Source organism: Neoarius graeffei, chromosome 20, assembly GCF_027579695.1.
Source record: "Neoarius graeffei isolate fNeoGra1 chromosome 20, fNeoGra1.pri, whole genome shotgun sequence".
NCBI classification, from domain to species: domain Eukaryota; kingdom Metazoa; phylum Chordata; class Actinopteri; order Siluriformes; family Ariidae; genus Neoarius; species Neoarius graeffei.
The window spans coordinates 51009445-51146704 of NC_083588.1; the positions used below are offsets into that span (position 1 = coordinate 51009445).

The 137260-nt window shown below is 42.2% G+C and overlaps 1 protein-coding gene across 4 annotated transcripts; it reads right to left on the bottom strand.

Moving 5' to 3' along the window:
* Window positions 1-6426: 6426 nt before the first annotated feature.
* Window positions 6427-114266, bottom strand: cacnb1 (calcium channel, voltage-dependent, beta 1 subunit). 4 transcript variants are annotated; one of them, XM_060901940.1, is made up of 14 exons: window positions 114022-114266; window positions 99632-99718; window positions 32771-32890; window positions 31606-31728; window positions 27304-27440; window positions 26993-27060; window positions 25976-26004; window positions 21432-21512; window positions 21089-21147; window positions 19124-19233; window positions 13870-14021; window positions 13638-13733; window positions 13343-13528; window positions 6427-8803 (listed from the first exon to the last, which is right to left on the bottom strand). In XM_060901940.1, exons 1-14 carry the CDS (start codon window positions 114109-114111, stop codon window positions 8330-8332), a joined length of 1812 nt encoding a protein of 603 aa, XP_060757923.1. In that variant the 5' UTR covers window positions 114112-114266; the 3' UTR covers window positions 6427-8329. The 4 variants fall into 4 exon arrangements, with proteins under 4 accessions (XP_060757923.1, XP_060757922.1, XP_060757925.1 ...); XM_060901939.1 differs by lacking the exon at window positions 25976-26004 and adding an exon at window positions 26329-26465; XM_060901942.1 differs by lacking the exons at window positions 25976-26004; window positions 99632-99718; window positions 114022-114266 and adding exons at window positions 26329-26465; window positions 55812-55947.
* Between the last annotated feature and the right edge of the window lie 22994 nt (window positions 114267-137260).

Genomic DNA, 137260 nt, shown 5'->3' on the forward strand with positions numbered 1-137260 from the left:
CAAGTCACAATGTAGGCTACAAACAAACAAAACAGATAATAATAATGGGGCGGCACGGTGGTGTAGTGGTTAGCACTGTCGCCTCACAGCAAGAAGGTCCTGGGTTCGAGCCCAGCAGCCGGCAAGGGCCTTTCTGTGTGGAATTTGCATGTTCTCCCCGTGTCCGCGTGGGTTTCCTCCGGGTGCTCCGGTTTCCCCCACAGTCCAAAGACATGCAGGTCAGGTTAACTGGTGACTCTAAATTGACCGTAGGTGTGAATGTGAGTGTGAATGGTTGTCTGTGTCTATGTGTCAGCCCTGTGATGACCTGGCGACCTGTCTAGGGTGTACCCCGCCTTTCGCCCGTAGTCAGCTGGGATAGGCTCCAGCTTGCCTGCGACCCTGTAGAACAGGATAAAGCGGCTACAGATGATGGATGGATAATAATAATGTAATTATTTTGTAATCTGTAAAAAAGTGAATTGATTGTGACTTTACAATTAACTGTATTTTGTCTAATAAGCAGTTGTATTATCTGACAGCAGCCTATCAGATTTCTAAAATGTATCTCTCTCCACTTGACTGACTTTGAAAAAAAGAAAGAAAGAAATTTATAACTGGGTTTTATATAACTGGGTTTTATTCTTAAGAACAACTCGCAGCCCGAGGGCTGAATTGCATGTTCCATACAGCAATTATACACGTATAAAAAGAGTAAAAAGTGACATTATATCAAACATTTGCAACTGTTTAAAATAACTGACACTTAAAAACCTTACTATTACAGGAGAAAATCCGAAGGTTTTCTACTTTAACTTTCTGTATTTTCACAAACAGATACTGCATCTGTGTCATACCTAATATTTTATTGGGAAGATTGTTTTTTGTTACAGGAGGTTACAAAACTGTCTGAGGAAGTTCCTGTTAGCACAGTTTCTGCTTTGCCCCACCCCTTTCTCTAATATTACGCCAGTAAAATTACAATTATGATTCCATGATGTCATTTAAAAGCCTAAAAACAATGCTGACCTGCTTTAATTTGAGAAAGAGACAATTCACCGAAGCGTATATAGCGTTTTCATATATCTGATCTCATTTCCCATCGTGTCACCCAGAGAGTTGTTTTGAAGACCTTAACTTTCGACATTGATTAATTATTTACTGGGTCCATACTTTTTCCGAAAAGATTTGACTTTAAGTTTCTCTACAATTCATTTTAGCTGTGAACTTCTATAGTGGTATAACTTTCTTGTGAAGTATTGTTTCTTTTAAACATAATTGTTTTATCTTCAGTATTTTTGTTATTAAGGTTATTTTCCCTTTGAATATAGATGCCATGAGTGTTGAGTATAGAAATTGATAAAAATTTGAAATAAGGTGTCTTGTATCCTAAATTGTCATCAGGAATGACTTGATCACAATGTATGGTTGTTTCTATATTACATTATAGGTATTTAGCAGATGCTCTTATCCAGAGCGACATACAATATACCCAGAGCAGCCTGGGGAGCAGTTGGGGGTTAGATACCTTGCTCAAGGGCACTTCAGCTATTTCTGCTGGTCCAGGGAATCAAACCAGCAACCTTTTGGTCCTGAAGCTGCTTCTCTAACCAGAGACACACAGAGGTAGACAGTAACGAAGTACATTTACTTGAGTACTGTACTTAAGTACACTTTGAGTATCTGTACTTTACTTAAGTATTATTTTTTTTTGGAAACTTATGACTTTAGCTTCACTACATTTGAAAGGCAAATATCGTACTTTTCACTCCACTACATTTCTATCAACGTCCTCGTTACTCGTTACTATGAAGCAGCTTTGAAAGTGGATGTTTTTTTCTTTTCTTTTCTAAAATGTGACGTTTTTTTCACAGGTGACACTGAGACAGCCGATCAGTAATCACTAGGGTCACGTCACATCCATAGACTGGATAAAATAAAGATCAGTGATTTCTCAGCAGTGTTATTTAACACGATCAGTTGATGGCAGAATGGAAGGAGGCGGTTCTTCTGTGGAATGCACGCACTCATGGCTTTACCTAGAACCCATGTTTCAGTTTTCTGAAAGGAATAAAGATTCGTTTTGTTTTAAGTGTTTGCTGAAAACAAACCACATCACGGCCTACAAAAACTCGCCATCCAACCTGCGGAAGCATATTGAGGGATATAAACATTTTATTCCAAGAGAAAGCTTGCAACGAACTTGTCTGTACTTTTAGAGCTAGCGATAACGTTGCGATAGCTATGCAGTCTGGTTAGTCAAATGACTTTCTATGGATTTGCCCACCAAGTTGCTGTAGCCTTGTCCACGGCTAACGTTAACACATAGCTAGTTAATTTGGACACTGTTAGTTAGCATGTAAAAACAGTTACGCTAACATGAATAACGTTAACTTATCTGAAGTTCTTTCAGAAATATGTTTTAGCATAATCTTGCCAAATAAACAAACAATGTAGATATCTTTCTTTTCTAGTAACGTTTGATACCCAATATGATTTCGAGTTTGAAAAGAGTTTGCGAGCGTGTCAGATGGAGCTTCACTGACTAGCTAGCTTAACGTTAAACCACCATGATGACACAGCATGCGTTCATTTTGTGAATTCACATTTCTGTCTTTGGTAACGGCGTTAGGTTTTGTAAGTGTTGTGGCAATAATACCGTACAACCATGCGTTGACAGAAAATGTACTTTTAATACTTAAGTATTTTTAAAAAGTGAGTACTTCAGTACTTGAACTTTAGTAAAAATTTGACTGGACAACTTTCACTTGTATTGGAGTAACATTTGACCAACGGGATCTGTACTTTGACTTAAGTAATGAAGTTGGGTACTTTGTCCACTTCTGTCTTTAACCATTAGGCCATGGCTTCCCCATATACTATGGTTTGTTTTAAAGATAATAAAATGGTGAAAGAGAGCTAATCAAAGGCGCGGCCCTGGAGAATGTCAAAATATTTAAAAAAAATTTTTCTTGAAGTTAGTTGAACAGTATTAAAAGATTGTCCGGGGAACAAGAAGTCCTCAGTTATTCTTACTTCTTTTCCTCTGCTGGAACATTCAGTTCCTTAAAAGAATGCAGTAAACACTGCAATAACAACTTTCATACTTTGCCAAGTCTGAATAACAGTTGCAGTTCTGTGGCACTTCAGAAACGAAACAACCGGTTTCTCATATAAATGTGCCATTTAACTTCCTCTTTACTTGTTTTTTTTAAAATGATGTGTGTGCATGCGTGTGGAAAGTGGAACGGTATCACGAAGCCTAATCAGCACATACGCTTCCATGTTGCATAAGTGAACCTCGAAACTTTCCTGAGCTGAGTCATCATGACAAAACAAGGTATGAAATGTAGAGCAGATATGCCTGCTCACACCTAAAAGTGCGTATGTGTGTTTGAGAAAGAGTGACAGAGACGCAAATAACAGTCCTCAACGTCTCTATACGCCTGTGTCTGCTCTTGTGACTGCTCTGGTTCCGCTAAGTCATGAAGAAGGTTGGAAGTGACGTTAATTACACAACATTTTTTTTTTTTGCTTTGTTTTACTGCCATGTAATAATAATCAATGTACAGTATTACACTTTAGCTCATCTACTCTTGATATTTCCATGAAACACTTATCAAACCAGAATACTAGATGATTCTGAGGAATCAGTTCTAGATATACCGCTGATTGTAAAAACCCTTCCACTACAGGATCTATGGCAGGGTTTCTAAAAGGTGTTTTTTATCTTTATTTTTTTTGACAGCCATGGAAACCTTTAACTGTAAAATGAACCACACTGACCCGCTAAGATTTATTTTGTGAACATAATCCAACTACTGGGTGGCACGGTGGTGTAGTGGTTAGCGTTGTTACCTCACAGCAAGAAGGTCCGGGTTCGAGGCCTGTGGCCGGCGAGGGCCTTTCTGTGCAGAGTTTGCATGTTCTCCCCGTGTCCGCGTGGGTTTCCTCCGGGTGCTCCGGTTTCCCCCACAGTCCAAAGACATGCAGGTTAGGTTAACTGGTGACTCTAAATTGACCGTAGGTGTGAATGTGAGTGTGAATGGTTGTCTATGTGTCAGCCCTGTGATGACCTGGCGACTTGTCCAGGGTGTACCCCACCTTTCGCCCGTAGTCAGCTGGGATAGGCTCCAGCTTGCTTGCGACCCTGTAGAACAGGATAAAGCGGCTAGAGATAATGAGATGAGATTCACCTACTGTATGTAGAATATATACAGTACTGTGCAAAAGTCTTAGACCCTCTATTTTTTTTCCATACAAACTTTGCTATAGATTTCTATTTTATGAGTTCTACATTATCAAGTCAGTACAAAAACATTTTAGAGTCCAAACTTTCTTTTTCCAGCACAAAATTAAATGTTACAGAAAATAAGTGTTTCTATCTGAGAAGCATATTCCATAAGAGACGACTTTTCAGATGAAAAGAGAAAACATAATGAAGGCTACTGGGTTTTGGTGCAAAATGAAGAAGTGAGTGTGACAGTCAAAGTGTCCAGAAGAACTGTGGCTGGTTCTGGAAGATGCTCAGTAAAACCTACAGCTCATTTCCACATAAAACTGCACTCATTGGACCTCAGACTACTATTTTTTTTTTTTAAAGCAAAGGGAATTTCGTCTCACACCAAATATTGACTTTGTTTCATTTATTATAGCTTACTGCGTACTGTTTATAGTATTTTTTAATACCGAAACATTTAATTTCATCATTTTTTAAGCCATTTTTGGTCGACAGCATTTCTTTATGTCTGACTAAGACTTTTGCACAGTACTGTATATATTTATTTTACAGCCATGGAGCTTTTTATTCCTTAGCTTTCCACTTTCCATTGACAGAACACATTAAGTCCAAGCTGACATTAGAAATAGGATAACGTTTCATCATCATCAATCATCATCCTGTACACCAAAGTGGCGCTTTGGGCCGACACAAAAGACTTCCATCTCTCTCGGTTGGTTTTGTTTCAACACATTTGATACAAATGGGCAGGCTACAACATACAAAAATAAATATACACTCAGCGGCCACTTGATTAGGAACACCCGTACACCTGCTGTTTTATACAGTTCACTAATCAGCCCAATCCCTTGCCAGCAGCATGGTGCATCAAATCACGCAGATACAAATCAAGAGCTTCAGTTTATTAATATTCACTTCAAACATCAGAATGGGAAAAATTGTGATCTCAAAGTGTGACTTTCTTTCACTGTAGCATGGGTGTTGGTTTGAGCCAGATGGACTGGGTTGAGCATTTCAGAAACGGCTGATCTCCTGGGGTTCACACACACAACAGTTTACACAGAATGGTGCGAAAAACAAAAAAAAAACCCCAAGCATTGAGTGAGCGACAGTTCTGAAGATGGAAACAAACGCCTTGTTGATAAGAGAGATTAGAGGGAAATGGCCAGGTTGGTTTGAGCTGCTTTGCCAGGAAGGATATAGCAACTCTTTACAACTGTGGTGATCAGAAAAGCATCTCAGCATGCAACAGCAGAAGAACACACTGGGTTCTAGTCCTGCAGCCAAGAACAGGAGTCTTAGAATCAACAACAAGTTCATATTAAAGTGGCCGGTGAGTGTAACACTTTTAATAATTGTGGGTTAAGATTTCCACCGGGCGGCACGGTGGTGTAGTGGTTAGTGCTGTCGCCTCACAGCAAGAAGGTCCGGGTTCGAGCCCCGTGGCCGGCGAGGGCCTTTCTGTGCGGAGTTTGCATGTTCTCTCCGTGTCCGCGTGGGTTTCCTCCGGGTGCTCCGGTTTCCCCCACAGTCCAAAGACATGCAGGTTAGGTTAACTGGTGACTCTAAATTGACCGTAGGTGTGAATGTGAGTGTGAATGGTTGTCTGTGTCTATGTGTCAGCCCTGTGATGACCTGGTGACTTGTCCAGGGTGTACCCCGCCTTTCGCCCGTAGTCAGCTGGGATAGGCTCCAGCTTGCCTGCGACCCTGTAGAACAGGATAAAGCGGCTAGAGATAATGAGATGAGAGAAGATTTCCACCATTGTAACTAAATTAAACTAACAAAATAATCATAGATGGCTTGACTACGCTCCATGAAACCCCACTTTAAGAACCATTGATCTACGGTATGATCTGGAAATGACTGTGAAATAAATCACACATTCATCAATTTGATGAATCAGAGCACAAAGAACTGCTTCTTTTTCCTTTTCACACCAATCTCTGCCTATTTGGCTCCTCCACTCAGAGTACTTTTGTTCTTTTGTTACACTCTTTGTTCTCTTAAATTGTTCCATTTACTGTATGAGCTCCTTTAAACTTATTTCCTCCTGGGCGTCTTCTGCTTCTCCGTCATAAATATTAGACTCAAAGAAGAAACATTTCAAACCTAGAAATGATTTCTGATTGAATTTTTAATTAAAATACAGATTTACCCACAGATTAAAAACAGAAGGCAAAAAAAAAAGCAAAAATGGAGCTACAATCAGGCACCAAAGATTACATGTTTTTGTTTAGTCATATATGAACAATTGCATTAACGCAACAATAACATTCATTATTAAGCTATTTTCGTGTACATTATTTTTTGAATATCATCATTAGCATGATGTCCTTTTGCAACATATGTGAGTAAAAACAGGCTCAAAGATATTCACTGACACTCTTCCTGCACATCAAAAGCCACTCGAGTGTCCCCCCCTCTCTCTCTCACACACACACACACACACACACACACACACACACACACACACACAAAACAGCCTTTTTAAAAAATGCCCACAGATAGTGACACAAAAGGCAGGAGCAGGAGAAAAAGGCAGTAGAAGGTTTACTCTGTGTGTTTATCCTGTATACGTGTGTGTATGAGTTGCTGTCGGTGCATTTCTTTGTAAAATTAGTGTGATTGCACAATCACTTCCTTACAGCGACAGAAATAACTGGTAGACAAAGAGTAGGCTAAGGGTGACACTTCTATAGCACATCCACACACAAAAACGTGTGGCACAGAGTTAAGACGACCCACAATGGGTAGTAGGTGGAACTGCATGAAATATTCTGGCACTTGTCTGGCATTTGTTATGCGAGTGGCATATATATGAGACATCTTTTCATTCCCACAGAAGTAGTGCATCAGAAACATTTTGATGAACACAAGAGACGGGACGATGCCACATTAAAAAAAAAAAAAACCTCTACATGGTGAATATCATAGTCCCCTGTAATAGCTATTTACGGAGGTCTCAAAGTGCTTTAGATCATGGATTCCCAGCTCGTGTCATGGACGCCAACTGCTCTGCTGCCTCCAACACTGGATCCAGTGTGTTGCGAGCAAGGAAACTTGAAATTTTTACTGGGCAGTAAGCCTCCAGGAGCGGAGCAGAGAATCCCTGTTTTAGACCTTTGTTTAAAATTATTTAAAGGTCATACTCGTTTGAAGGTGGGGAAATCACATCACGTTTCATAAAGCGGCTTTAAAAGTTTCATTTTCTTGCATAATAATAATAATGATAATAATAATAATACCTGTTATCACAAACAAGTTAACATTGGTCGGCTTTATTCATGTGTCAGCCACCTTACTGAATCTGTTCTTACCACAAATGTGAGTTTTAGAACAGGTTACTGTACAGGCTGGAAAAACACGTAGCAGCAATAAAGCTATATCAGGCAAATGATGTAATACAGTTTCTAGCATTATAAGCGTAATAAATAATATCGAAAGAAATAGAGAAAGTATGTACATAAAGAATATTGTCAATATTTTTGGAGAGAATTTTGACCTGGGAAATCCTGGCCTCTATTACCTGCTAGCATAGCTGAAGCTTGAATGTGTAACAATTTTAAATTTGTTTTTAATCTTTAATTTAGATAATTCAGTTACATGGTACAATCGTTTTGAATCCAGTCTAGGGAAGTGAAAAGATTTGAGGCCCAGAATATTCTAATTGGGCATAAAGAGGCCTTAAGACACTCGGAGGACAAAAATACATCCACCCATGTGCACACTCGCTCTCACATCCGCACATACATACACATAAGATTGCGGTTATATATTTTCTTAGTTTTACTTCATTGCTATTGGAAATAGGATTGTCCTTATACTGAGAAGGGCTCATGCAAGACAACACAAAGAAAACTAGAAACAAAGATAAAATGGAAACAAACATGTCTTTGCTTCCCCCTCACCCTGAAATAAGATTAGCTAAATGAAATACGAGTGTAAGCTTGGTTGGCTTAATGCGCCTGATGGAAATACGAACTGTACAGCATTTGCCTATGGATTGTAAACAGATCCAGCTTTAGACATCAACAAGTGTCCCCCTAAATTTTTCATCCCCCATTGACTCTCCATATCTTCCCTGTCCTCCTCTCACAGGTATTGGCTCTAGCGGATATACACGTCTCTGTTCCACTCCTCCTGGTTTTGGTTGCGGCCTACCGTAGTCTCACCGGCCTCTACGTCTTGACAGTAGCGCTCCCTCAGATGGGCCCGCCCACGGTGATGCTGATTGGTCATTGGCGGTGCTAGGTTGAGGTTCTCTTGATCTGGTTCCGCCCCCTCATCCTCCCAGGATGCCTGTCGTGGGGCGTGGTGGGCAGGGTTTAACCGGCTGCGACAGGATTCTGGCTCCTCGTATGGATCTGTTTCCATGTCATCTGTGTAGGCCGAGTCGCGACTGCCCTGTGTCTCCGAATCAAATGTGTCCTGTCGTGATAAGCCACGCCCCCCGGATTGTAACTGACTGCGTGAAGTGCGCAGTGGCTGCTTGCCGCCCAGCTCGGTGTGATAGTCCTGGGGGCAGGCCCGTTCCATGACAGACCCCTCCCTCTTTGGCTCACTGTGCACAAGAAATGGCCCCTGTGCCAAGAAACGCCCCCAAATCACATAGTCCGGTCAATCAGCATGCAGAAACACAAACAAAGGAGAGCAAGCAGGAGGTTAGTACAAGAGTTAAGAGTTTGAGATCAAATGTCAAATACAAATGTCAAAACAACACATTCTCACCATCGACTAGCATGCCGTGTTTGTAATTTTTTCCAAAACTTTTTTAGTCCAATGACACTAAAGCGCCATTTACAGACAGTGAATTACTAATTAAATTGTCCTCCGGTCCCCAGTGAAATGTAACATACAGTCCTAAGCAACAATCCTTTAGTTGGCCTTCTTGATACATACAGGTTGAATGTAGGGGATTCAATGAGGCCATTCAGTGTGTATTTTTAAGCAGGAATGAACAAAGTGCAGTAAAGGGGCTCCTTGTACGATTAACCATTCCTTCTTGTAAACAAATGTTTGCACCTATAAAATCACTCATTTGGTTAGTTTGTACCATGTATAACAAAATCACGACATTATCTGAAATGTTTTGACACGTTTGGCACGAGAGACTGGATGGTCAAGGATTCTGTATTGTTGATTTAGCAACAACGACAACAGTTAGAGTGACAATATTTAATGCATCCCATTTAATAGCACTATTTCATTCACAAAAAGGTTATATTCATTTTCTATGTTATGCATGATTTATGAAATAAATCACTCTGGCAACGATATTGACTTCGTCAGGTACCAAATGGCTAATAGAGTCTACTGAATGATTGGCTACAAAAGGTAAGAGTTACTCTATCTGTAGTGTATGGTGTATGGGGAAGCCATGGTTAGAGAAACAGCTTTGGGAGCAAAGGGTTGCTGGTTCAGTTCCCTGAACCAGCAGGACTGGCTCAAGTGCACTTAAGCAAGGCACCTAACCCCCAACTGCTCTGGCAAGTGTGGTGGTGTACCTTGTGTCTGATTAGCCAAAGAAAAACTGATGATGTGATTATCAGTTTGGGCAAGGACCCGGCTGTAACTGTTTACTGTAAACAGATGAAAAGCTAAAAATAATACAAAGTCTCTCCTGCACTCTTAACATTCTGTTTTAGTTTGGTGGATATTGCTTAACCGCCAGTCACAAGGTTGGTAATATGACTTATTCATACACTTCACATGACTGGAGTACACAGTAACAATTACAATAGCAGAAGGCAAAGTGGTTTTACCCACCTTATATTGAAAAACAAAACAAAACAAAACAGGAAGATTAAATGAAATAATTAATTTAAAAAATGATTAGACAACTGTCAAGTTTACAAATACTCCATTTGGATAATCTGAAATAGCTTCCTGTGGACTTTAAAGGGTGTAAAAGCCTTTATTTGAAGAGGGATCCATTTAGGATTCAGCCATAAAATAAAAAGATGCACAGGCAAAGAAACATGCAATGGCATTACTGCCCCCTAGTGGCAAGCATTTGTGAAACGTGACTATTGTGGAGAGAGAATTTAACTGTCTAGTTTTTACACTACCGTTCAAAAGTTTGGGGTCACTTTGATATTTCCTTATTTTTGAAAGAAAAGCACTGTTCTTTTCAATGAAGGTCACTTTAAACTAATCAGAAATCCACTCTATACATTGCTAATGTGGTAAATGACTATTCTAGCTGCAAATGTCTGGTTTTTGGTGCAATATCTCCATAGGTGTATAGAGGCCCATTTCCAGCAACTCTCACTCCAGTGTTCTAATGGTACAATGTGTTTGCTCATTGCCTCAGAAGGCTAATGGATGATTAGAAAACCCTTGTACAATCATGTTAGCACAGCTGAAAACAGTTGAGCTCTTTAGAGAAGCTATAAAACTGACCTTCCTTTGAGCAGATTGAGTTTCTGGAGCATCGCATTTGTGGGGTCGATTAAATGCTCAAAATGGCCAGAAAAATGTCTTGACTATATTTTCTATTCATTTTACAACTTATGGTGGTAAATAAAAGTGTGACTTTTCATGGAAAACACAAAATTGTCTGGGTGACCCCAAACTTTTGAACGGTAGTGTATAGATTGATAGTTTTTCCATATATATATATATATATATATGGGTCCGTCTCAGAAACTGGTCTCTTATTTGGGACATTATGGTCAAAAAATAAATTTTCTAATTTTACTTTTTTTTTTTGCATTTACCCAACACTCAATGTTTCTTTTGTCATGTTTAATAAGAATAAAGATAGCATCTTGCTTTATCTGGCCTCCACTGTGGAAAATTTCTTTGATTACAATTCAAATGCTTTTGTAAAATTGATTTCCATATAAAATAACTACATCATGAAGAATTAAAGCCCCTCCTTCACAGATGAGTGAAAATATTGAATAAATTTCCTCTTTTTGATTGTTTGGGTTAAAAATGCCAAGTTATGATGACTGAATTGATTATTCACTTAAATATGAATAATATGATACAGTTTGGGTATTTGATATGGCGAAATAGGACACAATGGAAAAATCAAGAACACACCGGAAAGATGAGAATAACGGCGGTGGTAAAAGAACAGCGACTGTACCGGCTGAAGGTCACGTGGGTCTCTGCTGTGGGACATCACTACCGCACCGGACGGAGCGTGAGGCAGGGACGGGACAAAATGACTGGCCGTAGATTCTATCAAAAGTTCGATCTAAATTGACCATGGTTACAAAATATTGGCCAAAAATACACAAACACTACGAAATATGAAAGTAAGATGAAAACGAAACATTCTATTGCCTCATACTGCAAGACTAAAACAAAATAAAACTGTCAAAACTCACCTTTTCAGTGATAACATCCGAACAGATCACCCGCGTAACAGAAAGACCACAAATGGAAGCACGATCAACTTCTAACTGTTGGAGTGGAAAATTCCATTCTACACATGCAAATTGTTAATGTGTGTCCTTCCCCGCACACAAATAACACGCTACGGTAAAAAACAGACCACAACTCATTTTATAGCTCAGAAATTCATACAAGACCAGCTACCATCGTAACATATTCTGTAAGAAACATATTCTATACCTAACTTTCAGCTTTCGTTTTAAAAAACAAAATCGCAGATTTATAACTAAATTTTTATATGGTGTAGTGACTTTAAGTTACTACTTTTGGTGAGGTCGTGACCTTGACCCTGAGGCTTTCCGTTTAGATCAAAACACACGATCGTATTGGTTTTGGGTATGCGGAAAATAGAGTTACGACGGTGATCAAATATTTTGCATGATGTTTTATTACGGTTATGATTATTCTGTGAGCGCACCAATCCTTAGGTGTATAAAGTTACAAATTAAAATGCAATTAGTGATAACTGTAGACTTTTCAGTGGACTACAACCTTTTTAAGGGAATGCGATGTAGTCAACCATTTATCATGTCCCAGATCAAGTCGCCATTTTTCCACAAATTTGCAGAATTTTTGCCAAATTCTGAATATTCACATCAAAGGTTTAGTTTTATCTGTATTATTTCTTTCATCATTTATTTCAAATTAAAACCAACATCACCATTCAAAACCGTATAGTTTATTGACTGAGTATATTTAGTGGGGTACCCCCACAGTACCCAGTTTCTGAGACAGACCCATATACCGGTGTATATATATATATATATATATATATATATATATATATATATATATATATATATATCTCTCAGAGTTGCACATTCATTCACCCGATCTCTTGCCAAAGTGTACATCTGTGTCCTCAAACTATATGTGCATGATTTTCTAATTTGAACCCAGATAGTGTTTGGAAGTGATATGTTGGTGCTAGATATATATCTGATAACATCTATCATCCTTATATCTTGCTGCCATGACGACAGCTCTCCTGTCTCCTTGACAACTGTTAAGGTGGAGACTGGGCATAGGGCTTTGTTCAAACTGCAGTCAAAACACACACACACACCGTAATTGAACTTTGGCAAGCAATATTAGCGTTGACATGCAGATCAGACCGAAAGCGTGGCGTTAATAAGGTCAAGAGGTAAGCACGTTTTGTAAGGCTGATGCTATGGCAACTTGGAAAGGGGCTGGGATCGAGTCCATGTTTCCCAGGCGCCAAAAGAACATTGGAGAGTGCTTAGGAGGCGCAGAGAGAGAGAGAAAGAGAGAGAGAGAGATGTGAATTTGTTGTATGTATATGTGCGTGTGTTCGGAAGAAATGCATATTGATCGCAGGACTACATAGTAGTTCAATGTTTTTTTGTTTTTGTTTTTATTTTGTTGAGGGGTGGGGTTGGGGGGGGGTGAGGTTATGTGCATATTTGAGCGATATATTAGTGAGATCCTGTGAGTTTCAAATGAAAGGAAGCACAGGTAATTACGATTGCACTTATACATTCCTATCTGTTGAGCAGCTATCTGTGTGTACTTTTCTTCATGCCACCGAGGAACAGACTGCTTCTCCGACTTCTCCTCACAGCTTTTTTTTTTCTTTCTTTAAATACCCCTCAACCCTTGTTAAACGGCATGTTCCTCCTCTTGGGCTTCCTTCTCAGGGTTAGAGCCATCCAGGAGCTCCATGTTACGGCGGAGCGAGGTGAGCACCTGTACCTGCAGGTTGGAGACGGGCTCAGGTGAAGCAGCGAGCGCTGCCGTGGCCATAGTGCGGTTCAGCAGTGGGTTTGGAGGGTTGCTGCTTGGAGGATGTGTGGCCTTCCAGTATGCCTCCAAATAATCTGCCAGGTGTTCGCATGCGTCCTCCAGCTGGTTTTCGTCTAATATGATGTCAAAGATCTCCTGAGTGGAGAGATTTTTTTTTTTGTGAGAAGTAAATCAAAACAAGTGTAATATATGCAGCAAGAAACAGAAAGGGGCACATCATAGATAGATAGAAAGAAATACTCACAGGGGGACACTGTGCTAGTTTGTCTGCTGCCACCATCTGAACATTGAGATGCTTGGCCTGAGATTTACCTCTGGACTTTATCAGCCTTTGCAATACCTTGAAAAAGAGATGTGTGTACATAGAGATAAATAGAGAACGGTACCAAAAAAAAACAGAAAAATGTATAACACAGTAAGAAAGGATGCTTCGTTTTTTGTTTCTGTTTGAATGTTACTGAGTGAAGTTTGAATACCTTTGGAGAGGCGATCTTAATGTAAACTATTATAGGTGCCAGTGACGTTTTGGCAAGTTGAGATGGATGGTTAATGGTGTCGGCATCCAGAGCCACCAGCTGCAAGGTCCGAGCCAACTCAAAGATTCTCTCTATTTCACTCTGCACCTCGGCTAAGACAGAGAAGCAGGCTTTTTTTTCCCTCTCAAAACAAGTTTTCAAACAAAAGGTTGAAAACTTTTTAGTGGGAAAAAGTGGTAGTGGTATCCAGAACACTTTTTTTTTTCCATAAAGAGAAACACATCTACTTTATACTAGCCATACATTCAGAAATACAAAAGTAGTGCCATGTTAGTATCATGCACATGGAGGTTATTATGGTCTGTTAGATCAGAGGCTCCAGATGCTGTCTTCAGAGACAGCATGTTCAACACAACCGAGCCAGGATTGTTCAGTTGTGTCAGTTAGAGATGTTACGAAACACAAACATATGCTGGTTACTGTGTATGTCCAGAGGTGGACAAAGTACCCAACTTCATTACTTAAGTCAAAGTACAGATCCCACTGGTTAAATGTTACTCCGATACAAGTGAAAGTTGTCCAGTCAAATGTTTACTTCAGTTAAAGTACTGAAGTACTCACTTTTAAAAATACTTAAGTATTAAAAGTACATTTTCTCTCAATGCACTGTTGTATGATTGCCACAACGCTTACAAAACCTAATGCCGTTACCAAAGACAGAAATGTGAATTCACAAAACGAACGCATGCTGTGCATCATGGTGGTTTAACGTTAAGCTAGCTAGTCAGTGAAGCTCCACCTGACACGCTAGCAAACTCTTTTCAAACTCAAAACCATATTGGGTATCTAACGTTACCGGAAAAGAAAAATTTCTACACTGTTTATTTGGCAAGATTATGCTAAAACATATTTCTGAAAGGACTTCAGATAAGTTATTCATGTTAGCATAACTCCATTTTACATGCTAACTAATAGTGTCCAAGTTAACTAGCTACGTGTTAACGTTAACCGTGGACAAGGCTACAGCAACTTGGCGGGCAAATCCATAGAAAGTCATTTGACTATCGCAATGTTATCGCTAGCTCTAAAAGCACAGACAACTTCACTGCAAGCTTTCTCTTGGAATAAAACGTTTATATCCCTCAATATGCTTCCGCAGGTTGGACGGCAAGTTTTTGTAGGTTGTGATGTGGTTCGTTTTTGGCAAACAAAGCAAACATTTAAAACGAAACGAATCTTTAATTCTTTCAGAAAACTGAAACATGGGTTCTAGGTAAAGCCATGAGTGCGTTCATTCCCCAGAAGAACCTCCTCCTTCCATTCTGCCATGAACTGATCGTGTTAAATAACGCTGCTGAGAAATCACTGATCTTTATTTTATCCAGTCTATGGATGTGACGTGACCCTAGTGATTACTGATAGGCTGTCTCAGTGTCACCTGTGAAAAAAACCATCACATTTTAGAAAAGAAAAGAAAAAAACATCCACTTTCAAAGCTGCTTCACAGTAACGAGTAACGAGGACCTTGATAGAAATGTAGTGGAGTGAAAAGTACGATATTTGCTTTTCAAATGTAGTGAAGTTAAAGTCATAAGTTTCCAAAAAAATACTCAAATAAAGTACAGATACTCAAAAAGTGTACTTAAGTACTCAAGTAAAATGTACTTCGTTACTGTCCACCTCTGTGTGTGTCCTATGTTTGCATGTTGTCAATTTATTCTTTAAGAACAGCTTAAGTTCAGAAATCTACATTTCATCACACCAAAAGAACTGGCAAGCAGAGCTAAATATACTGTACACACTCTATACTTCCATAGTATGACAAACACATCCTTACTGTGAGCTCGTACCTATTTAAAGGCCCCATATTGTGGAAATCTGAACTGCATGCCTTCAGTGTTCAGTACCTTGAACATGCAGTACTCTACCAAAGTCTATGTAAAGAAATACTGTCGACCAAGAATGGCTTCAAAATAATGAAATGAAATGATTCAACGTAAAAAAAAAAATACTATAAACAGTAAGCCATAATAAATTAAACAAAGTCGATATTTGGTGTGAGACGAAATTCCCTTTGCTTTAAAAAAAAAAGTAGTCTCAGGTACAGTGAGTGCAGTTTTATGTGGAAATGAGCTGTAGGTTTTACTGAGCATCTTACAGAACCAGCCACAGTTCTTCTGGACACTTTTGCCGCTTTTCCACTACAAACGCGGCTGAGCCGTGCCGTGCTGAGTTGGGCTGAGTCGAGCTGAGTGGGGCTGTTGGAGTTGCATTTCGACTACAACCGCGCTGAACCGTGCTGGCTGGAAGTGGGTGGACACATTGGGTGGAGTTAGCGAAAGTGGGTGGATGTCACGTGATGTCGTTAGGCGGCGCAAACAGTGACATCAGTGATCTTTTAAGCGGTAGTCTCACGACCCGGATAGTAAACAATAAACATGGAGTCGTTAGTGTTGCTGGTCTTGGTGCTGTGGCTTGTTGTCACCGACAATGCCAACAGATACTGGCAAGAGCGTATAGATGAGGCGAGGCGCATAAGGCTTCAGAAATTCTCGTAATTCGTAATTCTTCTTCTTCCGGGTTTACGGTGTTTACAGATCCCAGCGTGCTCGCGGGGCGTGTGTGGGCATGTGAGGACACTCCTCCTCACCAATCAGTGCACAGGGGAGTGTTTGCTCACGCCCCTAGCCCCACTCGGCTCGCTTTGGCTCGCTTCAGCCCCACTCCAAAACCGTGCGAGTTTTGGGTGCTAAGCAGGGCTGAAGCGAGCCGAGTCGTGCTGCTCTAAGGTAGTCGAAATGCGAGCCGTGTCGGGCTGACGTGAGCTGAAAAAGGGTAGTGGAAAAGGGCCATTTGACTGTCACACTCACTTCTTCATTTTGCACCAAAACCCAGCAGCCTTCATTATGTTTACTTTTTTAATCTGAAAAGTCGTCTTTTGTGTAATATGCTGCTCAGATACAAAGACCTTTTTTCTGTAACATTTAATTTTGTGCTGGAAAACGAACGTTTGGACTCTAAAATATTTTTGTACCGACTCGATAATGTAAAAGTCATAAAATAGAAATCTATAACAAAGTTTGTATGGAAAAAAAATAGGGGTTCTAAGACTTTTGCACAGTACTGTACTAAAACTAAATGATGTCTGTACTGTGATGAAGCACATCAATGCTGGTGTTAATATTGACAAAATTACCACTTATATATATATATATATATATATATATATATAAATAAATAAACAGCATTTTATGGGTTGAAAATGGCTCAAAACACCATCTACTGGTTAAAATCATCCTCATCCTTGCAAGACAGAGGTATAGCCTGACAAAGAGTCAGCCATTTGCGACTTATCTACATCATGAAATTTGTATAAAAAACGAATGTTAACGTCCTCTAACCAGATGTTACTGCCCCACACCACCCCGCCCCCATCCTCAGCCACTCCCTGCCCCTCCCTCTCAAATGGTTTATGTACTGGAAGTACAGCAGATCCGTCCCCATCCATTTTCCTACTCTTTGTCACAGCACATCCTTACACAAAAATGGATTAAATTAAATGTTTCATAATTCTGGAAAAAAAAAAACTAAATAAAAAAATATATATTGCAAAAACAAACAAACAAACAAAGCTATATATATGTTGTATAAGTGCATACATTTTGAGCAGATGACATTAGTTATCAGCTGATGATTTAAAGTTCGGAAAAGTACAAAAATAAAAATAGCCATTTTACAACCGCGATTCCAAAAAGTGGGACGCCTAATAAAAACGTAAATAAAAACAGAAAGAAATGATTTGCAAACCCTTTTCAACCTATATTCAACTGAATACAATACAATTAACAGTTATTCCACAAAATCGAGTCGTACATGAGCTGATAGCCGACGAGGCGCGTAGCACCGAGCCGGCTATAAGCCATGCATAACGAGATTGAGCGGAATAACTGTTTTATTCTATCTGCATTCACTGGATTTTGAGAAACAGAGCATTTTTGTTTTTAGCAAATTCGATAAATAAAACCTTTTTTCAATACATCCGACAAAATCATTTCCACTTAGAATGTAAACAAACTGGCGAAATGACAGTAGCAATTTGTGAAAAATGCTATAATAATAATAATTCTTGAAAAACAAAAAAAAGATACGTTCTTACCATCAAATACTTTCATTCCATATTTTGTTGCTTTTTTGGTCATTTCTGGGGTTTTGTTTTTGAGTAGAATTTTAATTTCATCCTTGGTTGGTTCAGCGACACGCTCCGCCATTTTGTTTTTCTCTACTCATGGTGTATGAACTGCCATCCTAGTAGTCGAGTAGCCAATCAGAGCGCACGATTGCTCATATCCAGTGAATGTGGATGGAATAAAGACAAGCTATTTAATGTTCAAAATGATAAACTTCATTGTTTTTTGTGAATATACACTCGTTCTGAATTTGTTGCCTGTAAGACGTTCCAAAAAAAGTTGGGACAGGAGCAAGAAAAGGCTGGGAAAATGGTGCAATGCTCAAAAAGCCTTTTTTTTTTTTTAATTGAATAACCTATAGTCGAAAAGGTTGAAAAGGCTTTGCAAATCATTGCATTTATGTTTTACACAGCATCCCACTTTTTTGGAATCGGGGTTGTAATGTTCAGTGAAAATGGTCATGTAAAAATGTTTTCTGTACTTAAAACCACACAAACATTACAAGAGGACGTCTGGGAGCAAAAAATAAAATACAAGTGTACAATATGGATCCTATATTTGCTTCACTCTCAGATCAAGCATGCAACAGGCAGTTTCAGAGCCTCGAATAAAGTATACGAGAAAATGATTTAGTGATGTGGATGGTGGGTGAAGGATGAGGTCAGAGGAGAGATGAAAGAGATGAGAAGATACGTACCCAGTACGTCTGAGGTGAAGAAGGAAGAGAAGGAAGGAGGGAAGGGAAGGGGGTGTGACGGAAAAAGACAAGTGCATGGAGAGAGCCGGAAAGACAGAATGAAAAAGAAAGAAAGAAGAAGCCAATCAGGCACAACAGCTCAAAGGGAAATGTTTCAGAGAATGTTCAGGACACATTGATAGAACGTCCACAAAGCAACCATGAGACAGTCTGCAAACTGGGAAAAGGCTTTAAGAGTAAATAGATCTATACCTCACTGGTAGAATTACCATTGAAATATTAATAGGCACTTTTTTTATTGTCTGGTATGTCATGGCATTTGTGTGTGTGTGTGTGTGTGTGTGTGTGTGTGTGTGTGAGATCATTATACCCAAACTGGATCTGGTGCTCGAACGCTCGATGATGGTGTGTTTGCTGGGATTGTTCAGGACAGAACGCTTGGCCAGGGAGATATCTGCTGTGACCCGTGTGATGGATATTCTGCAATCCACAACAGCCAAGAGTATTATTTCTTAAGGCTTTCATATAATTTATTATTATACATACAGGACACTTTTTCCATGGAATAAAAACACATGTTCTATTCCCTTCTAGCAGGTTTCATTCATTTGGTTTGATAGCATACAATATTGTTCGCATATCGCTTATCCGACGTGTATTACGTCACTCTACCCAATGGAGAATGAGCGTTGAATGTGGTTTACAATATTGCATGGTTGTCAAGACAACATGACGTCACTCGTCGGAGCTGATGTGAATATCCAATGAGAAACTTTTCCATTGGTAAAGACAAAGACGCGTTGAACACCCGAAAGGCTACCAAAACTTTATTAGATATTCTTCACGCATATTTACAAGGGAAAAACATACCAACGGACATCGAAAAAAAATGGAAAAGAGACATGTCAGAGATGTAAAACTTCTACGCTAGCGAGTGACTGACAATTTGTAAACAAACATGGTTTGCTTTGTTAAAAGCAGATTTTGAGAGAATTTTGGCTGCCAGATAGCGCTGTTGTGCGTCACTGTCGATGTTGATTTTAAAAGTAACTAAGTAAATTACACAGGGAAATGAATACTTAAGTAGGAGTGAAAAGTACTGTAGCGAGCGTGCAGCGTGGAAGAAGAGTCTGGAGACAGAAATCTTAGTTTCTCAGTCGTTAGCCTGCGCTACAAGCTCTCGATAGCACTGGCTTGACTGCTTTATTAGCATTCGCTAACACTACTGATGAACGCTACACCGGCTGGAAGGTGACTTCATTGCTGCGCCGACTTGCAGTTAAGCTCGTGTTGGCTTTTAAGAATGCGGATATGAAGAGAGTGTATAATAATAATAATAATATTGGCTGGCAACTTGTCCAGGGTGTACCCCGCCTTTCGCCCGTAGTCAGCTGGGATAGGCTCCAGCTTGCCTGCGACCCTGTAGAACAGGATAAAGCGGCTAGAGATAATGAGATGAGATGAGATATTGGCTGGCTTTTTTCATGGTATATCAGATATATTCCATTCAGCTAGCATGATATAGGCCACTCAACACCAACCATCCATCCATTATCCGTAGCCGCTTATCCTGTTCTACAGGGTCACAGGCAAGCTGGAGCCTATCCCAGCTGACTATGGGTGAGAGGCAGGGTACACCCTGGACAAGTCGCCAGGTCATCACAGGGCTGACACATAGACACAGACAACCATTCACACTCACATTCACACCTACGGTCAATTTAGAGTCACCAGTTAACCTAACCTGCATGTCTTTGGACTGTGGGGTGAAACCGGAGCAAACCCACGCAGATCTTGCTGTGAGGCGACAGTGCTAACCACTACAACACCGTGCCGCCCCAACACCAACCAATATTATTTAATTATTTCATATCATGCTATTTCTGAGGGCAGCACGGTGGTGTAGTGGTTAGCGCTGTCGCCTCACAGCAAGAAGGTCCGGGTTCGAGCCCCGTGGCCGGCGAGGGCCTTTCTGTGCGGAGTTTGCATGTTCTCTTCGTGTCCGCGTGGGTTTCCTCCGGGTGCTCCGGTTTCCCCCACAGTCCAAAGACATGCAGGTTAGGTTAACTGGTGACTCTAAATTGACCGTAGGTGTGAATGTGAGTGTGAATGGTTGTCTGTGTCTATGTGTCAGCCCTGTGATGACCTGGCGACTTGTCCAGGGTGTACCCCGCCTTTCGCCCGTAGTCAGCTGGGATAGACTCCAGCTTGCCTGCGACCCTGTAGAACAGGATAAAGCGGCTATGGATAATGAGATGAAATGAGATGCTATTTCCGTATAAGGCATGACATCACTCTCAAAATATTCATGGCATACAAAAACACTGGCACTGACCTGCCCTCAAACTTGTGTTTCAGGAAGTCAAACAGCGCTTTCTGCATCATATCAGTTACCTGAAAATTATTACATAATGAATAAACAGAAAGTAGCAGGCATGAGGAAATTCTTCACCCCTAAAACCTTAAATGCATCAAGGACCACATTTACATTGATGTCATTTGCTTCTTTGACCACTGCTGTTAAGTATTTCTGCTTTATGGCCTGATTACGTGGATACAGTTCGTTTTGGCTATTGTTAATTTTAGGGCAAGCTTGTGACAGGACACTAACAATTAATCTGTATCAGAACTGTATGAACTGTGGCACGTCAGTGGGCTGAATGCTGTGTGCCCCTTACCTCGTAGCCTTTGAGTGATGGGCCGACTAGGATGATGGGTCTCATAGAGGGCACCACATCATAGGGAGGAACATGTTCCATCTAATGGATAGCGCACACACACACACACACACACCTTATGATTTATTACGCTTTTGGTGGTGAACAAGGGCACCAGAGTTTTAGGCAGCCACTCATAGCTTTTTAATTTTTTCTGAAGTTCTGTGACCAAATAGTGCATCCGAGGCCATTTCAGAATCAATTCAGTAGTTCCTCAGTATTTAAATATGGTACTTTTAATAGAAGCAATGTCTGTGTTGCTTTGAGGACGTTTCTAAGGAGGAAATTTCTAGCAACAACTTTCTGAACTGGTTCGACTGGAAGCCAAGTTTATTTTTAAAAGGTAACAATATGGTAAGAACATTCTTCCTAGGAATAGCATTCTTCCTGGCACTGAAATACACTCACAGAGTGTACAGTAAACCCCTCCCGCTTCATATTCAAATCTGGCTTCGAGTTTGCGTTCTTAATTTTCTGTGTTCCTTAACATCCAGGTAGAGAACAGGACATTCTTTTCTGTTTTCTGAGAAGGAAATTTTTTTCCCCGAGATTATTTCCTGGCGGCACGGTGGTGTAGTGGTTAGCGCTGTCGCCTCACAGCAAGAAGGTCCGGGTTCGAGCCCCGTGGCCGGCGAGGGCCTTTCTGTGTGGAGTTTGCATGTTCTCCCCGTGTCCGCGTGGGTTTCCTCCGGGTGCTCCGGTTTCCCCCACAGTCCAAAGACATGCAGGTTAGGTTAACTGGTGACTCTAAATTGACCGTAGGTGTGAATGTGGGTGTGAATGGTTGTCTGTGTCTATGTGTCAGCTCTGTGATGACCTGGCGACTTGTCCAGGGTGTACCCCGCCTTTCACCCGTAGTCAGCTGGGATAGGCTCCAGCTTGCCTGCGACCCTGTAGAACAGGATAAAGCGGCTAGAGATAATGAGATGAGAATGAGATGAGATTATTTCCTGTTTCCTCATAAACAAGGAACCAAATCGAAAGTTGTTTCATTTACCAGTTAAAAGTGGCAATAGTGCTGTGATACTTTTGATTTTAAGGACAGGTTTCTTTAGGGAGATTCAAGGTAAATGTTAAATAAACGAATAATGCGTAATAATCGTATGGTCAAAATTGCAGTATGCCACAACATGGGTACAATTACAGTATAAAATGGTCATGTAGTGCGTAAAACATGTTCTAAAGCCAAAGCCATTATAACATACCATATATACATGATTTACAGAATGGGTTAGCACCTTGCAATCACTCTTATGACAACTTACAACTTTGGCACAGGAATCCTGTCTATCTAAATCTTTGACAAGGGTGTATGTAAGGTTTAAACCAGTCTAGTGTAGCGACAGCTTTCCTCAAAATACTGCTGCCTTGACTTTATGTGTCCTCACCAGGTTTGTAGTACTCGAGTCTGACTCGTATCCTAATTTTAAGGACTCGTGACTTGACTTGGACTTGAGCACTGATGACTCGGACTCGTGCATTAACTGCATTCGGACTCGTAAATTAGAGATGAGGACACAGACTTTTTCTTTATGTTTTTTTGTAACATACCATAATAATTTGGCATAAGATATTTATAATTTATATCTACATGAATTTTTATACTAATTTCGTGCAAGAGAATGCACATTCACCTGTTCATACGTCATGTTCAGGAACAAACTAACGTTAATGGCGCTAATATGCCTGGAGAGAAGCACCTAGGATTGCCCTCTTTGCTTATACAGACTTCTCAGGCAGTGGGGAGGAAAAAAAATGCACTGCTATGTGTTCCATATGTAGAAGAACTATCGAGGAGACGACGGGGACGACCTTGAACTTCAGTCGTCATTTGATAAGACTCCACCCAGAGAAGGAAGAGACATGCTATGCTCATTGCTCTGTTGATAGCGGGGCTTGCTGAGCGATGAACTAGCTAGTGTTAACCCTCTCTCATGTTATTTGCCCTGTTGATAGTGGGCGGGGCTTGCTGAGCGATGAACAAGCTTTTTATCTGTAGCCTATGAACTAAAATGGGGCAGTCGAGCAGGAACGTTAGTCCAACACAGTAGCAGAAATGCTTTCACATAAAGACAGCAACAGCCACTGTCAAATGGTGCGGTTGGAGTCTTGTTCTCGGACTCGCCTCGAAATTTTCTTTAATGACTCGGACTTGAACACTGGGGCTTGAGACTGGACTTGGACTCGAGGTTTAGTGACTTGACTACAACACCAGTCCTTACAAAATCTGGATAGAAACAAGACAATAAATTTAGATTTACTTTTTTAAAAAAATATTTTTTCTTAATGGTCATATGCGATATTTGGGGACACTCTCAGAAAACAAAATACATCATTGTACTTTTATGGGTACAATGGCTTGTCACTGGGGCAGCACCCTCTAAGGTACTTATTTGTACCCTTTATATGCTGCTTGGGACCATATACAGTAGTGCTTGAAAGTTTGTGAACCCTTTAGAATTTTCTATATTTCTGCTTAAATATGATCTAAAACATCATCAGATTTTCACACAAGTCCTAGAAGTAGATAAAGAGAACCCAGTTAAACAAATGAGACCAAAATATTATACTCGGTCATTTATTTATTGAGGAAAATGATCCAATATTACATAACCGTGAGTGGCAAAAGTATGTGAACTCTACCTCTAGGATTCACAGTTCATTTGAAGGTGAAATTAGAGTCAGGCGTTTTCAATCAATGGGATGACAATCAGGTGTGAGTGGGCACCCTGTTTTATTTAAAGAACAGGGATCTATCAAAGTCTGATCTTCACAACACATGTTTGTGGAAGTGTATCATGGCACGAACAAAGGAAATTTCTGAGGACCTCAGAAAAAGCGTTGATGCTCATCAGGCTGGAAAAGGTTACAAAACCATCTCTTAAGAGTTTGGACTCCACCAATCCACAGTCAGACAGATTGTGTACAAATGGAGGAAATTCAAGACCACTGTTACCCTCCCCAGGAGTGGTCAACCAACAAAGATCACTCCAAGAGCAAGGTGTGTAATAGTCGGCGAGGTCACAAAGGACCCCAGGGGAACTTCTAAGCAACTGAAGGCCTCTCTCACATTGGCTAATGTTAATATTCATGAGCCCACCATCAGCAGAACACTGAACAACAATGGTGTGCATGGCAGGGTTGCAAGGACAAAGCCATTGCTCTCCAAAAAGAACACTGCTGCTCATCTGCAGTTTGCTAAAGATAATGTGGACAAGCCAGAAGGCTATTGGAAAAATGTTTTGTGGATGGATGAGACCAAAATAAAACTTTTTGGTTTAAACGAGAAGTGTTATGTTTGGAGAAAGGAAAACACTGCATTCCAGCATAAGAAACTTATCCCATCTGTGAAACATTGTGGTGGTAGTATCATGGTTTGGGCCTGTTTTGCTGCATCTGGGCCAGGACGGCTTGCCATCATTGATGGAACAATGAATTCTGAATTATACCAGTGAATTCTAAAGGAAAATGTCAGGACATCTGTCCATGAACTGAATCTCAAGAGAAGGTGGGTTATGCAGCAAGACAACGACCCTAAGCACACAAGTTGTTCTACCAAAGAATGGTTAAAGAAGAATAAAGTTAATGTTTTGGAATGGCCAAGTCAAAGTCCTGACCTTAATCCAATCGAAATGTTGTGGAAGGACCTGAAGCGAGCAGTTCATGTGAGGAAACCCACCAACATCCCAGACTTGAAGCTGTTCTGTATGGAGGAACGGGCTAAAATTCCTCCAAGCCGGTGTGCAGGACTGATCAACAGTTACCGGAAACATTTAGTTTCAGTTATGGCTGCACAAGGGGGTCACACCAGATATTGAAAGCAAAGGTTCACATACTTTTGCCACTCACAGACATGTAATATTGGATCATTTTCCTCAATAAATAAATGACCAAGTATAATATTTTTGTCTCATTTGTTTAACTGGGTTCTCTTTATCTACTTTTAGGACTTGTGTGAAAATCTGATGATGTTTTAGGTCATATTTATGCAGAAATATAGAAAATTCTAAAGGGTTCGCAAACTTTCAAGCACCACTGTATACAGTATACCCTTTTGGCCCTAAAAGGTACACATAGTTACCTTGAAGTCCAATAATGAGCCCTAGGGGGTACATTAGTGTAGACTGTACCTTAGGGTACAGAAATGGACTCCTACTGTACCCTGTTTCTGACAGTGTATTCTCAGCTAGTGTTGCTAAAATGTCAAAAAACAGCACTGAGATAAATTAGTCATTGATTGTCTCTGATATAGGGATGAGTCACACTAAGCTGTTGGCTGGTAGGAAGTGAAATGTGTTTGGAATCAGTTTAATTATGTGGGCTGGGAAAGTTTGGGAACCCCTAGATAAAGAAAACCTGAAAGTTGTAACTTGCTTTGTCCAAAATGGCAAGACAACATCCTGGAGGATTGATATGGCGCCAAAACTCTGAAATGTTGCTATAACAGGATAATAAAGCGCAAGGGGTTGGCTGAAATGTTAAAGTTAATTGCTCTGATGACTCACCGACTTCTGTTTCTGTTTGGCTGGGCCGCCTAGCATTCCATACACACCGAGAGCGCGAGCAAACACAAACAAAGAAATAAAGAGAAGCACAATGCAGGTGATGCTGTTGACAAGCTGTTAATACATTCAGAAAATTCAGATCAGGTATCAGATATTTGTTAGGAATCTATATCATGCTAGAGGATCCAAACCCAGGCGAAAAAGCGCTGTGAGAGACAGGAAGTGACAAGAAACAGGAAATTTGAAAATCTTGCAAAGGAGATATTTGGTTAGAACTAGCGCAGGGTGTTAGCTTGAAATGGTGAGTGATATTTCCTGATGCACTCTGGCTTGAGAACTGTCACTATGGTTACCTTCTTAAAGAAGGGCAGACGAGGTATATTGCCCTGAGGGGAGGTGACACTGCCGGCCACACCCTTACGGTCCCGGGCATCAACATGCTCCGCCTCCTCAACATCCGATGCATCATCATAAAGTGCTGACATATCAGCTATACAGGGGACCGAAACAATCGGGAGGCGAAGGGGGATTTGGTAAACAGGTGGAGAATACGAGACAGAGGAAGAAAGGAAGACAGAAATGATATCAGAAACAGAACAAAAGTGATGGCGGAAGGAGGGAATACAGCAACAATGTGCACCAGGTGCAGATTTTGAGTGAAAAAACACGGATGAGAACAAACGAGGATAAAAGAGGCAAAATGCAAAAGAAAAAAAGAAAGAAGAGTTACAGATAAAATTGCTGCATATGACAAAATATACAACTTAAAAGAGGCATACCTGTCGAGAACATAAAGTGTGAAATGGGAGAAAAATGTAATGTAGACGTAGGGTAAGCTGTCCAGTAGATAGACGGTAAGAGGAAGAAGTAGGGCACAATGGGCTATATTTAGGTTCGAACCCCAGTATTTCCTTAAATATTTGTTTGTAAAGTGAATCTGTTGCTGGTGAGGAAGGATCAAGCCTGGTGTACCAGCACACAGCCTAAAGAGCACTTCCGTTTCCTGTTCGAGCATACCTGTTCCAGGTGGAGTGGGCCTACGAGTTCCTGAGGCAACATCCAGACTGGAGCTCCCCCCAGACTTACTGATAAAAGAAAGAAACATACACGATTTTTATTTCACAAACTCGTGAATAATGTGCTGAAGGACACGTCATAGCCTTATTCATGGCTTATCAACGCTGTGCCCGTGAACTGACTGAAGTATGCTGATTATTAAAATACAGTATGAATGATCCACATTGCTGGTTACTATGTTGGGATGCATTTGGCTTCTGGTTGCCATGTTTTGACTGGGTTAAATGTTGTTGTGGTGTTGTGACTGATACCTGGAGCTTAAGCGGTTCTGTCTACTCCTCTGCTCCTGGAGCTGACGAGTGCTCTCCAGCTTTACCGGACTGGGGATGAAACCCACCTCACATCCTTCTTTCACCAAACGTCCTATCCACCAGTTATTATTATATTTCTGTGAGTAGAAACACACACACATCACCCACATCACCTTTTGCCACACCACTGATCAGACCTACATGTATGCAGTGAGCATTCAATTGTCAGTGAAAGTGAAAATCTGGCATCTCATCTCATTATCTGTAGCCGCTTTATGCTGTTCTACAGAGTCGCAGGCAAGCTGGAGCCTATCCCAGCTGACTACGGGCGAAAGGCGGGGTACACCCTGGACAAGTCGCCAGGTCATCACAGGGCTGACACGTAGACACAGACAACCATTCACACTCACATTCACACCTACGGTCAATTTAGAGTCACCAGTTAACCTAACCTGCATGTCTTTGGACTGTGGGGGAAACCGGAGCACCCGGAGGAAACCCACGCGGACACGGGGAGAACATGCAAACTCCGCACAGAAAGGCCCTCGCCGGCCACGGGGCTTGATCCTGGACCTTCTTGCTGTGAGGCGACAGCGCTAACCACTACACCACCGTGCCGCCCAAAATCTGGCATATATCATATCATATTTTGGTATCAAACTTTTAAATATAGCTCATACACTGTTTTAAAGTGTATATCACGGGTAAATTCAGGAGCAAGATCAACTCTGTTTCCGGTTGAGAGTACGTCGTGCGCATTCTGGCTGCCGCTTCTCACCGGAGCTTTTTTTATTTTATTTTCTCTCCTTTTTTATTTTTACTTTTTTTCTTTTTTTCTGTGTGTTTGTGTAGTTTGATGTTTATTTGAGTGTTTTTGTCCACCGGTTGTGGTGTAGCTCCGGACCCAGTTTTGGGCGTCGGTTCACCGTGGGTGATGCCTGTGGTCCCAGCTATGGACTGCAGGGAGCTCGTTGCTCATTTTAACATCATGGTTGTCCAGCGCTCTGTGCTTTAATGCTTGGTGTGATGTTTCAAGTGATGTTGCTTGGTGGCGTCGCGGCGGCTGTGCAGGCGGTTTGGGACATACCGTACCAGCGCTCCGCGTGGCGGTGCTTCTGTGCTTGCTTTGTGGATCCATGGCGTGGTGTTCAAAAGATGTTGCTGGCGGCATCGTGGCGGCTGTGCTGGCGGTGTGGGACTTGTTTTCGTGCGCCTTCTGGTGGGACTGTGGCTGCTACACCACTGGAATGACATCCTGACCCCTATTTGTTGGACTTTTCTTTTTTTTCTTCTGTCTATAATTGTAAAGCGACCTTGGGTTTTTAGAAAGGCGCTATTTAAATTAAACCTATTATTATTATTATTATTATTAATGTAATTCTCCTATTTTATATTAAACTTTGGTCAAATATCTGTCACATTTTGCGCAATTTTTTTACCTTACGCAATACCAGAAAAATTCAGTTCAAATCAAGCCATTTGAGGCGAATTGGTCCGCCTCTGAAAAAACTCGGCATTTGGATTTCCTGGGAAACATTGATTTTCGTGACGTCGCGTGTGGGACGCCGCCCTCTGAATCCTACATCAGCGCTGGTTTGTTTATGAGAAAACGAGCTGGTGGTTTTCTGCAAATTTCTTCAACGTTATCACGTAATTATTAAAATGGTTAACAGATGTATCGTAGGAGGGTGTAGCAACACCAATCTTAATGGGATTAGTACTCATCGTTTCCCAAAAGACCGGACAGTGAGAGAGAAATGGGAGCGCTTGGTCTACACAGGCTGTGCACTGAAACCGTGCAAAGCTCGCGCAGCCTGCTGGCGCTTCCGCAGGTGACGTCACGAATCTGGCTCCAGACTCCCTTGGGATTTTTCCAGATGTGTTTTGTTATTTTATTTTTTTCTGCTGTAGACAGATGGCCTTGTGCAAAATTACCCTTCTGGATGAGTGTGTAAAGGGACATTCTTTCATATAAAAAAAAAAAAAACGAAATTGGTCCAGAATATGCCCTTTAAATGCAGACAACACAATCTAGCACAGATAATTAACAGTTATTCCACGAATAACTAGCTATAAGTCATGTGTGATGAGATTGAGCAGAATAACTGTTTTATTCTATCCACATTCACTGGGTTTTGAGAAACGGAGCTGTGGCAGCGGGGGCGTGGTCAAGCATCGGTCTGTGACCGGAGGGCGGAGTCAGGGAAGGTAAGTGGCAGAATCACTGCACCTGACGTTAATTAATGTGTTTGTGTGTCTTCCCCAGTGACCGCGCCCTATTTAAGGAGAGAGAGCGAGAGCAGAGGGAGCTCTCTCCACAACCAGACGACTGATGTGTGTGCGTGTGTCTGAGTGTCTGGGAGAGTGAATATAGAAGCTGAAAAGCTAAATAAGAGTTTTGTGAACTCAGTTCTGGCCTGCCGTCCTTCTGCGCTCCACCCACCTACACGAACTGTCACAGGAGCATTTTTATTTTTTGCAAATTCGATAAATAAAAACTTCGTACAAAACGTCCGACAAAATCATTTCCGTTTAGAATGTAAACAAACCGGCGAAATGACAGGAGCAAATTGGGAAAAATGCAATACTACTACTACTACTACTAATAATAATAATAATCTCATCTCATCTCATTATCTCTAGCCGCTTTATCCTGTTCTACAGGGTCGCAGGCAAGCTGGAGCCTATCCCAGCTGACTATGGGCGAAAGGCGGGGTACACCCTGGACAAGTCGCCAGGTCATCACAGGGCTGACACATAGACACAGACAACCATTCACACTCACATTCACACCTACGGTCAATTTAGAGCCACCAGTTAACTTAACCTGCATGTCTTTGGACTGTGGGGGAAACCGGAGCACCCAGAGGAAACCCACGCGGACACAGGGAGAACATGCAAACTCCACACAGAAAGGCCCTCGCCGGCCACGGGGCTCGAACCCGGACCTTCTTGCTGTGAGGCAACAGCGCTAACCACTACACCACCGTGCCGCCCCATAATAATAATAATTCTTGAAAAAAAGATACGTTCTTACCATCAAATACTTTTATTCCATATTTTGTTGCTTTTCTTTGTATTTTTTGGGGCTTTGTTTTCGAGTAGAGTTTTTATTTCATCCTCAGTTGGTTCAGCAACATGGTCCGCCATTTTCTTCTTCCTCTTCTTTAGGGTTTTTTTTATTGGGCGGTTGGCAAACCAACTTAAAGGTGCATTATTGCCACCGACTGGGCTGGAGTGTGGAACAGGAGATATTGGGGGGAAAAAAACCCTACATTCTTTTAGCTATTTCTGTTTTTTTTAAATACTTGGTAACAAAGTGATAGATCTGACTTGATGCACTCCACCATTTTGTTTTTCTCTCCTCACATTATATGAGCTGATAGCCTAGTAGTAGAGTAGCCAATCAGAGCGCGCGATTGCTCATATCCAGTGAATGTGGCTAGAATAATACATTTTATTGCCAAGGGGTAAATGGGCATGCAACCGCTCAGTGCTCACAGCTGGTGTCCGCTGGGTCATTCTGTCTATATTCATCACTGACTTTCTGCACATTTTCTCTTTAAACACCATGTGATCTCCGCATTCGCCTGATCTCCATGTAGTCAACCCCCTTGGATTTTGGACAGGTAGCATTGAAAATTCTCAACACTTGGAACACTCTCACTAATGTATTAACATAAAATATAGTAACAAGAAAGACAGAAAACACATTTTCTATAAATTATATCATCCAGCTGGTTACTTGTTCCAATAAAACTGCTATAAAACTCTATAAATGATATCTAATGCTATATAAATTTTTTTTACTGTGCCTCCTTGCATATACAGTAACTGGTTTATAAAGGGAACCAGAGAAACTGTTTTGATGGTCCCCCTAATCACACCTCTCAACAATAGTGAATTCTTTCACACCAAACTCTTTTACACTAGTGCCTCACTGTCATATTACCATGGTTACAATGTTCATGAAGATACCAAAAATATACAATGCACTACACTTATGTCTTGTTTTTGCAGTTGTGCCATTTTCAAAAAAATACATCCCAAAGACTAAAATCAGTACTGGGGATGCCAATGTCTAAATACTGTATGTTCATTCAAAGGGTTATTGAAAATCACGTATAAATTATAATTACAGTAGAACTGCATTAGAAATATCTAGTTTAATAGAACAAATAACCAGCAAGCTTATTATTAATATACAAGCAATTGATTTGACAATCACTTCTGTGAATGAAATATATCAGAAATTACAAGGATTTACAGATTATGTCACTGCAGATGAGAAGCGGAACTGACCTCTTTGATATGCAGGAAATCTTTGGCTTCAAATGAGATGGCCATGCCCTGCACTGGAACATCATCATTAGGACCCGGGTTATAGCCAACGTTAGTCCTCACAGCAAAAGCAACTGGTTTCGTCTGAGGCAGAAAGTCAGAGAATAATCATTTAAAAAAAGAATAAAATAATAAATACGGTTCTAAACAGTATGATGAAGTAAATACAAGTGATAGTGTCTGAATCTGCTACGCTGCTGAGAAATGTAATCTTTTTGGAGAAGTGCGTGTCCTTTCTGTAAACCAAATCCAAATTATACTGCAGCATTTCTTTCAGAAATAATAGTCTGAGAGTTTAGGATCCTGCTAGTTCAACTGAAATATTGGAGGAAAAAGTAAAACTGAATGAGACTGAACATGAGGTGAAATATTTTGCACTGTAAAAGTACGAAGCACATGTGTAGATATATCTTTTTTGTTGTTACATTTTTATATCTGTATATTGTATAGTCAGCTCGTTCTTGGGATCTTCTTTTTTTAAATTCTATTTTATGTTGCACAGCGTGTCTTTTTCTTTTCACATGTCTGATAACTTGCTGCTGCAACCAAACAATTTCCCAGCTTGGGATCAATAAAGTAAATCAATCAATCAATCAATCAATCAATCAATCAATCCATGCATCCATCCATCCATCCGTCCGTCTGTCCGTCCATCCGTCAGTCCGTCCGTCCGTCCATCCGTCAGTCCGTCCGTCCATCCATCCGTCTGTCCATCCGTCCGTCCGTCCATCTGTCCATCCATCTGTCAGTCCATCTGTCAGTCCATCTGTCCGTCCATCCGTCCATCAGTCCGTCAGTCCATCCGTTCATCTGTCCATCAGTCCGTCCATTCGTCAAGCCATCCATCAATCAGCCCATCCATCCATCCATCCATCCATCCATCCATCCATCAAGCCATCCATCAATCGATCCACCAATCGATCCACCAATCGATCCATCCACTCATCCATCCAAAATGGCACACTTCTGAGTACGACTGTAAGGTTGCTGTTGGTAATTCCACTCCACATGATTTAACAGTGAAACTCTATCAGATGAAGATGTCAATTTAGACGTCACATAGGACTGGGATTAGGGCTAGGCGTATTCATCAGAGAAAAGATAAGAAAAAAGGAAAGTTACACACTTTGGCTTTCTCAAGGGTTGCCAGAGCCTGTCTGTCTGCCTCTTTTCTCAGGGCCTCTGGGTCCTCCTCCAGAGACACGTCAGAGTCTGAGGGACGACTAGTGTAGGAGTCCGCTGAACCCTGAGTAAGAAAAAGAGAGGAGGCGGAGGGATAGAAAAGGTACATTCAGTACTGTACATTCAAGCAAAGCATTCACTGTTTTTTTATTTCAGATTCGTATATCACATGAAGTCAGCAGAAACGTCATTTAATAAAAAAAAATCAGAACAATGTTGCGAGGCACAACTAAGTGATCCCAGAGATCACACGATCAAATATTAAAACATTATCAATGAGCTATCTATCTATTCGATTGTTTTGCAGGTTCCCCCAGAAGATGAGCTCAGCCTTCCGCCTTGACCGCCAGCTCATATTTACATGCAGTTCAATCGCAGGCAGCTGCAAGGCGGTCAGAATGTGGGCAGTTTTCTGAAGTGCTGCCGGCAGTGTTTTTTCCCCTGAGAGAAGCACGAAGTTCAAAAGTTGTAAGAAGTTAAACTTTTCAGAAAAGCTCTGAGATACATTAAGCTGTTTTTTTTTTTCTTCCGACCAAACAGGTTGCGGCTCAGGGGACAAGCGGAAATGACCTAGATGGAGAGTGGAGGGTGGGTAGAGTGTCAGTGAGAAAATTAGTGATGAATACATATTATCAGAGATACTTATATAAGCAGAGATACGTCAACCTTGCTTCAGCTCTAAAGTATTCTCCTCGTCTTGATTCTCTGTCTCCAAGCAGCCTCGTCTCATTATGGTTATTACAATTCATCTTTAATATTCACTTCTTCCTGGTCAGTATGACACTGGATTGACACAGGATGTGAGGTGGGAATCACTCTCTCTCACACACACACACACACACACACACACACACACACACACACACACACACACACACACACACACACACACTTACTCAATGCCTCCTAACATGTTTTTGGGAGGTGAGAGGAAACCCAGAGAGTGGACACCAGACACAGGGTGAACATGCACTAACAAGCTCAAGCCAAATTATTATTATTATTATTATTATTAATGATAAATGTAGTCTAGACAGCTAGCTAAGCTATCTTAGCTGGTACAATCAGATCAAATTTAGATACAGATCATTGTTGTCATCACTGCCGAACCCGATCCGGGCTTGAAGTGAACCATCTTGGTTGACGGGGCGGCACGGTGGTGTAGTGGTTAGCGCTGTTGCCTCACAGCAAGAAGGTCCTGGGTTCGAACCCCGGGGCCGGCGAGGGCCTTTCTGTGTGGAGTTTGCATGTTCTCCCCGTGTCCGCGTGGGTTTCCTCCGGGTGCTCCGGTTTCCCCCACAGTCCAAAGACATGCAGGTTAGGTTAACTGGTGACTCTAAATTGACCGTAGGTGTGAATGTGAGTGTGAATGGTTGTCTGTGTCTATGTGTCAGCCCTGTGATGACCTGGCGACTTGTCCAGGGTGTACCCCGCCTTTCGCCCGTAGTCAGCTGGGATAGGCTCCAGCTTGCCTGCGACCCTGTAGAAGGATAAAGCGGCTAGAGATAATGAGATGAGATGAGATCTTGGTTGACTTGGCCAGAACGCAGCAGTAGGGTGGCCGGTTCCTTTCTGTACACTCACACACATTCACACCTATGGACAATTTAGAGTAGTCAGTAAACCTAAACTGCATGTCTTTGGACTATGGGGGAAACCCACACAGACATGAGAACATGCAAACTCCACACAGAAAGCCCCCCCGTTAGCCACTGGGCTCGAACCCAGAACCTTCTTGCTTTGAGGCGACAGTGCTAACCACTACACCATTGTGCTGAGATACACAGAGATATTAATGTTTCACATGAGCACAAAAGCGCTTCAGGCTATTTCTAGGCACAAAAACACCTATTGTGAGTGTAGTCAAAGACGTGTGAGCTTGAGCCTACTTTCCATGGGTGGTGTAGTGGTTAGCACTGTTGCCTCACAGCGAGAAGGTTCCGGATTCAAACCTCACAACCGACAGGGGCCTTTCTGTGTAGAGTTTGCATGTTCTCCCCGTGTCTGTGTGGGTTTCCTCCAGGTGCTCTGGTTTCCCTCACCGTCCAAAGACATGCAGTTAGTTTAACTGGCTACTCTGAACTGTCCATGTGTGTGAGTGCTTTACGTCCTCGACGTCCACTCTGGGTAGGTCTCCTGAGCTATTGAACAAATCTTCAGCAAAACAGTCAACTATGGCTGACATATGAGAATAATAGATTAGATTAGATTAGATTAGATAAAACTTTATTGATCCCTTTGGGAGGGTTCCCTCAGGGAAATTAAGATTCCAGTAGCATCATTACAGATAAACAGAGAAAAGAAATAGAGAAAACTACTAGATAAATTAAAATAAATTATTGACATTATACAAATATAAAAAGAACAAGATATGGGGAAGAGGGGGGGAAGGAGGGAGGGGAGAAAAAAAGGGGGGGGCGGCGGCAGGAGAGATATTGCACTTTATATTGCACATTGTCCAGTATTGCTTATTGTTAGGCTAGGCTACTGCTCCTTCCTGTCCTCTGTCCTCCTGTTACCCCTCCTCCCCCCCAGAGAGGAGTTGTATGGTCTGATGGCGTGATGGACAAAGGAGTTTTTAAGTCTGTTCGTCCTGCGCTTGGGAAGGAGCATTCTGTCACTGAACAGGCTCCTCTGGTTGCTGATGACGGTGTGCGGAGGGTGACTGGCATCGTCCATGATGTTCAGTAGTTTGTCCATAGACCTCTTCTCTGCCACCGTCACCAGAGAGTCCAGCTTCATGCCGACCACAGAGCCGGCCCGCCTGATCAGTTTGTCCAGCCTGGATGTGTCCTTCTTGGATGTGCTGCCCCCCCCAGCACACCACGGTGTAAAACAGGACACTGGCGACCACAGACTGATAGAACATCCACAGGAGTTTTCTGCAGATGTTAAAGGACCGCAGCCTCCTCAGGAAGTATAGCCTGCTCTGTCCCTTCCTGTAGTGATTGGTGTTGCAAGTCCAGTCCAGCTTGCTGTCCAGCCACAGCCCGAGGTACTTGTAGGAATCCACAGCCTCCTAATAAGACTACTTTGTAATACATTATTTACGTACATGCAGAGGTGGACAGTAACGAAGTACATTTACTTGAGTACTGTACTTAAGTACACTTTGAGTACCTGTACTTTACTTAAGTATTATTTTTTTGGAAACCTATGACTTTAAAGGAGCAGTCCACCGTACTTCCATAATGAAATATGCTCTTATCTGAATTGAGACGAGCTGCTCCGTACCTCTCCGAGCTTTGCGCGACCTCCCAGTCAGTCAGACGCAGTCAGACGCGCTGTCACTCTTGTTAGCAATGTAGCTAGGCTCAGCATGGCCAATGGTATTTTTTGGGGCTGTAGTTAGATGCGACCAAACTCTTCCGCGTTTTTCCTGTTTACATAGGTTTATATGACCAGTGACATGAAACAAGTTCAGTTACACAAATTGAAACGTAGCGATTTTCTATGCTATGGAAAGTCCGCACTATAATGACAGGCGTACTAACACCTTCTGCGCGCTTCGGCAGCGCATTGATATCTGAGCTCCGTATCAATGCGCTGCCGAAGCGCGCAGAAGGTGTTAGTACGCCTGTCATTATAGTGCGGACTTTCCATAGCATAGAAAATCGCCACGTTTCAATTTGTGTAACTGAACTTGTTTCATATCACTGGTCATATAAACCTATGTAAACAGGAAAAACGCGGAAGAGTTTGGTCGCATCTAACTACAGCCCCAAAAAATACCATTGGCCATGCTGAGCCTAGCTACATTGCTAACAGGAGTGACAGCGCGTCTGACTGACTGGGAGGTCGCGCAAAGCTCGGAGAGGAACGGAGCAGCTCGTCTCAATTTAGATAAGAGCATATTTCATTATGGAAGTACGGTGGACTGTTCCTTTAACTTCACCACATTTGAAAAGCAAATATCGTACTTTTCAATCCACTACATTTCTATCAAGGTCCTTGTTACTTGTTACTATGAAGCAGCTTTGAAAGTGGATGTTTTTTTTCTTTTCTTTTCTAAAACCGGATTGGTTTTTTCGCAGGCGACACTGAGACAGCCGATCAGTAATCACTAGGGTCACGTCACATCCATAGACTGGATAAAATAAAGACCAGTGATTTCACAGCAGTGTTATTTAACACGATCAGCTGATGGCAGAATGGAAGGAGGCGGTTCTTCTGGGGAATGCACGCACTCATGGCTTTACCTAGAACCCATGTTTCAGTTTTCTGAAAGGATTAAAGCTTTGTTTAGTTTGAAATATTTGCTTTGTTTACCTAAAACGAACCACATCACGGCCTACAAAAACTCACCGTCCGATCTGCGGAAGCATATTGAGGTATATAAACATTTTATTCCAAGAGAAAGCTTGCAACGAAGTTGTCTGTGCTTTTAGAGCTAGCGATAACGTTGCGATAGCTATGCAGTCTAGTTAGTCACATGACTTTCTATGGATTTGCCCGCCAAGTTGCCGTCAACTTGTCCACAGCTAACGCTAACACATAGCTAGTTAGTATGTAAAATGGAGTTACACTAACATGAATAACGTTAACTTATCTGAAGTCCTTTTAGAAATATGTTTTAGCATAATCTTGCCAAATAAACAATGTAGAAATCTTTCTTTTCCAGTTATGTTAGCTACCCAATATGATTTTGAGTTTGAAAAAAAAGTTTGCTAGCATGTCAGGTGGAGCTTCACTGACTAGCTAGCTTAACGTTAAACCACCATGATGGCACAGCACGGGCGATTGCTCTAAGACAACGAGGGAGGCTCAGCCTCCTCTAAAAATGACGAACATCGTGTAGGATGAATTGCGCTAGGCTTATGTTATAGCTGACCTTATAACATTGCTATTTCAGATCCAGAATCATAGAAATACATGTGCTCAACCCAACTACAGTGCGAAATCATTCCGTTATAACTTTCCCCAGTTCGCCTAATGTGTGCGCGAGTTTTTCCCCCTCGTGACAGCGCGATGCAGCCCAGCCTCAGTGGATTGGGAGCTATGCGCTTGTCAATCTCAAAATGCAAGACGGTTATTGGACAAATACTGCGAAAACGCCCACCCACGGACTCCCAGCCTCACAGTGGGAGGGACATGGCAAAGCTTTCCGCGAGGAGACTGGTGATTGGTGAAAGCGGCCGGATATTTTCTTTGATTGACAGCTCGTTTCAAATATAGACAGGCAGCGGTGAATTTCAGTTCAGTCCCATGCGGATTCGCAAGTGCTGTGGTGTATTGTAAGAGATCAGCTTACATTTCGATTTCATTCATTACATACGGTTTCTACCAGCTTTTTTAGTTTGTGTATATTTTCACTGTAAATAAAGTGTAAATATAGTGTTGTAAAGTTTGCTATCTTAGTTCCAGAAATTTCGTTTATTTGAGTGACTGAACTTGAACTTGAGGGGGCTAGTCAGCTAGCAAGAAAGCTGCGCACGGATGCCAAGCATTGCTGATTTAATTTTGGCGAAGCCATTTGCCAGTCTTCCTTTCGAGGAAAAAATTAAAATTAAAGAGCAGGGTAGACCAACGCCTCAAATTGACTTGGTGCAAAAGGTAGGGAATAATACTCGTTCCTTTCAGCTCTCCTGGTACGAGAAAGTGAATTGGCTAACAGCAAGTGACCCACATCAACAACAGTAAATAGGCTACTTGTAATATGTCATGGATGGACCAAAAATATAGAATCTATTTAAAATGTTTATGCTGAGTATATTATATTGGAATATATATTTCTCTGGATATGAATTAAACACAGCTACAATTTGGAAAACATTTTTAAACAAAAACACAGCCGAGAACATTTCACACTACAGACCTGGATTAAAAGTGAAGGGTTATCAAAATTGTCAATAAAACATTTCTCAGTCAAAATAAGTAAAATATAGGGAAAGTGTCATTGAATGAAATGTGTGGCACCCAGCTCTATGTTTGGCTCCCCAAGGTCAGTGCTTGTGCCTATTCCAGAACACTCTGCTGTTACTGCTGAGGTTCCTGACAAAGAGCTGCTTTCAATAATGATCAATTTTTAAACAACATGCTACAATTTTAAAATACAAAATGTTAAAATATACCCCCCCAACACCACCATCATGTATATTGGACAGTAGGCTAATGGGCCAAAAGAACCTGTTATTTCACAGTTTGTGACCCTGCCAACAATCAGCCAGATCAGAGGCAAGAGTATGGGCAAAATTGATGTTTTTTTTCTTTTTACTTTTAAAATCTGGAAATATTGTAACCGACCAGCCTCCCCTGTTTGAAAGACTACCAGCCGCCACTGTGGCACAGCATGCATTCATTTTGTGAATTCACATTTCTGTCTTTTTGTAAACGTTGTGGCAATAATACAACAATGTGTTGACAGAAAATGTACTTTTAATACTTAAGTATTTTTAAAAGCGAGTACTTCAGTACTTTAACTTAAGTAAAAATTTGACTGTACAACTTTCACTTGTATCGGAGTAACATTTGACCAGTGGGATCTGTATTTTGACTTAAGTAATGAAGTTGGGTACTTTGTCCACCTCTGTTTACATGATTTGTATTGTATATAATCCTGATTCCCTGTCCTTGTTATCAGAAAGTATTCAGTAAACAGGAAATACTGTATCATGAACCGAAAAAAAATTGCATACTTAAAACATCATATTACTTTTCTCCATACGGTTGAGCTGGTTTGAATGGTTTTCGGTGCAGCAGTATAGATCATGTTGGCTTTATATCTTTATATAAGCCACCCACTTCCCTCTTTTTCCCTGTTAACTTCTTTTCCCCTTTTTTCCCTCTTGCCGCTGTCAGGTGTCAGGCACACTCCAAACCGTGGGAGGTGCAGACAGGCATGAAGATAGCTGCAAAGCCTGTGAGTGCGAGTGTGTTGAGGTTTAAATAGGAGGCGAGAATTTACCATGATGACATATGTCAAATGAAATGTTGATAAATTATTCATAGCAAAAGACAGCTGCACACACAGCATTTATTAAATAGGATTAATAAATAAATAAATAAACAGTGGCGTATATTATCCTAGTTGAACACACTTTTTTTTTTTTTGCATCCGCTCAACTACACGCAAGTTTTGCGTCAAGATCCATTAAAAAAGAAAAAGAAATCCCTTCTATCTCATCAGATTCTCACACACAGTGAAACGGATCAAAGAACTTTTTATGCATAGAATTAGTTAGTTTTATACAAACAGAAATTTAGGCAGCAAGCTTGACACGTGAGTCATAGTTTTTAACTTGGTGCAGTTCGCTAGCTAGTGTACAGAAATTTTAACTAATACAGTTACTGATTTAATAAAAGCTCTTAAAATGTGTACTGGCCTTGTAATCAGGAGATCTGGGTTCAAATTCTGCAAGAGCCTTGGTATTCCTTTAGGTCTGAACCTTGAAGTGCATATCCTGGACCAATTTTTTTTTTTTTTTAAATATGAAAGTATGTCCTTTTCCACACTCATCCAGAAGGGTAATTTTGCACAAGGCCATCTGTCTACAGCAGAAAAAAATAAAATAAAATGCATCTGGAAAAATCCCAAGGGAGTCTGGAGCCAGATTCGTGACGTTACCTGTGGAAGCGCCAGCAGGCTGAGAGAGCTTTGCACGGTTTCAGTGCACAGCCTGTGTAGACGAAGCGCTCCCATTTCTCTCTCATTGTCTGGTCTTTTGGAAAACAATGAGTACTAATCCCATCAAGATTGGTGTTGCTACACCCCCCTACGATACGTCTGTTAACCATTTTAATAATTACGCGATAACGTTGAAGAAATTTACAGAAAACCACCAGGTCATTTTCTCATAAACAAACCAGTGCTGATGTAGGATTCAGAAGGAGGCGTCCCACACGCGACGTCATGAAAATCAATGTTTGCCGGGAAATCCAAATGCCAAGTTTTTTCAGAGGCGGACCAATTTGCCTCAAATGGCTTGATTTCAACTGAATTTTTCTGGTATTGTGCAAGGTAAAAAAATTGCACAAAATGCAAAATGTGACAGATATTTGACCAAAGTTTAATATAAAATAGGAGAATTACATTGATCTTGCTCCTGAATTTACCTGTGATATGCACTTTAAAGTTGGTTATATTATATATTACATTAATGGCAGGGTGGCATGGTGGTGTAGTGGTTAGCGCTGTCACCTCACAGCAAGAAGGCTCTGAGTTCGAGCCCAGTGTCCGACGGGGGCCTTTCTGTGCGGAGTTTGCATGTTCTCCCCGTGTCTGCGTGGGTTTCCTCCGGGTGCTCCGGTTCCACCCACAGTCCAAAGACATGCAGGTTAGGCTAATTAGTGGCTCTAAATTGACCGTAGGTGTGAATGTGAGTGTGAATGGTTGTCTGTGTCTATGTGTCAGCCCTGTGATCTGGCAACTTGTCCAGGGTGTACCCCGCCTCTCACCCATAGTTAGCTGGGATAGGCTCCAGCTTGCCCACGACCCTGCACAGGATAAGTGGCTACAGATAATGGATGGATGGATAGACATTAATGGCATTTAGCAAACGCTTTTATCCAGATCGACATACAACATACCCGGAGCAGTTAGGGGTTAGGTGCCTTGCTCAAGGGCTCTTCAGCCATTCCTGTGGGTCCAGGGAATCAAACTGGCGACCTTTTGGTCCCAAAGTTGCTTCTATAACCTGTAGGCCATGGTTCAACTTAATTTACTGGTCTATGGTTGAGAAAAATCATGTTTTTACAAATTCTTGTTGTGTTAGTCAGAAATTAGCACAATTAACATGGAATTATTGACAATGATCCATGCAAATTGGGCAGCACGGTGGTGTAGTGGTTAGCGCTGTCGCTTCACAGCAAGAAGGTCCTGGGTTCGAGCCCTGTGGCCGGCGAGGGCCTTTCTGTGCGGAGTTTGCATGTTCTCCCCGTGTCCGCGTGGGTTTCCTCCGGGTGCTCCGGTTTCCCCCACAGTCCAAAGACATGCAGGTTAGGTTAACTGGTGACTCTAAATTGACCGTAGGTGTGAATGTGAGTGTGAATGGTTGTCTGTGTCTATGTGTCAGCCCTGTGATGACCTGGCGACTTATCCAGGGTGTACCCCGCCTTTCGCCCGTAGTCAGCTGGGATAGGCTCCAGCTTGCCTGCGACCCTGTAGAACAGGATAAAGCGGCTAGAGATAATGAGATGAATGAATGAATGAATGATCCATATAAATTATTACCTCAATTGTGTAAGTAGATCCAATGAATTATTATTATTAAATAATGGCAAGACTGATCATCCATCTAACCAAAGCGAGCTGGTAATGTGGGGGCACTATGATCAGTTAGCTTACTTTAGTGTTAATGGGTCATTTGTCTTGATGAAGCTCATATTTATAACAAACAATGAACACACACATATGTTATAATTCATTCATAATGCATTACACACTGTTCTACCGTAATTATTTGTGAAAATGCATCCATCCATCCATCCATCCATCCATCCATTATCTGTAGCCACTTATCCTGTGCAGGGTCGCAGGCAAGCTGGAGCCTATCCCAGCTGACTATGGGCGAGAGGCGGGGTACACCCTGGACAAGTCGCCAGGTCATCACAGGGCTGACACAAAGAGACAAACAACCATTCACACTCACATTCACACCTACGGTCAATTTAGAGCCACCAATTAGCCTAACCTGCATGTCTTTGGACTGTGGGGGAAACCAGAGCATCCGGAAGAAACCCACGGGGAGAACATGCAAACTCCGCACAGAAAGGCCCTCGTCGGCTGCTGGGCTCGAACCCAGAACCTTCTTGCTGTGAGGCGACAGTGCTAACCACTACACTACCGTGCTGCCGTGACAATGCACTGTGCATTATATTTGTAATCTATTATCTATTTAAATAAGATTGGCTGGCGTTGAGGGTATATCAGATATATTCTGTTCAGCTAACATGACATCATGCTAGCTGAATGGAATATAGCCGATATCCCACGAAAAAAAGCCAGCCAATATTACTACTATTTTACATACACTTTCCTTTCAGGTGTTCAACACGTCTTTCTCTTTCCATATTTAACGAAGCAAACCTGGTGGCCATGTTTGTTTACAGTCACTCGCTAGCATGGAAGTTTTATGCCTCAGATGTGTGACGTCATGTTGTCCTGACAACAATTTGACATCGTAAACCATATTCAACGCTCATTCTCCATTGGCTAGAGTGACGTAATACACGTAGGATAAGCGATATGCGAACAATACGGCATGCTATCAAACCAAATGAATGAAACCCGCTAGAAGGGAAAAGAACACGTTTTTATTCCAGCGAAAAAGTGCCCAGTATGTATAATAATATCTCTTCTGTTATTTATTATTAAACATGAATTGTTTATGAGTTGTTATCATAATGCATTTACAATCAATCTGCCTTTAGCCCCTAACACAGACAGAAACCCAGGGCCAGGCAAAGAAATGAAGTAAGAGGAATCGACGCAACATGAACCGATAGAAGAAGGCTCCCAAGAAGCTGTTTGCGGATAAGCAGAAAAACCTAGAGGAAATAAAGGAAAGGATGGCTGCTATATGAAATATCGATCTTGTCTTCTGACACTTTCCAAAAAGACTGATGGATTGGTGACATGCGGACGTGCAGCCACGCTTGTGAGTCAGTCTGAAAGCAGCAGTTCAGAGGCGAGGATTTCCCACTCGACAAGCTCCGTGCCTTAACGGACTCAAGAAGTCAAGTTTCAAGTCAAGTTTATTTGTATAGTGCTTTTAACAATAAACACTGTCGCAAAACAGCTTTACAGAATTTGAATGACTTTATACATGAGCTAATTTTATCCCTAATCTATCCCTGATGAGCAAGCCTGTGGCAACGGTGGCGAGGAAAAACTCCCTCAGACGACATGAAGAAACCTCGAGAGGAACCAGACTCAAAAGGGAACCCATCCTCATTTGGGCAGCAACAGACAGCCTGACTATAACATTAACAGTTTTAACAAGAACAGCTTCGTCATCAAAATGCTAGAAATAGCCCAAATATATGAAATTCGGAGAAACTGATCGGATTTGAAATGGTTTCGGTCTGTTTTTGTACACTTCGGGTGCTTGCTTTTAACTATAAAAGATCCAGTAAACCTGTATCCTGTTCAGATTTCGATTGGTATCTGACTATAAACACGGATTGCTTAAGCGATAGAGGCCTCACTGCAGACAGTTAAGCTGGCAAACATTTATTTGCTCTGACATATACTATGCCTGAGTGGCATGGTGGTGTAGTGGTTAGCGCTGTCGCCTCACAGCAAGAAGGTCCTGGGTTCGAGCCCCGTGGCCGGCGAGGGCCTTTCTGTGCGGAGTTTGCATGTTCTCCCCGTGTCCGCGTGGGTTTCCTCCGGGTGCTCCGGTTTCCCCCACAGTCCAAAGACATGCAGGTTAGGTTAACTGGTGACTCTAAGTTGACTGTAGGTGTGAATGTGAGTGTGAATGGTTGTCTGTGTCTACGTGTCAGCCCTGTGATGACCTGGCGACTTGTCCAGGGTGTACCCCGCCTTTCGCCCGTAGTCAGCTGGGATAGGCTCCAGCTTGCCTACGACCCTGTAGAACAGGATAAAGCGGCTAGAGATAATGAGATGAGATATACTATGCCTGAGTGGCATGGTGGTGCAGTGGTTAGCACTGTCCCCTCACAGTTCTGGGTTCGAATCTTACGAGGGCCTTTCTATGTGGAGTTTGCATGTTCTCTCCGTGTCTGCGTGAATTTCCTCTGGGTGCTCCGGGTTCTCCCACAGTCCAAAGCCATGCAGTTAGGTTAACTGGTGACTCTAAATTGCCCATGGGTGTGTATGTATGTGTGAGTGCGTAGAAAGGAACCAGCCACCCTACTGCTGCAATTCTGGCCAAGTCAACCAAATATGGTTCACCTCAAGCGTGGATTGGGTTCGGCAGTAATGGCAATACCTTGCTTAGTATCTAACTGTTTTAGAAAAGAAACAAATGTAAAAAAAAAACCAACCAACCAAACCAAAAAACCCCCCAAAAGGATCAAAATGTCAAGATTACAGTCCAGTCAACTGTGAGAATTCTGATTTAAGTCAAAGTCTCTCACAGATACACACACACACAGCGTCAAAAATGACTCACTATTCACTACATAGTGGACCATATACAGTAGTGAGTTTGCCATTTTGTAGTGCTGTCCGAATGTAAAGTGAAAATTATTGCACCCTATAATAATAGTGGACTCATAGTATCCCAAAATGCATCGTGGAAAGTAGTGTACAACCGATGGTCACTAGCCAAGCAATATATACATACCATCATGCATTGCGGTTGTGCTGAAAGAAAAATGGCAGACGACAGAGAGGAGCACCTGGTGCAGCAACGAGAGAATATAAACGGACATTCAAATACATTTAAAAATAGCAAGAGAACAGAAATTAAGCTAAAATAGAATAAGACATAAAATACAAGAATAAAAGTTACAGTGTAGAGCAAGGAATTAATCAAAACCCTCAAATTTGATTTAATAAAAGGCAGCGGCAAAGTATTCAGCCTTGATTTAAAAGAACTGAAAGATGCAGGTACTTTGTATTGATTAATGTCGGAAATGCGCTCAGTATAATATGGATTTATCACAAAAATACATGCATGTATTTATTATTTTGAAAACCCACCAGCCGGCTGATCTGGCACGTTTTAATTGTGCGACAGTAATGACGTAAATACCGGCGCGACGGAGTAGTGTCCGAAAGCGTTTTTTCATTTTATCAATGAACTCACTGTATAGTCCTCTATACAGTAATTCCCTATATGGACCCTTTTCACGTGACGTCACGACAAACGCGGCCGCCATTTTGGACATGTACTACCAGTAGTTTACCACAGCCAGCATTGAGGAACGGCAGCAAAGAAAGTGTTTATTTTCAGCAAGACTTCCATCATGCCACTATATTGTTGTGCACCTGGATGTAGTAACCATCAACAAACAAGGCAAGGTTTATCATTTTATCAGATCCCGACGGAGAAGATGGATAGCGGCCATTAACAGGAAAGATTGGCAGCCCTCGGCATACCAACGCTTGTGTAGTGACCACTTTGTTGGAGGTAAGACGAATAAAATTAGCCAGAAAAGGCATTACATTGCTGTTAACATTCTGTGGCGGCGAGTGTGTAACCAAATAGGTTAAAATAACCCATTGTAACCTCTTTGTTCTTCTGTAGTAGCTATTGTTGACTAGCTAATGTCAACAACATAGTAGCTAGTATGTCACTGTAGCAATGTTTACGTTCAGTCATTTGGATGACTGTTAAAACCTTTCAGTCTCAAGTTTTTCCTTTACTGTATTTACTAGTTTACTGTAATTATGATCCGGCAGCTATTTACACCGGATCCAGTGTAAATAGCTGCCGGAGCCAACATCTGAGGTTCCGGAGCGCGCTCCGGCTTGCTCCCCCTCAAATTAAGCAGCGCGCTCCGGCTTGCTCCCGGAGTGCTCCGGCCGAGGTTCCGGAGTGCGCTCCGGCTTGCTCCCCCTCAAATTAAGCAGCGCGCTCCGGAAGCCGGAGCGCGCTGCTTAATTTGAGGGGGAGCAAGCCGGCGCGTGCTGCTTAATTTGAGGGGGAGCAAGCCGGCGCGCGCTGCTTAATTTGAGGGGGAGCAAGCCGGCGTGCGCTGCTTAATTTGAGGGGGAGCAAGCCGGCGCGTACGTCAGTGAACAATCCTGGTGGAAGCAGGTAAACGTCGTTCTCTAAGCCTGCTAACCTCAATTTTTGCAAATACCTCTCCCTCTGCTCGCCCTGTAAATGCCCTACGTCGCTGGATAGTGAAGGTGTTTTCTGCATCTCGCTCCTTTTTCTTTTATGTTTTTCATTTGTCGCCTTCCTCGCATTCAAACCGATTCGAGCCGAAGTCCACTACATGTCCAAAATGGTGGTTGCGTTTACGAAGGTCACGTGACTGAAAAGGGTCTATAGTGAGTAGGGAGTAGTGAACGAGTGAGTGATTTCGGACACTGCTACAGACTGCAAAGCAAAATTATGAAAGCAAATAATGATTTAAAAATTCTTTCAGCTCATTAAGATTGTCAATTTGCCAACAACCAACACAACATATTAATTCACACATCGTAATTGATGCAGTTTCTCCCAAGAGGTTTTCCCTTCATATTCCAACGGATTATAGTGATATAGTGCACTTGTACGCATGTCGTATGGATCACTTACCTCGCACAAACACAAATTTATGACTCACGAGTGACAAAATTTGACACGATCTCACATTTCACCAACAATTGTACCATTGTTGTAAGTTCATTAAACTGATTACACCCACTTACATAACTGACCAAAAACGTAATGTAATTTAGATGTCAGTAAATATAGTCTCACCTTTTTTCCCCCCCAATAAACCATGAGATACTTTAAAAAAGGAAGAAGCATAAAATAATTACCAATGGAAAATATGGTAATTAGGGCCTAGCATATAATGGTTCAGACATCTCATCTCATCTCATTATCTCTAGCCGCTTTATCCTTCTACAGGGTCGCAGGCAAGCTGGAGCCTATCCCAGCTGACTACGGGCGAAAGGCGGGGTACACCCTGGACAAGTCGCCAGGTCATCACAGGGCTGACACATAGACACAGACAACCATTCACACTCACATTCACACCTACGGTCAATTTAGAGTCACCAGTTAACCTAACCTGCATGTCTTTGGACTGTGGGGGAAACCGGAGCACCCGGAGGAAACCCACGCGGACACGGGGAGAACATGCAAACTCCACACAGAAAGGCCCTCGCTGGCCCCGGGGCTCGAACCCAGGACCTTCTTGCTGTGAGGCGACAGCGCTAACCACTACACCACCGTGCCGCCCCGGTTCAGACTTTCGAGGAAAAATGCATTTTTAAAACCTAGGAAGAAATCATCAATATTGTAAATAATAATAACATTATTATTATTATTATAGTATTATAATAGTATAATTACTGTATAATATAATCTTATTACAAATAAATAACAGAGCAATATGTATATATATATATATATATATATATATATATCTGAAATAATAAATTTCAAATATATAAATATTTTGAAGAGATGGTGTGATGCAGTGAGAGCCGAGTATAATCCTATGCTGATGTTTTGGTATACAAACACATAGTCTCCTCCAAAAGGAACTGCAAGGGCAATTCTTTGATTTTTGCTACACACTGAAGAGATTTGGGTTTGAGATCCAAACAAGAATATGAAACGATCGTTCAGATCAGATCAGATCAGATCAGATCAGATCAGATCATTTCCTGATATTTACATCTAAACATGCTAAGCAACTTCGAACATGGCACCATTGGTGACAGACCACAGACGAGCTATGTGAACAAAAGTATAGGAACTAGAGGATAGTTTTACAGGAAATTAAAGTTGATAACGATATCTGGTTGTATATCCCTTGCTTGGAATAACTGCATCAAGCCAGTGACCCACTGACCTCACCAAACTGTTGGGTTCTTCTCTTGTGGTGCTTTTTGTGGCTACTGCCTCACATAGAGGTTGTAGCCACTATGTCATCGTGTTGTAAGAATGAGTGTAAGAATTGCGCACTGCGCATGCACATACACGTGTTCCTATTAAAATGGCCGGTGAGTGTATATAATTCGGTTCACCATTTGAAATAAATGGACTAAAGAATCGCTTTCAGACATGTTTATGCTTATTATCGAGGGAAAGTGCGTTCCTATTTTAAAATATACTCCAGGTCGTCCCCCCTTTCCTGGCCTTCTTCGGCCAGTGGTCCCATGTGTGATACAGATGTGACGCACTTCCGAGTTGTTACAGGAAGTTGTCGAAAAGAGTATTGAGACCACTGAGTTCTAGCGCCGGGCCTTTTCCAGGAAATAAGCATTTGGGTCATGGCGACAGCGTGTGTGTGCGCGTCAGCCTTGGTTTGGAGGTTTCAGTTTTGAAAACTGTAAGAGTAGAATAATATAAAAGTACAGACACTTGGTATATTTTACTTCTGTGATTTTTAAATTGTTAATTTTTGGATTACGCTTCATTTTTGTGGCTACTGCGTCAGAGTAAATATATATGCTATATTTACTGTATGGACATGGGATCAGAAAACTATTTTATTTATAAGCAGTAGCCACATGTACCCATCGGGTACCTATTTTTCATACTTGTCCTGCAGCTTCTTTCAAATGTTTGTTTTTTGGGGGGTTTCTTCCTTCAGTCCCCTCTTTGGGAGGTCAAATGCAGGCTCCTATATGTTGTTTGGGTAAAGGTCTGGTGATTGACTTGGCCAGTCTAAAACCTTCCACTTTTCCCCTGATGAAGTCCTTTGTTGTGTTTGCTATAAAAACGGTACACAATGTTTCTGTAAACTTCTGAATTAATTCTGCTGCAACCATCCTGAGTTCCATCCATCCATCCATCCATCCATCCATCCATCCATCCATCCATCCATCCATCCATTATCTGTAGCCACTTATCCTGTTCTACAGGGTCGCAGGCAAGCTGGAGCCTATCCCAGCTGACTACGGGCGAAAGGCGGGGTACACCCTGGACAAGTCGCCAGGTCATCGCAGGGCTGACACAGACACAGACAGACAACCATTCACACTCACATTCACACCTACGCTCAATTTAGAGTCACCAGTTAACCTAACCTGCATGTCTTTGGACTGTGGGGGAAACCGGAGCACCCGGAGGAAACCCACGCGGACACGGGGAGAACATGCAAACTCTGCACAGAAAGGCCCTCGCCGGCCACTGGACTCGAACCAGTGCTAACTGTGAGGCGACAGTGTTAACCACTACACCACCGTGCCGACCACCATCATGAGTTACATCATCAAAAAAGATTAGTGAGGTGGTTCCAGAAGCAGCTGTGCAAGCCCAAACCATCACAATACCTCCACCATGCTTGACCATTGACCTCATATGATATATGTCATATGAGCAGATCTTTTCTTTCTCCATACTTTGGTCTTTCCATCACTTTGGAAGAGGTTAATCTTGGTTCCAGAACTTTTGTGTCTCATCTTTGTATTTGTTTGCAAATTCCAATCTGACATTTTGATTCCTGCTGATGAGTGGACCTCCAGCATCTTGTGGTATGACCTCTGGATTCCTGCTCTCAAATCCTCTTTGAACGGCGGATTGTGATACCTTCACCCCTGCCCTTTGGATTTCGTTGCTCATGTCACATGACTGTTGTTTTTGCGTTTGTCTTCATAGCTCTCACAACGCCTCCATCATCACCTGCTGTTGTTGTCCTTAGCTAACCTGTTCAATGTCTTGTTTGTTAATACATCGGTGGTTCCTTTCCTTTTCAGGACATTGCAAATTGTAGTACTGGCTATGCCCAATGCTTGTGCAATGACTGTTCAGTTTCCCTTCTTTTTTCAGCTCCCAAATGGCTTGCTTTTCTCTCAGACAGCTCGCTGGTCTAAATGTTGGTTTATCCTTTTTTAACAACAGATGCAGTCTTTACAAGTGAAACCCAGGGCTCAAACCAAAAGCAGACATTGAGAGCTTATCATATTTAAACAATCAATCTTACAGGTACGGTGGCTGAAAGAGGCCATAAAGGTGATGATACATGGGGCAACTTTTTGGGCAATGTTGCTTCGACGCTTTCCCATTGAGATAGAAATTATGTTGCCCAATCTGAATTATCTTGATCGTTTTGGGCAACTTTTTAAGCTCATTCAATCAGAGTGCTAGCAGCGAATCACATGACTACCTTAGAGCTTCTGATATTTTTCTATTTTTATGCGCTCAGGTTGTAATTAAGACATTGATTTTTTTCAGCTAAGTGTAAACTGCTATTAGCTAACCACTGCTCCACAGAGACTGAATGGGATTTAGATAACTAGCAGTGTTTTTTGCTAACATAGTTAGCTGAAAGGTATCGCTAGCTATGTAGGGATAACGTTAGCTCTCTTGCGTCAAGTTAAAAGTGATGGGCAGCTCATTATTTTTTTTTTTTTGTGAGTTGCTCTTATCTGAATGGTTGTTGCCAATTGTCTGTTGCCCTAACCAGGTGTCTCACCTGGTTGCCCGTTTCCGGCAATATTGCCCAAAACGTTGCCCCGTCTATCATCACCTTAAAGGGCACATCTTGGGTAAATTCAGGAGCAAGATTCAATGTAATTCTCCTATTTTATATTAAACTTTGGTCAAATATCTGTCACATTTTGCATTTTGTGCAATTTTTTTTACCTTGCGCAATACCAGAAAAATTCAGTTGAAATCAAGCCATTTGAGGCGAATTGGTCCGCCTCTGAAAAAACTCGCCATTTGGATTTCCCGGCAAACGTTGATTTTCGTGAAGTTACGTGCGGGACGCCTCCTTCTGAATCCTACGTCAGCGCTGGTTTGTTTATGAGAAAACGACCTGGTGGTTTTCTGCAAATTTCTTCAACGTTATCGCGTAATTATTAAAATGGTTAACAGATGTATCGTAGGAGGGTGTAGCAACACCAATCTTGATGGGATTAGTACTCAGCGTTTTCCAAAAGACCGGACAATGAGAGAGAAATGGGAGCGCCTGGTCTACACAGGCTGTGCACTGAAACCGTGCAAAGCTCGCGCAGCCTGCTGGCGCTTCCGCAGGTGACATCACGAATCTGGCTCCAGACTCCCTTGGGATTTTTCCAGACGCATTTTGTTATTTTATTTTTTTCTGCTGTAGACAGATGGCCTTGTGCAAAATTACCCTTCTGGATGAGTGTGTAAAGGGACATTCTTTCATATAAAAAAAACAAAATTGGTCCAGAATATGCCCTTTAACACTTTCCGTTTGAGACAATGCTTTCAAATTAAGACAAGACTCGCAAATGCAGAGAACACAATGCATCAATTCGACAATGCGTAGTTGCATCAGGAAACTTCTTGCAAATTGAGAAAATGATTGCAAACATAGAGAACACATACAAATATAACCTACAGCACATGCAACAGTTTGATTTGATCACGTGTCTACTGTGAATTCAGATAACGCATGAAAAATCAGAAACTTGTTGCAAATAGCCACAACACAATGGAGGTAGCCATAACACAACTGAAGTAGCATGTTGCATGTGCTATAAGCTACCTTTGTTTGTTCTTTACGTTTGCAGCCATTTTCTCAATTTGTAAGCTGTTTCGTGATGCAACTACACATTGTTCAACTGACATGATTTTTTTCTGCTTTTGCTAGTGTTGTCTGAATTTGGAAGTGTTTTGACCTCTCTCGGCAGCCATAAACAGGGCACACCTGGGCAACAAGAAACCACTCCGTCACCAATATTTTTGAAAATGGGTGGGTTCAAACAAAAGATGCCATGATCTAATCTCAACACATCTAGATGTTAAAATCAGGAAACGAAAGCCGAAATTCTGATCCATCTTCTCGTATTCTTTTGATCTCTTCTCAAATGTCTTCAGCGTAACACACACACACACACACACACACACACACACACACACACACACACACACACACACAGGCCACTTTAATAAGAACTTGTTCTTGATTCTAAGATTCCTGTTTTTGGCTGGCAGGACTGGAACCCAATGTTGTCTTCTGCTGTTGCATGCTGAGATGCTTTTCGAGATGCTTTTCATGCTTTACACCACGGTTGTAAAGAGTTGCTATATCCTTCCTGGCAGCTCGAACCAATCTGGCCATTTTCCTCTGACCTCTCTTATCAACAAGGCGTTTGTTTCCACCCACAGAACTGTCGCTCATTCGGTGTTTTTTTGTTTTTCGTACCAGTCTGTGTAAACTCTAGAAACTGTTGTGTGTGAAAACCCCAGGAGGTCAGCAGTTTCTGAAATACTCAAACCAGTCCATCTGGCTCAAACCAACACCCATGCCAAAATGAAAGGAAGTCACACTTTGAGATCACAATTTCCCCCCCATTCTGATGTTTGAAGTGAACATTAACTGGAGCTCTTGATTTGTATCTGGATGATTTGATGCACTGTGCTGCTGGCGAGGGATCGGCTGATTAGGGAACTGTATAAAAACAGCAGACATAGGGTATACCTACTGTATTAAAGTGACCGGTGAGTGTAGATACACATCCTTTACAGTGACTCAGTCAACTGTAAGTCAATGTAAAACAAATTCCAAAAGATTATTTGACAGTTATATAAATATTACATAGGAACAAAATCGCCTTCGGCTACGTATCTTTTCTTATTGACAATTTTTCTTCTTACACATGCTGTGTAAATATATCCAGGCCCTACAAATAGCAGATTTAGCACTTCACTTCACCAAGAGTCATCTCTTCACACTAGCACAAGCCTGCCAATAACCCAGCAGAGTCAGTGTGAAGAGTGAAGAAAGGAGTGAAAAAGAAGGGAAAAAATAGTCTGCGAAGGAAGGAAAGCATTGACTGGAGATCAGTTAAAACACACACACACGTTTGTCTCACTATCCTTGTGAGGACCTTCCACTGACAATTATTATTGCAGTTAATTAATGCTGTGCCTGCACCTAAACCTAACCTTTACCTCAGTAATGAAAAGGAAATTTTTTGGCTCTTTAATTTTTTTTCAACTTTTGTTAAAAAAAAAAAAAAAAAATCCACAAACACCCCCCAACCACAATTTCCTAGTCGGGACCATCCGAATGTCCCCGCAAGGTCGAAATTGTCAGATTTTACTATCCTTGGTGGGACATGTGGTCCTCAGTAGTATATAAAAATATGCATGAGCGCGCGCGCACACACACACACACACACACACCACAAATATGATGGGAAAACCCCAGTGAACACCTGACCTTCTATTTTGGGCACTCTGCAACACGTGTTGTCAAATTCATAGAGCCAAGAAAATACAATGAAAAAACAAAACAAAAAAACATTGAAACTGACCATTCCTTATATAAGTACAATAAATAAATCTGGGTCGGTCTTCAGTAACGGAGTTACATTCACAGCAAAATGTGGTAACTTTTTTTTTTAAGTTGCGGTATTCAAGATAATGGTATTAAATAAAAATTCCACACTGCATGGGGTACCTTTTGACTCTAACAAGCATTGAAAAATCTTTAACGAGGAAAGAAAAGTCGGTAACGGAATCACGTTAGAAAAAAAACTCGACTTTCATTTTGTAAAATTCAAACCAAGATTTCTCTGGAGCGACACTGCTATAACTGGGGTGATGATTTTTAAACATGATTTTCAGTACATTTTGCCTTGGATTCCATACTTTAGTAATATCTCACTGAGCTGACAAGTTCAGGCAATTTTAATAATTTCGTAATTTCGGTTTCTCTGCTAAAGAACAGCTTTTCTACAGATTATGACCGAAAATTATTTCGTAACAGGGTTGAAGTTGGGATGTGATCAAAAAAGAGGAAAAAAACTCAAGCTACTGAATCAGAAATCTTAAATGGTTTAGAATACAAATGATATATAATATAAAATGGGGTACTGAAAAGGGCAAATAGTATCCAGCACTTTTTCCTTGCCCTTCTCAATACTCCATTTTTTATTATGATAAAAAGGTAAAACAAGAAAAGCTGTTACGTTCGAGAGAAAGAGAGAGAGACAGAAGGGATGACAGATGTGTGTCAAGTCACAGTTACACTTATCAGCTATTACATCTGAACTGAACTCTCAACGGCATCGCCAGTCATTTCCCATTCTGCACCAGTTTCTGTGGAATTCCCAGTAACAGTATTAAACCAAGCCATCAAAACAGGCAGCGATCTTCTAATATACAGTCATTACCATGTCTGCAATTTGAAACTAACACACGTCACACTCTCGCTTCTATGCTTACATTTACGGTATTTGTCAGACATCCTTATTCCTCCTGACTCGGAGAAGAAAAAAGTGTCTCAAAGTGCTTTGAAGTCTCCATCAATAAATACATCCTGACTCTGGTCACAGACTACGAATACCACCAGTCGAAAGACTACTCAAAACCATCACGTCAAAACAAAACCATCCCAGATGTCCAAACGTGATCTTAATACAAACACATCACTGAATCTGTACCTCTGCAACACGTGTTGTCAAATTATAGAGCCAAGAAAATACAATGAAAAAACAAAACAAAAAAACATTGAAACTCACCATTCCTTATATAAGTACAGTAAATAAATCTGGGTCGGTCTTCAGTAACGGAGTTACATTCACAGCAAAATGTGGTAACTTTTTTTTTTAAGTTGCGGTATTCAAGATAATGGTATTAAATAAAAATTCCACACTGCATGGGGTACCTTTTGACTCTAACAAGCATTGAAAAATCTTTAACGAGGAAAGAAAAGTCAGTAACGGAATCGCGTTAGAAAAAAACTCAACTTTCATTTCGTAAAATTCAAACCAAGATTTCTCTGCAGAGACACTGCTATAACTGGGGTGATGATTTTTAAACATGATTTTCAGTACATTTTGCCTTGGATTCCATACTTTAGTAATATCTCACTGAGCTGACAAGTTCAGGCAATTTTAATAATTTCGTAATTTCGGCTTCTCTGCTAAAGAACAGCTTTTCTACAGATTATGACCGAAAATTATTTCGTAACATAGTGCTTAATATGAATTACGCGTGAATAAGAGGTTACCGAGCTGCTGTGAGATTACAGTAGAGATGTGGAGGCAGTGGTTGGAGAGTAGGAGATTTTCAGCACAAGACCTGTTCAAGTCTGTCATCAGTACGTGGCCTATAACATGGACCTCAGCTGATAGAAACCGAACGTGGTCTATCAGAGACAAGTTTGATATATATAAGGGGATTGTGTGTGCGTGTGTATGTGTCTGAGCAACTGGTGCCTGTAAAGTCTCTGTGCAGAGATGGAGGTCTAATTTAAACCCACAGGGCCAATGCAGCTGCCCAGCCCAAAATGGAATCAAACACACCAGAGAACGAGAGAGAAAGCGAGACCAAGAGAAAAAGGAAACAGACAACAATACCTTTTCAAATGCGAATCTTGGCCACTTCTTGGAAACCACTTTTCTGATATCGAGCCATATTAAAAACCATATGCACACACCCACATACACTCACAGTGAAGCGTTTCCAGATCTCTCTTACCGCTATGGGCCTGTGAATCCGTTCATTTGTCTCCATGGCACTCTTTCCTTGCCACGGCAGCCCCGATTCACGCCCAGAAGTCCAAGTCCAATCCAAATGTGATATGTGTGTCACACAAGGGTACGAGTGGAAGTGTATGTCCAAAAAGTTCTAAGTGTGTTGGAGAGTAGGGCCAAAAGCTCTGCTAACCTTAAGCCCCCAACCCACATTCCCCCCCCCCCCTCTCTCACACACACACACACACACACACACACTGTGTGTGTGAGAGAGAGAGAGAGAGAGAGAGAGAGAGAGAGAGAGAGAGAGAGAGAGAGAGAGAGAACTGGAACCTGAACTCAGGGATAGAGATGAGGAGGGGGGTCGAATTGCAGGACTTGTGCTACATTTGCAAACTGGGGGTTAAATTTAGCTGTCACAGGCAGGGGCAGAAATCTCTCTCTCTCTTTCTCTCTCTCTCTCTCACCCCTCTCTCTCAATTTAGCAGTGGTATGATGTGGTGTGTAGCAAAATGTGACTGGGAATGCAGTAGTCAGCCTGAAGGCTGCATGCGTATGTGTGTGTGGAGTGCGGGCTTAGAAAGAGGAAGTGAGAAAACACCCATTTTCAGTGTCTCTCATGACGAACTGACACTTGACGGTGACGTATACTACTCTATGACCAACACAGAATCTCCTACTCAAATGTTCTCTCAGTTGTCTGACTCACAGTGGCATAAAATAAAGCTTTTCTTTTCCTCATTATAGGTCCATAAAAGTTCATACGCTGCTAAAACATTACTGCTCTGCCGGAGCAATCGTCTTACCAGTCATGTTTTTCAAACTCTTTTCTTTTACAGACACAAATACAGAAACACTTTCGATGAGGACACGCAAAATTCTTTCTAAATTCGTCCAAAACGGGGGAACTCATGGACCTGCGGCAGTCCATGAAACGTATCCTGAGGATGTTACAGTAGTTCCTGATCAATCACTATTAACGTGTTGATAGTTTTTACAGTTATTATTCATTTATAATAATTCAAGAGCTATTAACTGGTTACTTGAATCAAAGCCAAACCAATAATCTAAAAGTATCGCCAATGTGATTTTAGTATATCCATCCATCCATTATCTGTAGCCGCTTATCCTGTTCTACAGGGTCGCAGGCAAGCTGGAGCCTATCCCAGTTGACTGTAGGCGAAAGGCGGGGTACACCCTGGACAAGTCGCCAGATCATCGCAGGGCTGACACACAGAGACAAACAACCATTCACACTCACATTCACACCTACGGTCAATTTAGAGTCACCAGTTAACCTAACCTGCATGTCTTTGGACTGTGGGGGAAACCGGAGCACCCGGAGGAAACCCACGCGGACACGGGGAGAACATGCAAACTCCACACAGAAAGGCCCTCACCGGCCGCTGGACTCGAACCCAGGGCCTTCTTGCTGTGAGGCGACAGTGCTAACCACTACACCACCGTGCCGCCCCATTTTAGTATAATATTAATTTAAATATGAATAAAATAGTGTTAATATGCTATGATGCGTGAAATGTTTAAAATTTACATTTTAAAACACTAACTGGTTTTGGTTCTGTGTCTGAAAAGTTATAGGATAAAAAGCTCTAATGGCTTAAGCAGGCTTGTAGTACTCGAATCCGACTAGTGCCCTAATTTTTAGGACTTGTAACTTGACTTGAGTGCTGATGACTCGGACTCGTGCATATTAACTGCATTCGGACTCGTAAATTGGAGACGAGGACTCTGATTTTTTCTTTATTTTTTGTAAAATGCCATAATTTGGCATAAGGTATTTATGTCTACATTAATTTTAATACTAATTTCATGCAAGAGAATGCACATTCACCTGTTCATACGTCATGTTCAGGAACAAACTAACTAGGGCTGCACAATATATATCGAAAAAGTATCGATATCGCGATATCATAGTTTGCGATACACATACCGCAAAAATTACTTAAATTTCGATAAAAGGCACATTTTTCTGTGCCGTCCAATCACATTTGAATGTCAACAAGCGCCGCGGGATAACTCCGCCCCCTATTGCAAAACAAGTAAAAGCCTCGTGGTGATGGTGGAAGGTGCGAGCGGTAGCAAGTGTGGTGAGACAAACTTGTGTGAGGAGGAACTGGTTTCCAAAAAAAAAAAAATGCACGTCTGCTATTTGGAAGTACTTTGGATTCAGGAGGGGTGACGTACTGCAAACTCAGGTACTTTGCAAGACATGTACCTGTAAAACAGTGGTGGGGCGGCTCACTGGGACAAACACTGATGTACAGCAGCATAAAAACATAAAACCGCGCGCTCTCTCACACACACACACACACCACTGCTCTCTCACCCGCATGTGTTATGAACAGATTATGTTTGAGTTTATGGTGAATCTATGTCGCTCACCTTCATCTCCCGGGAGCCGCTGAAATTGCCATTTTGAATGCTTTATGTTAATGTAATGTAGTTTTCAGTTTTTTGTTTACTTCAACTTAAGACATTTTCTGCTGCGCTCACAAAAATTAAGAGATTTAAAGATGATTGATGGACACCATTGCAGGTGTAGCCATGTTTTTCCAATAAAAAAGAATGTTGGAATGGAAACGATGCATTGGGTGTTTTTTTTTTTTTTTTTTTTTAAATGCTAGATACAGGGCAGAACGGCGAGTAGAGGTAAGAAAAACAGTATATATTTAATTATCGTGATACATAGATATTGAGATATTCAGTCATGTTATCGAATATCGCATATTTTTCTGATATCGTGCAGCCCTAAAACTAACATCAATTATGCTAAAATGCCTGGAGAAAAGCCCTAGGATTGTCTGCTTTGCTTATACAGACTTCTAGTGCAGTGGGAAAAAAATGCACTGCTGTGTGTTCCATATGTAGAAGAACTATCGAGGAGACGATGGGGACGACCTTGAACTTCAATCGTTATTTGGTAAGACTCCACCCAGAGAAGGAGACGCTATGTTCATTGCTCTGTTGATAGTGGGGCTTGCTGCTGAGCGATGAACTAGCTAGTGTTAACCCTCTCTCATGTTACTTGCCCTGTTGATAGTGGGCGGGGCTTGCTGACCGATGAACAAGCTTTTTATCTGTAGCCTATGAACTAAAATGGGGCAGTCGAGCAGTAACGTTAGTCCAACACAGTAGCAGAGACACTTTCGCATAAAGACAGCAACAACCACCATCAAATGGTGCGGTTGGAGTCTTGTTCTTCTTGGACTCGACTCGAAATTTTCTTTAATGACTTGAATACTGCAGACTCGAGACTGGACTCGGACTCGAGGTTTAGTGACTCGACTACAACATGAATATAGTGGCTACATGTTTGCATAATAATGTGCCTAATATTCACTCATTCTGAATTTGCTGCCTGTAACACGTCCCAAAAATTAGGGACAGGGGTAACAAAAGACTAGGAAAGTTGTGGAATGCTCAAAAAACACCTGTTTGGAACATTCTCCAGGTAAAAAAGTTAATTAGCAATTGGAAAGGCTCAGTTATTCACAAGCAAAGACGGAACAAGGTTCACCTCTTTGTGAAAAACTGCATGGGAGAACAGTCCATCAGTTTCAGAACAACATCTCAATATACAACTGCAAGGAATTTAGGGATTTCACCATCAAAAGATTCAGAGAAATTGCTGCACGTAAGAGGCAAGGCCAAAATCCAACGCTGAAAGCCCATGACCTTTGATTCCTCAGGCGGTACTGTATTAAAGTGCACCAGTACTGGTCATGCTTACAACATTAATCTGTCAGAGTGCAGGCACTTACGGATGTATGTGCAGGGGAGAGCGGGGAGCAAACTTGAAACGAAGCCAAATCGCAAAACAAGAAGCGTGGGTCAAAAGGCAGGCAAGGGTCGGTCGATCGGCAGACGGGGCAATACAGAAGAGACAAGTAACGTAAACAGAGAGATCGTGAGGGTCAGAAATACTAGAGTCAGGCAGAGATAGAAAGGCTTGGTATGGACTAGAAAACACAGAACAATACTTCGCACTGAAGATGAGTGAGGGAGAGGCTTAAGTAGTGTGGCTGATGAGTTGTGAATGAACGACAGCTGATTTCAATAAGCCAGTGACAGAGGGTGCTATGCTCTTTGAGCGTTGTAGTTCTGAGTGGCCATGTTTGTAGTTTGACTAGCGCTGTCGTTCTCAATGCCTTTACTGACATAATCATGCTTTAAGTAGACAAAAGACGTGCACATTCGGTCAAAAAAAAACACCGTAAAAGGACTTTTGTGGACAATTTTATTCTGTGAATTACCCGCGGAGGCAGAACCACGGGGAGCAGCCACTGCCGTCTAGAAGTGTCGTACAGTCGTTGATTTCGGGTTATTGGGTGCGAGTAAACAAGCAGTGTTCTGTGGGTTGAGATTCCCAGTTCCCAGTCAAGTAACTTCAGAACACGTTGAATAAATATAGATCTAATACTTATAATAGATCTTTATGGCACATATCTATTATTTCATGGCACTATGCACAAGTAGATTTGGTTGTACTTTGGGGTCTCGAGCTTCGCCGGCGAAGCTCGACAGGTTTAGAATGAGTAGGTCATGTATTGAGATAAATATCTTCGCGAGTTTATCATACAAGTATGATAAACATATTGACAAACTTTATACTTTACACTTTCCTATGTGCCCACTGCCAAATAATATTATAATTTTTCTGACCTAAAGGAGATGAAACATAAAACTTGTTACCTTACTCGGTCACACCGGAGTGCGCACTTCTGCATTCATAAAAAACTATTCACATACCCGGTGTCCGAAATCACTCCCTACTCACTATATAGGGCACTATATAGTGAGGACGCCATTTTGTAGTGCTGTCCGAAACGATAGTGAGGATTATTACACCCTATATAGTGCACTCAAAGTATCCCACAATGCATCACGAAAAGTAGTGTACAACCGATGGTCACTAACCAAAGCAATATATCCCATCATGCATTGCGGTCGCGCTGAAAGAAATAAAATCAAAAGCCTCAAATTTGATTTAATAAAAGGCAGCGGCAAAGAAGAAAGTATTCAGCCTTGATTTAAAAGAACTGAAAGATGCAGGTACTTTGTATTGATTAATGTGGGAAATACGCTCAGTATAATATGTGCTTATCAGAAAAATACATACATGTATTTATTATTTTGAAAACCCACCAGCCGACGGATCTGGCACGTTTTAATTGTGCGACAGTAATGACGTAAATACCAGCGTGACAGGCTAGTGTCCGAAAACGTTTTTTCATTTTACCAATGAGTTCACTATATAGTCCTCTATATAGTAATTCCCTATATAGGGAGTAGGGAGTAGTGAACGATTCTGGACACAGAGATGGTAATGGCATGATAATCACCTTCACTCTTTTGGTTTCTCTTTCGTGGTGGGAATGCCCACTGTAAACAGGATAAAATATGTCTGACATCCCATTAGGGAATATAGGGATATACAAACCCGATTCCAAAAAAGTTGGGACAAAGTACAAATTGTAAATAAAAACGGAATGCAATGATGTGGAAGTTTCAAAATTCCATATTTTATTCAGAATAGAACATAGATGACATATCAAATGTTTAAACTGAGAAAATGTATCATTTAAAGAGAAAAATTAGGTGATTTTAAATTTCATGACAACAACACATCTCAAAAAAGTTGGGACAAGGCCATGTTTACCACTGTGAGACATCCCCTTTTCTCTTTACAACAGTCTGTAAACGTCTGGGGACTGAGGAGACAAGTTGCTCAAGTTTAGGGATAGGAATGTTAACCCATTCTTGTCTAATGTAGGATTCTAGTTGCTCAACTGTCTTAGGTCTTTTTTGTCGTATCTTCCGTTTTATGATGCACCAAATGTTTTCTATGGGTGAAAGATCTGGACTGCAGGCTGGCCAGTTCAGTACCCGGACCCTTCTTCTACGCAGCCATGATGCTGTAATGGATGCAGTATGTGGTTTGGCGTTGTCATGTTGGAAAATGCAAGGTCTTCCCTGAAAGAGACATCGTCTGGATGGGAGCATATGTTGCTCTAGAACCTGGATATACCTTTCAGCATTGATGGTGTCTTTCCAGATGTGTAAGCTGCCCATGCCACACGCACTAATGCAACCCCATACCATCAGAGATGCAGGCTTCTGAACTGAGCGCTGATAACAACTTGGGTCGTCCTTCTCCTCTTTAGTCCGAATGACACGGCGTCCCTGATTTCCATAAAGAGCTTCAAATTTTGATTCGTCTGACTACAGAACAGTTTTCCACTTTGCCACAGTCCATTTTAAATGAGCCTTGGCCCAGAGAAGACGTCTGCGCTTCTGGATCATGTTTAGATACGGCTTCTTCTTTGAACTATAGAGTTTTAGCTGGCAACGGCGGATGGCACGGTGAATTGTGTTCACAGATAATGTTCTCTGGAAATATTCCTGAGCCCATTTTGTGATTTCCAATACAGAAGCATGCCTGTATGTGATGCAGTGCCGTCTAAGGGCCCAAAGATCACGGGCACCCAGTATGGTTTTCCGGCCTTGACCCTTACTCACAGAGATTCTTCCAGATTCTCTGAATCTTTTGATGATATTATGCACTGTAGATGATGATATGTTCAAACTCTTTGCAATTTTACACTGTCAAACTCCTTTCTGGTATTGCTCCACTATTTGTCGGTGCAGAATTAGGGGGATTGGTGATCCTCTTCCCATCTTTACTTCTGAGAGCCGCTGCCACTCCAAGATGCTCTTTTTATACCCAGTCATGTTAATGACCTATTGCCAATTGACCTAATGAGTTGCAGTTTGGTCCTCCAGCTGTTCCTTTTTTTGTACCTTTAACTTTTCCAGGCTCTTATTGCCCCTGTCCCAACTTTTTTGAGATGTGTTGCTGTCATGAAATTTCAAATGAGCCAATATTTGGCATGAAATTTCAAAATGTCTCACTTTCGACATTTGATATGTTGTCTATGTTCTATTATGAATACAATATCAGTTTTTGAGATTTGTAAATTATTGCATTCTGTTTTTATTTACAATTTGTACTTTGTCCCAACTTTTTTGGAATCGGGGTTGTATTTGGGCTGTAGTTTGGGCTATTTGAAGGTTACACTTATAGCGAGATGGCATACGGATTTTATGTGCTTCGGATGATTCATTTTATGATTCAGGACAGCGATTCGTTTCAATCTTGAGAACTGTGACAGTGACTTTTTTTTTTTAAATATTTCGACTCAAATCCAGCCAAAGATCAGATTGAGTAAGTGTAAATATTTCTTCTATTTCTTCTGAGCAGATCAGTTGATAATGTGTTATTTTCAAATGATGTTTGCAACATGGGGTCAGTGACCAGTCCACTGCAGCCCAGACAATCGGACAAACCAACGACTGTGCGTCACTACCGGTGCCGGAACAGCCCATGAAGGAGGCAACATGTCGCTGACCATGCCTGACTGTCGGAGCAGTGACTTAAAACTCGCGTGTACTTGACAAGAGCTTATGACGAACGTTACATGACGGAAGCACTGGTGTCAAACGTGATCTTTTGAAATAGCTAGTAATTAAAATTCACTACAGGTACACTTTAAAAACACATGATTATATAAAGGATATTACTACATGGGCTCGGGAATGCTTCGAAAAACTATTATCCGTAAACACAGTTTGTTGCTGCATCCACAAATGCAAAGCGAACGCCATATATCAACAGCATGCAGAAACGGTGCAGGGCCTGGGCTCATTTGAAATGGACTGACGCAAAGTGGAAAAGTGTGATGTAGCCTGACGAGTCCACATTTCGAATTGTTTTTGGAAATCATGAACATAGTATATGGGTGGCACGGTGGTGTAGCGGTTAGCACTGTCGCCTCACAGCAAGAAGGCTCTGGGTTCGAGCCCAGGGGTCAACAGGAGCCTTTCTGTGCGGAGTTTGCATGTTCTCCCCGTGTCCGCGTGGGTTTCCTCTGGGTGCTCCGGTTTCCCCCACAGTCCAAAGACATGCAGGTTAGGCTAATTGGTGGCTCTAAATTGACCGTAGGTGTGAATGTGAGTGTGAATGGTTGTTTGTGTCTATGTGTCAGCCCTGTGATGACCTGGCGACTTGTCCAGGGTGTACCCCGCCTCTCGCCCATCGTCAGCTGGGACAGGCTCTAGCTTGCTCGCGACCCTGTACAGGAAAAGCGGCTACAGATAATGGATGGATGGATGGATGGATGGATGAACGTAGTGTCCTCCAGGCTAAAGTGGAAAAGGACCATACAGATTCTTAACAGCCCAAAGTTCAAAAGCCAGCATCAGTGATATGAGGGTGCATTCGTGCCCATGGCATGGGAAACTTGCCCATCTGTGAAGGCTTCGTTAATGATGGTTTTGGAGTAGCATATGCTGCCATCCAGATGACACCTTTTTCAGGGACGTCCCCGTTTTTCAGCAAGACAATGCCACGCTACATTCTGCATGCGATGTTGAATTCTTGTGTAATAATACATTGATTATGGGTAAATTTTATATACACAAATGTACAACCCTGATTCCAAAAAAGTTGGGACAAAGTACAAATTGTAAATAAAAACGGAATGCAATAATTTACAAATCTCAAAAACCGATATTGTATTCACAATAGAACATAGACAACATATCAAATGTCGAAAGTGAGACATTTTGAAATTTCATGCCAAATATTGGCTCATTTGAAATTTCATGACAGAAACACATCTCAAAAAAGTTGGGACAGGGGCAATAAGAGGCTGGAAAAGTTAAAGGTACAAAAAAGGAACAGCTGGAGGACCAAATTGCAACTCATTAGGTCAATTGGCAATAGGTCATTAACATGACTGGGTATAAAAAGAGCATCTTGGAGTGGCAGCGGCTCTCAGAAGTAAAGATGGGAAGAGGATCACCAATCCCCCTAATTCTGCGCCAACAAATAGTGGAGCAATATCAGAAAGGAGTTCGACAGTGTAAAATTGCAAAGAGTTTGAACATATCATCATCTACAGTGCATAATATCATCAAAAGATTCAGAGAATCTGGAAGAATCTCTTTGCGTAAGGGTCAAGTCCGGAAAACCATACTGGGTGCCCGTGATCTTTGGACCCTTAGACGGCACTGCATCACATACAGGCATGCTTCTGTATTGGAAATCACAAAATGGGCTCAGGAATATTTCCAGAGAACATTATCTGTGAACACAATTCACCGTGCCATCGGCCGTTGCCAGCTAAAACTCTATAGTTCAAAGAAGAAGCCGTATCTAAACATGATCCAGAAGCGCAGACGTCTTCTCTGGGCCAAGGCTCATTTAAAATGGACTGTGGCAAAGTGGAAAACTCTTCTGTGGTCAGACAAATCAAAATTTGAAGTTCTTTATGGAAATCAGGGACACCGTGTCATTCGGACTAAAGAGGAGAAGCACGACCCAAGTTGTTATCAGCGCTCAGTTCAGAAGCCTGCATCTTTGATGGTATGGGGTTGCATTAGTGCGTGTGGCATAGGCAGCTTACACGTCTGGAAAGACACCATCAATGCTGAAAGGTGTATCCAGGTTCTAGAGCAACATATGCTCCCATCCAGACGACGTCTCTTTCAGGGAAGACCTTGCATTTTCCAACATGACAATGCCAAACCACATACTGCATCAATTACAGCATCATGGATGCGTAGAAGAAGGGTCCGGGTACTGAACTGGCCAGCCTGCAGTCCAGATCTTTCACCCATAGAAAACATTTGGCGCATCATAAAACAGAAGATACGACAAAAAAGACCTAAGACAGTTGAGCAACTAGAATCCTACATTAGACAAGAATGGGTTAACATTCCTATCCCTAAACTTGAGCAACTTGTCTCCTCAGTCCCCAGACGTTTACAGACTGTTGTAAAGAGAAAAGGGGATGTCTCACAGTGGTAAACATGGCCTTCTCCCAACTTTGAGATGTTGTTGTCATGAAATTTAAAAATCACCTAATTTTTCTCTTTAAATGATACATTTTCTCAGTTTAAACATTTGATATGTCATCCATGTTCTATTCTGAATAAAATATGGAATTTTGAAACTTCCACATCATTGCATTCCGTTTTTGTTTACAATTTGTACTTTGTCCCAATTTTTTTGGAATCTGGGTTGTATATTTTTAAAGGTTGTTCCAAGTTTTGTAGCATTTAAGAATGATTTGCAAGTTTTCTTTAAGTCCTTAACAAGAATGAAAAAGAAGAGTGACTAAAACTCTAAGTTACTGGAATTATACATTGATTCAACCCCCTTTAAATTTTATTTTAATTAATATATTTTTCATTTTTTAAAATTTGTTTTATTATTATTAAGCCCTGTGATGACCTGGCGACTTGTCCAGGGTGTACCCCGCCTTTCGCCCGTAGTCAGCTGGGATAGGCTCCAGCTTGCCTGCGACCCTGTAGAACAAGATAAAGCGGCTAGAGATAATGAGATTATTATTATTATTATTATTATTATTATTATTATTATTATTATTATTATGTCATATCCTGCTTGGAATTTATGCTGAGTGTATGTAAAAGAGATATTGCCTGCTTTGTTATTTGAAAATCAGTAATAAAGTATGAAAAAAACCCCCAACCCATTCTGCACATGTTACAACAGTGTGGCTTTGTAGTAAAAGAGTGCGGGTGCTGAACTGGCCTGCCTGCCTCCCACTGAAAATGTGTGGCGCATTATGAAGCACAAAACCTCACAACAGAGATCACGGACTGTTGAGCACCTGAAGTTGTATATCAAGCAACAATGGGAAAGAAGAATTTCACTTTCAAAACATCAGCAATAAGTGTCCTCGGTTTCCAAACACTTACGGTACTGAGTGTTGCTAAAAGAAAAAGTGATGTAACAAATTTTTTGGAACATGTTGCAAACATCAAATTCAGAAGGAATGTTTATTTAAAAAAACAAGACGACAGTTTATCAGTTTGAACATTAATTATCTTGTCTTTGTATTGTATTCAATTGAATATAGGTCGAAAAGGATTTGCAAAACATTGCATTCTGTTTTCCCTGCGATAACCTGGCGACTTGTCCAGGGTGTACCCCGCCTCTCGCCCATAGTCAGCTGGGATAAGCTCCAGCTTGCCTGCGACCCTCCACACGATAAGCGGTTACAGATAATGGATGGATGGATGGATGGATGCATTCTGCTTTTATTTACATTTTACACAGCATCCCAACTTTTTTGGAATCTGGGTTGTATAATCAAGTGGATCTGTGATTTCTAGCTGTCTTTTCATCGAGAATTATAAAGAAAGCGCAGCATACTTAGTCCACCTCCTAAATGAGGTAGAGAAGACATTCTGAAGTGATGATAACAATACTGAGTCTTGTGTATTATTATACATACAAGACACTTTTTCGATGGAATAAAAACGTGTTCTATTCTCTTCTCGTGGGTTTCATTCATTTGGTTCGATGGTATGCAATATTGTTAGCATATCGCTTATCCTACGTGTCTTAGCCGGTGGAGAACGAGCGCCGAATATGGTTTACGATATTGCATGGTTGTCAAGACATGACATCACACATCGGACACGCAGATCTTCCGCGCTAGCGAGCGACTGGGACAATTTGTAAATGAACATGGCTGCCAGGTTTGCTGCGTTAAAAATGGAAGATTTTGACAGAATTTTGAAAGAGAAAGGTGCGTCGAACACCGAAAGGAATGTGTATGCATTATAATAATAATAATAATAATATTGGCTGGCTGTTTTTCATGGTATATCAGATCTATTCCATTCAGCTACACGTCTTCGACTCGTTCAGTATCATGCTAGCTGAATGGAATATATCTGATATACCACTCAACGCCAGCCGATATCTTCAACACATGCAGAAGAAACATGTTGATTGTATTACTAACAAAGGGTGAAAATGCATCCTGAGAGAGAAACACATACTATATAAAGTACATCTGGTGTGATTAAATATGCCTTAAACATTTGGGATTTCCCATTTTTAAATATGCACAACTATGAACGCTGTTGTTAACACTGTGAGAGAAAAATTCTCACCTTCTTTCTCTACCTCTCAAAATAACTCCCGTCTACCACATGGGTAGTCTCGCTGGGTTTCTTGTCCTTTTCCTCATCTTTTAGCCTAACTGTTTGCGTCTATCCATCTGTTTTCCTGTCATCTCTTTCAACATTCAAGACTTCAGCGTGTTGCCTGAGACACCTCCTGGTGGGTGTAAATGTGCCAGAGAAGTAAATATTACACCATCGTTAAGAGTATGCATTCTGGATAATTATCAAATAGGGATGTTTTGATATGCTGGAATGATGATATTTCACGATAAGGAAATCTGAGCTCGTTATATATGTTATGTAGACAGTTATTCATTATAACATCATGTAAAACTGATATCCAAATGTGGACGGTGAAATGTAATACAGGAAAGAAAATGGAGCAACCTTTTAAAGAACAAACATACCAGGCAAAAACAATTGCATTTAGACACGGTTTTGATCGACAACCTAAAGTGATGCTTTTGATGAATACATTAACAACGACAAGTTGAATTTATATGGTGCATTTCACCAACCCGAGGACGCTTTACAGAGTAACGGCAAACCAATACCTAATCAAATACCTAACTGAATAACTCAATATAAAATATTCCCTCTTGTTGTATGCTGTTATTTTAATTTAATGTCTCATTATCGGGCGGCACGGTGGTGTAGTGGTTAGTGCTGTCGCCTCACAGCAAGAAGGTCCGGGTTCGAGCCCTGTGGCCGGCGAGGGCCTTTCTGTGTGGAGTTTGCATGTTCTCCCCGTGTCCGCGTGGGTTTCCTCCGGGTGCTCCGGTTTCCCCCACAGTCCAAAGACATGCAGGTTAGGTTAACTGGTGACTCTAAATTGGCCGTAGGTGTGAATGTGAGTGTGAATGGTTGTCTGTGTCTATGTGTCAGCCCTGTGATGACCTGGCGACTTGTCCAGGGTGTACCCCGCCTTTCGCCCGTAGTCAGCTGGGATAGGCTCCAGCTTGCCTGCGACCCTGTAGAACAGGATAAAGTGGCTACAGATAATGAGATGAGATGTCTCATTATTTTGACTTATTTACATTTACAAGATATTATGGAAATAGTTTGAGTTATTTGCATGGCTGCAAATAAAGATATTATACAGTGTGTGGGGGGAATAAGTATTCAACATGTCAACTATTTTTTATAATTTTTTATTTCTATAAAGATTTTAATTTTTATAAATATTTTAAATGTTTTATTTAAATTACTTGTGCATTTATTATTATTTTATATTTAATTGTAAATTATATTTGAATATGACTAGCATGTTTTTGCAAATTTGCAATAATGACATTATTATTATTATCTCATCTCATTATCTCTGGCCGCTTTATGCTGTTCTACAGGGTCGCAGGCAAGCTGGAGCCTATCCCAGCTGACTACGGGCGAAAGGCGGGGTACACCCTGGACAAGTCGCCAGGTCATCACAGGGCTGACACATAGACAACCATTCACACTCACATTCACACCTACGGTCAATTTAGAGTCACCAGTTAACCTAACCTGCATGTCTTTGGACTGTGGGGGAAACCGGAGCACCCGGAGGAAACCCACGCGGACACGGGGAGAACATGCAAACTCCACACAGAAAGGCCCTCGCCGGCCACGGGGCTCGAACCCGGACCTTCTTGCTGTGAGGCGACAGTGCTAACCACTACACCACTGTGCCGCCTATTATTATTATTATTATTATTATTATGGCTACTGCCTCATATAGAGGCTGTAGCCACTATGTCACCATGCTGTAAGAATGTAACAATCATGCACTCCGCATGCACATACACGTGTTCCTATTAAAATGGCCGGTGAGTGTATACCATTCGAAATAAGTGGACTAGACTAAAGAAATCGCTTTCAGACATGTTTATGCTTATTACAGAGGGAAAGTGCGTTCCTATTTTAAAATATACTCCAGGTCGTCCCCCTTTCCTCGCCTTCTTCGGCCAGTGGTCCTATGTGTGATGGAGATGTGACGCACTTCTGAGTTGTTACAGGAAGTTGTCGAAAAGAGTATTGAGACCACTGAGCTCTAGCGCCGGGCCTTTTCCAGGAAATAAGAGTTTGGGTCATGGTGACAGCGTGTGTGTGCGTCAGCCTCGGTTCAGAGGTTTCAGTTTCGAAAACTGTCAGAGTTAAGAGTAGAATAATATAAAATACAGACACTTGGTATATTTTACTTTGTTCATTTTTGGATTATGCTTCATTTTTGTGGCTACTGCCTCATCGAGTAAATTTAGGGTACCTATTTTTATTATCGGGATGCAAAGTCCAGCCCCACCTCCTCATGGTGCATCCTGGATAACACTCTTGTCTATCAACAGGGGTGGCTAAAGGGGCTCTGGTGAAGGCAGGATAGGCCAAGCAAACCACTGCTGGATAAATATTGCTCACGTTACTCGAGATAAGCATCGAAAGGACAGATGCGCTCGGAATAATTGACCTAGGAACGGAAAAGGAAAAGAGAAGGAAAAAGGAAAACTGGGCGTGGAGTGTGTAACTGGGTGTGGAGAGTGTCCTCACTTTTGTGGAGTGTGCCCGACTTAGGTGGTTTGGTCAGATGATGAGAATGGAGGACCAACGAATACCAAAGAAATGGTTCGTCTTGAAACCTATGACTAAAAGACCCGTAGGACGGCCAAGAAAGGGATGGATCCAAAACATTACTGAGTCGCTCACAACAAGATTGACATCTTTGGACTCTGTAATGGAAGCTGAATTATTTAAAGATCGGGATAAATGGAAAAAACTTAACTGCTGACAGGTGCTAAGCCTATCAGGAGTTGGGGGAGAAGGTGAGATTATTATCTCATCTCATTATCTCTAGCCGCTTTATCCTGTTCTACAGGGTCGCGGGCAAGCTGGAGCCTATCCCAGCTGACTACGGGCGAAAGGCGGGGTACACCCTGGACAAGTCGCCAGGTCATCACAGGGCTGACACATAGACACAGACAACCATTCACACTCACATTCACACCTACGGTCAATTTAGAGTCACCAGTTAACCTAACCTGCATGTCTTTGGACTGTGGGGGAAACCGGAGCACCCGGAGGAAACCCACGCGGACACGGGGAGAACATGCAAACTCTGCACAGAAAGGCCCTCGCTGGCCACGGGGCTCGAACCCAGACCTTCTTGCTGTGAGGCGACAGCGCTAACCACTACACCACCGTGCCACCCCGAGATTATTATTATTATTATTTCCAATGCAGCTATTGACATGAAAATTCCACAAGTGGAATGAGACAGGAAAAAGGTACTGAACACAGCAGTCAGTACAGTTAAAACAGTTGGAAATGCACTCCACAGCCACGGCGTCTATTCTTGATCACCACAGAAGACTCTATAACTGAATAAAAAGGCATGGTGAAGCTTGATTGACGTTTGCTACAGAACGTCTGGAGAAGCCAGTTGATTACTGGGAGAATGTAGTGTACTCAGACAAGACAAAACAAAACAAAAAAAACCCCAAACAAATCAAACTGTGCCATGTTTGGCTTTGGTTATGACCCTAAAAACATCACCCCTACAGTAAAGTTCAGAGGTGGAAGCATCATGGTATGGAGCTGTTTCTCTTCTCTCTTCTCAGGGTCCCATCAGAACCAAATCCAAATTATCGAAGTGAAAATGAATGGAGTCATGTCCTGGAAAATGCCTGAGAAGAATCTGTTGTCATCCATTTGGATGATGAGGATGAGACTCATCTTGGTGGACTTTCCATTGACTCTCCATTGGTTCCATAGGAAAAAAAAATAAAGGTGTTGGAAACGACCCAATCAATCAGCACACTTAAACCCAATTGAAAATTTGTAGAATGAACTAAAGATCATGATTCGCCATTTAATTTAAAGACTGTTTGTGTCGAAGAATTAGCCAAAATCCCACCTGAACACGGTGAGATTAGTTTCTTCATACAGGAAGCATCTTGAAGTTGTCATTGCAATTAAAAGCCTTCTCCAACAAGTATTAAATAAATTTCAGCGAGCGTGTTCGCTACTACAATGCTGCATCATTCCATTTTATTGCACATAACTTCTTTATGGATTGGAATATTACGATTTCTTTTTCTGTGTAGTTTTATTGCATTAATATCAATGTCTGCTCAAAATTTCGTGTGAATAGCTGCACCGATAAGATCTGTAATAAAATAGCTGATGTGTCGAATACTTATTTCCCCAATGTACTGTGCTGTACTGTTCCTAGAAACAGGCAAGCACAAGCAAAACAACCCAAAAACCCTCAATATTTCCAACAGGATAATGTCATTATACCTTTTTTCAGAAACATTTTGTTGATATCATACATACTACACTGATCAACTCATTGTAACACACTGACATTGTACATCACAAATTTCCATCTTGTTTCTTTTTAAAGCGAGACGGCCTTTCGAGTTCATAAAAATCGCTGAAATTTAGTTCCCTCTGAAATGTGGTCGTTGTGATATACAGGTAGTTGTCGACTTACGACTGCGTTTGGTTACGACTGACCGGTCGTAAACCGATCTGGTCGTAAGTCGGCCTATGTTAAATGAACGTAAGTATATTGTGATGTGTAATGATATTGTAATCATCTTGAAGTCTTATCAACATTTTCTTATTTCACTACCTTGGCTCATTATTTGGTTTAAGTCAAACACTGCATACTACACTGCGTACAGTACAATTCGTTTAATATGTGCAAAACAAAAAATACGAAATACGGGTGTGAAAAATAGAAAACATTTTAGTTTGAAACATGCCAAAATACAAATGTAAAACATAGCAAAATACAAAACTTAGTGACCGCTGGCATTACTGGTGCTTGGCTGTGGGTTGTCTACGTCATCATCAGCTGTTGCAGCGCTCGGGCTGGCGGGAGGATTTGCTCATTTCATAAACCAGGAGCTGGGGCGGAAACTGTATGATGGAGTGCGCGAGGGAGCGCGAGAGAGACTGCGCATGTGCCTGGAGCTGGGGTGGAAACTGTTGTACGCGGCGAGAGGCGCTGCCGGGAGCTGGGGCGGAAACTGTCGTACGCTCAGCTAGCTCAGCTGGGAAACCAGTCATAACCAGACGGTCGTGAAGTCGATCGGTCGCATAGGTCGTAAGTCGACAACTACCTGTATGTTCATTTCTGTAATATCTCACAAAATATCAGGCCATTCTGTGGCTGGGAAGTTATTTAATTTGAAGGGATTAAAGCAAATAATGTTCATGAAATCGCTCGCTTCGCGCAGTCAAGCAGACAGAGGAAGTCCGTGTGTGTGCGCATGCACAGGTTTACCTTTGACCGTGCACTGACAGTTCCATCATTCTGTCACTAAACGAACAGCTGATCACACCGAGGTGCTCGCTGACCGCCGGTATTTATTAGTTTGGTCCTGCGTTTCCTTTCCTTCGTATATAACAACGTCGCTTTTCATTACTGTCGTTGGCCTTTCATGTTTCATTCGCACACTCACATCCTCCATTTTTCTCTCCTGTTTCAAATTTGTATCCCACAATGTCTTGCGCGAACAGTGAAAGCCCACCACGTGATGCATGATGTGTTGGATAACTGGGTGTCGGAGAAAATTCCTTTTATGACCTAAAGTTAAAAAATCTGAAAGGCAGTACAGCTTTAAATAGTATATTCTTATGTTTTCATACAAGCAACACTGAAAAACAATGGATAATTACCTCCGCCAACCTTGTTGGAGGAGGTTATGCTTTCGCCTCTATTTGTTTGTCTGTTTCCCAACATAACTCAAAAAGTAATGAATGGATTTTGATGGAATTTTGAAGAAAGGTGGACCATGGGCCAATGAACAATTGATTAGACCCTGATGCAAATCTGGATATGTATGTGGATCCAGGCTCCAGATATGTACGTAGATCCAGGAATTTTTTGTCGGTTCCCAAAGTAACTCCAAAAGTAGTGAATGGATTTGGAGGACAGCTTTAGTACTATCCTAGGTTCAAGTGATTTGATTTTGAGGTTGTTAATATGTAGCTTGGTGGAGCTATCCACTCCACCGAGTGCCCTTCTAGTTTTCATCTGTGGTACTGCTGTTTCATTCATATATTCCAATTTCAACCTCAACAAACTAAATATTGCGACGCATATTGTGGATCAAGTATCCATCCATCCATCCATCATCTGAAGCCGCTTATCCTGTTCTACAGGGTCGCAGGCAAGCTGGAGCCTATCCCAGCTGACTATGGGCGAGAGGCAGGGTACACCCTGGACAAGTCGCCAGGTCATCACAGGGCTGACAGAGACAAACAACTGTTCACACTCACATTCACGGTCAATTTAGAGCCACCAATTAGCCTAACCTGCATGTCTTTGGACTGTAGGGGAAACCGGAGCACCCGGAGGAAACCCACGCAGAAAGGCCCTCGCCGGCCACTGGGCTCGAACCCAGGACCTTCTTGCTGTGGGGCAACAGTGCTAACCACTACACCACTGTGCCGCCCTGTATCAAGTATCATGCATACCTGTCAACCCTCCCGTTTTTCCCGGGAAATCCCTTATTTTGACTTATTTCCCGCTGTCTTCCCGTTTTTTTATTTTTCCGAAAATATCCCGCATTTTCACATTATATAAAAGTCGGTAGGTCCAGAATTCATGACGCGCCTCTGACAGGAGTTTACAGCAGGAAGTCGGACCATGAATTCACGTCCCCGCCCTCTCCAGTACAGCAGGTGGCAGTCTAGTAATTACACATTGATTTTAATTGCATGTCTGTGAAGAAGACTGTCAGAACCATAGCGCTAGTCTGACCCATAGATTTACATAGAAGACTAGATTCCTCACCCCGTATTCCAGAACGTCCGCACAGGGCGGCCATCTTACCACAGACAAGGGGTATGAACATAGACATCCTATGGGTATGAAGACTTACGCAAGCACAGCCCAGCACTCACATTATGATTTACAGGAAATCAAAGTACTGACTTTGATGACAAGATGATGTGTGTGTCTGTTTTAATTGTAGATGTTTATCTCAGTATGTTTAGTTTTATTTTAACTGCACATTGGAGCCTAGTCAAATGAAATTTCAGTCTTCTGTGCTAACATATATTGACTTTGACATGATAATCAGCTTTGAATGTTCTTTTTGTAAATGTAAAGATATCTTTTTATCCTTGGAAGTATAACCACATGTGATTAATTAAGTGCTTTTTTTGTCACAAACTACCGTGAGTCGCTGTCACTGTTTTATACGATTACTTACTCAGGCAGTGCATTTGTTATTATGCTGTGATGTGAGTTTACATTTGTTATTATGCTATGATGTGAGTGCATTAGGTTTTTGAGGTGGATGAAGTATTTCTGAAGTTTCAGAAGTGAGTAAGCTGTTTATTTAACTTTAGCTTCCCCTACGGCCCTATCACATGTAAAAATATTTTCACTAAAAATTGGAAATAAATTGTATGATTATTTGTCCTAAGGCCGTAGTTATCCATAAGTATGCAGTGTTAGGCTACGTTTACATTAGACCGTATCTGTCTCATTTTCTTCGCGGATGCACTGTCCGTTTACATTAAACCCCCTGGAAACGCCAGGAAACGGGAATCCGCCAGCGTCCACGTATTCAATCCAGATCGTGTCAGCTCCGGTGCTGTGTAAACATTCAGAATACGCGAATATGCTGTGCTGAGCTCTAGCTGGCGTCTCATTGGACAACGTCGCTGTGACATCCACCTTCCTGATTCGCTGGCGTTGGTCATGTGACGCGACTGCTGAAAAACGGCGCGGACTTCCGCCTTGTATCACCTTTCATTAGAGAGTATAAAAGTATGAAAATACTGCAAATACTGATGCAAATACTGCCCATTGTGTAGTTATGATTGTCTTTAGGCTTGCCATCCTTCCACTTGCAAGTGGTAAGTGATATGCGCTGGGATCACACACACAGCGGCTCAGTCCCGAATCGTGGCTTGTGCACTTCACTCGCGCGCTGTGTGAGCTGCGCAGGGCTGGAGTGCACACCCTCCAGAGGGCACTCGCTGTTCAGGGTGGAGTGATTTGGAGCGCAGGATGCCTGCGGAGCCGAGTGTATCCGTGTATTAGGCTTGCCATCCTTCTACTTGCAAGTGGTGAGCCTTGCGCATGCCCTAAATGCACTGGGATCATGTTACGCGCCGTCTAAAGTCATGTGATTAGCGTATCCGCGTATTGGCGTTGCTGTGTGCACGGCTAACGGTTTTAGTGTAAACGCGAATCGTTTTAAGAACGTTAATCTGATGATCCGCTGATTCGACGTAATGTAAACGTAGCCTTAGGCTTCTCACAGCATAGGAATTTCAGCATGCATCCTGTCTTACAGTCTGTAGTATACTGACATATTTTCGCCAAGCTATGCGTATTTTTTTAAAACATAAAATGATTATTCATCGTTAATATCATAAATACATACTTCCGTTTGTTTGTTTTATATACCAAACCAAACCGTTTGAATATCGATTGAAATTTGAGGAAGTTACGATCATCTGAAAAGTACATATCGCTACCAACACAATGTAATGGGTAAGCCAGCTGTCTGAGGTAAGATGGCCGCCATGTGCGGACGTTCGACTTCGTTGACGGGCAACGGGGACGAGGCATCTAGTCTTCTATGTAAATCTATGGTCTGACCAAGGTCACTGCTCGGAACTTCTCACAAAACTAAAAGATGGTCGTAATTCTTTCCTCAGGGAGCGAGTTTCAGTAGACGGTGAGACTAGAGACATGAATAAAGAAAGGAGCGAGGCAAAACCAAAAAAGGTGTATTGCCGCTACTTGCCCAAATGGCAGGACGAATTTAATTTTGTGAAGAAAAGTCAGTTCGATTACCGACTTTCTGAAATTTTCGGAAAGTTCGACTTTCCGAAATTTTCCCTTATTTTGAGTTAAAATCTGGGAAATATCCCTTTTTTTCAAACCTCAAAGTTGACAGGTATGGTATCATGATACAATATTTTTGCAATATCACTCAGCCCTTTTATAAAGACGACCTTTGCATAGCTTTATAACAAAGTGTGTGTACAGACAATGTGAGGTAGTTTGAGTATCTAAATAATTCTGTTCATCAGTCACAACCTAGAAAGATGGTACTTGCTTTGAAGAGATCTGAAGGTCTCGTGAATTTTTTGGCATAAATGTAGGATCATTGGAAACGTTCAGGAAACCTTAATACATACAAAATATTCTCCTTCTGCCCAATTTCTGACTTTCTTTAACCACGCACTGGCCATGAACTAGACGTAATTGTGTAGTATCGGTAACTGTATAGTATCAGCTGTGTCCATGGCATAAACGCTGACATGAAATTTGGTTGTGCAGCTGCTGGTTAAAGGCTATAATTATTCAACAGCCTGTCTTTATCTGTCTCTTTACAAAAACCTGTACCACTGAATAGGTGCGTGCGTGTGCATGTGTGTTTAAGCATTATCATGCATTTTTATATCTTGTTAGGGACCTAGTGTCCCCACAAATATAAACATATCTGACAGTTTTGACTTTGTGGGGGACATTATTATTATTATTATTTGGTTTCTGAGATTATAGTCAGGGTTTGACTTTGGAGCAGCATAACATTAGCTGTATTTGTAATTATACCAATGGAAGGTCTTCATAAGGATAGTAAGTGAAATGTGTGTGAGAGTGTGAGAGAGAGAGAGAGAGAGAGAGAGAGAAGTGAATGAGTGAGTGAGTGAGTGAGTGTGTTTAATTGTGATATATAACCCAGGCTGTTTTGGATGCCCAGAGACTTCCATGTTATATTCATGGCTCATTGCATACACAAGCAACACACACACACACACACACACACACACACACACACACACACACACACACACACACACCATTTCCCTTTGGCACTTCCTACAGAGCAGCATGGGGGAGGCCCTGTCACCATGGCAACCTGGGCCGGTATAGCAGCACTACTGTGAGTGTGTTCATCTCTGTGTACAGACGTGGGTGTGTATTAGACCAGGGCCTACACAGTGTTTTTTTCTAGGCCGTTTGCTGCCAAAGATGGAGGAGCCGCATGTACATACAGTGCCCATGCGCTCACGCAACATGAAAATCAATATCCATTGTAACCGTTTATCCGCATAATAGTACGTTTTAGGTCTCATACAGGAAGATCTATACGACCCAGTCTACACACAATATAGCCTTCTCTTATCTCTAAAGCTCGTTCGACTTCATTTTAGATTTATTTTCATCTGTTTTTATCATGGCAAGAAATACACGAAAGGCAGACGGTTGCTCTAGAGCAGCGTTTCTCAACCTTTTTTCAGTCACGGCACCCTTCAGAAGTATACAAATTCTCAAGGCACCCCCATATAAAATATACGCTGTCACGCTGACCCCGGCAGTGATGTTGTGACATGGGAAAGGGGGCCATGAGACAAATTTTGATGATGCATGAGGCGGCGATGATCTGCATTACTGTAACTATCGTTTTTTGGAATTTTAATTCATTTTATTTATTTCAGTGTCTCATCTCATTCTCATTATCTCTAGCCACTTTATCCTGTTCTACAGGGTCGCAGGCAAGCTGGAGCCTATCCCAGCTGACTACGGGCGAAAGGCGGGGTACACCCTGGACAAGTCGCCAGGTCATCACAGGGCTGACACATAGACACAGACAACCATTCACACTCACATTCACACCTATGGTCAATTTAGAGTCACCAGTTAACCTAACCTGCATGTCTTTGGACTGTGGGGGAAACCGGAGCCCCCGGAGGAAACCCACGCGGACACGGGGAGAACATGCAAACTCCGCACAGAAAGGCCCTCGCTGGCCACGGGGCTCGAACCTGGACCTTCTTGCTGTGAGGCGACAGTGCTAACCACTACACCACCGTGCCGCCCCGAGATTATTATTATTATTATTTCCAATGCAGCTATTGACATGAAAATTCCACAAGTGGAATGAGACAGGAAAAAGGTACTGAACACAGCAGTCAGTACAGTTAAAACAGTTGGAAATGCACTCTACAGCCACGGTGTCTATTGTTGATCAATATTGTTGATCAGCGCTAACCACTACACCACCGTGCCGCCCCTTATTTCAGTGTTAGAATATATAATTTTTTGACGGCACCCCTAACGAAGCCAGGCGGCACCCTGGTTGAGAAAGGCTGCTCTAGAGTTACATCCTATATGCAGATCCTAGATCACTCTGTTTCGAAAAATGTCAGAAATTCTTCTCTTAATAGTGTCCTACATATAATCAGATAAAAACTGGACGCATGATAACAGCTGGTTCCACATGTAAAACCTTTATATAAATCAGTCACAAACTGTTACTATTAGAGCTGGGACTTGAGCTCAGCCAAACACCAAAAAAGCAAAAGGGCAAAGGATTTTGTAAGGGATTAGCAGCAGGCTGCCAGGTCGCGCCGTTGTGTAGCTGTCAATGTTGATTTTAAAAGTAAATTACAGAAGGAAATGAATACTTAAGTGTGAGTGAAAAATGCTGTAGCGATCGTGCAGTGTGGAAGAAGAGTCTGGAGACAGAAATCTTAGTTTCTCGGTCGTTAGCCTGTGCTACTTGCTCTCGATAGCACTGGCTTGACCATTTTATTAGCATTTGCTAACACTACTGATGAACACTACACCGGCTGGAAGGTGACTTCACTGCTGCACTGACGGCACCGACTCACGGTTAAGCTTGTGTTGGTATTCGAGTAGGCCGAGGACGATAAATTTTTGGTCCCTCCCACTATAAATCAAAATCTCATCATCTCTAGCCACTTTATTCTGTTCTACAGGGTCGCAGGCAAGCTGGAGCCTATCCCAGCTGACTACGGGTGAAAGGCGGGGTACACCCTGGACAAGTCGCCAGGTCATCACAGGGCTGACACATAGACACAGACAACCATTCACACTCACATTCACACCTACGCTCAATTTAGAGTCACCAGTTAACCTAACCTGCATGTCTTTGGACTGTGGGGGAAACCGGAGCACCCGGAGGAAACCCACACGGACACAGGGAGAACATGCAAACTCCACACAGAAAGGCCCTCGCCGGCCACGGGGCTCGAACCCGGACCTTCTTGCTGTGAGGCGACAGCGCTAACCACTACACCACCGGGTGAAGCAGCATAATTATCATAAATCCACCAAACCATAACACCAATATATGCAGATACATTCAGAAAGACATAAGTTCTAGTAGCAGAGGAACGAATAATTTAGGGTCTATTAAGCTGTGGAGAGTTTTGAATGAGTATAACAATAATGCTGGAGCTTTGTTTCTGTTATCAAAGGAACACAGTCCTGTGCAAAATGTCACCATGGAACCAGAGTGTAGTAATGAACCTACAGTTCAAGAGAGTTCTACACACACACACACACACACTGAACTTTACAACAGCTGCACGCATATGAAATGGAAATAAATCGACTAAAGCAGTGATCAACCTGTGTGACTCAGCTGTGCCTTTGAATCGAGAATAAATGAAAAGGGAACTGAACATTAACCGTTTATTGAAATTATTATTACAAGAATGATTATAGTTACTATATGACTACAGCTACAACTAAAATGTGCTGATTCTGTTAGCGTTTGTAACTACTGTACCATCCACTATTAGATACAATTAAAATAAAATCTTACAATATTGTTTGAAAGTCTAGAGCAATATATTTTATTTTACAAACTAGACAGGGACACTCTAACGAGTGCAAACCCCGCCTTTTCCCTATTAAAATACATTGGGCGAAAATTTCGAAGTTCTGCCATGACCTTGACCTTTGACCTTTGACCTCCAAAATTTAATGGTTTCCTTCCTGGGTGATTGGCAACACGTACAAAATTTGGTCCAAATCGATCCATTGGTTCTTGAGATATCTTGCAGACACAGACAGACAGACAGACAGATACACACACACACACAGACTGACGCAGGTGAAAATAATAACCCCTCCGACTACTGTCGGCAGGGTTAATAATAACACTTCAGATATTGTTTTAACAATAATAAGCATCACTGTAACTACATGTCCTTGGGGTTGTTGAGACATGGACGGGTGGGAATAAGATCTAGCCCACAGTACAAGTCAAAGCTCTTTGAGAGTAAATGCTTTGGCTTTCACAACATTCTGTTCCCAAAAGCTGATGTTGGGAAAAAGTCTTTACACAAAGAAGGTTTTCTTGCTTCTGTAGTTTAAAAAACAAAAACAAACAAACAAAAAAAACCCTGTTCTTCTGTGTCGGGACTTTTCAGGAAAAAGAAGGTATATTCCAACATGTAGCTAATGCTAATGCTAGGCCACAAATCTGCACCGTCACTCTAGTCATTTCGAGGAATTTTGTACGGATCATAACCGCTAATAAACTCTAATGTCCGTGTATATCTATCCTTCGCTTCTTTCTGACTAAGACTGTCCAAGTAATCGGGTAGTAGAGCTTTTTTAGCTGTAGTTTCCTTCGGACAACAGCACCACACAGCAAAATCCCCAGTGTTGAATTAACACCCAGAGTGTTGATTTAACACCCTACTGTGTTTATATAGGTCCAATTGGACACAAATTAACTCTGAAAGTGTTAATTCAACACTGAGGAATTTGCTGTGCAGACGCCGGACATCTCTGCTTGGCTTCAGTATATGAACAGCCAATCAGCGGGTCCCGTATGTGTTTACGATTTTTATGTCACGATTTACAACCAATGGGAGACACTCTTTGTCGGCTGTCCACCAATCACAGGCTCCCGTGCCACAATGGCGGTATGTTGATAAATATTTAGAAAATAAAAATGATATCATTACGAAATATATGAAACCATCAAAAACAAAAATTATATACCCCCCCCCCACACACACACACACAGGTTAGCGGTAAGGAATATTATTCAGTGATATCGTTTATTATTAACTCCAATCGTGATATAAAAGTTCGAAGTTTGACACCTGCCCGCTTCAACCGCGCTGCTGGCACACGATGTCCCTGACCCTCGTCGCCTTTAGCCAATCGGTATAATTACGTCATTACGTGGACCCCTCTGAGCCGAGCTTTTCCAGTACACTCAAACACACACATACTTCGATGAATTCTAACCAAAAACAAGGAAATTTGAATGATTTCCTCAAAATATTTTTGTACTTTTATATATTGTGTTAATGAATAAAACTTTTTAATGCATTTCCCGTGAAACGAGATGAGCTACTTTAGACTGGTTCCCTGCTCTCTTAGCGCCTGTGTGCCTGTGTTGCCAGCACTAACTTTTGTCGTCCGATCGGACGATTACCATTAAAGTTTTACTCGTCCTTGGACAGACTTTAGTCGTCTCGGACGGTCGGACATGAGGTTTTTTGAGCATTGCATGGCCTTCTGTCCCGGCAATGAAGTCCTAACCAATGAGTGAGCGGGCTCTAAAGTCTTCTCAGCCTAGAGACAACAAACAAAAAAATCTCACTGGATAACTCGATTTTAATGTTTTCAGGACAGTAACTCTCATTTCTGAAGCTAATTTGATAGAAAATGAAGCCAAATTAGAATTAGAAGAGAATAATTATAATGAAATTATGAAAGAATGAAAGAAATGAAATATATTTGAAATGCTGAGATGTTTGGGCTTCTCTGAAGGCCTAGACGGCCCCGACGGTTCCCCTCTGATATAAATATGACAGAAATGATCCAGATGTGACTCATATGCAGAAGGCTGGTAAGACAACTATGACAAGCTGACACTCTATTACTGAAGTGTATGAGCCATTTTTACACCATATTCCACACACTATTATTCTAACTTACCATAAATACATACATAAACAGTGCTGTCAAAAGTTTGTACACCCCTACTCATTCATACTGTAGGTTCTTCTGTATTGTGACTATTTTCTACATTGTAGGACAATACTGAAGACATCAAAACTATGAAATAACGTCTGGAACAGATATGGAGTTATGTGGGAAAGAAAAAAAAGTGTTTAAAAACTAAAATGTTTCTTATTTTAGATTCTTCAAAGTAGCCAACGTTTACCTCGATGACGCTTTGTACACTATCGGCGTTATCTTAACCAGCTTCGTGAGGTAGTCACCTGGAATGCTTTTCAGTTAACAGGTGCCTCGTCAAAAGTTAATTAATGGATGAGTTTCATGTCTTCTTAATTCATTAGAGTTCAAACAGTAAACAGTAAATAATAAAATAGCTCTATTCCAAAACTGTAGTAATCCATATTTCAACAACTGCTCAACTAAGAAAAGAGAAACGACATCTATCATTACTTTAAGTAATGAAGTGTCTTTTAATTAATAACAATAAAGAAAAAAAAACCCATTGAATTAGAAGGTGTGTCCAAATTTTAGACTGGTACTATATGCACTATCACTATCATAGCCTCCTAAGGCCCAAGCTGTTTTTTTTACATGCATTTTTTTATTTCTCTTTGCTATTTGGGCTTATTAGAACCTGATTAGAATAAAAACTAAGCATCATCTTTTGATAAGATGTACTTTTAGAGAAAAAGTATGTCCACATATGTGGATTCTTGTTCCGAATTTCCATAAAGTGCTGTCCACGCATGTGACCGCTAAGCCCTAGGAGGATAGACATGTGCACTATTAGTTTAGTACAAGATTATTATTCATAACTAAATTTTTCTCTTGACCATATTGTGTGAACAATAAAAGAACATAAATTTCTACCTTTATTGCAAGTCATGTTTATCCAGGGGGCGGCACAGTGGTGTAGTGGTTAGCGCTGTCGCCTCACAGCAAGAAGGTCCGGGTTCGAGCCCCGTGGCCGGCGAGGGCCTTTCTGTGCGGAGTTTGCATGTTCTCCCCATGTCCGCGTGGGTTTCCTCCGGGTGCTCCGGTTTCCCCCACAGTCCAAAGACATGCAGGTTAGGTTAACTGGTGACTCTAAATTGACCGTAGGTGTGAATGTGAGTGTGAATGGTTGTCTGTGTCTATGTGTCAGCCCTGTGATGACCTGGCGACTTGTCCAGGGTGTACCCCGCCTTTCGCCCGTAGTCAGCTGGGATAGGCTCCAGCTTGCCTGCGACCCTGTAGAAGGATAAAGCGGCTAGAGGTAATGAGATGAGATGTTTATCCAGTAAACATCCATCATAAACTTCATGCTGGAATGCCCGTATACAACTGCACTGGTTTTACAACCAATGCCCATTAATAAGCTTCACACCAATGCAAATGATACAAAGCTCTTTAAAAGATATTTTTCTGACAATGCCTCAGATAGTGATCCAGTATTTTGGGCTAGTATTGGTTTGATACCCATAGTTAGAACTGGCGAGGTGCATCCCTACATTTTACCAGTTTGACCTCAGTCATAGCCAGCTCGCCTGCTATCTAGGGCTGTGTAATATATGATCTCTTATTGATTAGTGAAGGCTAACCTGTGCTTCCTCTAGAACATATTTGTTCTATTCATTTTCACTGGATATGAGCAATCGCACGCTCTGATTGGCTACTCTACTACTAGGTTATCAGCTCATATACCGTCCCTGTGTCTGAAATCACCTCCTACTCACTATATAGGGCGCTGTATAGTGGGGACGCCTTTTTGTAGTGCTGTCCGAAATGAAAGTGGGGATTATTTACACCCTATATAGTGCACTCAAAGTATCCCACAATGCATAACGAAAAGTAGTGTACAATGATGGTCACTAACCAAAGCAATATATCCTGTCATACATTGCGGTCGCGCTGAAAGAAAAGTCTTAAATTTGATTTAATAAAAGGCAGCAGCAAAGAAGAAAGTATTCAGCCTTGATTTAAAAGAACTGAAAGATGCAGGAACTTTGTATTGATTAATGTGGGAAATACGCTCAGTATAATATGGATTTATCACAAAAATACATGCATGTATTTATTATTTTGAAAACCCAATAGCTGACTGACCTGGCACGTTTTAATTGTGCGACAGTAATGACGTAAATACCGGCACGATGGGCTAGTGTCCGCAAGTTTTTTTTTTCATTTTACCAATGAGCTCACTGAGTCCTCTATTGAAGTATTTCACCCACGTGACCAAGTCATGTGATGCTGCCATTTTGGACGGCACGGCTCGAATCAGTTTGAATGCGAGGAAGGCGACAAACGAAAAACATAAAAGAAAAAGGAGCGAGATGCAGAAAACACCTTCACTATCCAGCGACGTAGGGCATTTACAGGGCGAGCAGAGGGAGAGGTATTTGCAAAAATTGAGGTTAGCAGTCTTAGAGAACGACGTTTACCTGCTTCCACCAGGATTGTTCACTGACATACGGAAGTACACGAAGCCCTCGTCTTTACCTGACTTCGGCCCACATAATCTGTATACCTATGTCGTTAAAAACCCATTGCCATACACAGGTATTGATCTGAAAGCGTATAAGAGTTTGGATGCCTAAAAATATTTTGTGTCAGGCTGGGTAACATGCCTACATCAGCGGGTCGTCCCTGGAGCCGGTGGTCGCCATCTTATTACAGCTAAGGTTTGTTCACATTTTCATTTACTTTCGGTCCTCAGGATAAACAAAATGTTATTAAATGTCATTGAAATAACTTCTTAGTCTGTTGAGACATGGCCCGTTATAAATTTGCTGTTACCAGGCAATGTCCAAGAACTGTATTATTAGGGTCGGTGTAGTTGTAGCAGTGCACTAGCAGCTAGCTAGCGCCGGCCGCCGGGGAGCTAGCGCGCGCTGGCCGCCGGCAGGCTAGCGCGCGCTAGCTCAGTAAACTAGTAAATCCAGTAAAGGAAAAACTTGAGACTGAAAGGTTTTAACAGTCATCCAAATGACTGAACGTAAACATTGCTACAGTAACATACTAGCTACTGTTGTTGACATTAGCTAGCTTGACGTTCAAAATGGCGGACACCGGGGCGTCACGTGACCCTGTGACGTCAGGTGAAATACCTCAATACAGGGCCGCGTTAACCCTTGCCGAGGCCCTGGGCAGACACCCCCCCCGAGGCCCCACCTCCGCCTGTTGTCAACTGCGCTCAGCAAATTCACCCCCTCAGACGTGCCTGTCTAACTAGACACAGAAACTTAAATAATGACAGTGGCCCAATTAGAAATACTATTGAACAATAAAACTTTATATCCATCAACACCTATTTAATCGAGACAAAGCAATGGTGAAATAGGCAACTGCATGGGGAAAAAATCCATCAGACATCACGGTTAACAAGTCTGGTTAACTAAAGTTTAGCCTCAAGAAGCCTTTGAATGAGTGAGTCAATGAACAACATGTCAACAACATAACCGAGGCCTACAACAGTTCCTTTAGTATTCAGAACAAGAACATTCATTTGGTATATAACCGTTCGTTTTCATTTTGGAATCCAGGCGACTTTTAACTTGTGAAAACAAAGAGCGATAACAAAGAAAGAAAAATATCTTGCTTCTCAGAAATAAATCTCAAAGTGTTCAGCTATGTGAAACATTTCATCCTTTCACACACGTAATGTCCCAAACAGCAGTGGCACACAGCTTTGCGCATTCAGTTTGACAGCCATGGGTCAACTTACAAGGGCACTTTCCTACTTTTCTGGAAAGCAAAGTCATTAATTAAATCATTGAACTCAAGCTGGCGTAGCGTGTGAAGACATGGTGGACAGTGATCATATTGACAATGACGGGTGATTTATGCGACGGGACAAGGTGGGCTTCCTTACGGGTGGCGAAATGCATCAAAAATGTTATCAATATGATCAAAACTTCTGAAAATATCGTTTCATATTTTCCGATCTCGCTACCTCCGAGGCCCCCTAGTGGCCCCTAGTGGCAGCTGCCCGTGAAGCCCATTAGGATAACGCGTCCTTGCCTCTATATAGTAATTCCCTATATACTGAGTAGGGAGTAGTGAATGAGTGAGCGATTTTGGGCATGAGTAGAGAAAAACTTACACTACGTTCACACTGCAAGGCTTAATGCTCAATTCTGATTTTTTTGTGAAATCCGATTTTTTTGTGAGGTTGTTCACATTAACAAATATATGCGACTTGTATGTGATCCTCAGTATGAACGAAAAGCGACCTAAAAGTGTTCCGCATGCGCATTGCAGGATACGACGACGTCACACACAGTGAGCATGGCCAGTGTTTACGGAAGTAACCTAAAGTTTCCTGTGTATGACAGTAGCCAGCATGGAGTACCTGGTGATGATGCAGTTGTTGTTGCGACGGAGCCAGAACATGCACAATAGCCTGATGTTAAGGAGGAGGTTGAGAAGGAAGAGGGCAAGGGTTTTGTTGTTGTAACTTTTTTTGAGAGACCCGCCGCCTACTTCAGCGCAGAATAGTGACGTTTGTGGCTTGTTGATGACGTGTAAGTCGGATGAATGCGACCTGGCGGTTCAGACTGAAGTCGCATATGAAAAGATCGGATAGGAATCGGAATTAGGACCACATATCCAAACGGCCTGGGTCGGATTTGAAAAAAATCGGATCTGTGTCGTTCATATTGTCAATAAAAGATCGGATACAGGTCACATATGGGCGAAAAAATCGGATTTGAGTCACTTCAGCCTGCAGTGTGAACGTAGTGAAAATGGCGGCACGCATCAAGTCAGATATATCACTTTGTTAACAAGTATTTAAAAGAAACAGAACTAGCTAAAAGAATATAGGTTTTTTTTTTCCCACGGCAAAATTTCCTGTTCCACACTCCAGCCCAGTTGGTGGCAGTAATGCACCTTTAAGTTGGTTTGTCAACCGCGAAAAAAAACCCTAAAGAAGAAAAAGAAAATGGCGGAGCATGTTGCTGAACCAACCGAGGATGAAATGAAAACACTCGAAAACAAAATCCCAAAAAAATACAAAAAAAAAGCAACAAAATATGAAAAGTATTTGATGGTAAGGACATATCTTTTTCAAGCATTATTATTACTGCATTTTCCACAAATTGCTAAGTCATTTTGCCGGTTTGTTTACATTCTAAGCGGAAATGATTTTGTCTGATGTTTTGTATGAAGTTTTGAATTTGTAAAATAATGCTCTGTTTCTTAAAATCCAGTGAATTTGGATTGAATAAAACAGTTATTCCACTCAATCTCGTCATACATGGCTTTTAGCCAATTTGGTGTTATGCGCCTCATCGGCTATCAGCTCATGTACGACTCGATTTTGTGGAATAACTGTTAAATTGATATAAGGGATGCAACAGAATCACCTCCTTCTTTCCTGTCGTTGGCATCTTCCTCTGTCACACCAACCACCTTCGTGTTCTCTCTCACCACATCCATAAACCTCCTCTTTTCCTCTTGCCTGGCAGCTCCGTCTTCAGCATCCTTCTCCTAATATACTCGGCATTTCTCCTCCACACATGTCCAAACCAACTCAATGTCATCTCTCTTGCTTTGGCTCCAAACTGTCCAACCTGGGCTCCAAACTGTCCAACCTCTCTAATATACTCGTTCCTAATCCTGTCTCACTTCATCACTCCCGATGCAAATCTTAGCACTCTGCTGTCTCCAGCTCTGCCTCCTGTCTTTTCGCCAGTGCCACAGTCTCCAATCCATATAACATGGCTGGTCTCACTACCATCTTGTACACCTTCCCTTTGACTCTTGCTGGTACCCTTCTGTTGCAAATCACTCCTGACACTCTTCTCCACCCAGTCCACCCTGCCTGCACTCTTTTCTTCAACTCTCTTCCACACCCCCTGTCACTTTGAACAGCTGACCCAGAGTATTTAAACTCATCCCCATTTGCCACCTCTGCTCCTTGCATCTTCACCATTCCACCGTCATCTCTCTCATTCACAGACATATATTCTGTCTTGCTCTGAATCCAATTGACTTTCATTGCTCTTCTCTCCAGTCCATACCTCCACCTCTCCAGGCCCTCCCCAACCCTCTCCCCACTCCCACCACAGACCACAACACCATCTGCAAACACCACAGCCCACAGAGACCCTCGCTCGGTCCTGTCCATCGACCGGTCCATCACCATCGCAAACAAAATTCAGCAGAAACAAAAGAATATGAACACTTTACACACCAAACAGAAAATATAATATCTCAATACAGATTGAGATATAGATAATTGAGATATGAACAGGAGGCGCGCTATTCATTTTTTAAGAACGTTTACAGAACATCACGTTGAGTTTAGAGGTGGGCATCCAGACTGAGATCACACAGGTGGGTGGTGTTTTCTTTCATGTGGGTGATATGGCACTCAAAGGATAAAAACTGTTAATTAACATGAGCAGGTGGCAGTCCTTGGTAATTGCTGGTTCCAGGTCGCAGTGGCTTAAAATAAATTACTGGGTTGTTTTGGGAAATAGAATCAATTAAATTTGTTTTAAAAACATTGTGGGCTGTACTAATATACTCAAATGATGACGCTGAGGTCAATCATCTGTCAGAGACAGAATTCACAGACCATGAAGACAGCGCTGGAATTCCCATCTTTGGGTTTTTTCAGTGTTTGCCAGGGTTTCTGAGGACAGAGTGGTAAGGTTAATGTTTAACGAGACCGACAATGATGACATAGTTCACTCCGGCCCTGTCTAGTCCAGAAGGAACGATCTAAAGTGGGCCACCTTGCGCAATAAATGCTGCAAGCTCTATACACTATATACAGGCTATATATAGAAGCTATATACACCCTAGGAATACTGACCTATTTGCCAGAAAGAATCCAAAATCGCGAGGAATTGACCGAGAAGAAGCGATTTTTGTTGAACTGCTTATTAAGGCTTAATTAGTCCAGAACTTCATTAATAATTGCAATGAAGCAAATCTGGGTAGAAGTTATATGCACCCTAGGTACCCCTACCTTCAGGCCAGAAAGAATCAAAATCGGTGAAGAATTGAGGGAGAAGAAGCGATTTGTGTGGAAACTGCTCGTTAGGGCTTAATTATTCCATATCTTCATTATTAATTATAATTATGTAAATTTGGGTAGAAACCATATGCACCCCAGGCAGACCTACCTTCCTGCCAGAAAGAATAAAAATCGGTGAAGAATTGAGAGAGAAGAAGCGATTTTCGTGAAATGTGGACGACGCTGGACGGACAATTGACAACATATAACAAGCTCATCGCCTATCAGCTGGATGAGATAATAATAATAATAATAATAATAATACACTTATTGTTTAGGCCATGTGCACTTTGGGATTAAATCTGAGTACAGATATCATTATATAATATGGACACTAGTGTTTTACAGGGAAATACACCACTCGTATTTTTCATATGAGCTCCATTTGGGACATGGAGAACCAAAACAGTGACATAAATCTCTATATATGTCACTCGTGAGGGAATCGCTGAATGGTTTCGATAAATTTGAGGACTTTGTTTGTGAATGTGTCTATATAATAAAAAGAAAATCACATGCTGGCTTCAAGATATGAAGTTTATCTTCTCGTGTTGAAAAACTCGCATTTTTCATATTAAATACATCGCGGATCTGAGTGACATACTTAAATATTATTGGCTGGCTTTTTTCGTGGTATATCAGATATATTCCATTCACCTAGCATGATACTGAACTCGTCTTCGACCCATTCAATATCATGCTAGCTGAATGGAATATACCATGAAAAAAGCCAGCCAGTATTATTATTATTATTAGTATACATACACACTCTTCATATACACACATCAGCATTCTTGAAGGCCAGCGCGAGCTTACCTGTGACTTGGTGCTGTCAGTGCAGCAGTCCAGTTACCTTCCAGCCGGTGTAGTGTTCATCAATAGTATTAGCAAAGGCCAACGCTAGTGCAGTCAAGCCAGTGCTATCGAGAGCAAGTAGCACAGACTAAGGCCATTATTAAAAAATGTTCTGTTTCCGGTCCACCGGCCGGGTGAGTGCCGTTTGTACGGTTGAAATTTTTTTTTTAACGCCGGTTTTTCGACATTTTTTTCGGGTTCGTAAATCTAAAATCGAACTTGACATTTACGCATTCCCAGGGCTTTCCACTAAGGCTCATACTAGCCAGCCATGACAAATAAGTAGCCAGCCGAGGGGGGGGAAGTAAACACAAAATAAACTCCTGTTCCCAGGGTTAAATGTATTTTCCACAGACCATTTATTTATTCACTTTACTCAAATACAAAGTAAAATGGCAGTAAATCTTCTTTCTTTGCTTGCGTATTGCATCATGAGGCGTTCCTGGCTTGTAAATCTCTTATTTTCGGTGCATGACACATTCACGCAGCTGAGCATGCTATGAATTAACAACGACAACGGTCTGCAGTGGGGCTACACAATTACACACTCAGCGAACATTTCTCCATTTGTGTATGCAAATATACTCCAACCACTCAGTTTGCTTTCATTTACAACCAACGGTGTCTTTTGATGCCAGCACGTAATTGAACGAGAGAAGACTGGTTTACCGGAGACAAAATAAGTGTTATCTCTGCTTCTGTTCCCTCTGACGGCCCCAACACACTACTGCCTCTGCCGAGTGCGCGCGCACACACCGCATGTTGGGGCCGCGGATGAGTTACTCTCCCTTGATCAACGAAGTCGGCGGGGAATTTGTGGTTATTATCAGTACAAACAGCGCGAATCACAACTTAAATGAGTGCGGTTCAGTCTGACATTATTGTCAGTCCGTTAGATAAACATTTAAATTTTATTAAAATCGAAAATTAATATTTAGAGCCTGTGGGCTACAAAAATAATAGTCATTAAAGTAGCCAGCTGGACTTAATTGTGTAGTTGGCTGTATGGCCGGAAACCGGCGCTTGTGGAAAGCCCTGCATTCCGCGCAGAATATAGAACCGAATCAGCTCTGCGCATGCGCCATGCGGCACAAAAAAATGGCAGCCACCATGAAGGAAGGAGATCCGGAGTTTTCAAACATTTGCTTAAGTGTGAAATCGCAAAATGGTATTCTAGTGAACAACAAAATAGTACAGATTCAGAAAAACAAATCATTCAGTGATCATTTTAATAGTGTAATTTCATCCGAACTAGGCGTAACGGTCGATTTAGAACTACAAAAAGTCCGTGTGCCGGACATTTTAAGTACCTTTGTAAAAGACTTGCAAATGTTGCAGTCAGCATTTAAAATGCTAACTTAAAGTTTTTGTACAAGTTTCAGTTGATTAAACTGTCATATTTTATTAAATGTGTCTGCTTTTGTAATAAAAAAGTACTGAAAGAAAAAGCAAACACAGCATTGCGATTTCTTATCCATCCATTAAAAAAAAAAAAAAAAAAAATCCCTCCCTCCCGACTGAAAATTTTTTTTGCTCACCCTGTGGACAGGAAACAGATTTTTTTTAAGGATGGCCTAAGGACTAAGAAACTAAGATTTCTGTCTCCAGACTCTTCTTCCACGCTGCATGCTCGCTACAGTATTTTTTACTGAGACTTAAGTATTCATTTCCCGATGCAATTTACTTAGTTACTTTTAAAATCAACATCAACAACTCCACACAACGGAGTGACCAGGCAACCAAAATTCTCTCAAAATCTTCCGCTTTTCACAAAGCAAACCTAGTCCTTCTAGCATGGAAGTTTTACGTCTCCGACGTGTGATGTCATGTTGTCTTGGGTAGAGTGACGTAATACATGTCGGATAAGCGATATGGTAACAATATTGCATGCTATCGAACCAAATGAATGAAACCCACTAGAAGGGAATAAAATAAAGTGTCCAATATATTATAATTCCCAATATTCCACTCTGATTACGTCACTCCCAGGGTTGTCAAAATGGGAAACCGGTTCAAAATTAAAATTCTTTTGATTAACTTGCATATTTTTTGTGTGGATGTGTCCATATAATATAAAGACCATTACACAGTGGCACGAAGATATGAAGTTTATCTTCTTGTGTTGAAAAACATTTTAACTCATTTGCTTCGCTCAGTCCATCAAATCGTGCGCTCTGATTGGCTCGCAAGCGGTCTGGAATCCTACGATCCGGACCCCGGTTACGGACCTTTGGTGACTCACTCTATCAACAATAACAAGCATAGTAGCAATTTTTATCAACATTTATTTTCGCATTTCTCAATATAATAGCATTAATTTTACAGTATGGATAGCGATAACGACAGTGTTCGCAGCGAAAGCGAGTTTTACTACCCTGAGGAAGATGAAATAAAAGAAAACATTTCAGGAGAAAGCTGAGTAGCAGGTTTGTTCTAAATATGGTTTCCCTTTTGGGCGCTCTCATTTTCTGTTAGAATTTGGTAAAGAAAAAAATAAATATATTATTTACCAGCTTAAGGTTGATCCGTGGGCGGCACGGTGGTGTAGTGGTTAGCGCTGTCGCCTCACAGCAAGAAGGTCCTGGGTTTGAGCCCCGTGGCCGGCGAGGGCCTTTCTGTGCGGAGTTTGCATGTTCTCCCCGTGTCCGCGTGGGTTTCCTCCGGGTGCTCTGGTTTCCCCCACAGTCCAAAGACATGCAGGTTAGGTTAACTGGTGACTCTAAATTGACCGTAGGTGTGAATGTGAGTGTGAATGGTTGTCTGTGTCTATGTGTCAGCCCTGTGATGACCTGGCGACTTGTCCAGGGTGTACCCCGCCTTTCGCCCGTAGTCAGCTGGGATAGGCTCCAGCTTGCCTGCGACCCTGTAGAAGGATAAAGCGGCTAGAGATAATGAGATGAGATGAGGTCGATCCGTATTGTGAAACACCGTGACCTCGGCCTTGAAAATACTGACCTCGGCCCAGAGGCCTCGGTCAGTATTTTCAAGACCTCGGTCACGGTATTTCACCATACGGACCTCCCAGCTGGTAAATAACACATATATTTTTCGTGGTGCGGTTACCATCAAATCTTGCGCTCTGATTGGCTGGCGAGCGGGTCCGTATCCTACGATACAGACCCCAGTTATGGACCTCTGGTGACTCGCTCGTTCACAACAAACATAGTAGCAATTTTTGTCAACATTTATTTTCGCATTTCTCAAGAGAACAGCATTAATTTTACAGCATGGATAGTGATAACGACAGTGTTCGCAGCGAAAGCAAGTTTTACTACCCTGAGGAAGAAGAAATAAAAGAAAACATTTCAGGAGGAAGCTAAAAACCTCTAACTGTTCCTAACACCGAGCAAAAACATGGCTGAATCCTGAATGACTCTTATTTGTATAAATAGGGGACTACATAGGCGGCAAAATGTAGTTTTTTCCCTGCCATGGAAGTGCACTTGTATACCGAGGAGGGAGCCATTTGCATTACAGCCGTGAATGAGGATTCAAAATGGCGGCTTGGCTCGGTTTTCCCTTTCGGGCGCTCTCGTTTTCTGTTAGAATTTGGTAAAGAAAAAAAAAAAATTATTTACCAGCTTAAGGTCAGTCCGTATGGTGAAATACCGTGGCTTCGGCCTTAAAGACTGACCTCGGCCCAGAGGGCCTCGCTCAGTACTTTCAAGACCTCAGTCACGGTATTTCACCATACGGACCTCCCAGCTTGTAAATAACATATCTTCGTGCCACCGTGTAATATCCTCTATGTGTTACACCCCTAACCTTAACCACTTTCAAAGGAGAACTGAAGTCATTTTTAAACTTGCTTTATTTCTTAATTAACCTGTTATTCAATTACATTTTCGGTTTTAGTAACCTTATATCGTGACTCGTATTGGCAACTAAATCGCAATTAAATATTATACTTGTCGGCCTATTCGGTTTTTAGCCATGTTGAATTTAGTTCATTTGGTCCATGGCCAGCGTCGCTTATCCGCGCGATCTTCACGAGACTTGTGCAAGACTTCGAAACGTGAAGCGTCAGCCAGGTGTCAGTGCCGCCATTTTGAACGAAACGAAATATTGCACAAAAACGAGTTTAAATGACGATTACTGCCTACTTTTTCAAACTTTCCTGATTGCTATCAAAACAAACAAAACTTCTGGCTTGATTCCGTCAGCATTCGAAAGAGGGCGCGCGCGTCTTTTGACAACGTCAGCAGATGTCGGTCGCTTTGATTTCCGCTGTACGTTTTACTTCCGTCCTACGATGTCTCTCACAGGTCTCAATGCATCTCGTTTACGGCCATTGCTTTGACATATGGACTGATATATTACAGAGCGTATTTCAAACACTCATAACTTGCTATAGCAGTGACAAAATAGCGATCAAAAATGCATTCCGATATTTAATAAAATGATAATAAAAAACTTGCCTTCAGTTCTCCTTTAAGGCCATGCAGCACTGCATGTTGCGACTCTGTTTATAGAACCAAACCGATGCCTGTAACTGGCATTGCTAATAATACAGTGTGAATACAACCAACTCCTGGTAGAAAATGAGAATTTGGGAGAACCTGCAAATGTATTTCAACACGTAGCTATAGATAAAAAAAAAAGAAGTCACAACTGGTTATGATAAAATATTCATTAAAGGTAATTGTTTGTTGTTGATCTTTGAAAGCAATTCGACTCAATAGGTCTCTAAGGGAAGCCTGTTCTGTTTCGATTCCAGCATCAAAAGGATGCAGCTTCTGCTTGCGCAGTCATGGGGCCAAAGAGTGCTTCTTGGGGTGTTGATATGTGCTCGGACTGGCATAAGCTTTTCTCTTTGTGCATGCATAAAAGGAGGTAATGTTCCCTGCGTTGTCCCTGTATTGGTGCAGGAGGGAGACTTCTTAGTTTGACACCCCTTGCTGGCGGGCAAATGTCATGCAGCAGGGGCATGGAAAACAGGACACATCGAAAGGGAGGAAGCATTTCAGCATAACCCAGGAACCTTTCTTAAAATGCCAAGTCAATATGAGGGCCTGAGCTACAAGTGCAGTCTCTGTGTGTATAAGGTGAAGGAACACGGTGTAATGTGAAACTGAGCATCAAGCATCTGTTTTTCAGGTAAATGGAGCAAACACACATTGTAAAAAGCCAGCGCTAGCTGCATAAACACACACACACACACACACACACACACACACACACACACACACACACGTTAAAAGCTTTAGGCTATCTCAAATATACGGAAGCCGAGAGAGGCCCTTCATATAATCCTTTTTTTTTATTCACCTTGTTATCCCGAGATAACGACATAATTAATTTAGGATCTCGAGGAAACAACACAACTAATTCGAGATGTCGAGAAAACAAAACCGTTATTTCGAGATGTCGAGAAAACAAAACCGTTATTTCGAGATCTCGAGAAAACAAAACAATTATTCCGTGATCTCGAGAAAACAAAACAATTGTTCCGTGATCTCGAGAAAACAAAACAATTATTCCGTGATCTCGAGAAAACAAAACAATTGTTCCGTGATCTCGAGAAAACAAAACAATTGTTCCGTGATCTCGAGTAAACAGCTGAGAAATGGTTCATTCAGGTGCGCCAAGAGACTTGTGATATGCTGACTTTGGGGCTATTTCTCATTCTGTATAGACGCAACTTTGGTCATTAGAATGTCTGGAATAATCGATCACCTAATAAGGCAATATTTTGATCAGGGGTTGACACAGGGAGAGACTGCATTAAGTCTTTTAATAAGGGATAATTTCAAAATTAGTCCGCGGCACCTCCGCAGAAGACTGGCCTGGCTTCGTCTCTACCGACGGAGATACAGTGATCCAGCTGAGATCATGAAATAATTGTTTTGTTTTCTCGAAATCTCGAAATAATTGTTTTGTTTTCTCGAGATCTCGAATTAGTTGTGTTGTTTTCTCATCTCATCTCGTTATCTCTAGCCGCTTTATCCTGTTCTACAGGGTCGCAGGCAAGCTGGAGCCTATCCCAGCTTACTACGGGCGAAAGGCGGGGTACACCCTGGACAAGTCGCCAGGTCATCACAGGGCTGACACAGACACAGACAACCATTCACACTCACATTCACACCTACGGTCAATTTAGAGTCACCAGTTAACCTAACCTGCATGTCTTTGGACTGTGGGAGAAACCGGAGGAAACCCACGTGGACACGGGGAGAACATGCAAACTCCACACAGAAAGGCCCTCGCTGGCCACGGGGCTCGAACCCAGAACCTTCTTGCTGTGAGGCGACAGCGCTAACCACTACACCACCGCGCCGCCCTTGTTATTTTCTCGAGATCCTGAATTAACTATGTTGTTATCTCGGGATAACGGTTGTTTTCTCGAGATCTCGAATTAGTTGTGTTGTTTTCTCGAGATCCTGAATTAATTATGTCATTATCTCCGGATAACAAGGTGAATAAAAAAAAAGATTATATGAAGGGCCTCTCTCGGCTTCCGTACAAATAAACTTAACAGTGCCCACACTAATAATAATAATAATTAAAAAAAAACATGAATTAAAACCATGGTGTAATAATTCCATTGACCTCTCTAGCACAAATAACTGTCGACAAAACAGAATTAAAGTCGAAATCAATTTTATCGGTACTCTACTTTTAACAGTGGACATGATCACAAAGCAGCTTTACATCAGGAGCAAGGCACAGTGGCAATGAAAAATGAAATGTCATAAGGATAGCAAGCAGACTTCAAAAGGATCCCATCCCAGATTCTATTCGAGGTCACTGGATATTGGGATTATAAATCATTGCTCTTCTACAACTGTATCCACAAAGTCAAACATTATTAAATGTGTTGAATGGGTGTTCAGTATGAGCGTCTTGTGAATAATAACCGTGCTAGGAACACTGGACAGACTTTATGAGTTCCCAATCTACATTCTAAGCCTTTAATAACTTAGCGATAGCTCTAATAAATGAGAGATATTAGAATATTATTCTGTCCACATTCACTGGATATGAGCAAGCGTGCACTCTGATCGGCTACTCTACTACTAGGATATCAGCTCATGTACCGTGAGTACAGAAAAACAAAATGGCAGAGCGTGTTGCTGAACCAACCGGGGACAAAATAAAAGCTACTCGAAAACTAAACCCCAAAAATACAAAAAAAAAAAACAAAAAATCAACAAACCATGGAATAAAAGTATTTCATGGTAAGAGCGGATCTTTTTTTTTTTCCCAAGAATCATTATTTTAGCATTTTTCACAAATTGCTTCGGTCATTTCGCTGGTTTGTTTACATTTTAAACGGAAATGATTTTGTCGGACGTTTTGTATAAAGTTTTTATTGATCACATTTGCAAAAAATAAAAATAAAAATGCTTTATTTCTCAAAATCCAGTGAATGTGGATAGAATGAAACAGTCATTCTACTCAATCTCGTCGTACGTGGCTTATAGCTGACTCAGTGCTAGGCGCCTCGTCACCTATCAGCTCATGTACGACTCAATTTCATGGAATAACTGTTCAATGTTCTATCCACATTCACTGGATATTAGAAATCGCACGCTCTGGTTGGCCACTCTACTACTAGGATATCAGCTCAAATACCGTGAGTAGAGAAAAACAAAATGGCGGCGCTTGCTGTTGAACCAATCGAGGACGAAATAAAAACTCTACCTGAAAACTAAACCTCAAAAATACAAAAAAGCAACAAAATATGGAATGAAAGCATTTCGTGGTAAGAGCGTATCTTTTTTTTTTTCAAGAATCATTATTTTAGCATTTTTCACAATTTGCTCCTGTCATTTCGCCAGTTTGTTTACATTCTAAGTGTAAATTATTTTGTCGGATGTTTTGTATACAGTTTTTCTTTAGCAAATTTGCAAAAAATAAAAATGCTCCGTTTCTCAAAATCCAGTGAATGTGGATAGAATAAAACAGTTATTCCACTCAATCTCGTCGTACATGGCTTATAGCCGACTCAGTGCTATGTGCTATTAGCTCATGTACGATTCGATTTCGTGGAATAACTTAATTATTTTATCCACATTCACTGGATATGAGCAATCACGTGCTCTGATTGGCTACTCTACTACCACGCTATCAGCTCATATACCGTGAGTAGAGAAAAACAGAATGGCAGAGCACGTTGCTAAACCAACTGAGGAAGAAAAAAACTACTCGAAAACAACCCCCCCCCCCCAAAAAAAAAAAAAAAGGCACAACAAAATACGGAAGGAAAGTATTTCATGGTAAGAATGTCTCATCTCATCATCTGTAGCCGCTTTATCCTGTTCTACAGGGTCGCAGGAGCCTATCCCAGCTGACTACGGGCAAAAGGCGGGGTACACCCTGGACAAGTCACCAGGTCATCACAGGGCTGACACATAGACACAGACAACCATTCACACTCACATTCACACCTACGGTCAATTTAGAGTCACCAGTTAACCTAACCTGCATGTCTTTGGACTGTGGGGGAAACCGGAGCACCCGGAGGAAACCCACGTGGACACAGGGAGAACATGCAAACTCCGCACAGAAAGGCCCTCGCCGGCCACAGGGCTCGAACCCGGACCTTCTTGCTGTGAGGCGACAGCGCTAACCACTACACCACCGTGCCGCCTGGTAAGAACGTACCTTTTTTAATTTTTCAAGAATTATCATCGCATTTTTCACAAATTGCTCTGGTCATTTCGCCGGTTTGTTTACATTCTAAGCGGAAATTATTTTGTCGGACGTTTTGTATAAAGTTTTTATTGATCAAATTTGCAAAAAATAAAAATGCTCCGTTTCTCAAAATCCAGTGAATGTGGATAGGATAAAACAGTTATTCCACTCAATCTCGTTGTACATGGCTTATAGCAGCTCGTATACGACTCAATTTCATGGAATAACTGTTAATTGCGATAACCTCTGTTTCTATGTTTGAAGTGTACACCTAGGATAAGTGTTTGGTTTTTTTCTATCCCCATATCTGTGAGTGTGGTATGGGGAATGGGTCACAACGATCCCACACACACCCAGAACGCCATAATCACATGTGCATCTTGGTTGTGTTCAGCAATTCACAAATCAGATTTGTTTCTCATATTCTTTTATGACCTGATTGCTCATGTTTATCCAAGCTGCTTCACTGTCAATATGTGTGATTGTGAAATAACACACACACACACACACACACACACACACAAGATCCAGTGTGGAGAGTCTGTCGACTTACCTGCCGGACAAAGCTGTTTGAGGTTGTGTCAGACGAGGTGCTGCCATCAGATCGCTTAAAGCGACTCTTCCTCTTTGCGTACTTCCCCTGAGGGACATAATGTTAGACAGAAAGAGAAATGGGGCAAGTCAGAACCGATTCCTCGACACTCAAACACTCAAAAACAGTCAAACGCAAAAACACTGTCTGTCCTCCATGTCCTGTCTCTATGTCCAGATATGATTATCCATGATTACTCATGTCTGCCTTTGCACTGTGGGACCCCCTAATCTTATTGGCCTCAACGGTGGCCAATGACCTGCTGGCTCTGGATGAGGCCATGTGGAGCGTTTGCGAATGCTAGACTCTGTCGCCATGGAGACCTGAGAAAGGCTAATTGGGTTTGGTGGCAATAAAAGACCTTCATGGAACAGACAGTACTGTCTCTCTCTCTCTCTCTCTCTCTCTCTCTCACACACATACTGTACACACACACACACACAAACAAATCACTTCATAATAGAACAATTACACCATTGTTCTTTCTCTTCCTTCTGACACACTCCCACATCTTCTGGCTCACTTTTGCACATCTTGGAATGAATGACATGTTGGATTTATATCAAAAAGCGGTAAAAAAAACCCCAAAGACACAGAATAAAACACCAGTAATCGCTAAATTAGGATGTAAAACTTATATCCGTCTCCATTAAGTCCTCTTGCTCATAAAATCACCCTTAAGCAAGTCCAGAACACGTTACAGATGTGCACACTTCCAAGACCTTTGAGGGAACAAGCTCAAACATTCCCATGTCACATTTTTCCTTTTTAGGAGCAAAATCAGTGGGAGCAAAGCACACTGTAGTCGGAACACACGTTCACTTTCCCTGCTTGGACACCTAAATACAGAAGGCTCCTATGTCAAATCCCTGATGAACCTCGTCCAACAGTATTCGAGACGTATCTGCAGCAAAACGTGCTGATTTCTGATTAAATAGGAATCTAAAGTTGTTATGAGAGGTATGGTATTACATGTGATGTGTTTCTAATGCAGGATGGGTGGAGATGGAGATGGGTGCTGCATTTGCACATGGAGATCAGATGGGAGAAAAGGCCAAACAAATGTCAAAGGAAGGAGGAGGGATTTGTCACTATGGCAATGAGAGACTTCCTGTTGACAAATACCCACCGAGGCTAATTGGATAACTGGGAAAGTGGGAAGCAGTGTGATGGGGAAATTATTTTGAAAGTTACACAGTGAACTGGAGAGACAGACAAGACAAGAAGTGACAGGAGAAGAAAACAGAAAACAAAAGAAGAGGACGGGTAAAAGACGAGGAGACGAGAGAGCGCAGAAGACGACATCAGACAAAAGGATAGACGAGAGAACGAGAAAAGAGGAGAAGAAAGGAGAGGAGACAGTAGGATAGGAGATAAGAGGAGAAGAAGCAGAAGGAGGTCAGGAGAGATGGGAGAAGAAGAGGAAAGGAGAGGACACAGATGGAGGAGATACAGGAGAACAGGAGCAGACATGAGAGAATAGAAAGTCCAGAACGTCGAGGACGTAGTAGCTGATCTGACCTGCCATCAAAACAACCATGAGTACCAAAACATCAGACAGAACTGAAACATGATGTGAGAGAGGACAATCCTCTACGACGAATTGTTTACAACAGGAAAATCAACAAAGTTTTCAACTCAATTTTGTTCCTCGATGGAAGATCGACCCAAAACATTGATCAGAACTGAATTCGCATGATAAATGAGAGAGAGGAGATACAATTCTAGTCAGAAGAAAATGTGTGAAGTTGACCTAATGACTCATTTGTTCGCAAAAAATTTGACAATACAATGATCAAGTTTTGTGCAGAAGGTCTAATTCTCATCTCATTATCTCTAGCCGCTTTATCCTTCTACAGGGTCGCAGGCAAGCTGGAGCCTATCCCAGCTGACTACGGGCGAAAGGCGGGGTACACCCTGGACAAGTTGCCAGGTCATCACAGGGCTGACACATAGACACAGACAACCATTCACACTTACGGTCAATTTAGAGTCACCAGTTAACCTAACCTGCATGTCTTTGGACTGTGGGGGAAACCGGAGCACCCAGAGGAAACCCACGCGGACACGGGGAGAACATGCAAACTCCACACAGAAAGGCCCTCGCCGGCCCCGGGGCTCGAACCCAGGACCTTCTTGCTGTGAGGCGACAGCGCTAACCACTACACCACCGTGCCGCCCCAGGTCTAATTCTTTCAAATAAAACAAACAATCAGAACTGAAATCCATTAAGAACTGACGGAGAGAGGAGATACGATTTAACTGAGCATAAACAAAGTTGTAAGCAAATTGTTTACAGCAGAAAAATCAAGAAACAAACGACCAAGTTTTGTTCCTCAAAGGAAGATCTACCAAAACACCGATCAGAACTAAAATCGGGTGAGAACTGCAAGAAGAGATACAATTCTAATGAGAAGTCCCAAAACTCATTAAGCTGACCTAATTACTTATTTTTTAGCAAAAAAAAGTTTTGTAACGGAAGGTCTTGTTTTTTCAAACGAAACAATCAGAACTGAAATCCATTGAGAACTGACGGAGAGAAGAGATACGATTTAACTGAAAATAGACAAAGTTGTCAACAAATTGTTCACAACGGGAAAAATCAAGAAAACGAACCACAATTGCCCCTTTTCCACCAAAGCAGTTCCAGGGCTGGTTCGGGGCCAGTGCTTAGTTTGGAACCGGGTTTTCTGTTTCCACTGACAAAGAACTGACTCTGGGGCCAGAAAAACCGGTTCCAGGCTAGCACCAACTCTCTGCTGGGCCAGAGGAAAGAACCGCTTACGTCAGCGGGGGGCAGAGTTGTTAAGACCAACAACAATAACAAGACTGCGAAAGATCGCCATTTTTAAGCGACGAGAAGCAGCAGCTGTACAAACGCGAAGTCATCCATTATTATTATTATTATTATTATTAGTGATGCAGTGCCTAGTTATTGTTGTTGTTGCTGCTTCTTCCGCGTTGTTTTTGCTTTGATATTCGCGCCAAGGTTTATGCAAACGTAGCGACGTAACTGACGTATACAGCGACGTAACTGACGTATACAGCGACGTAACTGACGTAGCTTCCCTTAGCACCGCGAGCTATGAAAAAGCAAACTGGTTCTCAGCTGGCTTGCAAGTTGACCGAGTTGTGAACCAGCACCAGCATTGGCCCCGAACCAGCCCTGGAACTGATTTGGTGGAAAAGGGGTAATAGTTTTGTTCCTCATGGGAAGGTCGACCCAAAACATCGACCAGAACTGGAATCAGATGAGAAATCGGAGAGGAGATACAATTCTAGTGAGAGGCCTGGAAAATTTGTTCATTTGGCCTAATTAGTAACTCGTTGGCAAAAAATTTGTGAAGCAACGACTGAGTTTTGGTGCGGCGTGATGAGTTCTTTCGAACGAAAAGATTGGAACGGAAACCCGTGGATAATTGACGAAGGAGATGCGATTTAACTGAATCGTGGACGACGGATGTCACGCCATGGCAACAGCTCATCGGCCTTTCAGCCAGATGAGCTAAGGGTACAGGAGGAGAGGAGAGGAGAGGTGATAAGAGGAGAAGAGGCTAAACAAATTGAAAATGAGACCAGGAGCAAGGAGAGGAGAGGACACGGATAGATAGAGAGGAGAAGAGAAGAAAAGAGGATGAATCCTGCATATAATTCTATTACAGTAAACTGTGCTCCTTTAGATTCGTGTAAAATGTTCCGACTCTCATACGGCAAGATGCTGCAGTCACACAATTCACACATTTCTCCGTACGGTCGAAAGATGTGAAAGGAAGACAGGAACGGGTACAGAAAACACACACAGTATCCCGTTTTCTCGATTTTTATTTGATGGCTCATCCAATCTTAAGAGCACTTCTGTTTAATCCACCATCATATTTCTCGTCATGGTTCTTCTGACGACCCCAAGCCCATCGATGTTCTAATACTGGCAATCGCACGGCGCACACACACACCGAATCCAACCTACTTCACTACACACTCACTAACACACGAGCATACACGCTTGCACTAGAGCACGTACACGTTAGCACAAGCAGCTTTATAGTTTCTACCACCTCCTCCTCACATCTATGTATAGAAATGATTCAGATGGAGCACCTCTCAAAACACACACCGCATTAGATAACATTCGAGGCATGAATATGGATATAAGGATCAGGGACATCACTGAAATATGAGCTTATGTACTGAAAACAGGATCGTCAGAGAACTAATTAGAGGAACAGTCCTGAAGATATAGAAAGCAGAACAATAAGAACAAGTTGCTTGATTTTCTTGCTTGCACAAGTGTCTCTTCTGGTACATCACTGACTTGGTGAAATTTTTCAGTTATTCATACCTTCAGAAATCAGTGCACCTGTAATGGTACGAGTGGAGTGGCATGAGAGAACGTACAGCCATGGGAATTTTCAAATCTACTTTGGTCCGAGAGCATTACAGATAGCTGAGCTTATCCGCATTCACGAAAACTCAGTTCCACCGCTTATCCTGTGCAGGCAAGCTGGAGCCTATCCCAGCTGACTATGTATACCCTGGACAAATCGCCAGGTCATCGCAGGGCTGACTCATGCCCCTTTTCCACCAAAGCAGTTCCAGGGCTGGTTCGGGGCCAGTGTTTAGTTTGGAACCGGGTTTTCTGTTTCCACTGACAAAGAACTGGCTCTGGGGCCAGAAAAACCGGTTCCAGGCTAGCACCAACTCTCTCTGGGCCAGAGGAAAGAACCGCTTACGTCAGCGGGGGGCGGAGTTGTTAAGACCAACAACAATAACAAGACCGCGAAAGATCGCCGTTTTTAAGCGGTGAGAAGCCGCAGCTGTACAAACGCAAAGTCATCCATTATTATTATTATTGTTGTTGTTGCTGCTGCTGCTGCTGCTTCTTCCATGTTGTTTTTGCTTCGATATTCACGCCAAGGTTTAAGCAAACGTAGCGACGTAACTGACGTATACAGCGACGTAATGACGTGGCACCGCGAGCGATGGAAAAGCAAACTGGTTCTCAGCTGGCTCGCAAGTTGAACGAGTTGTGAATCAGCACCAGCACTGGCTCCGAACCAGCCCTGGAACTGATTTGGTGGAAAAGGGGTAACAGAGACAAACAACCATTCACACTCACATTCACACCTACGGTCAATTTAGAGCCACCAATTAGCCTAACCTGCATGTCTTTGGGGGAAACCGGAGCAAACCCATGCAGACACGGGGAGAACATGCAAACTCCACACAGGAAGGCCTCCATCGGCCACTGGGCTCTGACCCAGGACCTTCTTGCTGTGAGGCAGCAGTGCTAACCATGACACCACCATGCCGCCGAAAACTCAAGTGATGGAGGACGTTATAAAGGAGGCGTTGCTGTTGGTTTGGTGTACATCTGCCCATCCACGTCTCAAACAGTGGCATGCGCTCATGATTGGCCTACGTGTGAACAACTCATTGGATGTCACACAGCATGCACGCTTGTCCAGAACGTCCAGGATCATCCTGGGATCTGCCTCCAGTTTGACTCCAGCCCTTATCCGTCCCTCACCACCCTTGATCACACATTGCAAAAGGATTTAATTATTTCACTGCCCGTATCCAGAGGATTCCAAACTATTTTTGTCACCATTGCTTTTCCGAAGGCTTGTTATCTCATGCCTCTACCCAAACTCCCTCTGGCCCTGGTAACAGCAGAAGCTATTTTCGGTGTGGTTTTTCTGCACGAAAAGACGATGTTTCAGATAGGGGAGTACAGTTCACTCCGCATGTTGGGAAAGCCTGAACAAACATTTCAACATCAGTGCAAGCCTTTTCTCAGGGTATCACGAACAGACAAATGGTCAGGTAGAATGCTTGAACCAGGAAACCTTGCTAGTTGTTCCTGAAGAAGCACTGCAGAAACAAACCAGTGAGACTGGAGATGGAATTATCAGTTGCAGGATCCAGGGGTACAAGATGTATCCTGCGTATATCTCATCTCATCTCATTATCTGTAGCCGCTTTATCCTGTTCTACAGGGTCGCAGGCAAGCTGGAGCCTATCCCAGCTGACTACGGGCGAAAGGCGGGGTACACCCTGGACAAGTCGCCAGGTCATCACAGGGCTGACACATAGACACAGACAACCATTCACACTCACATTCACACCTACGGTCAATTTAGAGTCACCAGTTAACCTAACCTGCATGTCTTTGGACTGTGGGGGAAACCGGAGCACCCGGAGGAAACCCATGCGGACCGGGGAGAACATGCAAACTCCACACAGAAAGGCCCTCGCCGGCCACGGGGCTCGAACCCGGACCTTCTTGCTGTGAGGCGACAGCGCTAACCACTACACCACCGTGCCGCCTTTGATAGATCCCTGTTCTTTAAATAAAACAGGGTGCCCACTCACACCTGATTGTCATCCCATTGATTGAAAACACCTGACTCGAATTTCACCTTCAAATTAACTGCTAATCCTAGAGGTTCACATACTTTTGCCACTCAAAGATATGTAATATTGGATCATTTTCCTCAATAAATAAATGACCAAGTATACTATTTTTGTCTCATTTGTTTAACTGGGTTCTCTTTATCTACTTTTAGGACTTGTGTGAAAATCTGATGATGTTTTAGGTCATATTTGTGCAGAAATATAGAGAATTCTAAAGGGTTCACAAACTTTCAAGCACCACTGTAATCAGGAAATTTGATACACGGTAACTATCAAAATAACAGCACAGTGAATTTACTGCCATCACAGAGAAGAGAATTAGTCAAGAAATAGACACACTTGTACGTTGTCAGCCCATACTATCCCACACTACTGAGCAAAAAAGAAAAAAAATAAATTCTATACATGAAAAAAAACAAAACCATCCACGGAATCTATAAACATATCAGCTATAACTATTAAACATATTTTTACTCCTGTTTGTGATACATTGTGCTCAAAAATACATCTGCATTGTTGAATCTGTGATGTGAATCATAAGTTGGCGAACAAACACATTTATGTTTATTGTGTGAAATATTTAACAGTTATTCCATGAAATCGAGTCGTACATGAGCTAACAGCTGACGAGGCGCGTAGCACCGAGTTGGCTATAAGCCATGGACGACGAGATTGAGTGGAATAACCGTTTTATTATTTCTGACTGGATTTTGAGAAACAGAGCATTTTTTTTTTTTTGCAAATTCGATCAATAAAAACTTTATACAAAATGTCCGACAAAATCGACGAAATGACAGTAGCAATTTGTGAAAAGTACTAAAATAATAATTCTTGAAAAATAAAAAATGTTAAATTTTTTTTTAATGTACTTCGTTACTGTCCACCTCTGGCTATAATCCGTGTATGACGAGATTGACTGGAATAACTGTTTTATTCTATCCACATTCACTGGATTTTGAGAAACGGAGCATTTTTATTTTTTGCAAATTCGATAAATAAACTTTAGACAAAATGTCAGACAGGGGGCATCATAGCTCAGGTGGATAAGGCGCCATACCATAAATCTGGGGACCCGGGTTCGATTCCGGCCCGAGGTAATTTCCCGATCCCTCCCCGTTTCTCTCTCCCGCTTATTTCCTGTCTCTACACTGTCCTATCCGATAAAGGTGCAAAAAGCCCCCAAAAATATCTTTTAAAAAAAAAAGTCAGACAAAATCATTTCCGCTTAGAACATAAACAAACCGACGACATGACAGTAGTGATTTGTGAAAAATGCGATAATAATAATTCTTAAAAAAAAGATACATTCTTACCATCAAATACTTTTATTCCATATTTTGTTGCTTTTAAAAAAATTTTTTTTGGATTTTATTTTCGAGTAAAGTTTTTATTTCGTCCTTGGTCAGTTTAGCAACATGCTCCGCCATTTTGTTTTTCTCTCCTCACAGTATATGAGCTGGTAGCTTAGGAGTAGAGTAGCCAATCAGAGCGCACGATTGCTCATATCCAGTGAATATGGACAGAATCATTATGTTTATTCTGGTTTGCCATTTTAGAGTCACAAGTATTCAGTCATTACTGTACAAACACCCTGTTCCGCATTTATAATCCGCACAAATCAAAACGTTGTTGTAGATGAAGTTATTATTTATTTATTTCAATAATAAATAAAACACCGAGAAAGTGAATGAATCGCTATGGGATCATGCTTCACTGATGTGCAAATGAAAAATAACAGGCACAACGAACAAAAATGCAGCTGGAGTCGTGGTTTATGTGCGTGAGTCATGTGTCTCGCGGAGCTGGTGTGGATCGATGTTCACAAATGATGGTTTAAATGGAAGTATATCTTCTCCAAAGATGTGCAAATACAATTCTTCAGAAACACTGTTGGAGTGAATTAGCCTTTCTTCCATTTGGTCCTTATTCATCATTGACCTTTTGTTCTGCTGTGTTTTTCTCATTTATGCCTTTGGATCTCTCCATTAGCCTCATGATACTTTTAAACTCGTTGTTTTTCAACCGCAGCTGTGAATTTTGGACTGTCGGATTTTCTGTAAATGAAATCGCTTGCGCTTGTATGCATCCCGGTGTGTTTATCTCGCCGACAAAAAATCTCAGTGAGTGATAAGAAGAAAAAAAAAATAATTTGTTTGAAGTTGTGTCAGCGTGTTAGTCATTTCTACCAATAAAATACTGATGTAAAATATATGAGGCAGCGAAAAGAGAAAATGTATTTGTTATAAATTGTGCCGACTGGAAAAAATCATTCTAACCTCAGCCGTTCGTCTCTAGGTTACTGCCTTGACGAGTGTAAACCTCAGATTTCCACATGACACAACACAATTTCAATTTTTTAGGCAGCAATCAGATTCAGACGACACCACTGGATATGCTATGATATGATATTACAAAGACATGAGTGTTTCACTGGGAAATACACCACTCATATTTTTCATATGAACTACATCCTATGCTACATTGAGGAACATCCATCCATCATTATCAGTAGCCGCTTATCCTGTTCTACAGGGTCGCAGGCAAGCTGGAGCCTATCCCAGCTGACTACGGGCGAAAGGTGGGGTACACCCTGGACAAGTCGCCAGGTCATCACAGGGCTGACACATAGACACAGACAACCATTCACACTCACATTCACACCTACGGTCAATTTAGAGTCACCAGTTAACCTAACCTGCATGTCTTTGGACTGCGGGGAAAACCGAAGCACCCGGAGGAAACCCATGCGGACACAGGGAGAACATGCAAACTCCACAGGCTCTCGTTGGCTATGGGGCTCGAACCCAGGACCTTCTTGCTGTGAGGCGACAGTGCTAACCACTACACCACTGTGCCGCCCATTGAGGAACATATTTTCCAATATCTTCACTCGTGAGGAAATCAATGAATTGTTTTGATTAACTTGCGTAGCTTTTGTTTGTGAATGTGTCGATATAATACAAAGAAAATCGCATGTTGGCTTGAAGATATGAAGTTTATCTTCTCATGTTGAAAAACGCATATTTTTCATACGAAATACATCACGGATCTGAGTGACATCTCATCTCATTATCTCATCTCATTGTCTCTAGTCGCTTTATCCTGTTCTACAGGGTCGCAGGCAAGCTGGAGCCTATCCCAGCTGACTACGGGCGAAAGGCGGGGTACACCCTGGACAAGTCGCCAGGTCATCACAGGGCTGACACATAGACACAGACAACCATTCACACTCACATTCACACCTACGCTCAATTTAGAGCCACCAGTTAACCTAACCTGCATGTCTTTGGACTGCGGGGAAAACCGAAGCACCCGGAGGAAACCCATGCGGACACAGGGAGAACATGCAAACTCCACAGGCTCTCGTTGGCTATGGGGCTCGAACCCAGGACCTTCTTGCTGTGAGGCGACAGTGCTAACCACTACACCACTGTGCCGCCCATTGAGGAACATATTTTCCAATATCTTCACTCGTGAGGAAATCAATGAATTGTTTTGATTAACTTGCGTAGCTTTTGTTTGTGAATGTGTCGATATAATACAAAGAAAATCGCATGTTGGCTTGAAGATATGAAGTTTATCTTCTCATGTTGAAAAACGCATATTTTTCATACGAAATACATCACGGATCTGAGTGACATCTCATCTCATTATCTCATCTCATTGTCTCTAGTCGCTTTATCCTGTTCTACAGGGTCGCAGGCAAGCTGGAGCCTATCCCAGCTGACTACGGGCGAAAGGCGGGGTACACCCTGGACAAGTCGCCAGGTCATCACAGGGCTGACACATAGACACAGACAACCATTCACACTCACATTCACACCTACGCTCAATTTAGAGCCACCAGTTAACCTAACCTGCATGTCTTTGGACTGTGGGGGAAACCGGAGCACCCGGAGGAAACCCACGGGGACACAGGGAGAACATGCAAACTCCACACAGAAAGGCCCTCACCGGCCACGGGGCTCGAACCCGGACCTTCTTGCTGTGAGGCGACAGCGCTAACCACTACATCACCGTGCCGCCCTCTGAGTGACATATTTAAATAATATTGGCTGGCTTTTTTGTGTGGTACGTATATCAGATATATTCCATTCAGCTAGCATGATACTGAACTCATCTTCGACTCATTCAGTATCATGGTAGCTGAATGGAATACATCTGATATATTATTTAAAAAAGCCAGCCAATATTATTATTATTATCTCATCTCATTATCTCTAGCCGCTTTATCCTTCTACAGGGTCGCAGGCAAGCTGGAGCCTATCCCAGCTGACTACGGGCGAAAGGCGGGGTACACCCTGGACAAGTCGCCAGGTCATCACAGGGCTGACGCATAGACACAGACAACCATTCACACTCACATTCACACCTACGGTCAATTTAGAGTCACCAGTTAACCTAACCTGCATGTCTTTGGACTGTGGGGGAAACCGGAGCACCCGGAGGAAACCCACGCGGACACGGGGAGAACATGCAAACTCCACACAGAAAGGCCCTCGCCGGCCACGGGGCTCGAACCCAGGACCTTCTTGCTGTGAGGCGACAGCGCTAACCACTACACCACCGTGCCGCCTATTATTATTATTATACATTCCTTTCAGGTGTTCAATGCATCTTTCTCTTTCAAAATTCTCTCAAAATCTTCTGCATTTAACGAAGCAAACCTGGCGGCCATGTTTGTTTACAAATTGTCCCACTCACTCGCTAGCACGGACGTTTTACATACATCTCCGACGTGCAACGTCATGTTGTCTTGACAACCATGCAAACATATGTAAACCATATTCAACACTCATTCTCCATTGGGTAAAGTGACGTAATACCCGTAGGATAAGCGATATGCTCGCAATATTGCATGCTATCGAACCAAATGAACGGAACCCGCTGGAAGGGAATAGAACACATGCTTTTATTCCATCGATAAAAGTGTCCTGTATGTATAATAATCACTGACATTTCACTCCGATGACGTCACTCGGCGTTGTCAAAATGGCAAACCGGTTCAAAATTTAATTATTTTGATTAACTTGCGTATTTTTTGTGTGTGGACGTGTCCATATAATAAAAAAAATATTACACAGTGGTGCGAAGACATGAAGTTTATCTTCTGGTGTTGAAAAATATTTCACTCGTTCGCTTCACTAACTCGTGAAATATACGTTCACCATTCGAAGATAAACTTCATATCTTCGCTCCACTGTGTAATATCATCTATTTATTTTTTTCGCGGTCCGGTTTCCATCAAATCCTGCGCTCTGATTGGCTGGCGAGCGGCTCATTATCCTACGATACGGACCCCGGTTACAGACCCCGGTTACGGACCTCTGGCGACTCGCTAGTTCACAACAACAACAAACAGTAGAATTTTTTGTCAACATTTATCTTTTTTTATAAGATTTATTTATAAGATTATCAAAAATCTTATAAATTTTTGCCAGCATTTCTCAGTATAATAGCATCAATTTTACAGCATAGATCGCGATAACGACAGTCTTCACAGCGAAAGCGAGTTTTACTACCCTGAGGAAGAAGAAATAAAAGAAAACATTTCAGGAGAAAGCTAAAAACCTCTAACTTGCTAACGCCGAGCAAAAACATGGCTGAATCCTGAATGACTCCTATTTGTATAAATAGGGGACTACATAGGAGGCAAAATGTAGTTTTTCCCTGCCATGGAAGTGCACTTGTATACTGAGGAGGAAGCAATTTGCATTACAGCCGTGAATGAGGATTCAAAATGGCGGCTCAGCTCAGTTTTCTCTTTCAGGCGCTCTCGTTTTCTGTTAGAATTTGGTAAAGAAAAAAATAAATATATTATTTACCAGCTTAAGGTCGGGCCGTATGGTGAAATACCGTGACCTCGGCCTTGAATACTGACCTCAGCCCAGAGGGCCTCGCTTAGTACTTTCAAGACCTCGGTCACGGTATTTCACGACACGGACCTCCCAGCTCGTAAATAACATATATACACATGATAGAGATATCTGTGTGGCATGCTTGAAGCTGGTCCAGGCTGGCTTGATTGCAACTTGAGATTTACAGTATCTTCGCTCGCACGTCTGCTCTTTGTTTCCATAAGTTTATCCTGACCAGTGATGTCATGCTTCATCACTCTATCACACACAGACAACTCGGCTTCTTAAATCATCATCATCCAATCACACAGTCACAACACGCTCCTGAATGTAAATATATACTCATGTTTGTCCTACAATAAACTAAGAAACATCTCTGAGCAGTCGTGTCTGAGTCAGTGACTGTTGCTCCCAAATATCCGTGAGGTAGAATCTCCTGGGCGGCAGAGGCCTACATTCCTAGATCATATTTTATCAATTCAACCTCCTTGAGTACAGACAGATCAAAACTGATCAATACGATTCGATTTGACAGCCTCTGATCAATACGTCACAAAGCTGTGAGGAGTTACAGGCTAATCAGCTTGCTCACATATTAATTTATTACACGTTAATTAAAAATAACACAAAATAATAATTGATCCAAATCATTCGATCGGCTTATTATATTGAATACATCAATGGAGATTGAAATTGATGGAGACGGCTCATTATCTGTAGCCGCTTTATCCTGTTCTACAGGGTCGCAGGCAAGCTGAAGCCTATCCCAGCTGACTACGGGCGAAAGGCGGGGTACACCCTGGACAAGTCGCCAGGTCATCACAGGGCTGACACATAGACACAGACAACCATTCACACTCACATTCACACCTACGGTCAATTTAGAGTCACCAGTTAACCTAACCTGCATGTCTTTGGACTGTGGGGGAAACCGGAGCACCCGGAGGAAACCCACGTGGACACGGGGAGAACATGCAAACTCCACACAGAAAGGCCCTCGCCGGCCACGGGGCTCGAACCCAGGACCTTCTTGCTGTGAGGCGACAGCGCTAACCACTACACCACCGTGCCGCCTATTACGAAGGATATATTAGTATATTTTTATAAGGAAGGACTGTATGATTGTCGTTTGTCACTGTCGCAGTACCCACAAAGGTACTTATTTGTACCCTTTGTATACTGCTTGGGAACATACAGTATATGTACCTTTTTGTCCCTAAAATGTACACACAGTTACCCTGAGGTCCAATAATGATCTCTAGAGGGTACATTAGTGTAGACTGGGGGACAGAAATGGACTCTGTTTCTGATAGTGTATGCCAGAAAGTCAGATTTGGGATGCTGTGGGCTCAAGTCCTGGGCTGGATTTGTTCAAGTGTGTGTGTGTGTGTGTGCGCGCAACTACGCTTTCCGGTGCACGTGGGCGTGGTTATAATGAAGCCGGAATAATGAATGACATCATTGCTCTGTCTCGGACGCCATCAGCATCTCTAAATGACTATTACAGCCTGAAAAAGTGGAGAATTTGGAAAGGAAATGCAGAATGGCAAGATTCATATAATAATAATAATACTCAGTGTAAAGCTTAGACTGTGAGGTTTGGGAATATAAACCTGCATGAAAATAGACGACTAGAGAGAGAGAGAGAGTTAAAAGGAAATAAAACAGTGTAAACTGGAAAAAAAAACATACTGAGTCAATGAAAATAGCCTAAAACATGTTTATATAATGGGTTATGCAACAGGAAGCTGAAAATGAGAAAAGAAATGATGGGAAAACTCTCTAACTAGGATTTGAAATAGTACAATCCTATTTTAAGCATATTTATATTTATTTACTGTGCTTTACTTTAGCTAAAATAGAGTTGCTATTCATATAATACTATAGGGAAGAAAACTAGATTATTTTCTGCTAAACAAACAAACCCAGGCGATAGTGACTGAGAATACCGAGATAATAATCCCGAATGGCATGAATATTGGTTTGAGCCCTATTTAAAACCTAAACAGCTGAGGTTTGTTTGTTTGTGTCCCTGCAGCAGGTGTGTAGTGTTTTGTGTCCTGTTTTCTTCAGCCTTACCTGCGCGTGCGAGCCGTGGTGGTCAAACATGTCCATCTGGATTTCCTGTGTCGAGGTGGAAGGCGTCCTGGACATCCCTTTCTGTACCATTGATTTCAGCCTCAGGAACGGTGTGTAGTGTTTCACTGACTCTGCTCTACGGGGTCTTTTTCAAGCCGTTCATTGTCAAAACATGTTTGTTTCAGGTTAAACCGCTACACCGTCTGAGGTTACTATAGCGACCGGATCACTCTTCCTGCGCGCGCGGTCAGTACACTCACTCACTGAGCTCGAGCCTGCTGCCGTTGTTAGGCGGAGTGGCCACGCCCCGTCCTTTCTCCGCCTGTCAATCAATCAGACGCGTTTTCGGAGCGGTGAGCTGGAACCGATACACTTCTCCACATCCTTATATACAGCACACACTGTGGGGCATCGATAGTGAGAACGCTCGCTCTGAAACCGGTTACTGGATTCATAAAAATATACTGATATTATATGCTGTACTGTACAAAAGTAGGCAACCTATTTTTGGACAAATCTTGTGACATAGATAGATAGATAGATAGATAGATAGATAGAGATGAAATGTCTTGCGAAAATCACAAAGAAATGGAAGTTATGGCCGATTAGGTGTTTTTACAAGATTTGACCTTGGTGACCTTGACCTTTGACCTTGGCCCACCAAAAACTAAGGATGTCTTTGTGTGACCCTAGTGAGTTGTCCTGTGCATTTTGGTGAAGATTGGTCAAGAAATGACGACGCTAGAGCACCAACAAACAAACAAACAAACGGACAAACGGACAAACAGACAGATCAGCATACCTGAAAAAATCTCTGATTTTCATGAGTAATAGATAGATAGATAGATAGATAGATAGATAGATAGATAGATAGATGAAAAGTCTTGCGAAAATCACAAAGAAATGGAAGTTATGGCCGATTAGGTGTTTTTACAAGATTTGACCTTGGTGACCTTGACCTTTGACCTTGACCAACCAAAAACTAAGGATGTCTTTGTGTGACCCTAGTGAGTTGTCCTGTGCATTTTGGTGAAGCTTGGTCAAGAAATGACGGCGCTAGAGCACCAACAAACAAACAAACAAACAAATGCACAAACAAATGCACAAACAGACAGATCAACATACCTGAAAAAATCTCTGATTTTCACGAGTAATAGATAGATAGATAGATAGATAGATAGATAGATAGATATGAAATGTCTTGCGAAAATCACAAAGAAATGGAAGTTATGGCCGATTAGGTGTTTTTACAAGATTTGACCTTGGTGACCCTGACCTTTGACCTTGACCCACCAAAAACTAAGGATGTCTTTGTGTGACCCTAGTGAGTTGTCCTGTGCATTTTGGTGAAGATTGGTCAAGAAATGACGACGCTAGAGCACCAACAAACAAACAAACAAACAAACAAACGGACAAACGGACAAACAGACAGATCAGCATACCTGAAAAAATCTCTGATTTTCACGAGTAATAGATAGATAGATAGATAGATAGATAGATAGATAGAGATGAAATGTCTTGCGAAAATCACAAAGAAATGGAAGTTATGGCCGATTAGGTGTTTTTACAAGATTTGACCTTGGTGACCTTGACCTTTGACCTTGGCCCACCAAAAACTAAGGATGTTTTTGTGTGACCCTAGTGAGTTGTCCTGTGCATTTTGGTGAAGATTGGTCAAGAAATGACGACGCTAGAGCACCAACAAACAAACAAACAAACAAACAAACAAACAAACAAACAAACAAACAAACACACAGATCAACATACCTGAAAAAATCTCTGATTTTCACGAGTAATAGATAGATAGATAGATAGATAGATAGATAGATAGATAGATAAGGCTTCTGGGTTTTGTATGCGGGGCGGGACGGTGGCATAGTGGTTAGCACTGTAGCCTCACAGCAAGAAGATCCTGGGTTTGCGGCCGGTGAAGACCTTTCTGTGTGGAGTTTGCATGTTCTCCCCGTGGGTTTCCTCCGAGTGTTCCGGTTTCTCCCGCAGTCCAAAACAGTGTTGTAGTCGAGTCACTAAACCTTGAGTCTGAGCCCAGTGTCGAGTCCCTGGTGTTTAAGTCTGAGTCAAGTCCAAGTCATTACAGAAAATTTCGAGTCTGAGTCGAGTCCTCTACTGATCTGAGTCGAGTCCAACACAAGCCCTGCTATCAACAGGACAAATATCATGAGAGAGGGTTAACACTAGCTAGTTCATCGCTCAGCAAGCAAGCCCCACTATCAACAGAGCAATGAACATAGCGTGTCACTTCCTTCTCTGGGTGGAGTCTTACCAAATGACGATTGAAGTTCGAGGTCGTCCCCGTCATCTCCTCGATAGTTCTTCTACATATAGAACACATAGCAGTGCATTTTTTTCCCACTGCACGAGAAGTCTGTATAAGCAAAGCGGACAATCCTACAGTAGGTGCTTCTCTCCAGGCATTTTAACGTAATTGATGTTAGTTTGTTCCTGAACATGACGTATGAACAGGTGAATGTGCATTCTCTTGCATGAAACTAGTATACAAATTAATGTAGATATAAATTATAAATATCGTATGCCAAATTATTATGGCATGTTCCAAAAAATAAAGAAAAAAATCTCAGCTCCAATTTACAAGTCCGAATGCAGTTAATGCACGAGTCCGAGTCCAAGTCCGAGTCATTAGCGCTCAAGTCCAAGTCAAGTCACGAGTCCTTAAAATTAGAACACGAGTTGGACTTGAGTACTACAAGCCTGGTGCAAAGACATGCAGTTAGGTTAACTGGCTACTCTAAATTGCCCATAAGTGTGAATGGTTGTTTTCCAAGCCTGGAAATGGGAAGGTTGCGGCAGGAAGGGTACCCGGCATAAAACTATGCTCCATTGTGGATCAGTAGGGTCCACATGGACTCTGACCTGGCAATAGTGGTGGACAAGGGAGAAGAAGAAGATGAATCCACTAAATCCAAAGTGGCTTGAGATCATCACAGCCAGTTGCTGCATGTTGTTACATCTTAACCTTCAGTCTGCATGGCTGTTTTTTCAGGGCAACAGATTCGTAAGCTGGTGAAGGATGGGCTGATCATTAAAAAGCCTGTAACAGTTCACTCCCATGCCCGCTGTCGCAAGAACACCCTGGCTCGAAGAAAGGGCCGCCACACAGGCATTGGTAAGCCAAGATGTTGTTAGTTACTTATACCAGAACAAATTTCTTTTGTAAATATATCACTCACCCTGGGGCGGCACGGTGGTGTAGTGGTTAGCGCTGTCACCTCACAGCAAGAAGGTCCGGGTTCGAGCCCCGTGGCCGGCGAGGGCCTTTCTGTGCGGAGTTTGCATGTTCTCCCCGTGTCTGCGTGGGTTTCCTCCAGGTGCTCCTGTTTTCCCCCACAGTCCAAAGACATGCAGGTTAGGTTAACTGGTGGCTCTAAATTGACCGTAGGTGTGAATGTGAGTGTGAATGGTTGTCTGCGTCTATGTGTCAGCCCTGTGATGACCTGGCGACTTGTCCAGGGTGTACCCCGCCTTTCGCCCGTAGTCAGCTGGGATAGGCTCCAGCTTGCCTGCGACCCTGTAGAACAGGATAAAGCAGCTAGAGATAATGAGATGAGATGAGATTTCTTTTAAATAGAAAGATGTAAAGAAGTCATCTTTACTTTACAATACTTCTTTACAGCCACGGAGCAGTCATGGTACTAAAGGGTTGCCGGTTTGATTCCCAGGACCAGAAGGAAAAAGTTGAGTAAATGAATAGCACTTTCGCCTCCCTCTGTATCATGGCTGAAGTGCCCTTGAGCAAGGCACCTAACCCCCAACTGCTCCCCGGGCACTGTAGCATAGCTGCTCACTGCTCTGTGTGTGTGTGTGTGTGTGTGTGTGTTCACTGCTTCAGATGGGTTAAATGCAGAGAAGGACAGTGTTTCCCACAGATCAGGTAGCAATTTGTGGTGCTCCACTGTGCCAATGAGGGAATCGTGCACGGTGGTGTCGTGGCGGTCTGTGGAGTCGGTCATTGGGGTGTATGCAAAGTGTTTACAGCGGGCGGTGTTCAAACACACAATATTTTTCTTCAGAGTCACCTGCTGGGACTATTTTAAAGCTACAAGAAGCATTTGAGATTATTCAGTTCAATCTAAATTCTTTTAAGTTCTTTAAGAGAAGACAGCTAAAACAATTTTTACCAGAACCCTGCCTGGTTTCATTCCTTGACCCAACTTTACATTACAGGGCAGGCCATTAGTTTGCTGGGCTTGATGTTGGTAGAAAACCTGTCTTTTAAAGTTATGAAAATTACTCACCAAAATTGAAGTTAAAGTTTAGTTTTTACTAGAGATGCGCCGATTCCGATTTCCAATTTTCCATGGAGTGTGACCTGCCGATACCGATTTCATTTTTTCAAACCACTTCACAGCACACACAAAGACTATTTTCTTTTTATCTTTTCTTTAATAGAACATTCTGCAAGATTTTCAGTAATAAATTTTCAACACCTCAAAGGTTGAAAACAAACAAAAAGACATTGTTCTTTGTAAAATCTTTCTTCATGTTTGGTATTCACACAAACATTTTTTCTTTTCCCATCCAATATCTGGCACAAAACCAACTTCCCCCTCATATATTATTTGCCTACTGCTATGGAACACACTTTCATAAGCCTATTTAGATCTGAAAACTTATGCCTTATAGAACAACCCATTTCTTCATTCAGTATCAAAATACAAAAATAATTTCCAGTCATACCATAGCCATTCTATCATCTTTGTCAAATGTGTATTTGTAGAGTAATTTCCAATGGAATCAAGTGCAACCAAGGTTGTAAAACAAACAAAAAGACATTTCTCTCTCTCTCTCTCTCTCTCTCTTTCTCTCTTTGTACAAATCTAACTAGATGTTTGGTAATAGGCTAACGTATTAATTCCTGTAATGGGAAATTCACACAAACACAAACATTTTCTTCTTTTCACATCCAATATCTGGCACAAAAAAATTCACTATATTTGGATATCCAAATATAGTGAAATTTATTTTTTTTTGTTAACGGCGTGCGCGCCGGAGCTCGTTAGGCGCGCAGGACTGACACTATTCTGTGCAAGCTCAACACAATCGCACTAGAAAGCATGTTCAAGCTGTTTGATCGGCAGAAAATCGGCATATTTTAATTTTGACCGGCCGGTCGCTGGTCATGGCCGATCACGTGAAAATCGACCGATTCCGATCGGCAGCCGGTCAATCGGTGCATTTCTGGTTTTTACCTTAGTTTTTTGCCTTTTTGGTGGTAATCTTTCAATCATTCTTTAGTTGACATTCAAGGAATAAATTGCAAAAAACAAGCTGGAGGTTTGTATTTTAAATATTGAACTCAACACTTACCTCAACCAATACTAAAATGAAATAAATAGTATAATGTAACAAAATAATAATAAAATAAAATATCATAATTAGATGTAAGAAACCACTTAAGGTAACACCAAGGCAACTAACAATAATGAAAAAGCATTACCCTAAATGGTGCAAAGCCTGCATGCCCTATCAGAACATTTGTGGCTTCCTGAAAAAAAACTCCAGTGCCCTATCGTAAGGGAAGTCATTGCTGAAGCGGGATAAACGGGATAATGCAATAAGGCCGGTTCCTCGCGTCAGGCTGCTACTGTATGCCTCAAAATTGGCTTCTAGCCTGACTCAGGGGTGTCCGTTTCCTGTAAGCCAAGAAGGCTATGATAAAGCTCATCACGAGCACGACATAGGCTACCTTTTAAAATAAGGGGTCGGAAGGCTAATCGGGAAGGCTGCGTTATTTTTAATTAGCCGAACAGGCCTACTTGCAGTCCGGGTATATGCGCACCGGCAGGCCTGTGGACACGCCTCTCCGTCTCTCTCTGTGTGTGGGTGTGCGCGCGCGCGTGAACGAGAAGAAAGAGCACTATGAATGAACGGAACGATACGCAACGGATTTTTTTTTTCAAAATCGCAAGTCTGATTGTGTGGCGATAGGAATCCATTGTGTGGCGCTGCGCCACACAATGGTCTATGTATGGGAAACCCTGGAGGAATTTCACTGTGCTTGAGTGTACATGTGACAAATAAAGGCGTCTTCTTTGCAAGACTTTTGCAAAGTACTGTCCATCTGAAATGTACACTAAAAGCTAATCAGACTGCCGTGCTCAACAGGCCAAGAGCTTCAGTTCATATTCACATCACACATCAGAATTTGGTTGTTGGTAACCAAACATCAACTTGTCTGTGGAACCTGATGAGTTTTTCTAGTCTTGTAGTCCATCTGTCCGAAGGTTTGAAACATTGTGCATGCAGAATGCAGCATTCTGCAATGCTTTTCTGCTCACCATGGTTGCAACGAGAGGTTATTCGGGTTACTGTAGCCTTCCTGACAGATCTTCCCAGTCTCTGAACTCTCTCATTAACAAGGCTTTTCCATCCACTGAACTGCCCGATGTTTTCCCTCTGCGCCATTCTGAGTAATCTCTATCGACTGCTGTGCATGAAAATCCCAGGTGTGCAGCAATTACTTAAATACTCACACCAGCCCATCTGGCACCAACAACCATGTCACAGTCAAAGGCCACGGTGCAGTGGGAGTGGGCGTGGCCTAAACCACTGTTTTATGTCCCTGGGAAAAACACTGGGAAATGGCAGAAGTGGCAGCACTGTGAGTCCTTTCTGTGAGTTCTACGTCTTAGATCCTCCACCATGTTGTCAAGCTTGGAACCAGAATCTGTGCAGTAGAAAGAAAGAAAGCTTTATTTGACACATGCACACTTCAAGCACAGTGAGATTCATCCTCTGCATTTAACCCATCTGAAGCAGTGCACACACACACACACACACACACAGAGCAGTGGGCAGCCACACTACAGCACCCGAGGTGAAGTACCTTGCTCAAGGGCACTTCAGTCCAAGGCTGCCCCATGTTAACCTAACCTAACTGCATGTCTTTGGACTGTGGGGGAAACCACAGCACCCGGAGGAAACCCATGCTGACCCAGGGAGAACATGCAAACTCCACACAGAAAGGCTCTCGTCGGCCACTGGGCTTGAACCCAGGACCTTCTTGCTGTGAGGCGACAGCGCTAACCACTACACCCCGCCCCCTTCTCCCAATACCAAGGTCCTGTGCATGGCCAAGGCTGTCAATCACTTGATTCCCAAGTGTATTCACTCCTTCTTACAATATACAGTATGAGAATAACGCTTTAAAAACTAATTCCTGGGGGAAAAAATGTGCAGATATCAGCATAGGGAAAACTAACTATCCAAATTAGGCACTGTAGATGGAAAGGTTAGACACTTGAAAGACAGATTAGACAAGAAAAGTGACATGGAAAATTAGCTGTTTTGTCACTGAATCACGTGAGGATGGATGATGCAACACATTATACTGCAGTCAGCTAGCAGGGGCACTAGACCTGTGGTTGCGTCACTTTTTGGAAACGATACGCTGTGTTTTTTTTTTTTTTTAATTCCCGATTGTTGATCTCAAGTAGGGCGGCATGGTGGTGTAGTGGTTAGCACTGTCATCTCACAGCAAGAAGGTTCTGGGTTTGAACCCAGTGGCCGGCAAGGACCTCTCTGTGTGGAGTTTGCATGTTCTCCCCGTGTCTGCGTGGGTTTCCTCTGGGTGCTCCGGTTTCCCCCACAGTCCAAAGACATGCAGGTTAGGCTAATTGGTGGGTCTAAATTGACCGTAGGTGTGAATGTGAGTGTGAATGGTTGTTTGTCTCTATGTGTCAGCCCTGTGATGACCTGGCAACTTGTCCAGGGTGTACCCCGCCTCTCGCCCATAGTCAGCTGGGATAGGCTCCAGCTTGCCTACGACCCTGTAGAACAGCTTAAGTGGCTATAGCTAATGGATAGATTATCCCTGTGATGGATAATCCATCCATTATCTATAGCCACTTATCCATTAATGGATCTCCCTGTGATATTTTCGATGAAATTGATTTTGGTAGCCCTGACCAGGCAGTAACTAAGGACTAATGAATGAACACTGCAACTGGAGGCTGTAGCTAATGAACATTGTCTTTGTTTAATCCCTATGAAAGTAACAAACTCCCAATCATGTGAAAAACACTGGCCGTGACATCATCAAAGTGAAACATCGGGAATTATTATATATAGAGGACACTTTTTCCATGGAATAAAAACATGTGTTCTATTCCCTTCTAGCAGGTTTCATTCATTTGGTTTGATAGCATGCAATATTGTTAGCGTATCACTTATCCTACATGTATTACATCACTCTAACCAATAGAGAATGAGCACTGAATATGGTTTACGATATTGCATGGTTGTCAAGACAACATGCTGTCACATGTCAGAGACGTAAAACTTCCGTGCTAGCAGAATGTGACGATTTGTAAACAAACATGGCCACCAGGCTTACTTCGTTAAATAGGGAAGATTTTGAGAGAATTTTGAAAGAGAAAGACACATCGAGGACCTGAAAGGAATATGTATGTATAATAATAATAATATTGGCTGACTTTTTCGTGATATATCAGATATATTCCATTCAGCTACTCGTCTTTAAGACGTTCGATATCATGCTAGGTGAATGGAATATATCTGATATACCACGAAATAAAGCCAGCCAGTATTATTTAAATATGTCACTCAGATCAGCGATGTATTTCTTATGAAAAATGCAAGTTTTTCAACACAAGAAGGTAAACTTCATATCTTCAAGCCAACATGTGATGTTCTTTTTATTATATAGCCACATTCATAAACAAAAAGTACCCAAATTTATCGATTAAGTTCTCCATGTCCCGGATGTAATTCGTATGAAAAATACAAGTGGTGTATTTAAAAAAACAAAACTAAACACACTCTATCTCTCTATCTCTCTATCTATCTATCTATCTATCTATCTATCTATCTATCTATCTATCTATCTATCGGATTTTGTTGTTGTTAAAACTTATAAAAATATCTTTTCAAAAAAAGTAAATTGCACTAATAAGGGGTAATAAAGATTGTTGTTGTAATAATAATAATAATCATAAAACTTAATAATAATCTCTTATATATAGGTACATGAATAATCTAAAATTTGGCTGGATATATATACACAATAAAGCTATAGAGAAATACAAAACTGTGTTAAGAAAAAAAAAGAAATCTGAAGATGTAAATATGTAAATATAAAAAATTAAAAAAATATTGAAACCTATCCTAATTTGAGCTTAAAAAGTAAAAAGAGAGAAAGAAAAGAAAAGAAAAAGCTTCAAGTTATTCGCACGACCATATTCTCGAGTGTAATGTCTGCATTATTAACATCTAATGTCCTTCTAATTGTTCTTGATCCTCTCAGATCCTCCCATAATAATTGTGTATATATATATATATATATATATATATATATATATATATATATATAAGTATAAGCCTGTGGCTTCTTTTTGAATACTGTCTCACCATTAGAGATGCATTGCATTTGAATTACATTTAATTTTATTTAAAATTACAGATTCATTGATGGGCGGCACGGTGGTGTAGTGGCTAGCGCTGTCGCCTCACAGCAAGAAGGTCCTGGGTTCGAGCCCCGGGGCCGGCGAGGGCCTTTCTGTGTGGAGTTTGCATGTTCTCCCTGTGTCCGCGTGGGTTTCCTCCGGGTGCTCCGGTTTCCCCCACAGTCCAAAGACATGCAGGTTAGGTTAACTGGTGACTCTAAATTGACCGTAGGTGTGAATGTGAGTGTGAATGGTTGTCTGTGTCTATGTGTCAGCCCTGTGATGACCTGGCGACTTGTCCAGGGTGTACCCCGCCTTTCGCCCGTAGTCAGCTGGGATAGGCTCCAGCTTGCCTGCGACCCTGTAGAAGGATAAAGCGGCTAGAGATAATGAGATGAGATGAGATGAGATTCATTGATTAATATTAGAAATTATATATATATATATATATATATATATATATATATGTAGGTGTAATTAATGATTATGGATATGTAGATTGGTATCAAATGATCAATCTTTAATAATTAAATGAAATCAGTCTCATTAAATTTGAAGGTTAATAGTTAAAATGAATCAATTCTATTGAATCGTTTAATTTGACTCATTTGAATTGAATCATACCATAGAATCAGTCTCATTTGAATCGTTTGAAGTGAATTATTCAATGAATCGAATCAGTGAATCATTTGATGAATCATTTAGTGAATCAAGTGAATCATTTAAAGAATCAATTGAAGAATCTTTTAAAATTTGATAATTCAAATTTATCACTTACCAAACTGCATCTAATTAATTATTCATACACCTTAGGAGTTCTTTGACAATGTGGGCGACTTCAAAGTATTGTAAACAAATAATGACACAATTTTAATAATAATGGAGTTTATTATAAAAAAGGGGGCGGCACGGTGGTGTAGTGGTTAGCGCTGTCGCCTCACAGCAAGAAGGTCCTGGGTTCGAGCCCCGGGGCTGGTGAGGGCCTTTCTGTGTGGAGTTTGCATGTTCTCCCCGTGTCCGCGTGGGTTTCCTCCGGGTGCTCCGGTTTCCCCCACAGTCCAAAGACATGCAGGTTAGGTTAACTGGTGACTCTAAATTGACTGTAGGTGTGAATGTGAGTGTGAATGGTTGTCTGTGTCTATGTGTCAGCCCTGTGATGACCTGGGGACTTGTCCAGGGTGTACCCTGCCTTTCGCCCATAGTCAGCTGGGATAGGCTCCAGCTTGCCTGCGACCCTGTAGAAGGATAAAGCGGCTAGAGATAATGAGATGAGATGAGATTATAAAAAAGATAATAAAAATTTTAATAAAAAGAAAAGGAAAAATTTGAACAATCTAATAGCAGCAGAATTGAAATCTTCTGTAAACAGAGTGTGTGTGTGTGTGTGTGTGTGTGTGTGTGTGAGAGAAAAGAGAGAGAGAGAGAGACCTTGGCTCTCTCTCGAAGTTGGAATGTGTCCGTACCAGGACATGCTATCTGCAATCTTGGAGGAGGGGAATCCTCAAAGTTTAGTCAGCACGTGTGTGTGTGTAGCCAAGTGATTAGCTAGGTATGCTAACTAGACAAAGAAAAAGGCTAGCTACACCATGTGCTTTCTTCAGGCCTAGTAAACTATGTGTGTCAAAAACCAGAAATTAATGGGTTAAAATACATTCAAACAGTAATCTGTAGTTTATATGGCTTTAAATGTAAACAGGAGAATTACTATCAAGGTTGAATTAAACTCAGGACTTATGATGTTTATCTAATACTGAGATACAGGACCACGTGTTCAAAACTTAGCCCATGTTTACATTAGACCGTATCAGCGGATCATCAGATTAATGTTTTTAAAACGATTAGTGTGCACACAGCAACACCAATACACATATTCGCGTGCACACAGCAACACCAATACATGGATACGCTCAGCTCCGCAGGCATCCTGCGCTCCAAATCACTCCGCCCTGAACAGCGAGTGCCCTCTGGAGGGTGCGCACTCCGGCCTTGCGCAGCTCACAGAGCACGCGAGTGAAGTGCACAAGCCATGATTCGGGACTGAGCCGCTGTGTGTGTGATCCCAGCGCACATCACTTACCACTTGCAAGTGGAAGGATGGCAAGCCTAAAGACAATCATAACTACACAATGGGCAGTATTTGCATCAGTATTTGCAGTATTTTCATACTTTTATACTCTTTAATGAAAGGTGATACAAGTCGGAAGTCCGCGCGTTTTTTCAGCAGTCGCGTCACATGACCAACGCCAGCGAATCAGGAAGGTGGATGTCACAGTGACTTTGTCCAATGATGACGCCAGCTAGAGTTCAGCACAGCGTATCTGCGTATCTCAATGTTTACACAGCACCGGAGCTGACACGATCTGGATTGAATACGTGGACGCTGGCGGATTCCCGTTTCCCGGCGGTTTAATGTAAACGGACAGTGCATCCGCGAAGAAAACGAGACAGATATGGTCTAATGTAAACGTGGCCTTAGTGTGTGGAGGCAGGGCCCACATCTGCTCCTTGGAGAACAAAGGAGCTGGCTCTGCTTTGCTATCTAAAACACGTGTGAGGCCCAGTGGAAGGAAAACTTTTCCAGCCAGCCAACTCTCTTAACTTCCTAGTATTACCCGAGTTACTGAAATCTTAATGAGATCAGGATGAGTGAGTAATGAATTTAGGATGTTAAAAGGAGAGAGAGAGAGAGAGAGAGAGAGAGCATGCAACTTATGGATTAACCAATTTTTAAATCAACAAACAAATGATAGAGAACCTAGATTCAGTGTATACACTTCATTTAACTTCATACAATCTTCACATTAAGTGAATAATTCCTAAGACTTAAACTTTCGCCCAGTGCCTTTTCTTACTGCAAAAAGTCTCGCCTTTGTAGGAAGCACCGTCTCACTGGAGAAGTAGATCTTGGAGAGGAAGTTTGCACTTCGGTGAGGAAGAGAGAGATTGCTGTGAAGATCTTCGTGGATGATGACGAAAGTCTTTTCAGCAGTGCCGCGCGTGCGGATTTAAGAAGAGAAAAGGGGGGCCAGCCACTTTTCTAAGTAAAAATAACATTGCTTTCACTTGCTGTTGCGTACGCCTTTAAAAGAAAGTAATACTTGCAAACCGGTTTAATAACTCGCTTGAGTTGATGATCGCGTGTTTCCGATATCTACTTTGATCAGGAGTAGATTAAGAAGAAAACGCGCTGTTTAGACGTCTGATGGTGAGTGTCTCTTCTTAGTCCGTTCCGTTTGGGATCAGACTTGAGACAAAGGAAAAATGGAATTGTCCAAGTCTCTTATGTGAAACCTGAGAAACCTGAGGAATGTTGTACGTGATCCCGCCCAGGCGTGACGTAGTCAACGCGGAAGTTGCCTGGGAGTTGTAGTTCTGACACAAGATGGCGGCATGATACCTACATATATATATATATATATATCAGATATATATCATAGTACAGTGGTAATGCTCACTGACTACGATGCGGGAGATCGGGGTTCGAATCCCAGTCGGGGCAAAGCATCATCTAGTAAGGGTCCTTAGGCAAGACCCCTCATGATATATCAGCCTACCTCAGGAAAGAGTGAAGACATAAAGTCATAGAGTCATACCGGCTCAGACGTCGCCCCGGGTCAACAAGGTCTGCGTCAGTTGCTAGGGAACCAGGGCAAACTAATGAGAAATGGGCTACTGGAACAAGACATTGATGGACGAGGACAGAAAATACGGATTTGCTGGAATGCTACTATACAAGCAATCCCAGAGAGAGGGGATACATGCAGCGAATGTGGGACCATTGGATACTTCGGAACCCACAATCAAGGCTAACAAAGAAACAGCTATTAGCCCAGTGTTCCAACATCCGTAATCGAAATCTACTATCACTATCATCTACTATCAACTAGAGATTAATGAAATACAACAACGATGCTACGGCAAGGGGGAGCCAGGAAGACAGGTCAGCGGGGAGATGTCATCATCATCCCCAAAACCAGAGATTGGGTACCAGGCCCCAACAGCTAACAGCCTCAACACAAGAGTTGCTGACCTGAGAAGGAAGATCGTGACCCAACTGGAAATGACGAATACCGAAGCTGAGTTGCCAAGTACCTTCAGAAGATCTACTAGTAGATGTGAATGCTGCTCTGAAGACAATCTCCACAAGAACCATCACTGAGACCAACAAGCTGATACACAGTACAGCAACAGTAATCATGGAGATGCTTGGACACAAGGTGGGCTCGGGACATAACAAACAGTATCCACCATGGAAGAGATGATTAGAGGCCAAGATAAAGGCAGCATGGAGAGAAGTTAGCCAGCTAGCTGAACTACAGAAAGGGAACATGGTGAATAAAGGGGCACCCAGGAAGTACAACTCACTCTCCATACCAGAGGCACTCGAAACTGCCAAACAGCGACTAACAGCTCTGGCCACCCGGTTGAAGAGATACACCAAGGAGGGAGAGGCCAGGAGAATAAACAAGTTTTTCTCCACTGAACCAGCCAAGGTGTACTCTCAGTGGCAGGGGAACAACAACCGGTCAGACCCACCAAGAGCTGAGGTGGAAAAATACTGGAAAGACATATGGGAAAGGAAGGCATCACACAACACCGATGCCCAATGGTTAGTGGACCGAAGAGCTGACCACAGCAACCTCCCAGAACAAGAACCATCTCAATGGCAGATGTCCAAGAAAGAGTGTCAAAGATGAAGAGCTGGACAGCACCAGGCCCCGATATGATCCATACGTACTGGCTGAAGAAGCTAACTGCACTCCATGAACGCCTAGCAGCACAGATGAACCAGCTGCTGAGGGATGAGACCCACCCAGAATGGCTAACCCAAGGCAGAACAGTCCTAATCATGAAGGACCCCCAGAAGGGGCCCATCCCATCCAACTACCGGCCAATTACCTGTCTCTGCACAACATGGAAGGCCCTGTCAGGCATAATTGCGGCAAAAATGAGTAAGCATATGGCTCAATACATGAGCGAGGCACAGAAAGGGATTGGCAGTAACACCAGAGGAGCCAAGCACCAGCTACTGGTCGATAGAACAGTCGCCCGAGACTGTAAGAAGAGACAGACCAACCTGTGCACTGCCTGGATTGACTACAAGAAAGCCTACAACTCAATGCCTAGGATCATCTTGCCTCTCTTTGAGACCATCTTTGAGACCAACTTTGAGCCTAGGACTGGAATGTCTGGAACTGTATAAGATCAACAGGAACCTAAGGACCTTCATCCAGAACTCAATGGAAATGTGGAAGACAACCCTAGAGGCCAACTCAAAACCCATTGCCCAAGTCAACATCAAGTGTGGCATATACCAAGGAGATGTGCTATCGCCACTGCTGTTCTACATAGGCCTGAACCCCCTCAGTCGGATCATCACGAAGAGCGGCTACGGGTACCGATTCCGTAGTGGGGCAACAATCAGCCACCTGCTCTACATGGATGACATCAAGCTGTATGCCAGGAACGAGCAAGAAATAGACTCACTGATCCACACCACCCGGATCTACAGCGATGACATAGGGATGTCATTCGGATTGGACAAGTGTGGCCGGATGGTCTCAAAGAGAGGCAAGATGATCCGGACTGAGGGGATTGACCTACCAGAGGGCAACATAGGTGATATCCAAGACAGCTACAAGTACCTTGGCATCCCACAGACTAATGGAAACCATGAAGAGGCCACAAGGAAGTCAACCACAGCCAAATACCTCCAGAGAGTAAGGCAGGTCCTGAAAAGTCAGCTGAATGGTAAGAACAAGGTCCAAGCCATCAACATGTACGCACTACCAGTCATCAGATACCCCGCTGGTATCATAAACTGGCCAAAGGAGGAGATAGAAGCCACAGATATCAAGACTAGAAAGCTCCTCACCATGCATGGAGGGTTCCACCCCAAGTCCAGCACCCAGAGACTATACACTAAGCGGAAAGAGGGAGGCCGAGGGCTAGTGAGCGTCAAGACCACGGTCCAGGATGAAACATCGAAAATCCGAGAATACATCAGAAAGATGGCCCCAAAGGATGAACTGCTAAGTGAATGTCTCAGGCAGCAGAACCCTGATGAGACCGCAGAGGAGGAGGAGGAACAGACAACCTGGAGGGACAAACCCCTACATGGCATGTACCACCGTCAGATAGAGGAAGTGGCTGATATCAAGAAATCCTACCAGTGGCTGGAAAATGCAGGACTGACAGACAGCACAGAGGCACTAATCATGGCAGCACAAGAACAGGCCATAAGCACAAGAGCCATAGAGGCCAGGATCTACCAGAGTAGATCAGACCCAAGATGCAGACTGTGCAAAGAAGCCCCTGAAACAGTCCAGCACATAGTAGCATGGGCCATACCACAGAAGGTGGCTGAGAACAACAGGGCCAAGATTCTGTGGGACTTCAGCTTCCAGACTGACAAACAGATCCTGGCTAACCAACCGGACATAGTGGTGGTGGACAAAGAGCAGAAGAGGGTGGTGGTGATAGATGTGGCAATCCCAGCTGACGCCAACATCAGGAAGAAGGAACATGAGAAACTTGAGAAGTATCAAGGGTTGAAAGAGCAGCTGGAACGGATGTGGAAGGTCAAGGGTTGCGTGGTCCCCATGGTAGTGGGGGCACTTGGGGCAGTAACCCCCAAACTGGGAGAGTGGCTCCAGCAAATCCCAGGAACAACATCTGAAGCCTCAGTCCAGAAGAGCGCAGTACTAGGAACATCGAAGATACTGCGCAGAACCCTCAAGCTCCCAGGCCTCTGGTAGAGGACCCGAGCTTGAGGATGACATGGATACCACCCCCCCGCCGGGGGTGAGAAGGAGATTTATTTATATATATATATATATATATATATATATATATATATATATATATATATATATATAAATAAAAGGGCGGCACGGTGGTGTAGTGGTTAGCACTGTCACCTCACAGCAAGAAGGTCCTGGGTTCGAGCCTAGTGACTGGCGAGGGCCTCTCTGTGTGGGGTTTGCATGTTCTCTCCATGTCCGCGTGGGTTTCCTCCAGGTGCTCCAGTTTCCCCCACAGTCCAAAGACATAGAGGTTAGGCTAATTGGTGGCTCTAAATGGACCGTAGGTGTGAATGGTTGTTTGTCTCTGTGTCAGCCCTGTGATGACCTGGCGACTTGTCCAGGGTGTACCCCGCCTCTCACCCATAGTCAGCTGGGATAGGCTCCAGCTTGCCTGAGACCCTGCACAGGATAAGCGGCTACAGATAATGGATGGATGCCTATACAGTATATACAGTATATATGTTATCTTTGCATTATCATTTATCACTGGCGGCTCGTTAATAGGGGCGATTTGGGCGACGCACTCCCAAACAGGGAGGGAGATTTTTTTTTATCTACTCCTACTACCACGGCAACAGTAATGTCATTGTCCAATCAGGCCAAGGTCGCGCCTGGTGTAGCCATGCCCTTTTGGGGCGATTTCTGTCAGGTTCAGATTTGCCCCAAAATCTCCCATTGACACTAATGGTACGTACGTTTTTTTTTCGAAAATCATGCTCCCAATGCATTGTCTATTAGGTTTTATGTGCTCGCACAAGCAGCGTGCTTACGTCATATGCCTGTTGCGCCGCGCAAGTGTTGCCAGATTGGTGGGTTTTAAGTGCATTTTAGCGGGCTTTGAACATAATTTTGGGCTGGAAAACGCAACTTGCGTGGGAAATGTGTAAACATTCTATGAAGAAGATGGCGAGTGTTGAGTGCAACAATGCGATAGCGTCTCTGAAAGAAGTTCCCTTTAGTCGTCGTACCAATGAGGAGAAAACGGCAATCAAACAGCTAGGACCTCCTAGACCGAATTTAAACATCAAGCAAGTGTCTGCGAAGGGGGAGAAGACCTCCTCAAGAGGTTTTAACAAGAACTGGTACCACCGGAAAACTTGGCTAGCTGGCTGTGATGTAGTCAATGCTCTTTTTTGCTACCCTTGCATTCTTTTCCACCCTGGAAGTAGCACAGCAGACGGTACAGTGATATCTGATATTTGAATTTACTAGGCAAAAGTTGTGTGTGTGTGTGTGTGTGTGTGTGTGTGTGTGTGTGTATGTTACCAATGGCAGTTTAACATTGCCATGCTTGGAATATTTCAGTAGCCTCAAGTTCTCTCTGACTTGGTGTAAATTAAGCATATTTTCAGTTTTTATATATTGTACAGTATATGTGTTCATTGGAGCCAGCAGCACCTTACCTTTTTTCCAACTTGTTAAGCCAAGTTGCACTGACTACAAAACCTTGTGTAACCTTGTGCGTATATAGCTAAATAACTAAAGCCTTTTGTGTTCATTGACATGCTTGTAATACTTTAAATTTCCTTTTAAGGCATGGCTTTCTGGAGGAATTCTTGGGAAAAAAAACTGCAGAATTTATTTAGAATTATTATTTGTTGTTAAAATGGTGCAATTCCATATTAAAAAAACACATAATTAAGCTGCACATGTTTGTTTGATGGTTACGCTTTTCTTCATCTTTTTCAAAACTTAAATAAACACTTATTTTGGATTTATATCCTGCCACTTTAATTGCATTCTTTAGAATGAAGAAATTAGAATATGTTTATAATTAAGAATTTGTGTCTACTTATTATAGAATACTGGAAAAATATGCGAAAATAAATGAGTAATGTAATATTAATTGATTGTGATGCCAAATGTTTTGCTTTGAAGGCTTCACAATGAATCTTCCTTAGTTTTAGCCTGGCAAGCCAGACTAATGCCGCTTTTCCACTACAAACGCGGCTGAGTCGGGCTGAGCCGTGCCGTGCTGAGTCGGGCTGAGCGGGGCTGTTGGAGTTGCATTTCGACTACAACCGCGCTGAACCGTGCTGGCTGGAAGTGGGTGGACACATTGGGTGGAGTTAGCGAAAGTGGGTGGACGTCAGGTGATGTCGTTAAGCAGCGCAAACAGTGACATCAGTGAGCTTTTAAGCGGTAGTCTCACGACCCGAATAGTAAACAATAAACATGGAGTCGTTAGTGTTGCTGGTCTTGGTGCTGTGGCTTGTTGTCACCAACAACGCGGACAGATACTGGCAAGAGCGTATAGATGAGGCGAGGCGCATAAGGCTTCAGAAATTCTCGTAATTCGTAATTATTCTCCTTCCGGGTTTACGGTGTTTACAGATCCCAGCGTGCTCGCGGGGCGTGTGTGGGCATGTGAGGACACTCCTCCTCACCAATCAGTGCACAGGGGAGTGTCTGCTCACGCCCCCAACCTCACTCGGCACGGCTTGGCTCGCTTCAGCCCCACTCCAAAACCGTGCGAGTTTTAGGGGCTAAGCAGGGCTGAAACGAGCTGAGTCGTGCTGGTTTTGGTAGTCAAAACGCGAGCCGTGTCGGGCTGAAGTGACCTGAAGCGAGCTGAAGTGAGCTGAAAAAGGGTAGTGGAAAAGGGCCATAAATGTGAATATTTGCCACTCGTAGGCAAAAATATTTTTGGCCGCAAGGCGGGTGGGTCTAGTTTACTAGTGGCCCTTTTCCACTACCCTTTTTCAGCTCACTGAAGCTCGCTTCAGCTCACTTCAGCCCGACACGGCTCGCGTTTCGACTACCAAAAACCAGCACGACTCGGCTCGCTTCAGCCCTGCTTAGCCCCTAAAACTCGCACCGTTTTGGAGTGGGGCTGAAGCGAGCCAAGCCGTGCCGAGTGAGGTTGGGGGCGTGAGCAGACACTCCCCTGTGCACTGATTGGTGAGGAGGAGTGTCCTCACATGCCCACACACGCCCCGCGAGCGCGCTGGGATCTGTAAACACCGCAAACCCGGAAGAAGAAGAATTACGAGAATTTCTGAAGCCTTATGCGCCTCGCCTCATCTATACACTCTTGCCAGTCAGTATCTGTTGGCGTTGTCGGTGACAACAAGCCACAGCACCAAGACCAGCAACACTAACGACTCCATGTCCTCCATGTTTATTGTTTACTATTCGGGTCGTGAGACTACCGCTTAAAAGCTCACTGAATCAGTGACATACAGAGCATCGTGGACGAGTTCGCGGAGCGCAAGGCTCGTCGTATGCCCTTCAAATAATGCGCGCAGTAGGCTATTGATGTTTTATTATGACCAGTGTTGGGCACGTTACTTTCAAAAAGTAATGTTATAGTTACTAGTTACTTTTCCCAAAAAGTAACTGAGTTAGTAACGGAGTTACTTTGTCATAAAAGTAACTAATTACCAGGGAAAGTAATTATTCCGTTACATTTTGTTCCCCCCCCCCCAAAAAAAATCAAATTCAATTAGTGTAATCATAATAAAAGTGAATGTTAAATGTGTTTAATGACTGAAATGGACACTTAACAGAACCAGTTAGTAACATTATCTACACTATATTAATATTTTTGTGGGACAATGTGAGATAAGACATCTATCAAATGTAATATATTTTTGCAGTTATTAAAATTATGTTACTAATTACTGGCCACTGACGAGGACAAACGCTTTGTTCCTCGACATAATGTGCATTGCACGTAAACACTCTTGCCTTTTATTTCAAGTAATGAAAAGTCCTGGCTGTATTTCCAGTGTGAAAGCGCAGTGCTGGGTTGACCGCTCGCCATCGCCGGGTCTTCCGATTGAAAGCGTGCGCAGTAGTGCAGTAGGCGTGGCCTACCTACATATGTTGTCCAAATCTACTCTGATTGGCTTACTGTGCCGTTGTCTCGTGTCTCCCCGCCCCACACTAAAGCAGAGTAAAGAAAGGCTGAACGAGCAGCGTGCCAGATGAGAACAGCTTTAATAAAGTAACGCATAGTATTTTATTGTAAGTAACGGGAACGGCGTTATAACGATGTAAAAAGTAATTAGTTAGATTACTCGTTACTAAAAAAAGTAACGCCGTTTATTCTAACGCCGTTATTCCCATGACCCATGTACAGTATGTCACCTAATGTTTTTTTGTTTCTGAGTTACATGTTCGTTTGAAGGACTTAATGTACAAAATAACATAGTTGCACCCCGTAGTGTTGAAATTGGTAAACACAGTGCATTCAGTGAGGTTTGCACCGCCCTCCTTTTATTTCTGACTCTTCCTGTCACCGTTGCAACCTCTGAGCGCTCATTCGTATGCCCTTCAAATAATGTGCGCAGTATAGACTATTGATGTTTTATTATGAGCCATGTACAGTATCCTAATGTTTTTTGTTTCTGAGTTACATGTTCGTTTGAAGGACTTGATGTACTAAATAACATAGTTGCACCCGGTAGTGTTGAAATTGGTAAACACCGCAGTTGCGGACATTTTGTAGCCTAAAATGATGTTATGATAAGCTTTAATAAAGGGCCCGGTCATTTGCCCCGCCCCCGGCCCGGCTCTGACTTGTTCCGCCACTGTCACTGATGTCACTGTTTGCGCTGCTTAACGACATCACGTGACGTCCACCCACTTTCGCTAACTCCACCCAATGTGTCCACCCACTTCCAGCCAGCACGGTTCAGCGCGGTTGTAGTCGAAATGCAACTCCAACAGCCCCGCTCAGCTCGACTCAGCACGGCACGGCTCAGCCGCGTTTGTAGTGGAAAAGCGGCATAGGCGACCTTAGTTTGCCACCTTTAACTTGTTTAGTATTGCCACCTAGTGGAGAGAAGAGATTGTCTATATTGATTTCTGAATTTACCAGGCAAAAACAAGTTCGGCCAATTGATTTGCTACCTAGGTCAATTTACTTCAGTCCTGTGGACATTTACGGTCCGTGTAGACATAACGGGGGAAAATTGCCCCCCTGAAAAAAAATTCAGGAGCTGCCACTGTCATTTATACATAATGAACGTTAATTCTATTTTTTTATTGTTGTAAATTTGGTTAATTATGCTTTACATGGTAATGTATAAATAATGTAATGTATCTACATTGGTTGTAAATTAAATTCAATTAATTAATATATATATATATATATATATATATATATATATATATATATATATATATATATATATATACGCTAGTGCATCTCAAAAAATTTGAATATTGTGAAAAAGTTCAATATTTTCCATCAGTTATTTAAGAAAGTGAAAATGTTATATATTATAGACTCATTACACATAAACTAAAATGTTTCAAGCATTTTTCTATTTTAATTTTAATCATGGCATACAGTACAAAAACATAAAAAAACCCCATCTCAAAATATTAGAATATCTCATCTCATTATCTCTAGCCGCTTTATCCTTCTACAGGGTCGCAGGCAAGCTGGAGCCTATCCCAGCTGACTACGGGCGAAAGGTGGGGTACACCCTGGACAAGTCGCCAGGTCATCACAGGGCTGACACATAGACACAGACAACCATTCATACTCACATTCACACCTATGGTCAATTTAGAGTCATCAGTTAACCTAACCTGCATGTCTTTGGACTGTGGGGGAAACCGGAGCACCCGGAGGAAACCCACACGGACACGGGGAGAACATGCAAACTCCACACAGAAAGGCCCTCGCTGGCCCCGGGGCTCGAACCCAGGACCTTCTTGCTGTGAGGCGACAGCGCTAACCACTACACCACCGTGCCGCCCTATTAGAATATTTAATTTAGAATTTGAGTAAAACAGTATGAACACAGTGTATCTCTCGGTCTAGTTCAGTACACACAACCACAATCATGGGGAAGACTGCTGACTTGACTGTTGTCCAGAAGATGATCACTGATGCCCTCCACAAGGAGGGTAAGCCACAAAAGGTCATTACTGAAAAGGGTGGCTGGAAAAGGTGCACAAGCAACAGGGATGGCCGCAGTCTTGAGAGGATTGTCAAGAAAAGTTGATTCAAGAACTTGGGAGAGCTTCACAAGGAGTGGACTGAGGCTGGTGTCAGTGTATCAAGACCCATCATGAACAGACATCTTCAAGAAAGGGGATACAACTTTTGCATTCCTAATATCAAGCTACTCCTGAGCCAGAGACAATATCAGAAGTGTCTGATCTGGGCTAAGGAGAGAAAGAAATGGACTGTTGCTCAGTGGTCCAAAGTCCTCTTTTCAGATGAAAGTACATTTTGCATTTAATTTGGAAATCACGGTTCTAAAGTCTGGAGGAAGAGTGGAGAGGCACAGAATCCAAGGTGTTTGAAGCCCAGTATGAAGTTTCCACAGTCTGTGATGATTTGGGGTGCCATGTCATCTGCTGGTGTTGGTCCACTGTATTTTATCAAGTCCAAAGTCAACACAGCCATCTACCAGGAGATTTTAGAGCACTTCATGCTTCCATCTGCTGACGAGCTTTTTGGAGATGCTGATTTCCTTTTCCAGCAGGACTTAGCACCTACCCACAGTGCCAAAACTACTACCAAATGGTTTGCTGACCATGATATTACTGTGCCAACTTGCCTAACCTGAACCCCATAGAGAATCTATGGGGTATTGTCAAGAGGAAGATGAGAAACACCCGACCCAAAAATACAGATACGCTGAAGGCCACTATCAAAGCAACCTGGGCTTCAATAACACCTCAGCAGTGCCACAGACTGATCACCTCCATGCCACACCGCATTGATACAGTAATTCATGGTAAAGGAGCCCCAACCAAGTATTGAGTGTATAAATGAATATACTTTTCAGAAGTTGGACATTTCTGTATTGTAAATCCTTTTTTTGATTGAGCTTAGGGAATATTCTAATAATTTGAGATACTGGATTTCTGATTTTCATGAGCTATAAGCCATAATCATCAAAATTAAAACAAAAAGGCTTTAAATATTTCACTTTACATGTAATGAATATAGAATAAATGAAAGTTTACCTTTTTGAATTAAATTATGAAAAAAGGAACTTTTTCATGGTATTCAAATTTTTT

Coding starts and splice junctions, on each gene's coding strand:
- cacnb1 (XM_060901939.1), bottom strand. CDS start 114,111: ATGGTACAGAAAGGGATGTCCAGGACGCCTTCCACCTCGACACAGGAA. Junction 21,513..26,328: donor GTCTGCCCTTCTTTAAGAAG/GTAACCATAGTG, acceptor GCTATCCATTAG/ATGGAACATGTTCCTCCCTA. Junction 14,022..19,123: donor GAGCACCAGATCCAGTTTGG/GTATAATGATCT, acceptor TCTCTGTCTTAG/CCGAGGTGCAGAGTGAAATA.